This window comes from Pseudorca crassidens (genome assembly GCF_039906515.1).
Source record: "Pseudorca crassidens isolate mPseCra1 chromosome 1 unlocalized genomic scaffold, mPseCra1.hap1 SUPER_1_unloc_10, whole genome shotgun sequence".
Lineage (NCBI taxonomy): Eukaryota > Metazoa > Chordata > Mammalia > Artiodactyla > Delphinidae > Pseudorca > Pseudorca crassidens.
In genome coordinates, this window is record NW_027135938.1 from 279268 (window position 1) to 423446 (window position 144179).

Consider the following 144179-nt stretch of genomic DNA (forward strand, 5'->3'; position numbering starts at 1 on the left):
CTTGTGGACATGAGCCCTCTGGTGGCACTTGGAGCCTGCTGGGAGCCTCCTCCCCTCGGTGATGAGGGCCCTCTGGCGTCAGGCCCTAACGGCTGGGCTCCCCACATTTTGTGATGTGCGCCCAGTGGTGCGAAGACACTCCATCCAGGTTCACATCCCCATTGGGATGTGGGACTTCTGCTCTGAGGTCCCAACGGCTGGGTTGTTCACAGTTTCATGATGTGGGCTCTCTGCTGTTAGTTCACTCTGGCCTGGATGCCATAGCCTCTGTGCTCTGGGCCGCCTGCTGGGAGGTTCCAACTGCTCGATTCCTCAACTTTTGTATTCTATGGGTCCTGTGTTGCGATACTCCTCCTGCCTGCCTCACTCACAACCCCTTCGTGATGTGGGTCCTCTGGTTTGAACCACATGTGCTGGGTTCCGCAACTTTCAATGATGTGGCCCCACTGGTGTGAGGACACTCCTGCCTGGTTCCCATCCCCTTGGTGATGTGGGCCTTCTGGTGACAGTCTTATCCTGGCTGGGTTCGTCACTCTTCTGTGACGTAGGCCCTCTGCTGTGAGGTCAATCCTGCCTGACTTGCACACATCACCTTGGCGACGTGGGCCCTCTGTTGACACATGGAACCTGCTGGGAGCCTCCTGCCCTCGGTGATGACGGCCCTCTAGCATCAGGCCCTAACTGCTGGGCTCCCCACGTTTTCTGATGTGAGCCCAGTGATGCCAGGACACTCCTGTCAGGTTCCCATCCCCATGGGGATGTGGGCTTTCTGCTCTGAGGTCCCAACGCCTGGGTTGCTCACAGTTTCATGATGTGGGCTCTCTGGTGTTAGTTCACTCCTGCCTGCATTCCATAGCTTCTGTGCTCTCGGCCGCCTGCTGGGAGGTTCCAAATGCTGGATTCCTCACCTTTTTAATTCTTTGGGCCCTCTGTTTTTAGGCTACTCCTACCTGCCTCACTCCCATCCCCTTTGTGATGTATGTCCTCTGATATGAGGCCGCATGTGCTGGGTTCCTCACCTTTCGATGATGTGGCCCCACTGGTGGGAGGACAGTCCTGACTGGTTCCCATCCCCTTGGTGTTGTGGGCCCTCTGGCGAGAGTCTCATCCTACCTCGGTTCCTCACCCTTCTGTGAGATAGGCCCTCTGCTGTGTGGTCACTACTGCCTGGCTGGCGCATGCCACCTTGTAGACGTGGGCCCTCTGTTGGCAGTTGGAACCTGCTGGGAGTCTCCTCCCCTCAGTTATGAGGGCCCCCTGGCGTCAGGCCCTAACTGCTGGGCTCCTAACATTTTCTGATATGTGCTAAGTGGTGCGAAGCCACTCCTGCCAGGTTCCCATCCCAATGGTTGTGGGCCTTCTGTTCTGAGGTCCCAACGGCTGGGCTGCTCACAGGTTCATGATGTGGGCCCTCTGCTGTGAGTTCACTGCGGCCTGGATCCCATAGCCTCGGTGCTCTGGGCTGCTTGCTGGGAGGTTCCAACTGCTGGATTCCTCAACTTTTATATTCTATGGACCCTGTGTTGTGAGGCCGGTCCTGCCAGCCTCATTCCGAACCCCTTGGTGATGTGGTTCCTCTGGTTTGAGGCTACATGTGCTGGGATCCTCACCTTTCGATGATGTTGTCCCACTGGTGTGGGGACACTCCTGCCTGGTTCCCATCCCCTTGGTGATGTGGGCCCTCTGGTGAGAGTCTGATCCTGGCTGTGTTCCTCACCCTTCTGTGAGGTGGGCCCTCTGCTGTGAGGTCACTCCTGCCGGCCTGGCACACATCGCCTTGGTGACGTTGGCCCTCTGGTGGCAGCTGGAGCCTGCTGGGAGCCTCCTCCCCTCGGTGATGAGTGCCCTCTAGCGTCAGGCCCTAACTTCTGAGCACCCCACGTTTTCTGATGTGAGCCCAGTGATGCCAGAACACTCCTGTCATGTTCCCATCACCATGAGAATGTGGGCCTTCTGCTCTGAGGTCCCAATGTCTGGGTTGCTCACAGTTTCATGATGTGGGCTCTCTGGTGTTACTTCACTCTGGCTTGGATCCCCTAGCCTCTGTGCTCTGGGCCGCCTGCTGGGAAGTTCCAACTGCTGGATTCCTCACTTTTCTTATTTTGGGGCCCTCTGTTGTGAGGCTCCTCCTGCCTGCCTCACTCCCAGCCCCTCGGTGATGGGTGTCCTATGGTTTGAAGCCACATGTTCTGGGTTCCTCACCTTTAGATGATGTGGCCCTACTCATGTGAGGACACTCCTGCCTGGTTCCAATCCATTTGGTGATGTGGGCCCTCTGGTGCGAGTCTGATCCTGACTGGGTTCGTCACACTTCTCTGAGGTGGGCCCTCTGCTGTGAGGTCATTCGTGCCTGGTTGACACACATCGCCTTGGCGACGTCACCCTCTGGTGGCAGTTGGAGCCTGCTGGGAGCCTCCTTCCCTTGGTGATGAGGGTCCTCTGGCGTCAGGCCCTAACTGCTGGTCGCCCAAAATTTTCTGATACGTTCTCAGTGGTACGAGGACACTCCTACCAGATTTATATCCCCATGGGAATGTGGGCCTCCTGCTCTGAGGTCCCAATGGCTGGGTGGCTCAATTTCATGACATGGGCCCTCTTCTGTGAGTTCACTGTGGCCTGGATCCCATAGCCTCGGTGCTCTGGGCTGCCTGCTGGGAGGTTCCAACTGCTGGATTCCTCACTTTTTTATTCTATGGGCCCAGTGTTGTGAGGCTACTCCTGCCTGCCTCACTCCGAGGCCCTTGGTGATGTGGGTCCTCTGGTTTGAGGACACATGTGCTGAGTAGCTCACCTTTCGATGATGTGGCCCCACTGGTGTGAAGACACTCCTGCCTGGTTCCCATCCCCTTGGTGATGTGGGCCCTCTGGTGAGAGTCTGATATTGGCTGGGTTTCTCACCCTTCTGTGAGGTGGGACCTCTGCTATGAGGTAACTCATGCCTGGCTTCCTCACGTTGCCTTGGCAACGTGAGCACTCAGGTGGCAGTTGGAGCCTGCTGGGAATCTCCTCCCCTCGGTTATGAGAGCTCTGGATAAAACACATATGCCCTTTTTTGCCAAGTGCATTATTTTCCAAGTTCTGTCTCTTTTCCTATGCTTTAAGAGCGACTCCCGTGTACCTTCTGAATTCGGTTTCCAGCAATTGTGCCCCGCATTCAAGTCCTCTTGGCAGCCTTACTTCAATATATTTTTGGACGATAGCTGTCATTTATAACTCTGCAGGTTTGTGAATTACAGTGCCCCTGAGCTCCTTTCTTCAACTCGCTTTCTTGTGAGCTGGCCGCAACACCGCAGCATTGCTTCAGGCCCTAGTGTGGTTCCGGCATGGCACGCTGAGCCTTTGGTTAATTCCTCTTCCTGGTGGGAAATGAGAGTTAAATTTGCCCGTCCAGACACCTCCAGCTAGTCTCTCATTGGTTCTCCCTATTCCTGTTCATTTTCCGCAGAAATTGCAAACTGGGCCAAACAGGAGGTTAAAGGCACTGACTCTCCAAGTGGGGAGAGTGTTAGTAAAGCGTCTGGAATGTTGCACCCGAGTACCAGGGGATGAAAACTGACACATTTGAACACGTTTACCGATCACACGGTGGATCATACTCTGGGTTCCACATGCATGTTTTAGCTGAAGGAAGAATCCCTTAAACCTGGAGAGTTGAGACCCATGGAATGGGTACCATGCAATATGACTTCAAAGGGTCTGCATTTGTTCACCGAACCTCACCAATCCTATCACTGCGGCATTTATGCCGCTGTACACATGCTTGATTCTCTTTCAGAGACATATAAATCCATAGGTTTTAAGATTCTTGCTAGTCAGGTTTAATCTTAGGCGTTTAATATGGGGTGTAGAGTCCACTTCGTTGAGCAAGGAGTAGCTCTTGTCTGTTACATATTTGGCTTAGGGAACGGTATCTGTGCTAATTTCAATCTCTGGTTTTATGCAGCACCCCAACTCACCTTTCCCCTTAAGCAAGCATAAGTTGGTTTTCTACATTTGAGACCCTGTTCTGTTTTGTAATTCAGTTCCAGTGTAGCCAAGTTTACATTCCGTGTAGTAGTGATATCTTATGATGTTTCTTTTTCTGTGTGACTTATTTCACTTAGAATCATCGTACCTGAATCCACTCATTATGCTGCTATGGGCCTGATGACATAGATTTCATTGCTGAGTGATATTGCATTGTAAGTAAGTACCACAACTTCTTTATCCATTTTTCCCTTTCTGTGATATTGAACTTGTACCGTAAACGAGGTTCTTGTAAACACAGCTGTCACAAACTTTGGGGTGGCTGTGTCTTTTTGATTTTAATTTCCCTAAGCTATAGGACCATAAGTGGAAGTGCCCTAGGCTCTGTTGCTTTGTTTTTTAGATGTTTCAGGAAACACCATACACTTCTGCATAGAGGCTGTTGGCAATTTCCATCCCGCCCATCAGCATAACAAGGCTCCCAGTTCTCCATGGCCTGTCCTGCCTTTCTGGATTTTACACTTTTTTCAGATGGCCCTTTTGACCGGGGGGCAGTGAGACTTCATTGTAGTGCAGATTTCCTTTGCAAGCTTGCTTGGTTGGCCAAAAAGGACGTATTCGTTTTCTCCTGAATATATTCAGGAAAAAACGCATACGCGCTTTTTGGCCAAGTGCATCATTGTGGACGTTCTGCCTCTTTTCCTATGCTTTACATGCAATTCCAGTCTACCTCCTGAAATCAGATTCCTGCAATTCTGCCCCGATTTCTAGTCCTCTTGGCAGCCTTACTTCAATATATTTTTGGACGATAGCTGTCATTTATAACTCTGCAGGTTTTTGAATTCCAGTGACCCTGAGCTCCTTTCTTCAACTCGCTTTCTTGTGAGCTGGCCGCAACACCGCAGCATTGCTTCAGGCCCTAGTGTGGTTCCGGCATGGCACGCTGAGACTTTGGTTAATTCCTCTTCCTGGTGGGAAATGAGAGTTAAATTTGCCCGTCCAGACACCTCCAGCTAGTCTCTCATTGGTTCTCCCTATTCCTGTTCATTTTCCGCAGAAATTGCAAACTGGGCCAAACAGGAGGTTAAAGGCACTGACTCTCCAAGTGGGGAGAGTGTTAGTAAAGCGTCTGGAATGTTGCACCCGAGTACCAGGGGACGAAACCTGAGACACATTTGAACACGTTTCCCGATCACACGGTGGATCATACTCTGTGTTCCACATGCATGTTTTAGCTGAAGGAAGAATCCCTTAAACCTGGAGAGTTGAGACCCATGGAATGGGTACCATGCAATATGACTTCAAAGGGTCTGCATTTGCTCACCGAACCTCACCAATCCTAAGACTGCTGCGTTTATGCCGCTGTACACACGCTTGATTCTCTTTCGGAGACATATAAATCCATAGGTTTTAAGATTCTTACTAGTCAGGTATATTCTTAGGCATTTAATATGGGGCGTTGAGTCCACTTCGTTGAGCAAGGAGTAGCTCATGTCTATTACATATTTGGCTTATGGAACGGTATCTGTGCTAATTTCAATCTCTGGTTTTATGCAGCACCAAAACTCACCTTTCCCCTTAAGCAAGCATAAGTTGGTTTTCTACATTTGAGACCCTGTTCTGTTTTGTAATTCAGTTCCTGTGTAGCCAAGTTTACATTCCGTGTAGTAGTGATATCTTATGATGTTTCTTTTTCTGTGTGACATATTTCACTTAGAATCATCGTACCTGAATCCACTCATTATGCTGCTACGGGCCTGATGACATAGATTTCATTGCTGAGTGATATTGCATTGTACGTAAGTACCACAACTTCTTTATCCATTTTTCGCTTTCTGTGATATTGAACTTGTACCGTAAACGAGGTTCTTGTAAACAGAGCCGTCCCAAACTTTGGGGTGGCTGTGTCTTTTTGATTTTAATTTCCCTAAGCTATAGGACCATAAGTGGATGTGCCCTAGGCTCTGTTGCTTTGTTTTTTAGATGTTTCAGGAAACAGCATACACTTCTCCAGAGTGGCTGTTGGCAATTTACATCCCGCCCATCAGCATGACAAGGCTCCCAGTTCTCCATGGCCTGTCCTGCCTTTCTGGATTTTACACTTTTTTCAGAAGGCCCTTTTGACTGTGGGGCAGTGAGAATATATTCCTAAATATATATCCTGAATATATTTCCTGAATATATTCAGGAAAAAACGCATACGCCCTTTTTGGCCAAGTGCATCATTGTGGACGTTCTGCCTCTTTTCCTATGCTTTACATGCAATTCCAGTCTACCTCCTGAAATCGGTTTCCTGCAATTCTGCCCCGTTTTCGAGTCCTCTTGGCAGCCTTACTTCAATATATTTTTGGACGATAGCTGTCATTTATAACTCTGCAGGTTTGTGAATTACAGTGCCCCTGAGCTCCTTTCTTTAACTCGCTTTCTTGTGAGGTGGCCGCAACACCGCAGCATTGCTTCAGGCCCTAGTGTGGTTCGGCATGGCACGCAGAGCCTTTGGTTAATTCCTCTTCGTGGTGGGAAATGAGAGTTAAATTTGCCCGTCCAGACACCTCCAGCTAGTCTCTCATTGGTTCTCCCTATTCCTGTTCATTTTCCGCAGAAATTGCAAACTGGGCCAAACAGGAGGTTAAAGGCACTGACTCTTCAAGTGGGGAGAGTGTTAGTAAAGCGTCTGGAATGTTGCACCCGAGTACCAGGGGACGAAACCTGAGACACATTTGAACACGTTTCCCGATCACATGGTGGATCATACTCTGGGTTCCACATGCATGTTTTAGCTGAAGGAAGAATCCCTTAGACGTGGAGAGTTGAGACCCATGGAATGGGTACCATGCAATATGACTTCAATGGGTCTGCATTTGCTCACCGATCCTCACCAATCCTATCACCGCTGCGTTTATGCTTCTGTACACATGCTTCATTCTCTTTTGGAGACATATAAATCCAAGGTTTTAAGATTCTTACTAGTCAGGTATATTCTTAGGCGTTTAATATGGTGTGTGGAGTCCTCTTCGTTGAGCAAGGAGTAGCTCTTGTCTATTACATATTTGGCTTATGGAACGGTATCTGTGCTAATTTCAATCTCTGGTTTTATGCAGCACCCCAACTCACCTTTCCCCTTCAGCAAGCATAAGTTGGTTTTCTACATTTGAGACCCTGTTCTGTTTTGTAATTCTGTTCCTGTGTAGCCAAGTTTACATTCCGTGTAGTAGTGATATCTTATGATGTTTCTTTTCTGTGTGACTTATTTCACTTAGAATCATCGTACCTGAATCCACTCATTATGCTGCTATGGGCCTGATGACATAGATTTCATTGCTGAGTGATATTGCATTGTACGTAAGTACCACAACTTCTTTATCCATTTTTCGCTTTCTGTGATATTGAACTTGTACCGCAAACGAGGTCCTTGTAAACAGAGCCGTCCCAAACTTTGGGGTGGCTGTGTCTTTTTGATTTTAATTTCCCTAAGCTATAGGACCATAAGTGGAAGTGCCCCAGGCTCTGTTGCTTTGTTTTTTAGATGTTTCAGGAAACACCATACACTTCTCCAGAGTGGCTGTTGGCAATTTACATCCCGCCCATCAGCATGACAAGGCTCCCAGTTCTCAATGACCTGTCCTGCCTTTCTGGATTTTACACTTTTTTCAGAAGGCCCTTTTGACTGTGGGGCAGTGAGAATATATTCCTGAATATATTTCCTGAATATATTTCCTGAATATATTCAGGAAAAAACGCATACGCCCTTTTTGGCCAAGTGCATCATTGTGGACGTTCTGCCTCTTTTCCTATGCTTTACATGCAATTCCAGTCTACCTCCTGAAATCGGTTTCCTGCAATTCTGCCCCGCTTTCAAATCCTCTTGGCAGCCTTACTTCAATATATTTTTGGACGATAGTTGTCATTTATAACTCTGCAGGTTTGTGAATTACAGTGCCCCTGAGCTCCTTTCTTCAACTCGCTTTCTTGTGAGCTGGCCGCAACACCGGAGCATTGCTTCAGGCCCTAGTGTGGTTCTGGCATGGCATGCTGAGCCTTTGGTTAATTCCTCTTCCTGGTGGGAAATGAGAGTTAAATTTGCCCGTCCAGACACCTCCAGCTAGTCTCTCATTGGTTCTCCCTATTCCTGTTCATTTTCCGCAGAAATTGCAAACTGGGCCAAACAGGAGGTTAAAGGCACTGACTCTCCAAGTGGGGAGAGTGTTAGTAAAGCGTCTGGAATGTTGCACCCGAGTACCAGGGGACGAAAACTGATACATTTGAACACATTTCCCGATCACACGGTGGATCATACTCTGGGTTCCACATGCATGTTTTAGCTGAAGGAAGAATCTGTTAAACCTGGAGAGTTGAGACCCATGGAATGGGTACCATGCAATATGACTTCAAAGGGTCTGCATTTGTTCACCGAACCTCACCAATCCTATCACTGCTGCGTTTATGCCGCTGTACACACGCTTGATTCTCTTTCGGAGACATAGAAATCCATAGGTTTTAAGATTCTTACTAGTCAGGTATATTCTTAGGGGTTTAATATGGGGTGTAGAGTCCAGTTCGTTGAGCAAGGAGTAGCTCTTCTCTATTATATATTTGGCTTATGGAACGGTATCTGTGCTAATTTCAATCTCTGGTTTTATGCAGCACCCCAAATCACCTTTCCCCTTAAGCAAGCATAAGTTGGTTTTCTACATTTGAGACCCTGTTCTGTTTTGTAATTCAGTTCCTGTGTAGCCAAGTTTAAATTCCATGTAGCAGTGATATCTTATGATGTTTCTTTTTCTGTGTGACTTATTTCACTTAGAATCATCGCACCTGAATCCACTCATTATGCTGCTATGGGCCTGATGACATAGATTTCATTGCTGAGTGACATTGCATTGTACGTAAGTACTACAACTTCTTTATCCATTTTTCACTTTCTGTGATATTGAACTTGTACCGTAAACGAGGTTCTTGTAAACAGAGCCGTCCCAAACTTTGGGGTGGCTGTGTCTTTTTGATTTTAATTTCCCTAAGCTATAGGACCATAAGCGGAAGTGCCCTAGGCTCTGTTGCTTTGTTTTTTAGATGTTTCAGGAAACACCATACACTTCTCCAGAGTGGCTGTTGGCAATTTACATCCCACCCATCAGCATAACAAGGCTCCCAGTTCTTCATGGCCTGTCCTGCCTTTCTGGATTTTACACATTTTTCTGATGGCCCTTTTGACAGGGGGGCAGTGAGACTTCATTGTAGTGCAGATTTCCTTTGCAAGCTTGCTTGGTTGGCCAAAAAGGGCGTATGCGTTTTTTCCTGAATATATTCAGTAAAAAACGAATACGCCCTTTTTGGCCAAGTGCATCATTGTGGACGTTCTGCCTCTTTTCCTATGCTTTACATGCAATTCTACTCTTCCTCCTGAAATCGGTTTCCTGCAATTCTGCCCTGCTTTCAAGTCCTCTTGGCAGCCTTACTTCAATATATTTTTGGACGATAGCTGTCATTTATAACTCTGCAGGTTTGTGAATTACAGTGCCCCTGATCTCCTTTCTTCAACTCGCTTTCTTGTGAGCTGGCCACAACACCGCAGGAATGCTTCAGGCCCTAGTGTGGTTTTGGCATGGCACGCTGAGCCTTTGGTTAATTCCTCTTACTGGTGGGAAATGAGAGTTGAATTTGCCCGTCCAGACACCTCCAGCTAGTCTCTCATTGGTTCTCCCTCTTCCTGTTTATTTTCCGCAGAAATTGCAAACTGGGCCAAACAGGATGTTAAAGGCCCTGACTCTCCAAGTGGGGAGAGTGTTAGTAAAGCTTCTGGAATGTTGCACCCGAGTACCAGGGGACGAAACCTGAGACACATTTGAACACGATTCCCCATCACATGGTGGAACATACTGTGGGTTCCACATGCATGTTTTAGCTGAAGGAAGAATCCCTTAGACGTGGAGAGTTGAGACCCATGGAATGGGTACCATGCAATATGACTTCAATGGGTCTGCATTTGCTCACCGATCCTCACCAATCCTATCACCGCTGCGTTTATGCTTCTGTACACACGCTTCATTGTCTTTTGGAGACATATAAATCCAAGGTTTTAAGATTCTTACTAGTCAGGTATATTCTTAGGCGTTTAATATGGCGTGTGGAGTCCTCTTCGTTGAGCAAGGAGTAGCTCTTGTCTATTACATATTTGGCTTATGGAACGGTATCTGTGCTAATTTCAATCTCTGGTTTTATGCAGCACCCCAACTCACCTTTCCCCTTAAGCAAGCATAAGTTGGTTTTCTACATTTGAGACCCTGTTCTGTTTTGTAATTCTGTTCCTGTGTAGCCAAGTTTACATTCCGTGTAGTAGTGATATCTTATGATGTTTCTTTTCTGTGTGACTTATTTCACTTAGAATCATCGTACCTGAATCCACTCATTATGCTGCTATGGGCCTGATGACATAGATTTCATTGCTGAGTGATATTGCATTGTACGTAAGTACCACAACTTCTTTATCCATTTTTCGCTTTCTGTGATATTGAACTTGTACCGCAAACGAGGTCCTTGTAAACAGAGCCGTCCCAAACTTTGGGGTGGCTGTGTCTTTTTGATTTTAATTTCCCTAAGCTATAGGACCATAAGTGGAAGTGCCCCAGGCTCTGTTGCTTTGTTTTTTAGATGTTTCAGGAAACACCATACACTTCTCCAGAGTGGCTGTTGGCAATTTACATCCCGCCCATCAGCATGACAAGGCTCCCAGTTCTCCATGACCTGTCCTGCCTTTCTGGATTTTACACTTTTTTCAGAAGGCCCTTTTGACTGTGGGGCAGTGAGAATATATTCCTGAATATATTTCCTGAATATATTTCCTGAATATATTCAGGAAAAAACGCATACGCCCTTTTTGGCCAAGTGCATCATTCTGGACGTTCTGCCTCTTTACCTATGCTTTGCATGCAATTCCAGTCTACCTCCTGAAATCGGTTTCCTGCAATTCTGTCCCGTTTTCAAGTCCTCTTGGCAGCCTTACTTCAATATATTTTTGGACGATAGCTGTCATTTTTAACTCTGCAGGTTTGTGAACTACAGTGCCCCTGAGCTCCTTTCTTCAACTCGCTTTCTTGTGAGCTGGCCGCAACACCGCAGCATTGCTTCAGGCCCTAGTGTGGTTCCGGCATGGCACGCTGAGCCTTTGGTTAATTCCTCTTCCTGGTGGGAAATGAGAGTTAAATTTGCCCATCCAGACACCTCCAGCTAGTCTCTCATTGGTTCTCCCTATTCCTGTTCATTTTCCGCAGAAATTGCAAACTGGGCCAAGCAGGAGGTTAAAGGCACTGACTCTCCAAGTGGGGAGAGTGTTAGTAAAGCGTCTGGAATGTTGCACCTGAGTACCAGGGGACGAAACCTGAGACACATTTGAACACGTTTCCCGATCACACGGTGGATCATACTCTGGGTTCCACATGCATGTTTTAGCTGAAGGAAGAATCCCTTAAACCTGGAGAGTTGAGACCCATGGAATGGGTACCATGCCATATGACTTCAAAGGGTCTGCATTTGCTCACCGAACCTCACCAATCCTATCACTGCTGCGTTTATGCCGCTGTACACACGCTTGATTCTCTTTCGGAGACATATAAATCCATAGGTTTTAAGATTCTTACTAGTCAGGTATAATCTTAGGCGTTTAATATGGGGTGTAGAGTCCACTTCGTTGAGCAAGGAGTAGCTCTTGTCTGTTACATATTTGGCTTATGGAACGGTATCTGTGCTAATTTCAATCTCTGGTTTTATGCAGCACCCCAAATCACCTTTCCCCTTAAGCAAGCATAAGTTGGTTTTCTACATTTGAGACCCTGTTCTGTTTTGTAATTCAGTTCCTGTGTAGCCAAGTTTACATTCCGTGTAGTAGTGATATCTTATGATGTTTCTTTTTCTGTGTGACTTATTTCACTTAGAATCATCGCACCTGAATCCACTCATTATGCTGCTATGGGCCTGATGACATAGATTTCATTGCTGAGTGACATTGCATTGTACGTAAGTACTACAACTTCTTTATCCATTTCTCACTTTCTGTGATATTGAACTTGTACCGTAAACGAGGTTCTTGTAAACAGAGCCGTCCCAAACTTTGGGGTGGCTGTGTCTTTTTGATTTTAATTTCCCTAAGCTATAGGACCATAAGCGGAAGTGCCCTAGGCTCTGTTGCTTTGTTTTTTAGATGTTTCAGGAAACACCATACACTTCTCCAGAGTGGCTGTTGGCAATTTACATCCCACCCATCAGCATAACAAGGCTCCCAGTTCTTCATGGCCTGTCCTGCCTTTCTGGATTTTACACATTTTTCTGATGGCCCTTTTGACAGGGGGGCAGTGAGACTTCATTGTAGTGCAGATTTCCTTTGCAAGCTTGCTTGGTTGGCCAAAAAGGGCGTATGCGTTTTTTCCTGAATATATTCAGTAAAAAACGAATACGCCCTTTTTGGCCAAGTGCATCATTGTGGACGTTCTGCCTCTTTTCCTATGCTTTACATGCAATTCTACTCTTCCTCCTGAAATCGGTTTCCTGCAATTCTGCCCTGCTTTCAAGTCCTCTTGGCAGCCTTACTTCAATATATTTTTGGACGATAGCTGTCATTTATAACTCTGCAGGTTTGTGAATTACAGTGTCCCTGATCTCCTTTCTTCAACTCGCTTTCTTGTGAGCTGGCCACAACACCGCAGGAATGCTTCAGGCCCTAGTGTGGTTCTGGCATGGCACGCTGAGCCTTTGGTTAATTCCTCTTACTGGTGGGAAATGAGAGTTGAATTTGCCCGTCCAGACACCTCCAGCTAGTCTCTCATTGGTTCTCCCTCTTCCTGTTCATTTTCCGCAGAAATTGCAAACTGGGCCAAACAGGATGTTAAAGGCCCTGACTCTCCAAGTGGGGAGAGTGTTAGTAAAGCTTCTGGAATGTTGCACCCGAGTACCAGGGGACGAAACCTGAGACACATTTGAACACGATTCCCCATCACATGGTGGAACATACTGTGGGTTCCACATGCATGTTTTAGCTGAAGGAAGAATCCCTTAGACGTGGAGAGTTGAGACCCATGGAATGGGTACCATGCAATATGACTTCAATGGGTCTGCATTTGCTCACCGATCCTCACCAATCCTATCACCGCTGCGTTTATGCTTCTGTACACACGCTTCATTGTCTTTTGGAGACATATAAATCCAAGGTTTTAAGATTCTTACTAGTCAGGTATATTCTTAGGCGTTTAATATGGCGTGTGGAGTCCTCTTCGTTGAGCAAGGAGTAGCTCTTGTCTATTACATATTTGGCTTATGGAACGGTATCTGTGCTAATTTCAATCTCTGGTTTTATGCAGCACCCCAACTCACCTTTCCCCTTAAGCAAGCATAAGTTGGTTTTCTACATTTGAGACCCTGTTCTGTTTTGTAATTCTGTTCCTGTGTAGCCAAGTTTACATTCCGTGTAGTAGTGATATCTTATGATGTTTCTTTTCTGTGTGACTTATTTCACTTAGAATCATCGTACCTGAATCCACTCATTATGCTGCTATGGGCCTGATGACATAGATTTCATTGCTGAGTGATATTGCATTGTACGTAAGTACCACAACTTCTTTATCCATTTTTCGCTTTCTGTGATATTGAACTTGTACCGCAAACGAGGTCCTTGTAAACAGAGCCGTCCCAAACTTTGGGGTGGCTGTGTCTTTTTGATTTTAATTTCCCTAAGCTATAGGACCATAAGTGGAAGTGCCCCAGGCTCTGTTGCTTTGTTTTTTAGATGTTTCAGGAAACACCATACACTTCTCCAGAGTGGCTGTTGGCAATTTACATCCCGCCCATCAGCATGACAAGGCTCCCAGTTCTCCATGACCTGTCCTGCCTTTCTGGATTTTACACTTTTTTCAGAAGGCCCTTTTGACTGTGGGGCAGTGAGAATATATTCCTGAATATATTTCCTGAATATATTTCCTGAATATATTCAGGAAAAAACGCATACGCCCTTTTTGGCCAAGTGCATCATTCTGGACGTTCTGCCTCTTTACCTATGCTTTGCATGCAATTCCAGTCTACCTCCTGAAATCGGTTTCCTGCAATTCTGTCCCGTTTTCAAGTCCTCTTGGCAGCCTTACTTCAATATATTTTTGGACGATAGCTGTCATTTTTAACTCTGCAGGTTTGTGAACTACAGTGCCCCTGAGCTCCTTTCTTCAACTCGCTTTCTTGTGAGCTGGCCGCAACACCGCAGCATTGCTTCAGGCCCTAGTGTGGTTCCGGCATGGCACGCTGAGCCTTTGGTTAATTCCTCTTCCTGGTGGGAAATGAGAGTTAAATTTGCCCATCCAGACACCTCCAGCTAGTCTCTCATTGGTTCTCCCTATTCCTGTTCATTTTCCGCAGAAATTGCAAACTGGGCCAAGCAGGAGGTTAAAGGCACTGACTCTCCAAGTGGGGAGAGTGTTAGTAAAGCGTCTGGAATGTTGCACCTGAGTACCAGGGGACGAAACCTGAGACACATTTGAACACGTTTCCCGATCACACGGTGGATCATACTCTGTGTTCCACATGCATGTTTTAGCTGAAGGAAGAATCCCTTAAACCTGGAGAGTTGAGACCCATGGAATGGGTACCATGCCATATGACTTCAAAGGGTCTGCATTTGCTCACCGAACCTCACCAATCCTATCACTGCTGCGTTTATGCCGCTGTACACACGCTTGATTCTCTTTCGGAGACATATAAATCCATAGGTTTTAAGATTCTTACTAGTCAGGTATAATCTTAGGCGTTTAATATGGGGTGTAGAGTCCACTTCGTTGAGCAAGGAGTAGCTCTTGTCTGTTACATATTTGGCTTATGGAACGGTATCTGTGCTAATTTCAATCTCTGGTTTTATGCAGCACCCCAAATCACCTTTCCCCTTAAGCAAGCATAAGTTGGTTTTCTACATTTGAGACCCTGTTCTGTTTTGTAATTCAGTTCCTGTGTAGCCAAGTTTACATTCCGTGTAGTAGTGATATCTTATGATGTTTCTTTTTCTGTGTGACTTATTTCACTTAGAATCATCGCACCTGAATCCACTCATTATGCTGCTATGGGCCTGATGACATAGATTTCATTGCTGAGTGACATTGCATTGTACGTAAGTACTACAACTTCTTTATCCATTTCTCACTTTCTGTGATATTGAACTTGTACCGTAAACGAGGTTCTTGTAAACAGAGCCGTCCCAAACTTTGGGGTGGCTGTGTCTTTTTGATTTTAATTTCCCTAAGCTATAGGACCATAAGCGGAAGTGCCCTAGGCTCTGTTGCTTTGTTTTTTAGATGTTTCAGGAAACACCATACACTTCTCCAGAGTGGCTGTTGGCAATTTACATCCCACCCATCAGCATAACAAGGCTCCCAGTTCTTCATGGCCTGTCCTGCCTTTCTGGATTTTACACATTTTTCTGATGGCCCTTTTGACAGGGGGGCAGTGAGACTTCATTGTAGTGCAGATTTCCTTTGCAAGCTTGCTTGGTTGGCCAAAAAGGGCGTATGCGTTTTTTCCTGAATATATTCAGTAAAAAACGAATACGCCCTTTTTGGCCAAGTGCATCATTGTGGACGTTCTGCCTCTTTTCCTATGCTTTACATGCAATTCTACTCTTCCTCCTGAAATCGGTTTCCTGCAATTCTGCCCTGCTTTCAAGTCCTCTTGGCAGCCTTACTTCAATATATTTTTGGACGATAGCTGTCATTTATAACTCTGCAGGTTTGTGAATTACAGTGTCCCTGATCTCCTTTCTTCAACTCGCTTTCTTGTGAGCTGGCCACAACACCGCAGGAATGCTTCAGGCCCTAGTGTGGTTCTGGCATGGCACGCTGAGCCTTTGGTTAATTCCTCTTACTGGTGGGAAATGAGAGTTGAATTTGCCCGTCCAGACACCTCCAGCTAGTCTCTCATTGGTTCTCCCTCTTCCTGTTCATTTTCCGCAGAAATTGCAAACTGGGCCAAACAGGATGTTAAAGGCCCTGACTCTCCAAGTGGGGAGAGTGTTAGTAAAGCTTCTGGAATGTTGCACCCGAGTACCAGGGGACGAAACCTGAGACACATTTGAACACGATTCCCCATCACATGGTGGAACATACTGTGGGTTCCACATGCATGTTTTAGCTGAAGGAAGAATCCCTTAGACGTGGAGAGTTGAGACCCATGGAATGGGTACCATGCAATATGACTTCAATGGGTCTGCATTTGCTCACCGATCCTCACCAATCCTATCACCGCTGCGTTTATGCTTCTGTACACACGCTTCATTGTCTTTTGGAGACATATAAATCCAAGGTTTTAAGATTCTTACTAGTCAGGTATATTCTTAGGCGTTTAATATGGCGTGTGGAGTCCTCTTCGTTGAGCAAGGAGTAGCTCTTGTCTATTACATATTTGGCTTATGGAACGGTATCTGTGCTAATTTCAATCTCTGGTTTTATGCAGCACCCCAACTCACCTTTCCCCTTAAGCAAGCATAAGTTGGTTTTCTACATTTGAGACCCTGTTCTGTTTTGTAATTCTGTTCCTGTGTAGCCAAGTTTACATTCCGTGTAGTAGTGATATCTTATGATGTTTCTTTTCTGTGTGACTTATTTCACTTAGAATCATCGTACCTGAATCCACTCATTATGCTGCTATGGGCCTGATGACATAGATTTCATTGCTGAGTGATATTGCATTGTACGTAAGTACCACAACTTCTTTATCCATTTTTCGCTTTCTGTGATATTGAACTTGTACCGCAAACGAGGTCCTTGTAAACAGAGCCGTCCCAAACTTTGGGGTGGCTGTGTCTTTTTGATTTTAATTTCCCTAAGCTATAGGACCATAAGTGGAAGTGCCCCAGGCTCTGTTGCTTTGTTTTTTAGATGTTTCAGGAAACACCATACACTTCTCCAGAGTGGCTGTTGGCAATTTACATCCCGCCCATCAGCATGACAAGGCTCCCAGTTCTCCATGACCTGTCCTGCCTTTCTGGATTTTACACTTTTTTCAGAAGGCCCTTTTGACTGTGGGGCAGTGAGAATATATTCCTGAATATATTTCCTGAATATATTTCCTGAATATATTCAGGAAAAAACGCATACGCCCTTTTTGGCCAAGTGCATCATTCTGGACGTTCTGCCTCTTTACCTATGCTTTGCATGCAATTCCAGTCTACCTCCTGAAATCGGTTTCCTGCAATTCTGTCCCGTTTTCAAGTCCTCTTGGCAGCCTTACTTCAATATATTTTTGGACGATAGCTGTCATTTTTAACTCTGCAGGTTTGTGAACTACAGTGCCCCTGAGCTCCTTTCTTCAACTCGCTTTCTTGTGAGCTGGCCGCAACACCGCAGCATTGCTTCAGGCCCTAGTGTGGTTCCGGCATGGCACGCTGAGCCTTTGGTTAATTCCTCTTCCTGGTGGGAAATGAGAGTTAAATTTGCCCATCCAGACACCTCCAGCTAGTCTCTCATTGGTTCTCCCTATTCCTGTTCATTTTCCGCAGAAATTGCAAACTGGGCCAAGCAGGAGGTTAAAGGCACTGACTCTCCAAGTGGGGAGAGTGTTAGTAAAGCGTCTGGAATGTTGCACCTGAGTACCAGGGGACGAAACCTGAGACACATTTGAACACGTTTCCCGATCACACGGTGGATCATACTCTGGGTTCCACATGCATGTTTTAGCTGAAGGAAGAATCCCTTAAACCTGGAGAGTTGAGACCCATGGAATGGGTACCATGCCATATGACTTCAAAGGGTCTGCATTTGCTCACCGAACCTCACCAATCCTATCACTGCTGCGTTTATGCCGCTGTACACACGCTTGATTCTCTTTCGGAGACATATAAATCCATAGGTTTTAAGATTCTTACTAGTCAGGTATAATCTTAGGCGTTTAATATGGGGTGTAGAGTCCACTTCGTTGAGCAAGGAGTAGCTCTTGTCTGTTACATATTTGGCTTATGGAACGGTATCTGTGCTAATTTCAATCTCTGGTTTTATGCAGCACCCCAAATCACCTTTCCCCTTAAGCAAGCATAAGTTGGTTTTCTACATTTGAGACCCTGTTCTGTTTTGTAATTCAGTTCCTGTGTAGCCAAGTTTACATTCCGTGTAGTAGTGATATCTTATGATGTTTCTTTTTCTGTGTGACTTATTTCACTTAGAATCATCGCACCTGAATCCACTCATTATGCTGCTATGGGCCTGATGACATAGATTTCATTGCTGAGTGACATTGCATTGTACGTAAGTACTACAACTTCTTTATCCATTTCTCACTTTCTGTGATATTGAACTTGTACCGTAAACGAGGTTCTTGTAAACAGAGCCGTCCCAAACTTTGGGGTGGCTGTGTCTTTTTGATTTTAATTTCCCTAAGCTATAGGACCATAAGCGGAAGTGCCCTAGGCTCTGTTGCTTTGTTTTTTAGATGTTTCAGGAAACACCATACACTTCTCCAGAGTGGCTGTTGGCAATTTACATCCCACCCATCAGCATAACAAGGCTCCCAGTTCTTCATGGCCTGTCCTGCCTTTCTGGATTTTACACATTTTTCTGATGGCCCTTTTGACAGGGGGGCAGTGAGACTTCATTGTAGTGCAGATTTCCTTTGCAAGCTTGCTTGGTTGGCCAAAAAGGGCGTATGCGTTTTTTCCTGAATATATTCAGTAAAAAACGAATACGCCCTTTTTGGCCAAGTGCATCATTGTGGACGTTCTGCCTCTTTTCCTATGCTTTACATGCAATTCTACTCTTCCTCCTGAAATCGGTTTCCTGCAATTCTGCCCTGCTTTCAAGTCCTCTTGGCAGCCTTACTTCAATATATTTTTGGACGATAGCTGTCATTTATAACTCTGCAGGTTTGTGAATTACAGTGTCCCTGATCTCCTTTCTTCAACTCGCTTTCTTGTGAGCTGGCCACAACACCGCAGGAATGCTTCAGGCCCTAGTGTGGTTCTGGCATGGCACGCTGAGCCTTTGGTTAATTCCTCTTACTGGTGGGAAATGAGAGTTGAATTTGCCCGTCCAGACACCTCCAGCTAGTCTCTCATTGGTTCTCCCTCTTCCTGTTCATTTTCCGCAGAAATTGCAAACTGGGCCAAACAGGATGTTAAAGGCCCTGACTCTCCAAGTGGGGAGAGTGTTAGTAAAGCTTCTGGAATGTTGCACCCGAGTACCAGGGGACGAAACCTGAGACACATTTGAACACGATTCCCCATCACATGGTGGAACATACTGTGGGTTCCACATGCATGTTTTAGCTGAAGGAAGAATCCCTTAGACGTGGAGAGTTGAGACCCATGGAATGGGTACCATGCAATATGACTTCAATGGGTCTGCATTTGCTCACCGATCCTCACCAATCCTATCACCGCTGCGTTTATGCTTCTGTACACATGCTTCATTGTCTTTTGGAGACATATAAATCCAAGGTTTTAAGATTCTTACTAGTCAGGTATATTCTTAGGCGTTTAATATGGCGTGTGGAGTCCTCTTCGTTGAGCAAGGAGTAGCTCTTGTCTATTACATATTTGGCTTATGGAACGGTATCTGTGCTAATTTCAATCTCTGGTTTTATGCAGCACCCCAACTCACCTTTCCCCTTAAGCAAGCATAAGTTGGTTTTCTACATTTGAGACCCTGTTCTGTTTTGTAATTCTGTTCCTGTGTAGCCAAGTTTACATTCCGTGTAGTAGTGATATCTTATGATGTTTCTTTTCTGTGTGACTTATTTCACTTAGAATCATCGTACCTGAATCCACTCATTATGCTGCTATGGGCCTGATGACATAGATTTCATTGCTGAGTGATATTGCATTGTACGTAAGTACCACAACTTCTTTATCCATTTTTCGCTTTCTGTGATATTGAACTTGTACCGCAAACGAGGTCCTTGTAAACAGAGCCGTCCCAAACTTTGGGGTGGCTGTGTCTTTTTGATTTTAATTTCCCTAAGCTATAGGACCATAAGTGGAAGTGCCCCAGGCTCTGTTGCTTTGTTTTTTAGATGTTTCAGGAAACACCATACACTTCTCCAGAGTGGCTGTTGGCAATTTACATCCCGCCCATCAGCATGACAAGGCTCCCAGTTCTCCATGACCTGTCCTGCCTTTCTGGATTTTACACTTTTTTCAGAAGGCCCTTTTGACTGTGGGGCAGTGAGAATATATTCCTGAATATATTTCCTGAATATATTTCCTGAATATATTCAGGAAAAAACGCATACGCCCTTTTTGGCCAAGTGCATCATTCTGGACGTTCTGCCTCTTTACCTATGCTTTGCATGCAATTCCAGTCTACCTCCTGAAATCGGTTTCCTGCAATTCTGTCCCGTTTTCAAGTCCTCTTGGCAGCCTTACTTCAATATATTTTTGGACGATAGCTGTCATTTTTAACTCTGCAGGTTTGTGAACTACAGTGCCCCTGAGCTCCTTTCTTCAACTCGCTTTCTTGTGAGCTGGCCGCAACACCGCAGCATTGCTTCAGGCCCTAGTGTGGTTCCGGCATGGCACGCTGAGCCTTTGGTTAATTCCTCTTCCTGGTGGGAAATGAGAGTTAAATTTGCCCATCCAGACACCTCCAGCTAGTCTCTCATTGGTTCTCCCTATTCCTGTTCATTTTCCGCAGAAATTGCAAACTGGGCCAAGCAGGAGGTTAAAGGCACTGACTCTCCAAGTGGGGAGAGTGTTAGCAAAGCGTCTGGAATGTTGCACCTGAGTACCAGGGGACGAAACCTGAGATACATTTGAACACGTTTCCCGATCACACGGTGAATCATACTCTGGGTTCCACATGCATGTTTTAGCTGAAGGAAGAATCCCTTAAACCTGGAGAGTTGAGACCCATGGAATGGGTACCATGCCATATGACTTCAAAGGGTCTGCATTTGCTCACCGAACCTCACCAATCCTATCACTGCTGCGTTTATGCCGCTGTACACACGCTTGATTCTCTTTCGGAGACATATAAATCCATAGGTTTTAAGATTCTTACTAGTCAGGTATAATCTTAGGCGTTTAATATGGGGTGTAGAGTCCACTTCGTTGAGCAAGGAGTAGCTCTTGTCTGTTACATATTTGGCTTATGGAACGGTATCTGTGCTAATTTCAATCTCTGGTTTTATGCAGCACCCCAACTCACCTTTCCCCTTAAGCAAGCATAAGTTGGTTTTCTACATTTGAGACCCTGTTCTGTTCTGTAATTCAGTTCCTGTGTAGCCAAGTTTACATTCCGTGTAGTAGTGATATCTTATGATGTTTCTTTTTCTGTGTGACTTATTTCACTTAGAATCATCGTACCTGAATCCACTCATTATGCTGCTATGGGCCTGATGACATAGATTTCATTGCTGAGTGATATTGCATTGTACGTAAGTACCACAACTTCTTTATCCATTTTTCACTTTCTGTGATATTGAACTTGTACCGTAAACGAGGTTCTTGTAAACAGAGCCGTCCCAAACTTTGGGGTGGCTGTGTCTTTTTGAATTTAATTTCCCTAAGCTATAGGACCATAAGTGGAAGTGCCCTAGGCTCTGTTGCTTTGCTTTTTAGATGTTTCAGGAAACACCATACACTTCTCCAGAGTGGCTGTTGGCAATTTGCATCCCGCACATCAGCATAACAAGGCTCCCAGTTCTCCATGGCCTGTCCTGCCTTTCTGGATTTTACACTTTTTTCAGATGTCCCTTTTGAATGAGGGGCAGTGAGACTTCATTGTAGTGCAGATTTCCTTTGCAAGCTTACTTGGTTGGCCAAAAAGGGCGTATGCATTTTTTCCTGAATATATTCAGGAAAAAACGTATATGCCCTTTTTGGCAAAGTGCATCATTGTGGACGTTCTGCCTCTTTTCCTATGCTTTACATGCAATTCCAGTCTACCTCCTGAAATCGGTTTCCTGCAATTCTGCCCCACTTTCAAGTCCTCTTGGCAGCCTTACTTCAATATACTTCTGGACGATAGCTGTCATTTATAACTCTGCAGGTTTGTGAATTACAGTGCCCCTGAGCTCCTTTCTTCAACTCGCTTTCTTGTGAGCTGGCCGCAACACCGCAGGATTGCTTCAGGCCCTAGTGTGGTTCCGGCATGGCACGCTGAGCCTTTGGTTAATTCCTCTTCCTGGTGGGAAATGAGAGTTAAATTTGCCCGTCCAGACACCTCCAGCTAGTCTCTCATTGGTTCTCCCTATTCCTGTTCATTTCTCGCAGAAATTGCAAACTGGGCCAAACAGGAGGTTAAAGGCACTGACTCTCCAAGTGGGGAGAGTGTTAATAAAGCGTCTGGAATGTTGCACCTGAGTACCAGGGGACGAAAACTGACACATTTGAACACGTTTCCCGATCACATGGGGGATCATACTCTGGGTTCCACATGTATGTTTTAGCTGAAGGAAGAATCCCTTAAACCTGGAGAGTTGAGACCCATGGAATGGGTACCATGCAATATGACTTCAAAGGGTCTGCATTTGCTCACCGAACCTCACCAATCCTATCACTGCTACGTTTATGCCGCTGTACACACGCTTGATTCTCTTTCGGAGACATATAAATCCATAGGTTTTGAGATAGTTACTAGTCAGCTATATACTTAGGCATTTAATATGGGGTGTAGAGTCCACTTCGTTGAGCAAGGAGTAGCTCTTGTCTATTACATATTTGGCTTATGGAACGGTATCTGTGCTAATTTCAATCTCTGGTTTTATGCAGCACCCCAACTCACCTTTCCCCTTAAGCAAGCATAAGTTGGTTTTCTACATTTGAGACCCTGTTCTGTTTTGTAATTCTGTTCCTGTTTAGCCAAGTTTACATTCCGTCTAGTAGTGATAGCTTATGATGTTTCTTTTTCTGTGTGACTTATTTCACTTAGAATCATCGTACCTGAATCCACTCATTATGCTGCTACGGGCCTGATGACATAGATTTCATTGCTGAGTGATATTGCATTGTACGTAAGTACCACAACTTCTTTATCCATTTTTCACTTTCTGTGATATTGAATTTGTACTGTAAATGAGGTTCTTGTAATCAGAGCCGTCCCAAACTTTGGGGTGGTTGTGTCTTTTTGATTTTAATTTCCCTAAGCTATAGGACCATAAGTGGAAGTGCCCTAGGCTCTGTTGCTTGGTTTTTTAGATGTTTCAGGAAACACCATACACTTCTCCAGAGTGGCTGTTGGCAATTTATATCCCGCCCATCAGCATAACAAGGCTCCCACGTCTCCATGGCCTGTCCTGCCTTTCTGGATTTTACACTTTTTTCAGATGGCCCTTTTGACCGGGGGGCAGTGAGACTTCATTGTAGTGCAGATTTCCTTTGCAAGCTTGCTTGGTTGGCCAAAAAGTGCGTATGCGTTTTTTCCTGAATATATTCAGGAAAAAACGCATACACCCTTTTTGGCCAAGTGCATCATTGTGGACGTTCTGCCTCTTTTCCTATGCTTTACATGCAATTCCAGTCTACCTCCTGAAATCGGTTTCCTGCAATTCTGCCCCGCTTTCAAGTCTTCTTGGCAGCCTTACTTCAATATATTTTTGGACGATAGCTGTCATTTATAACTCTGCAGGTTTGTGAATTACAGTGCCCCTGAGCTCCTTTCTTCAACTCGCTTTCTTGTGAGCTGGCCGCAACACCGCAGGATTGCTTCAGGCCGTAGTGTGGTTCCGGCATGGCACGCTGAGCCTTTGGTTAATTCCTCTTCCTGGTGGGAAATGAGAGTTAAATTTGCCCGTCCAGACACCTCCAGCTAGTCTCTCATTGGTTCTCCCTATTCCTGTTCATTTTCCGCAGAAATTGCAAACTGGGCCAAACAGGAGGTTAAAGGCACTGACTCTCCAAGTGGGGAGAGTGTTAGGAAAGCGTCTGGAATGTTGCACCCGAGTACCAGGGGATGAAACCTGAGACACATTTGAGCACGTTTCCTGATCACACGGTGGATCATACTCTGGGTTCCACATGCATGTTTTAGCTGAAGGAAGAATCCCTTAAACCTGGAGAGTTGAGACCCATGGAATGGGTACCATGCAATATGACTTCAAAGGGTCTGCATTTGCTCACCGAACCTCACCAATCCTAGCACTGCTGCATTTATGCCGCTGTACACACTCTTGATTCTCTTTTGGAGACATATAAATCCATAGGTTTTAAGATTCTTACTAGTCAGGTATATTCTTAGACGTTTTATATGGGGTGTTGAGTCCTCTTCATTGAGCAAGGAGTAGCTCTTGTCTATTACATATTTGGCTTATGGAATGGTATCTGTGCTAAATTCAATCTCTGGATTTATGCAGCACCCCAACTCACCTTTCCCCTTAAGCAAGCATAAGTTTTTTTCTACATTTGAGACCCTGTTCCGTTTTGTAATTCAGTTCCTGTGTAGCCAAGTTTACATTACGTGCAGTAGTGATAACTTATGATGTTTCCTTTTCTGTGTGACTTATTTCACTTAGAATCATCGTACCTGAATCTACTCATTATGATGCCATGGGCCTGATGACATAGATTTCATTGCTGAGTGATATTGCATTGCATGTAAGTACCACAACTTCTTTATTCATTTTTCACTTTCTGTGATATTGAACTTGTACCGTAAACGAGGTTCTTGTAAACAGAGCCGTCCCAAACTTTGGGGTGGCTGTGTCTTTTTGATTTTAATTTCCCTAAGCTATAGGACCATAAGTGGAAGTGCCCTAGGCTCTGTTTCTTTGTTTTTTAGATGTTTCAGGAAACACCATACACTTCTCCAGAGTGGCTGTTGGCAATTTACATCCCACCCATCAGCATAACAAGGCTCCCAGTTCTCCATGGCCTGTCCTGCCTTTCTGGATTTTATACTTTTTTCAGATGGCCCTTTTGACCGGGGGGCAGTGAGACTTCATTGTAGTGCAGATTTCCTTTGCAAGCTTGCTTGGTTGGCCAAAAAGGGCGTATACGTTTTTTCCTGAACATATTCAGGAAAAAACGCATACGCCCTTTTTGGCCAAGTGCATCATTGTGGACGTTCTGCCTCTTTTCCTATGCTTTACATGCAATTCCAGTCTACCTCCTGAAATCGGTTTCCTGCAATTCTGCCCCGCTTTCGAGTCCTCTTGGCAGCCTTACTTCAATATATTTTTGGACGATAGCTGTCATTTATAACTCTGCAGGTTTGTGAATGACAGTGCCCCTGAGCTCCTTTCTTCAACTCGCTTTCTTGTGAGCTGGCCGCAACACCGCAGCATTGCTTCAGGCCCTAGTGTTGTACCGGCATGGCACGCTGAGCCTTTGGTTAATTCCTCTTCCTGGTGGGAAATGAGAGTTAAATTTGCCCGTCCAGACACCTCCAGCTAGTCTCTCATTGGTTCTCCCTATTCCTGTTCATTTTCCGCAGAAATTGCAAACTGGGCCAAACAGGAGGTTAAAGGCACTGACTCTCCAAGTGGGGAGAGTGTTAGGAAAGCGTCTGGAATGTTGCACCCGAGGACCAGGGGAGGAAAACTGAGACACATTTGAACACGTTTCCCGATCACACGGTGGATCATACTCTGGGTTCCACATGCATGTTTTAGCTGAAGGAAGAATCCCTTAAACCTGGAGAGTTGAGACCCATGGAATGGGTACCATGCAATATGACTTCAAAGGGTCTGCATTTGTTCACCGAACCTCACCAATCCTATCACTGCTGCGTTTACGCCGCTGTACACACGCTTGATTCTCTTTCAGGGACATATAATACCATAGGTTTTAAGATTCTTACTAGTCAGGTATATTCTTAGGCGTTTAATATGGGGTGTAGAGTCCACTTCGTTGAGCAAGGAGTAGCTCTTGTCTATTACATATTTGGCTTATGGAACGGTATCTGTGCTAATTTCAATCTCTGGTTTTATGCAGCACCCCAACTCACCTTTCCCCTTAAGCAAGCATAAGTTGGTTATCTACATTTGAGACCCTGTTCTGTTTTGTAATTTAGTTCCTGTGTAGGCAAGTTTACATTCCGTGTAGTAGTGATATCTTATGATGTTTCTTTTTCTGTGTGACTTATTTCACTTAGAATCATCGCACCTGAATCCACTCATTATGCTGCTATGGGCCTGATGACATAGATTTCATTGCTGAGTGACATTGCATTGTACGTAAGTACTACAACTTCTTTATCCATTTTTCACTTTCTGTGATATTGAACTTGTACCGTAAACGAGGTTCTTGTAAACAGAGCCATCCCAAACTTTGGGGTGGCTGTGTCTTTTTGATTTTAATTTCCCTAAGCTATAGGACCATAAGCGGAAGTGCCCTAGGCTCTGTTGCTTTGTTTTTTAGATGTTTCAGGAAACACCATACACTTCTCCAGAGTGGCTGTTGGCAATTTACATCCCGCCCATCAGCATAACAAGGCTCCCAGTTCTCCATGGCCTGTCCTGCCTTTCTGGATTTTACACTTTTCTCAGATGGCCCTTTTGACCGGGGGCCAGTGAGACTTCATTGTAGTGCAGATTTCATTTGCAAGCTTGCTTGGTTGGCCAAAAAGGGCGTATGCGTGTTTTCCTGAATATATTCAGGAAAAAACGCATACGCCCTTTTTGGCCACGTGCATCATTGTGGACGTTCTGCCTCTTTTCCTATGCTTTACATACAATTCCAGTCTACCTCCTGAAATCGGTTTCCTGCAATTCTGCCTCGCTTTCAAGTCCTCTTGGCAGCCTTACTTGAATATATTTTTGGACGATAATTGTCATTTATAACTCTGCAGGTTTGTGAATTACAGTGCCCCTGAGCTCCTTTCTTCAACTCGCTTTCTTGTGAGCTGGCCGCAACACCGCAGCATTGCTTCAGGCCCTAGTGTGGTTCCGGCATGGCACGCTGAGCCTTTGGTTAATTCCTCTTCCTGGTGGGAAATGAGAGTTAAATTTGCCCGTCCAGACACCTCCAGATAGTCTCTCATTGGTTCTCCCTATTCCTGTTCATTTTCCGCAGAAATTGCAAACTGGGCCAAACAGGAGCTTAAAGGCACTGACTCTCCAAGTGGGGAGAGTGTTAGTAAAGCGTCTGGAATGTTGCACCCGAGTACCAGGGGAAGAAAACTGATACATTTGAACACATTTCCTGATCACATGGTGGATCATACTTGGGTTCCACATGCATGTTTTAGCTGAAGGAAGAATCCCTTAAACCTGGAGAGTTGAGACCCATGGAATTGGTACCATGCAATATGACTTCAAAGGGTCTGCATTTGTTCACCGAACCTCACCAATCCTATCACTGCTGCGTTTACGCCGCTGTACACACGCTTGATTCTCTTTCGGAGACATATAAATCCATAGGTTTTAAGATTCTTACTAGTCAGGTATATTCTTAGGCGTTTAGTATGGGGTGTTGAGTCCACTTCGTTGAGCAAGGAGTAGCTCTTGTCTATTACATATTTGGCTTATGGAACGGTATCTGTGCTAATTTCAATCTCTGGTTTTATGCAGCACCCCAACTCACCTTTCCCCTTAAGCAAGCATAAGTTTTTTTCTACATTTGAGACCCTGTTCCGTTTTGTAATTCAGTTCCTGTGTAGCCATGTTTACATTACGTGCAGTAGTGATAACTTATGATGTTTCCTTTTCTGTGTGACTTATTTCACTTAGAATCATCGTACCTGAATCTACTCATTATGATGCCATGGGCCTGATGACATAGATTTCATTGCTGAGTGATATTGCATTGTATGTAAGTACCACAACTTCTTTATCCATTTTTCACTTTCTGTGATATTGAACTTGTACCGTAAACGAGGTTCTTGTAAACAGAGCCGTCCCAAACTTTGGGGTGGCTGTGTCTTTTTGATTTTAATTTCCCTAAGCTATAGGACCATAAGTGGAAGTGCCCTAGGCTCTGTTTCTTTGTTTTTTAGATGTTTCAGGAAACACCATACACTTCTCCAGAGTGGCTGTTGGCAATTTACATCCCACCCATCAGCATAACAAGGCTCCCAGTTCTCCATGGCCTGTCCTGCCTTTCTGGATTTTATACTTTTTTCAGATGGCCCTTTTGACCGGGGGGCAGTGAGACTTCATTGTAGTGCAGATTTCCTTTGCAAGCTTGCTTGGTTGGCCAAAAAGGGCGTATACGTTTTTTCCTGAACATATTCAGGAAAAAACGCATACGCCCTTTTTGGCCAAGTGCATCATTGTGGACGTTCTGCCTCTTTTCCTATGCTTTACATACAATTCCAGTCTACCTCCTGAAATCGGTTTCCTACAATTCTGCCTCGCTTTCAAGTCCTCTTGGCAGCCTTACTTCAATATATTTTTGGACGATAATTGTCATTTATAACTCTGCAGGTTTGTGAATTACAGTGCCCCTGAGCTCCTTTCTTCAACTCGCTTTCTTGTGAGCTGGCCGCAACACCGCAGCATTGCTTCAGGCCCTAGTGTGGTTCCAGCATGGCACGCTGAGCCTTTGGTTAATTCCTCTTCCTGGTGGGAAATGAGAGTTAAATTTGCCCGTCCAGACACCTCCAGATAGTCTCTCATTGGTTCTCCCTATTCCTGTTCATTTTCCGCAGAAATTGCAAACTGGGCCAAACAGGAGCTTAAAGGCACTGACTCTCCAAGTGGGGAGAGTGTTAGTAAAGCGTCTGGAATGTTGCACCCGAGTACCAGGGGACGAAAACTGATACATTTGAACACATTTCCTGATCACATGGTGGATCATACTCTGGGTTCCACATGCATGTTTTAGCTGAAGGAAGAATCCCTTAAACCTGGAGAGTTGAGACCCATGGAATTGGTACCATGCAATATGACTTCAAAGGGTCTGCATTTGTTCACCGAACCTCACCAATCCTATCACTGCTGCGTTTACGCCGCTGTACACACGCTTGATTCTCTTTCGGAGACATATAAATCCATAGGTTTTAAGATTCTTACTAGTCAGGTATATTCTTAGGCGTTTAATATGGGGTGTTGAGTCCACTTCGTTGAGCAAGGAGTAGCTCTTGTCTATTACATATTTGGCTTATGGAACGGTATCTGTGCTAATTTCAATCTCTGGTTTTATGCAGCACCCCAACTCACCTTTCCCCTTAAGCAAGCATAAGTTGTTTTTCTACATTTGAGACCCTGTTCCGTTTTGTAATTCAGTTCCTGTGTAGCCAAGTTTACATTACGTGTAGTAGTGATAACTTATGATGTTTCTTTTTCTGTGTGACTTATTTCACTTAGAATCATCGTACCTGAATCTACTCATTATGATGCCATGGGCCTGATGACATAGATTTCATTGCTGAGTGATATTGCATTGTATGTAAGTACCACAACTTCTTTATCCATTTTTCACTTTCTGTGATATTGAACTTGTACCGTAAACGAGGTTCTTGTAAACAGAGCCGTCCCAAACTTTGGGGTGGCTGTGTCTTTTTGATTTTAATTTCCCTAAGCTATAGGACCATAAGTGGAAGTGCCCTAGGCTCTGTTTCTTTGTTTTTTAGATGTTTCAGGAAACACCATACACTTCTCCAGAGTGGCTGTTGGCAATTTACATCCCACCCATCAGCATAACAAGGCTCCCAGTTCTCCATGGCCTGTCCTGCCTTTCTGGATTTTATACTTTTTTCAGATGGCCCTTTTGACCGGGGGGCAGTGAGACTTCATTGTAGTGCAGATTTCCTTTGCAAGCTTGCTTGGTTGGCCAAAAAGGGCGTATACGTTTTTTCCTGAACATATTCAGGAAAAAACGCATACGCCCTTTTTGGCCAAGTGCATCATTGTGGACGTTCTGCCTCTTTTCCTATGCTTTACATGCAATTCCAGTCTACCTCCTGAAATCGGTTTCCTGCAATTCTGCCCCGCTTTCAAGTCCTCTTGGCAGCCTTACTTCAATATATTTTTGGACGATAGCTGTCATTTATAACTCTGCAGGTTTGTGAATTACAGTGCCCCTGAGCTCCTTTCTTCAACTCGCTTTCTTGTGAGCTGGCCGCAACACCGCACCATTGCTTCAGGCCCTAGTGTTGTACCGGCATGGCACGCTGAGCCTTTGGTTAATTCCTCTTCCTGGTGGGAAATGAGAGTTAAATTTGCCCGTCCAGACACCTCCAGCTAGTCTCTCATTGGTTCTCCCTATTCCTGTTCATTTTCCGCAGAAATTGCAAACTGGGCCAAACAGGAGGTTAAAGGCACTGACTCTCCAAGTGGGGAGAGTGTTAGGAAAGCGTCTGGAATGTTGCACCCGAGGACCAGGGGAGGAAAACTGAGACACATTTGAACACGTTTCCCGATCACACGGTGGATCATACTCTGGGTTCCACATGCATGTTTTAGCTGAAGGAAGAATCCCTTAAACCTGGAGAGTTGAGACCCATGGAATGGGTACCATGCAATATGACTTCAAAGGGTCTGCATTTGTTCACCGAACCTCACCAATCCTATCACTGCTGCGTTTACGCCGCTGTACACACGCTTGATTCTCTTTCAGGGACATATAATACCATAGGTTTTAAGATTCTTACTAGTCAGGTATATTCTTAGGCGTTTAATATGGGGTGTAGAGTCCACTTCGTTGAGCAAGGAGTAGCTCTTGTCTATTACATATTTGGCTTATGGAACGGTATCTGTGCTAAATTCAATCTCTGGTTTTATGCAGCACCCCAACTCACCTTTCCCCTTAAGCAAGCATAAGTTGGTTTTCTACATTTGAGACCCTGTTCTGTTTTGTAATTTAGTTCCTGTGTAGGCAAGTTTACATTCCGTGTAGTAGTGATATCTTATGATGTTTCTTTTTCTGTGTGACTTATTTCATTTAGAATCATCATACCTGAATCCACTCATTATGCTGCTATGGGCCTGATGGCATAGATTTCATTGCTGAGTGATATTGCATTGTACGTAAGTACCACCACTTCTTTATCCATTTTTCACTTTCTGTGATATTGAATTTGTACTGTAAACGAGGTTCTTGTAAACAGAGCCGTCCCAAACTTTGGGGTGGCTGTGTCTTTTTGATTTTAATTTCCCTAAGCTATAGGACCATAAGTGGAAGTGCCCTAGGCTCTGTTGCTTTGTTTTTTAGATGTTTCAGGAAACACCATACACTTCTCCAGAGTGGCTGTTGGCAATTTACATCCCGCACATCAGCATAACAAGGCTCCCAGTTCTCCATGGCCTGTCCTGCCTTTCTGGATTTTACACTTTTCTCAGATGGCCCTTTTGACCGGGGGCCATTGAGACTTCATTGTAGTGCAGATTTCATTTGCAAGCTTGCTTGGTTGGCCAAAAAGGGCGTATGCGTGTTTTCCTGAATATATTCAGGAAAAAACGCATACGCCCTTTTTGGCCACCTGCATCATTGTGGACGTTCTGCCTCTTTTCCTATGCTTTACATACAATTCCAGTCTACCTCCTGAAATCGGTTTCCTACAATTCTGCCTCGCTTTCAAGTCCTCTTGGCAGCCTTACTTCAATATATTTTTGGACGATAATTGTCATTTATAACTCTGCAGGTTTGTGAATTACAGTGCCCCTGAGCTCCTTTCTTCAACTCGCTTTCTTGTGAGCTGGCCGCAACACCGCAGCATTGCTTCAGGCCCTAGTGTGGTTCCGGCATGTCACGCTGAGCCTTTGGTTAATTCCTCTTCCTGGTGGGAAATGAGAGTTAAATTTGCCCGTCCAGACACCTCCAGATAGTCTCTCATTGGTTCTCCCTATTCCTGTTCATTTTCCGCAGAAATTGCAAACTGGGCCAAACAGGAGCTTAAAGGCACTGACTCTCCAAGTGGGGAGAGTGTTAGTAAAGCGTCTGGAATGTTGCACCCGAGTACCAGGGGACGAAAACTGATACATTTGAACACATTTCCTGATCACATGGTGGATCATACTCTGGGTTCCACATGCATGTTTTAGCTGAAGGAAGAATCCCTTAAACCTGGAGAGTTGAGACCCATGGAATTGGTACCATGCAATATGAATTCAAAGGGTCTGCATTTGCTCACCGAACCTCACCAATCCTAGCACTGCTGCATTTATGCCGCTGTACACACTCTTGATTCTCTTTTGGAGACATATAAATCCATAGGTTTTAAGATTCTTACTAGTCAGGTATATTCTTAGACGTTTAATATGGGGTGTTGAGTCCTATTCATTGAGCAAGGAGTAGCTCTTGTCTATTACATATTTGGCTTATGGAATGGTATCTGTGCAAAATTCAATCTCTGGTTTTATGCAGCACCCCAACTCACCTTTCCCCTTAAGCAAGCATAAGTTGTTTTTCTACATTTGAGACCCTGTTCCGTTTTGTAATTCAGTTCCTGTGTAGCCAAGTTTACATTACGTGTAGTAGTGATAACTTATGATGTTTCTTTTTCTGTGTGACTTATTTCACTTAGAATCATCGTACCTGAATCTACTCATTATGATGCCATGGGCCTGATGACATAGATTTCATTGCTGAGTGATATTGCATTGTATGTAAGTACCACAACTTCTTTATCCATTTTTCACTTTCTGTGATATTGAACTTGTACCGTAAACGAGGTTCTTGTAAACAGAGCCGTCCCAAACTTTGGGGTGGCTGTGTCTTTTTTATTTTAATTTCCCTAAGCTATAGGACCATAAGTGGAAGTGCCCTAGGCTCTGTTTCTTTGTTTTTTAGATGTTTCAGGAAACACCATACACTTCTCCAGAGTGGCTGTTGGGAATTTACATCCCACCCATCAGCATAACAAGGCTTCCAGTTCTCCATGGCCTGTCCTGCCTTTCTGGATTTTATACTTTTTTCAGATGGCCCTTTTGACCGGGGGGCAGTGAGACTTCATTGTAGTGCAGATTTCCTTTGCAAGCTTGCTTGGTTGGCCAAAAAGGGCGTATACGTTTTTTCCTGAACATATTCAGGAAAAAACGCATACGCCCTTTTTGGCCAAGTGCATCATTGTGGACGTTCTGCCTCTTTTCCTATGCTTTACATGCAATTCCAGTCTACCTCCTGAAATCGGTTTCCTGCAATTCTGCCCCGCTTTCAAGTCCTCTTGGCAGACTTACTTCAATATATTTTTGGACGATAGCTGTCATTTATAACTCTGCAGGTTTGTGAATTACAGTGCCCCTGAGCTCCTTTCTTCAACTCGCTTTCTTGTGAGCTGGCCGCAACACCGCAGCATTGCTTCAGGCCCTAGTGTTGTACCGGCATGGCACGCTGAGCCTTTGGTTAATTCCTCTTCCTGGTGGGAAATGAGAGTTAAATTTGCCCGTCCAGACACCTCCAGCTAGTCTCTCATTGGTTCTCCCTATTCCTGTTCATTTTCCGCAGAAATTGCAAACTGGGCCAAACAGGAGGTTAAAGGCACTGACTCTCCAAGTGGGGAGAGTGTTAGTAAAGCGTCTGGAATGTTGCACCCGAGGACCAGGGGAGGAAAACTGAGACACATTTGAACACGTTTCCCGATCACACGGTGGATCATACTCTGGGTTCCACATGCATGTTTTAGCTGAAGGAAGAATCCCTTAAACCTGGAGAGTTGAGACCCATGGAATGGGTACCATGCAATATGACTTCAAAGGGTCTGCATTTGTTCACCGAACCTCACCAATCCTATCACTGCTGCGTTTACGCCGCTGTACACACGCTTGATTCTCTTTCAGGGACATATAATACCATAGGTTTTAAGATTCTTACTAGTCAGGTATATTCTTAGGCGTTTAATATGGGGTGTAGAGTCCACTTCGTTGAGCAAGGAGTAGCTCTTGTCTATTACATATTTGGCTTATGGAACGGTATCTGTGCTAATTTCAATCTCTGGCTTTATGCAGCACCCCAACTCACCTTTCCCCTTAAGCAAGCATAAGTTGGTTTTCTACATTTGAGACCCTGTTCTGTTTTGTAATTTAGTTCCTGTGTAGGCAAGTTTACATTCCGTGTAGTAGTGATATCTTATGATGTTTCTTTTTCTGTGTGACTTATTTCATTTAGAATCATCATACCTGAATCCACTCATTATGCTGCTATGGGCCTGATGGCATAGATTTCATTGCTGAGTGATATTGCATTGTACGTAAGTACCACAACTTCTTTATCCATTTTTCACTTTCTGTGATATTGAATTTGTACTGTAAACGAGGTTCTTGTAAACAGAGCCGTCCCAAACTTTGGGGTGGCTGTGTCTTTTTGATTTTAATTTCCCTAAGCTATAGGACCATAAGTGGAAGTGCCCTAGGCTCTGTTGCTTTGTTTTTTAGATGTTTCAGGAAACACCATACACTTCTCCAGAGTGGCTGTTGGCAATTTACATCCCGCCCATCAGCATAACAAGGCTCCCAGTTCTCCATGGCCTGTCCTGCCTTTCTGGATTTTACACTTTTCTCAGATGGCCCTTTTGACCGGGGGCCAGTGAGACTTCATTGTAGTGCAGATTTCATTTGCAAGCTTGCTTGGTTGTCCAAAAAGAGCGTATGCGTGTTTTCCTGAATATATTTAGGAAAAAACGCATACGCCCTTTTTGGCCACGTGCATCATTGTGGACGTTCTGCCTCTTTTCATATGCTTTACATACAATTCCAGTCTACCTCCTGAAATCGGTTTCCTACAATTCTGCCTCGCTTTCAAGTCCTCTTGGCAGCCTTACTTCAATATATTTTTGGACGATAATTGTCATTTATAACTCTGCAGGTTTGTGAATTACAGTGCCCCTGAGCTCCTTTCTTCAACTCGCTTTCTTGTGAGCTGGCCGCAACACCGCAGCATTGCTTCAGGCCCTAGTGTGGTTCCGGCATGGCACGCTGAGCCTTTGGTTAATTCCTCTTCCTGGTGGGAAATGAGAGTTAAATTTGCCCGTCCAGACACCTCCAGATAGTCTCTCATTGGTTCTCCCTATTCCTGTTCATTTTCCGCAGAAATTGCAAACTGGGCCAAACAGGAGGTTAAAGGCACTGACTCTCCAAGTGGGGAGAGTGTTAGTAAAGCGTCTGGAATGTTGCACCCGAGTACCAGGGGACGAAAACTGATACATTTGAACACATTTCCTGATCACATGGTAGATCATACTCTGGGTTCCACATGCATGTTTTAGCTGAAGGAAGAATCCCTTAAACCTGGAGAGTTGAGACCCATGGAATTGGTACCATGCAATATGACTTCAAAGGGTCTGCATTTGTTCACCGAACCTCACCAATCCTATCACTGCTGCGTTTACGCCGCTGTACACACGCTTGATTCTCTTTCGGAGACATATAAATCCATAGGTTTTAAGATTCTTACTAGTCAGGTATATTCTTAGGCGTTTAATATGGGGTGTTGAGTCCACTTCGTTGAGCAAGGAGTAGCTCTTGTCTATTACATATTTGGCTTATGGAACGGTATCTGTGCTAATTTCAATCTCTGGTTTTATGCAGCACCCCAACTCACCTTTCCCCTTAAGCAAGCATAAGTTGGTTTTCTACATTTGAGACCCTGTTCTGTTTTGTAATTCAGTTCCTGTGTAGCCAAGTTTACATTCCGTGTAGTAGTGATATCTTATGATGTTTCTTTTTCTGTGTGACTTATTTCACTTAGAATCATCGTACCTGAATCCACTCATTATGCTGCTATGGGCCTGATGGCATAGATTTCATTGCTGAGTGATATTGCATTGCACGTAAGTAGCACAACATTTTTATCCATTTTTCACTTTCTGTGATATTGAACTTGTACCGTAAACGAGGTTCTTGTAAACAGAGCCGTCCCAAACTTTGGGGTGGCTGTGTCTTTTTGATTTTAATTTCCCTAAGCTATAGGACCATAAGTGGAAGTGCCCTAGGCTCTGTTGCTTTGTTTTTTAGATGTTTCAGGAAACACCATACACTTCTCCAGAGTGGCTGTGGGCAATTTACATCCCGCCCATCAGCATAACAAGGCTCCCAGTTCTCCATGGCCTGTCCTGCCATTCTGGATTTTATACTTTTTTCAGATGGCCCTTTTGACCAGGAGGCAGTGAGACTTCATCGTAGTGCAGATTTCCTTTGCAAGCTTGCTTGGTTGGCCAAAAAGGGCGTATGCATTTTTTCCTGAATATATTCAGGAAAAAACGCATACGCACTTTTTGGCCAAGTGCATCATTGTGGACGTTCTACCTCTTTTCCTATGCTTTACGTGCAATTCCAGTCTACCTCCTGAAATCGGTTTCCTGCAATTCTGCCCCGCTTTCAAGTCTTCTTGGCAGCCTTACTTCAATATATTTTTGGACGATAGGTGTCATTTATAACTCTGCAGGTTTGTGAATTACAGTGCCCCTGAGCTCCTTTCTTCAACTCGTTTTCTTGTGAGCTGGCCGCAACACCGCAGCATTGCTTCAGGCCCTAGTGTGGTTCCGGCATGGCACGCTGAGCCTTTGGTTAATTCCTCTTCCTGGTGGGAAATGAGAGTTAAATTTGCCCGTCCAGACACCTCCAGCTAGTCTCTCATTGGTTCTCCCTATTCCTGTTCATTTTCCGCAGAAATTGCAAACTGGGCCAAACAGGAGCTTAAAGGCACTGACTCTCCAAGTGGGGAGAGTGTTAGTAAAGCGTCTGGAATGTTGCACCCGAGTACCAGGGGATGAAACCTGAGACACATTTGAGCACGTTTCCTGATCACACGGTGGATCATACTCTGGGTTCCACATGCATGTTTTAGCTGAAGGAAGAATCCCTTAAACCTGGAGAGTTGAGACCCATGGAATGGGTACCATGCAATATGACTTCAAAGGGTCTGCATTTGCTCACCGAACCTCACCAATCCTAGCACTGCTGCGTTTATGCCGCTGTACACACTCTTGATTCTCTTTTGGAGACATATAAATCCATAGGTTTTAAGATTCTTACTAGTCACGTATATTCTTAGACGTTTAATATGGGGTGTTGGGTCCTCTTCATTGAGCAAGGAGTAGCTCTTGTCTATTATATATTTGGCTTATGGAATGGTATCTGTGCTAATTTCAATCTCTGGTTTTATGCAGCACCTCAACTCACGTTTCCCCTTAAGCAAGCATAAGTTGGTTTTCTACATTTGAGACCCTGTTCTGTTTTGTAATTCAGTTCCTGTGTAGCCAAGTTTACATTCCGTGTAGTAGTGATATCTTATGATGTTTCTTTTTCTGTGTGACTTATTTTACTTAGAATCATCGTACCTGAATCCACTCATTATGCTGCTACGGGCCTGATGACATAGATTTCATTGCTGAGTGATATTGCATTGCACGTAAGTACCACATCTTCTTTATCCATTTTTCGCTTTCTGCGATATTGAACTTGTACCGTAAACGAGGTTCTTGTAAACAGAGCCATCCCAAACTTTGGGGTGGCTGTGTCTTTTTGATTTTAATTTCCCTAAGCTATAGGACCATAAGTGGAAGTGCCCTAGGCTCTGTTGCTTTGTTTTTTAGATGTTTCAGGAAACACCATACACTTCTCCAGAGTGGCTGTTGGCAATTTACATCCCGCCCACCAGCATAACAAGGCTCCCAGTTCTCCATGGCCTGTCCTGCCTTTCTGGATTTTACACTTTTTTCAGATGGCCCTTTTGACCGGGGGGAAGTGAGACTTCATTGTAGTGCAAATTTCCTTTTCAAGCTTCCTTGGTTGGCCAGAAAGTGCATATGCGTTTCTTCCTGAATATATTCAGGAAGAAACGCATGCGCTCTTTTTTGCCAAGTGCATCATTGTCGATGTTCTGAGTCTTTTCATATGTTGTCAATGCAATTCTAGTCTACCTCTTGAAATCGGTTTCCTGCAATTCTGCCTTGCTGTCAGTGCCTCTTCATAGCCTTACCTGAATATACTTTTGGTAAATAGTTGGCCTTTATAACTCTGCAGGTTTTTGAATTGCAATGGCCCTTAGCTCCATTTTTCAGCTCTTATTTTTGTGATCTTGCCTCATATCCACAGGATTTTTTCATGCCCTATTCTTCTTCTGGGGCGCCTTGTTCTTCCTTTGGTTAATTCTTCTTCCTGATGTGAATTAGAGTGACATGTGCCCATTGAAACCGCTACAGCTATTTTCTCACTTGTTCCCCCTATTCCCATTCATCCTCCGCACTAACTGCAGACTGTGCGATACCGGAACTTAAAGGCATTGACTCTCCATGTGGGGATGTTGTTAGTAAAGTGGCTGGAATGTTGATCCGGAGCCCCAGGAGAGGAAAATGAGGTGCGTTTTAGAAACCTTTCCCGATCATATGGTATACCATCCGCTGGATTTCCCATGCATGGTTTAGCTGTAGGAAGATTCCCTTCAACCTGGAGTGTTGGGACCCTTGGAATGAGTAGCATGAAGTATTGCATTAAACTTTCAGCAGTTGCTCACCAAAGCTCACCAATCCTCTCAGCCCCAAGTGTCCAGCCTTATGTCTTATCCAGCTGTGGGTTTATATGTGGTCATTCCAGGTTGCATCACAGCCCCTGAGCGAATTTTGTAAGAATTTTTCTCTCTTTCATTGTTTCTGCGTTTTGGTTTTAAAATTTATTTCTATAATGGGGTTTAGCTCATTTTCACTGCTGTGTTTGGCCGCTCTGCACACACTTGATTCCCTTATGGAGATATATCAATACATGGGTTTTAAGATTCTTATTACTCAGATATATTTCTCTGCGGTGTATAGGGTGTGTTGAGGCCAGTTCATTGAGCAAGGTGTAGATCTTGTCTAATACCTATTTGGTTTATTGAACGGTATCTGTGCTAATTTCAAACTCTGGTTTTATGCATCAGCCCACCTCTCCTTTCCCCTTAAGCTGACATAAGTGTGTTTTCTAAATGTGAGACACTGTTCTGTTTTGTAATTCATTTTTTGTGCAGCCATATTTATCCTCCCTCTATAAGTGATATCTTATGATATGTTTCTTTTTCTGTTTGACTTATTTCAAGTAGTATTATCGGACCTAAATCCACTCTTTATCCTTCTACTAGCCTTATTACATTGATTTCATGGTGAAGAGATATTCCATTGTACATAAGTACCACATTTTCTTTATCCATTGTTCTCTTTCCTGGGATATTTAAGGTGTACTGAAGTTGAGGTTCTTGTAAACAGAGTAGCCCTAAACTGTGGTGTGCTTGTGTCTTGTTGATTTTTAGACTTCCCTAGATATACTTCCGTGATTGGAAGTGCCCTATGCTCTGTAGCTCTGTTTTTTAGATGATTTAGGGACCACCATACACTTCTCCAGAGTGGCTCTCGGCAGTTCACACACTGTCCATCAGCGTATAAAGGCTCCCTGTTCTCCATGGCCTGTCCTGCATTTCTGGTTTTTACAATTTTTTCGGATGGCCCTTTTGACCGGTGGGAAATGAGACTTCTTTGTTGTGCACATTTGCATTGCTTGCTTGCTTGGTTGCCCATAAAGTGCGTATGCGTTTTTTCCTGGATATATTCAGGAAAAAATGCATACTCCCTTTTGGGCCAACTGCATCATTGTCGAAATTCTGCCGCTTTTCATGTGCTTTAAAGACGAGTCCAATCTATCTCTTGAAATCTGTTTCTTGCAATTCTGTCTTGCATTCAGATCCTCTTCTTTGCCTTACCTCAACATATTTTGGGACGTTAGTTTTCATTTATAACTCTGCAGGTTTGTGAATTGCAGTGACCCTGAGCTCCATTTTTTAAGTTGCTCTTTTGTGAGCTGGCCTCAAAGCCGCAGGATTGCTTCAGGCCCTATTTTGGCTCCGGCGAGGCGGGCTGAGCCTTTTTTTAATTCTTATTCTTAATGGGAAATTAGAGTGACATGTGCCCGTCCAAACCCCTACAACTATTCTCTCATTGGTTCCCCCTCTTCCCGTTCATCCTCCTCACAATTTGCAAAATGTGTGAAACAGAAGTTTAAATGTGCTGATTCTCTAAGTGGGGAGATTCTAAGTAACGTGGCTGGAATGATGAACAGGAGCACCAGGAGAGGATAAATGAGGTGCATTTTAGACACATCTCCCGATCACATGGTGTACAGTCCTCTGGGTTTTCCATGCATGTTTTCGCTGTAGGAAGATCCCTTGAACCTGCAGATTTGGGACCCATTGAATGGGTACCAGGTCGTATTACTTTAAAGGGTGTGCATTTCCTCACCCAACCTCATATTTCTCTTAGCGCGAACAGTTTCCAGCCTTATGTCTCATCCTGCTGTGGGTCTAGATGTGTTCAATCCATGTTGCATCACCGTCCCTGAGGAAAAGTTGTAAGAGGTTTTCTCTGTCTCTCTGTCTTTTATTTTTTTCAATTTATTACTATATTGGTTACAGCTGATTTTCAAAGCTCTGTTTCTTGCTGCTGTACATCCACTTGATTCACATACAGAGAGACATCAATAAATTCTTTTGCAGATTCTTACCAGTCATATATATTCTTTTCCGGTGACTTGAGTGTGCTGAGTGCAGTTCTTTTAGCTACCGTGTAGGCCTTGTTGATTATCAGTTTGGTATTTGGAATGGTATCTTTGCTAATTTCAACCTCCTGGATGATGCCTCACCCCTCCCCACCTTTCCCGTTTAGCAGCCTTACGTGTGTTTTCTACATATTTGACTATGTTTTTGTTTTGTAATTTATTTCATGTGTAGCCATTTTGGATTCCACCTTTAAGTGATATCTTATGATATGTGTCTTTTTCTTTTTGAGTTATGTCACTTAGAATGATCATACGTAACTCCTCCGGAGTTGTTACAACTGGCCATATTTCATTGACTTCCAGGCTGAGTAATATTCCACGCTACATAAGTACCACATCTCTATCCATTTTTTCCCTCCAGAGACATTTAAGTTATATCCTAGTCGAGGATCTTTTAAACAGAGAGGCAGTAAACATTGGGGTGCCTGTGTCCTCTCGATTTTTGTTTTTCCCAAGACATACGCCCATGAGTGCAAGTGCCCTATGCTCTGTAGCTCATTTTTTAGATGCTTTAGTAAACACAATACACTTCTCCAGAATGGCCGTTGGCAATATACATTTCCACTATAAGCCTCACAGGGCTCCCTCTTCTCCTTGCCCTGTCCTGCATTTCTGGTGTTTACACTTTATGAGGATGGCTCTTCTGACTGATGCGAAGTGATATCTTTTGTAGTATTGATTTCCAGTGCCCACCTGTTTGGTTGGCTAAAAAAGTGTATGCCCTTTTCTTGAATATATACAGAAAAAAACGCATACAGCCTTTTTGGCCAACTGCAATGTTGGCAATGTTCAGCCCCTTTTCTTGTGCTTAATGGCGAGTCCTTTCTACCTCCTCAAATCCCTTTCCTGCCATTCTCCCTTGCTTACCAATCCTTTTCTCTGACTTTCCTCAAGACATTTTTCAGTGATAGATATTTTCAACTCTGCAGTTTCGTGAATTTTACTGTCCCTGAGTTCCATTGTTCAACTTGTGTTTATGGGAACTGGCCACAAAGCAGTGGGATTTCCTCAAGCCCTATACTGTTTCCATGGGCAACCCTAGCCTTTGGTCAATTCGTCTTCCTGATTGGAAATTAGAGTGACATGTGCCTGTCTGAACACCTAGGACTTGTCTCTCATTGTTCCTCATCCTTCCGCTTCATCCTCTGGACAAATTCCAAACTGTACGCAACAGGATGTTGACAGTGCTGACATCTCCAAGTGGGGAGACTGTTAGTAAAGACGCTGGAGGGGTGAACCTGAGCACCAGGAGATGAAGAGATGAGATGCCTTTTCCAAACTCTTCCCAATCAGACGGTATACCATCCTCTGTGTGTGACAGACATGTTTTAGCAGTAGGAAGAGTCCCATTCATGTAAGGAGAACACCAGGGCTTTTTCAAAATCAGTCTCTCCCCGAAACCCAAACTGGGGAATTTTTTAAACTACGGCTACACATATGTTCATTAAGGGCCTTGGGAAGTAGGCAGAGTCCAAACTTTAGATGATTGAAGTCTTCAGGGTCAGAAGCACTCACCACCGGCTTCCCTTAGGTTACACTTTAACTGTCATTGATAGATGATGTCAATAAAAATATCTATTCTTTATCCGATTATTTCCCCTTATAGGTTATTGCAAAATATTGAGTGTAGTTCCCTGTGCTATACAGTGGTTCCTTGTTGATGATCTATTTTATACATAGCAGTGTGTATGTGTTAATTCCAAACTGTTAATTTATCCCTCCTCCCACCTTTCCCCTTTGGTAATAATAAATTATAAGATTTTATACTTCTCAGAAATGGGGGAGCTGAAAGAGAGGTATCATTTTCAATGGAAAAGCATTTAAAACAAGATTGAAGCTTTAACCAAGATTATTAGATGTACATCCTTGGAAAGAAATCACTTCATTTCTCTAATATTGACCTGACAAATAAGACAAACCTTTTCACTGAACTTGCTTATAATAAAGTGATGGAAATATCAAATGGAAGTGTTAGAAACATCTTATTTTACCCGAGCCTTATAAACTGTTCTATGTTAGCTACAGTTTGGCTCACACATCTGTTCATTGAAGTTACAATAGTCTCAATTTCTGTTACTGATCCTCCAGAGTGGACCCCAACAAGTGTCCCCCTGCCCAGTGTCATTGGGGCCAACAGATCGAGACTGAGTTTGGTTCACAAGGAAAGGAAACTTTATATTTTAAACAGAATGGAGAGGTGAGAGCATGCACTACCCCGTGGGCTGTGGGCTGGGCTGCTGTGTAGAGATCCTGTCAGAGTCAGTGGGAGGGAGGGGGCGGAGCACTCGAGGGCCGGGTTGGCTGCAGCTCAGGCTCTATATCTCGGAGTCTGCACTGGGCTCCAGGAGCTGAGGTGTCGACCCAGCCATTCTGCACTAGGAAATCTGGTCTGAAGTGCCGGGTGTGGAACCTCTGCATGCGGGACCCTAGGAGCACGTGAAATTAGACAAAGCACAAAGGATAAAAAAGGTCAGACTTGACTTTATTGCCCAGATTCTATTTTTATCTCCCAGGGATTTTTAATGGGCTTTGCTGGGGACAAACCCCTCCTCTGCCTTTTGTCCCGTTCCTCATTCTTGGAGTGCTGAGGGTGCAGACCCTTCTTCTGTAACTGCTGAGTGCTGAGTTGGGAGCCCTCATACCAGGGGACGAGGGTCAGAACTTCTCCCCAGCAGCCTCCAGGTGACGTTGATTGGCTCCAGGACCCCTGCCTCCCTGCTCGTCCACCTGAGCACCAGCATTGGAAGTGTTATAGATTCTAATGACCTTTAAGGGCCCAGGAAAGAGATGTGCAGAGACGCTGTGGGGGCCGGTTTCACCCCGCCCCACATTTGTTCGGCCACCTTAGGCTGACCGTTTCTGCCAGCCTAGATGCTCTGACCAGTAGTCTGCTCTTTCTTCAATTAGGCCCCTGAATTAACGTAAAAACAGCACCAGGTGTCAGAGCCCTGCCCGCTCAACTCCCAGACAGTCCAGGGTCAGTGGTGATCAAGGACCATGATGGCCACTGAGTCAACAGCCTTTTGAAGTAAACAGGAGTCCAGCCGGTCTTATTGGCCACCATCATCACGGTGTCTGTAGGCTTTTCTATGGTGACAGTGTGATATACGTTTCCCCCGCCAAGATTATTAGCTCCCCTCCGGGTGCAGTAAGTCCTGCAAGCAGTAGTCTACTCCTTCGGGACACACTATTGTTGTTTTATGAGAGAAACTCCAGGTCAAGTGATGTTCACACGAGTCGTCATGGTGCCCTGTTGCCCCCGGTTATCTCTCTGGATGTTGGAGTTGGAGGGCCTCCTCACTCGAGGTCGGTGTGCCCACGGAGCGAACCCTGCAACTTCAGGGCATGGTTGGTGATTAGGATCACCACGTGGGGTCCTTTTCCCTTAGGAGGGAGGTGGCCTTTTGGGCTGCTGATTTCCATGTTTTTAGATACCGCCAGTATCTTGGCCAGATGTGGCAGTGGGCCAAGCCCCTTGGTGACTCTATTTTATCCTACCTGGATGGCATTCTTGCGTTGTTCCATTTCAAGTGGTCCCAGTTTTTGCACTAATTCTCCAATGGCGACTCACCTTTCACCAGGAATGGAAAGGTCAAAGGGTTTAGCTCAATTAGGGAGTTCCAGGGCAAGGGTCTGAATTGACTGCTCTTTCCATTCTTGAAAGGCCACTTCTGGATTCTGTTCAAAAGGATCATCATCTTTTCCTTTCAGTGTTTCATATAGAGGCCCAGCTAGTAGACTGTAGTTAGGGATCCAGAAGCAGCAAACCCTGGCCTCCCCAGGAACCCCTAAGCTGTCTTCTAGGTTTAGAAAGGGGTAAGGCTGCAAATGGTTTCTTCCCTTTCCTGGGATGGGCTTCTCCGACCTTCTGTGAGAATGAAGCCCAGGCAGGTCACCGCAGTCTCTGATATTTGAGCTTTTTCTTGGACAACTTCTATCCTTTATTGGCTTGGTAGTTCAGAGGCCTCCTTAGTAGGGCTGGCGATCAGAATGTCGTCTGCATATTGAAGGAGGGTTTCCTTTTCCAGAGGTAGAACTTTTCGGTCTTTAGCTAAGCTTTCCCCAAAGATGGTGTGGGAATTTTTGAACCCTTGGGGCAAGACGGCCCGGAAGTATTGTTTTAGTTGTATGTTGAGTCCTGCCACTCACAAGCCAAAATTTCTTGTGACTCTGGGACTAATGGAATACAAAAGAAGGCATCATTGAAGACTAATACAGAATACTATGTCCTGGTGGTTGGTAGAATGACCAGCAGGGTGTGGGAAATGGAGCAACTGGAGGTATATCCTCGGTGGCTTCACTGACTGTCCTGACATCCTTTACCAGGTCCCCAGCAGCCCATGGGGCTCTCGTGGTCAGGCCAATCCCAGGATATGGAGCTCTCCTGGGCAGGTACCCCACCCCCAACCCAGCCCACGGGGCTCTCGTGGTCAGGCCTCTCCCAGGATACAGAGCTACCCTTGCAGGTACCGTGGCAGGGCTGGGCACACAGGAACCGTGCACATAGCCCTCATTGAAGAGCACCCCCATCTCACCTGTTGCTCAGAGCTGACACAGAGCACCTCAGAGCAGGACTTGAACTAACAAACAGCAGCTCCAACAGGTCTGTGACCCTGGGCATCACTCTGTGTGGCCTCCCTCCACCTGGTCTTCCAGAGACTTCCACTGCACCCGGGGCACCAGGTCTCTGTCTCCAACCACCACCCACCCCTCCTCTCCCTGACTCCTGGGTTCCTCTCATTAGGAGAGGGTTTTCTTGAAGTTGTCTCCCACTCATGGGCCAGATAAAATGATTAGAAAACAAGCCAAAGCTGCAGCCCCTTGTCTATCCTGACTCTCAGGAGCCCACACCTGTTCCTTGGACCTGGCCGGTTCAGCAAGTTCCATTTTCTGCAACTGTGAGCCCCTGAGGGGTGATGATTGGCTGACCTGGGCAGCCTTACCGTGCTGGCCAGCCCTCCCCAGGTGTGCCTGGGTTGAGATCAATATAAATACCACTCCAGGCAGCAAGAGCCCCTGCAGCTGTGCCTGACGCCATTTTCTCTGCCCTGTCAGCAGTCTCGGGGCTGGGCTGGTGGGAGGGAGTGAGAGGCCACGGCTTTGTGGGTGGCCCAGTGTGAGTGGGGCTCTGCTGGACTTTCTGCAGCAGTTGCCAGGCTGCCACCTGCTAAAGAAGAGGATGTGTCACCCATACCTGCTGCTGGAATTTCTCCCTGGGCAGAGGTGAGGAAGGAAAAAAGCAGTGGGGGCAGGGACAGGACGGGTATCTCAGGCAGGGAAATGGAAATCTTCCAGAAGAGCACCCAGGGCCAGGACCATCCTGGCTGGCCTGCAGGCACCAAGTCAGCTGGCATGCTGTCACTCGTGTGGCTCCATGGCCCTTCCTCTAGGCTTTCAAGTCCTTGTATATATTCAGGTGTTTTACCTGGGAAGGGTGGGAACAGTTCAGCAGCAACTGGCCTGGGGCTCAGCTCACGTTTACTCACAGATGCCTCGGCACAGTGCCCCAGCTTTGCAATGAGGACGCTTGTTGTGTGGGGGCTGCTGGCTGAATGGGAGACGATTCCCCACCACTGACCAACTTCAGAATTGTTTACAACTGGAGCAAGTGCCCTGATACGGTTTTCCTCTGAGTAACTGGTGGGTTCTGTTTTTTTTTTCTCTTTTTCGTTTTTGGTTCAAGGTAGATTTTATTCCTCTTTTTTGTATTACAGATATAAGCATGGAAATAATTTATTCATATAAATACATGTATGTGAAGGGAATAATTGTTTTTTCTGTTTTGTTTTTTAAATTTTATTTCTTTTTAATTTTGAATTTTATTTTATATTTTTATACAGCAGGTTCTTATTGGTTATCTATTTTATACATATAAATGTTTACATGCCAATCCCAATCTCTCAACTCCTCCCACCACCACCCCCCCAAGAGCTTTCCCCCCTTGTTGTCCATACGATTGTTGTCTACATCTGTTGCTCTATTTATGCCTTGCAAAACGGTTAATCTGTACAGTTTTTCTAGGTTCCACATATATGCATGAATATACAAGATTTGTTTTTCTCTTTCTGACTTACTTCACTCTGTATGACAGTCTCTAGATCCATCGACGTCTCTACAAATGACCCAATTTCATTCCTTTCATGGCTTAGTAATATTCCATTTTATATATGTACCACATCTTTATGCATTCGTCTGTCTGTGGGCATTTAGGTTGCTTCCATTACCTCGATATTGTAAATAGTGATGCAATGAACATTGCGGTGAATGTCTCTTTTTGATTTATGGTTTTGTCTGGGTATATGTCCAGTACTGGGATTGCTGTATCATATGGTAATTCTATTATTAGTTTCTTAAGAAACTCCATATTGTTCTCCATAGTGACTGTATCAATTTATATTCCCAACAATAGTGGAAGAGGCTTCCTTTTCCCCACACCCTTTCCAGCATTTGTTGTTTGTAGATTTTCAGATGATGCCCATTCTAACAGGTGTGAGGTGATACCTCATTGTTGAGTCCATTTTGTTGAGCAAGGGGTAGGTCTTGTCTATTACATATTTGGCTTATGGAACAGTATCTGTGCTAATTTCAATCTCTGGTTTTATGCAGCACCCCAAATCACCTTTCCCCTTAAGCAAGCATAAGTTGGTTTTCTAAACTTGAGACCCTGTTCTGTTTTGTAATTCAGTTCATGTGTAGCCAAGTTTACATTCCGTGCATTAGTGATATCTTATGATGTTTCTTTTTCTGTGTGACTTATTTCACTTAGAATCATCGTGCCTCAATCCACTCATTATGCTGGTACAGGCCTGGTGACACAGATTTCATTGCTCAGTGGTATTCTGTTGTACGTTAAGTACCACAACTTCTTTATCAATTATTTGCTCTCTGGGATACTTAACTTGTACCGTAGAAGAGGTTCCTGTAAACAGAGCCGTCCCAAATTTTGGGGTGGCTGTGTCTTTTTGATTTTAATTTCCCTAAGCTATAGGACCATAAGTGGAAATGCCCTAGACTCTGTTGCTTTGTTTTTCAGATGTATCAGGAAACACCATACACTTCTCCAGAGTGGCTGTTGGCAATTTACATCCCGCCCATCAGCATAACAATTCTCCTTTATCCCCATGGCCTGTCTTACCTTTCTGCATTTTACACTTTTTTCAGATGGCCCTTTAGACCGGGGGGAAGTAACACTTCATAGTAGTTCGGATTTCCATTGCAAGCTTGCTTGGTTTGCCAAAAAGGGCATATGTGTCTTTTCCTGAATATATTCAGGAACAAACTCATACGCCCTTTTTTGCCAAGTGCATCATTGTCGATGTTCTGCCTCTTTTCCTATGCTTCAAATGCAAATCCAGTCTACCTCCTGAAATCGGTTTCCTGAAATTCTGCCCCGCTTTCAAGTCCTCTTCGCAGCCTTACTTCAATATATTTTTGGACGTTATCTGTCATTTATAACTCTGCAGGTTTGTGAATTACAGGGCCCCTGAGCTCCTTTCTTCAACTCGCTTTCTTGTGAGCTGGCCGCAAACCCACAAGACTGCTTCAGGCCCTAATCTGCTTCTGGCAGGACATGCTGAGCCTTTGGTTAATTCCTCTTCCTGGTGGGAAATGAGTGTTAAATATGCCCGTCCAGACACCTACCTCACTCTCAACCCCTTGGTGATGTGGGTCCTCTGGTTTGTGGCCACCTTTATGGGTTCCTCACCTTTCGATGATGTGGACCCACTAGTGTGAGGACACTCCTGCCTGGTTCTCATCCACGTGGTTATGTGGACCCCCTGGTGAGAGTCTGTTCCTGGCTGTGTTCCTCACCCTTCTGTGAGGGAGAACCTCTGCTGATAGTTCACTCCTGCATGGCTGGCACACATTGCCTTGCTGAAGTCAGCCATGTGGTGGCAGTTGGAGCGTGCTGGGAATCTCCTCCCCCCGGTGATGAGGGCCCTCTTGCATCAGGCCCTAACTGCTGGGCTCCCCACATTTTGTGATGTGCGCCCAGTGGTGCGAGGACACTCCAGCCAGGTTCACATCCCCATTGGGATGTGGGCCTTCTGCTCTGAGGTCCCAACGCCTGGGTTGCTCACAGTTTCATGATGTGGGCTCTCTGCTGTTAGTTCACTCCTGCCTGCATCCCATAGCTTCTGTGCTCTTGGCCGCCTGCTGGGAGGTTCCAACTGCTGGATTCCTCACCTTTCTTATTCTTTGGGCCCTCTGTTTTTAGGCTATTCCTGCCTGCCTCACTCCCATTCCCTTTGTGATATGTGTCCTCTGATTTGAGGCCACATGTGCTGGGTTCCGCACCTTTCGATGATGTGGCCCCACTGGAGGGAAGACAGTCCTGACTGGTTCCCATCCCCTTGCTGATGTGGGCCCTCAGGTGAGAGTCTGATCCTGGCTGGGTTCCTCACCCTTCTGTGAGGTGGGCCCTCTGCTGTGAGGTCAATCATGCCTGTCTGGCACACGTCACCTTGGCGACGTGGGCCCTCTGGTGGCAGTTGGAGTGTGCTGGGATCCTCCTCCCCTCGGTGATGAGGGCCCTCTTGCCTTAGGCCATAACTGCTGGGCTCCCCACATTTTCTGATGTGCGCCAAGTGAGTGAGGACACTCTTGCCAGGTTCCCATCCCCATGGGGATATGGGCCTTCTGCTCTGAGGTCAAAATGGCTGGCTTGCTCACAGTACCATGATGTGGGCCCTCTGCTGTGAGTTCACTCTGGCAAGGATCCCTTATCATCGGTGCTCTGAGCCGCCTGCTGGGAGGTTCCAACTGCTGGATTCCTCAACTTTTTTATTCTATGTGCCCTCTGTTGTGAGGCTCCTCCTGCCTGCCTCACTGCCAGCCCCTTGGTGATGACTGTCCTATGGCTTGAGGCCACATGTGCTGCATTCCTCACCTTTCGATGATGTGGCCCCACTCGTGTGAGGACACTCCTGTCTGGTTCCCATCCCCTTGGTGAGGTGGGCCCTCTGGCGAGAGTCTAATCCTGGCTGGGTTCCTCAACGTTCTGTGAGGTAGGCCCTCTGCTGTGAGGTCACTCCTGCCTGGCTGGCACACGTCACCTTGGAGATGTGAGACATCTGGTGGCAGTTGGAGCGTGCAGGGTGCCTCCTCCTCTCGGTGATGACGGCCCTCTGGCGTCAGGCCCTAAATGGTGGGCTCCCCACATTTTCTGATGTGCGCCCAGTGGTGCGAGGACACTCCAGCCAGGTTCCCATTCCCATGGGGATGTGGGCCTTCTGCGCTGAGGTCCCAACGCCTGGGTTGCTCACAGTTTTATGATGTGGGCCCTCTGCTGTGAGTTCACTGCAGCCTGGATCCCATAGCCTCGGTGTTCTGAGCCACCTGCTGGAAGGTCTAAATGCTGGAATCCTCACGTTTTTTATATTATGTGCCCTGTGTTGTGAGGCTACTCCTGCCTGCCTCACTCCAAGGCCCTTGGTGATGTGGGTCCTCTGGTTTGAGGACACATGTGCTGGGTTCCTCACCTTAAGATGATGAGGTCCCACTGGTGTGAGGATAATCCTGACTGGTTCCCATCCCCTTTGTGATGTGGGCCCTCTGGTGAGAGTCTGATCCTGACTGGGTTCCTCACCCATCTGTGAGGTGGGCCCTCTACGATCAGGTAACTCTTGCATGGCTTGCTCACCTCGCCTTGTTGACATGAGCCCTCTGGTGGCACTTGGACCCTGCTGGGAGCCTCCTCACCTCTGTGATGAGGGCCCCCTGACGTCAGGCCCTAACTGCTGGGCTCCCCAACTTTTCTTAGTGAGCCCAGTGATGCTCGGGCACTCCTCTTAGGTTCCCATCTCCATAGGGATGTGGTCCTTCTGCTCTGAGGTTAAAACGGCTAGGTTGATCACAATTTCATGATGTGAGCTCTCTGGTGTTAGTTCACTGTGGCCTGGATCCCATAGCCTCTGTGCTCTGGGCCGCCTGCTGGGAGGTTCCAACTGCTCGATTCCTCAACTTTTGTATTCTATGGGTCCTGTGTTGTGATGCTCCTCCTGCCTGCCTCACTCGCAACCCCTTCGTGATGTGGGTCCTCTGGTTTGAGGCCACATGTGCTGGGTTCCGCAACTTTCAATGATGTGACCCCACTGATGTGAGGACACTCCTGCCTGGTTCCCATCCCCTTGGTGATGTGGGTCTTCTGGTGACAGTCTTATCCTGGCTGGGTTCCTCAATCTTCTGTGAGGTAGGCCCTCTGCTGTGAGGTCAATCTTGCCTGACTTGCACAAATCACCTTGGCGACGTGGGCCCTCTGTTGGCACATGGAACCTGCTGAGAACCTCCTGCTCTCGGTGATGATGGCCCTCTAGCATCAGGCCCTAACTGCTGGGCTCCCCACGTTTTCTGATGTGAGCCCAGTGATGCCAGGACACTCCTGTCATGTTTCCATCCCCATGGGGATGTGGGCTTTCTGCTCTGAGGTCCCAACGCCTGGGTTGCTCACAGTTTCATGATGTGAGCTCTCTGGTGTTAGTTCACTCCTGCCTGCATTCCATAGCTTCTGTGCTCTAGGCCGCCTGCTGGGAGGTTTCAAATGCTGGATTCCTCACCTTTTTTATTCTTTGGGCCCTCTGTTTTTAGGCTACTCCTACTTGCCTCACTCCCATCCCCTTTGTGATGTATGTCCTCTGATATGAGGCCGCATGTGCTGGGTTCCTCACGTTTCGATGATGTGGCCCCACTGGTGGGAGGACAGTCCTGACTGGTTCTCATCCCCTTGGTGTTGTGGGCCCCCTGGCGAGAGTCTCATCCTGCCTCGGTTCCTCACCCTTCTGTGAGATAGGCCCTCTGCTGTGAGGTCACTACTGCCTGGCTGGCACACGCCACCTTGTAGACGTGGGCCCTCTGTTGGCAGTTGGAACCTGCTGGGAGTCTCCTCCCCTCAGTTATGAGGGCCCCCTGGCGTCAGGCCCTAACTGCTGGGCTCCTAACATTTTCTGATATGTGCTAAGTGGTGCAAAGCCACTCCTGCCAGGTTCCCATCCCAATGGGGATGTGGGCCTTCTGTTCTGAGGTCCCAACGGCTGGGCTGCTCACAGGTTCATGATGTGGGCCCTCTGCTGTGAGTTCACTGCGGCCTGGATCCCATAGCCTCGGTGCTCTGGGCTGCTTGCTGGGAGGTTCCAACTGATGGATTCCTCAACTTTTATATTCTATGGACCCTGTGTTGTGAGGCCGGTCCTGCCAGCCTCATTCCGAACCCCTTGGTGATGTGGTTCCTCTGGTTTGAGGCTACATGTGCTGGGATCCTCACCTTTCGATGATGTTGTCTCACTGGTGTGCGGACACTCCTGCCTGGTTCCCATCCCCTTGGTGATGTGGGCCCTCTGGTGAGAGTCTGATCCTGGCAGGGTTCCTCACCCTTCTGTGAGGTGGGCCCTCTGCTGTGAGGTCACTCCTGCCGGGCTGGCACACATCGCCTTGGCGACGTTGGCCCTCTGGTGGCAGCTGGAGCCTGCTGGGAGCCTCCTCCCCTCGGTGATGAGTGCCCTCTAGAGTCAGGCCCTAACTTCTGAGTACCCCACGTTTTCTGATGTGAGCCCAGTGATGCCAGGACACTCCTGTCATGTTCCCATCACCATGGGGATGTGGGCCTTCTGCTCTGAGGTCCCAATGTCTGGGTTGCTCACAGTTTCATGATGTGGGTTGTCTGGTGTTAGTTCACTCCGACCTGGATCCCCTAGCCTCTGTGCTCTGGGCCGCCTGCTGGGAGGTTCCAACTGCTGGATTCCTCACCTTTCTTATTTTTGGGCCTTCTGTTGTGAGGCTCCTCCTGCCTGCCTCACTCCCAGCCCCTCGGTGATGGGTGTCCTATGGTTTGAAGCCACATGTTCTGGGTTCCTCACCTTTAGATGATGTGGCCCTACTCATGTGAGGATACTCCTGCCTGGTTCCAATCCATTTGGTGATGTGGGCCCTCTGGTGTGAGTCTGATCCTGACTGGGTTCGTCACACTTCTCTGAGGTGGGCCCTCTGCTGTGAGATCATTCATGCCTGGTTGGCACACATCGCCTTGGTGACGTCAGCCCTCTGGTGGCAGTTGGAGCCTGCTGGGAGCCTCCTTCCCTTGGTGATGAGCGTCCTCTGGCGTCAGGCCCTAACTGCTGGTCGGCCAAAATTTTCTGATATGTTCTCAGTGGTACGAGGACACTCCTACCAGATTTCCATCCCCATGGGGATGTGGGCCTCCTGCTCTGAGTTCCCAATGGCTGGGTTGCTCAGTTTCATGACATGGGCCCTCTTCTGTGAGTTCACTGTGGCCTGGATCCCATAGCCTCGGTGCTCTGGGCCGCCTGCTGGGAGGTTCCAACTGCTGGATTCCTCACTTTTTTATTCTATGGGCCCAGTGTTGTGAGGCTACTCCTGCCTGCCTCACTCCGAGGCCCTTGGTGATGTGGGTCCTCTGGTTTGAGGACACATGTGCTGAGTACCTCACCTTTCAGTGATGTGGCCCCACTGGTGTGAAGACACTCCTGCCTGGTTCCCATCCCCTTGGTGATGTGGGCCCTCTGGTGAGAGTCTGATGTTGGCTGGGTTTCTCACCCTTCTGTGAGGTGGGACCTCTGCTGTGAGGTAACTCCTGCCTGGCTTGCTCACGTTGCCTTGGCAACGTGAGCCCTAGGTGGCAGTTGGAGCCTGCTGGGAATCTACTCCCCTCAGTTATGAGAGCTCTGGATAAAACACATATGCCCTTTTTTGCCAAGTGCATTATTTTCCAAGTTCTGTCTCTTTTCCTATGTTTTAAGAGCGACTCCCGTGTACCTTCTGAAATCGGTTTCCAGCAATTCTGCCCCACATTCAAGTCCTCTTCGCAGCCTTACTTCAATATAATTTTGGATGATAGCTGTCATTTATAACTCTGCAAGTTTGTGAATTACAGTGCCCCTGAGCTCCATTCTTCAACTCGCTTTCTTGTGAGCCTGCCGCAAAACCACAGGATCTCTTCAGGTCCTAATCTAGTTCCAGCATGGCACGTGGAACCTTTGATTAATTCGTCTTCCTGGTGGGAAATGAGAGTTAAATTTGCCCGTCCAGAAACCTACAGATAGTCTCCCATTGCTTCTCCTTATTCCAGTTCATCTTCCGCAGAAATTGCAAACTGGGGCACACAGGAGGTTAAAGGCACTGACTCTCCAAGTGGGGAGAGTGTTAGTAAAGCTTCTGGAAAGTTGCACCGAGTACCAGGGGACAAAAAATGAGATACATTTAAAAAAGTTTCCCGATCACATGGTGGATCATACTCTGGGTTCCACATGCATGTTTTAGCTGAAGGAAGAATCCCTTACACCGGGAGAGTTGGGACCCATGGAATGGGTACCATGCAATATGACTTCAAAGGGTCTGCATTTGCTCAATGAACCTCAACAATCCTATCACTGCTGCGTTTATGCCGCTGTACACACGCTTGATTCTCTTTCGGAGACATAGAAATCCATAGGTTTTAAGATTCTTACTAGTCAGGTATATTCTTAGGCGTTTACTATGGGGTGTTGTGTCCACTTCGTTGAGCAAGGAGTAGCTCTTGTCTATTACATATTTGGCTTATGGAACGTTATCTGTGCTAATTTCAATCTCTGGTTTTATGCAGCACCCCAACTCACCTTTCCCCTTAAGCAAGCATAAGTTGGTTTTCTACATTTGAGACCCTGTTCTGTTTTGTAATTCAGTTCCTTTGTAGCTAAGTTTACATTCCGTGTAGTAGTGATATCTTATGATGTTTCTTTTTCTGTGTGACTTATCTCACTTAGAATCATGGTACCTGAATCTACTCATTATGCTGCTACGGGCCTGATGACATAGATTTCATTGCTGAGTGATATTGCATTGTACGTAAGTACCACAACTTCTTTATCCATTTTTCGCTTTCTGCAATATTGAACTTGTACCATAAACGAGGTTCTTGTAAACAGAGCCGTCCCAAACTTTGGGGTGGCTGTGTCTTTTTGATTTTAATTTCCCTAAGCTATAGGACCATAAGTGGAAGTGCCCTAGGCTCTGTTGCTTTGTTTTTTAGATGTTTCAGGAAACACCATACACTTCTCCAGAGTGGCTGTTGGCAATTTACATCCCGCCCATCAGCATAACAAGGCTCCCAGTTCTCCATGGCCTGTCCTGCCTTTCTGGATTTTACACTTTTTTCAGATGCTCCTTTTGACAGGGAGGAAGTGAGACTTCATTGTAGTGCAGATTTCCTTTGCAAACTTGCTTGGTTGGCCAGAAAGTGCGTATGCGTTTCTTCATGAATATATTCAGGAAAAAACGCATACGCCCTTTTTGGCCAAGTGCATCATTGTCGACGTTCTGAGTGTTTTCATATGTTTTCAATGCAATTCCAGTCTACCTCCTGAAATCGGTTTCCTGCAATTCTGCCTTGCTGTCAGTGCCTCTTCATAGCCTTACCTCAATATACTTTTTGAAAATTGTTGGCCTTTATAACTCTGCAGGTTTTTGAATTGCCGTGGCCCTTAGCTGCATTTTTCAGCTCTTATTTTTGTGATCTTGCCTCATATCCACAGGATTTCTTCAGGCCCTATTCTTCTTCTGGGGCGCCTTGCTCTGCCTTTGGTTAATTCTTCTTCCTGATGTGAATTAGAGTGACATGTTCCCATTGAAACCACTACAGCTATTTTCTCACTGGTTCCCCCTATTCCCATTCATCCTCCGCACTAACTGCAGACTGTGCGATACCGGAACGTAAAGGCATTGACTCTCCATGTGGAGACGTTGTTAGTAAAGTGGCTGGAATGTTGATCCGGAGCCCCAGGAGAGGAAAATGAGGTGCGTTTTAGAAACCTTTCCCGATCATATGGTATACCATCCGTTGGATTTCCCATGCATGGTTTAGCTGTAGGAAGATTCCCTTCAACCTGGAGTGTTGGGACCCTTGGAATGAGTAGCATGAAGTATTGCATTAAACTTTCGGCAGTTGCTCACCAAAGCTCACCAATCCTCTCAGCCCCAAGTGTCCAGCCTTATGTCTTATCCAGCTGTGGGTTTATATGTGGTCATTCCAGGTTGCATCACAGCCCCTGAGCGAATTTTGTAAGAATTTTTCTCTCTTTCATTGTTTCTGCGTTTTGGTTTTAAAATTTATTTCTATAATGGGGTTTAGCTCATTTTCACTGCTGTGTTTGGCCGCTCTGCACACACTTGATTCCCTTATGGAGATATATCAATACATGGGTTTTAAGATTCTTATTACTCAGATATATTTCTCTGCGGTGTATAGGGTGTGTTGAGGCCAGTTCATTGAGCAAGGTGTAGATCTTGTCTAATACCTATTTGGTTTATTGAACAGTAGCTGTGCTAATTTCAAACTCTGGTTTTATGCATCAGCCCACCTCTCCTTTCCCCTTAAGCTGACATAAGTGTGTTTTCTAAATGTGAGACACTGTTCTGTTTTGTAATTCATTTTTTGTGCAGCCATATTTATCCTCCCTCTATAAGTGATATCTTATGATATGTTTCTTTTTCTGTTTGACTTATTTCAAGTAGTATTATCGGACCTAAATCCACTCTTTATCCTTCTACTAGCCTTATTACATTGATTTCATGGTGAAGAGATATTCCATTGTACATAAGTACCACATTTTCTTTATCCATTGTTCTCTTTCCTGGGATATTTAAGGTGTACTGAAGTTGAGGTTCTTGTAAACAGAGTAGCCCTAAACTGTGGTGTGCTTGTGTCTTGTTGATTTTTAGACTTCCCTAGATATACTTCCGTGATTGGAAGTGCCCTATGCTCTGTAGCTCTGTTTTTTAGATGATTTAGGGACCACCATACACTTCTCCAGAGTGGCTCTCGGCAGTTCACACACTGTCCATCAGCGTATAAAGGCTCCCTGTTCTCCATGGCCTGTCCTGCATTTCTGGTTTTTACAATTTTTTCGGATGGCCCTTTTGACCGGTGGGAAATGAGACTTCTTTGTTGTGCACATTTGCATTGCTTGCTTGCTTGGTTGCCCATAAAGTGCGTATGCGTTTTTTCCTGGATATATTCAGGAAAAAATGCATACTCCCTTTTGGGCCAACTGCATCATTGTCGAAATTCTGCCGCTTTTCATGTGCTTTAAAGACGAGTCCAATCTATCTCTTGAAATCTGTTTCTTGCAATTCTGTCTTGCATTCAGATCCTCTTCTTTGCCTTACCTCAACATATTTTGGGACGTTAGTTTTCATTTATAACTCTGCAGGTTTGTGAATTGCAGTGACCCTGAGCTCCATTTTTTAAGTTGCTCTTTTGTGAGCTGGCCTCAAAGCCGCAGGATTGCTTCAGGCCCTATTTTGGCTCCGGCGAGGCGGGCTGAGCCTTTTTTTAATTCTTATTCTTAATGGGAAATTAGAGTGACATGTGCCCGTCCAAACCCCTACAACTATTCTCTCATTGGTTCCCCCTCTTCCCGTTCATCCTCCTCACAATTTGCAAAATGTGTGAAACAGAAGTTTAAATGTGCTGATTCTCTAAGTGGGGAGATTCTAAGTAACGTGGCTGGAATGATGAACAGGAGCACCAGGAGAGGATAAATGAGGTGCATTTTAGACACATCTCCCGATCACATGGTGTACAGTCCTCTGGGTTTTCCATGCATGTTTTCGCTGTAGGAAGATCCCTTGAACCTGCAGATTTGGGACCCATTGAATGGGTACCAGGTCGTATTACTTTAAAGGGTGTGCATTTCCTCACCCAACCTCATATTTCTCTTAGCGCGAACAGTTTCCAGCCTTATGTCTCATCCTGCTGTGGGTCTAGATGTGTTCAATCCATGTTGCATCACCGTCCCTGAGGAAAAGTTGTAAGAGGTTTTCTCTGTCTCTCTGTCGTTTATTTTTTTCAATTTATTACTATATTGGTTACAGCTGATTTTCAAAGCTCTGTTTCTTGCTGCTGTACATCCACTTGATTCACATACAGAGAGACATCAATAAATTCTTTTGCAGATTCTTACCAGTCATATATATTCTTTTCCGGTGACTTGAGTGTGCTGAGTGCAGTTCTTTTAGCTACCGTGTAGGCCTTGTTGATTATCAGTTTGGTATTTGGAATGGTATCTTTGCTAATTTCAACCTCCTGGATGATGCCTCACCCCTCCCCACCTTTCCCGTTTAGCAGCCTTACGCGTGTTGTCTACATATTTGACTATGTTTTTGTTTTGTAATTTATTTCATGTGTAGCCATTTTGGATTCCACCTTTAAGTGAGATCTTATGATATGTGTCTTTTTCTTTTTGAGTTATGTCACTTAGAATGATCATACGTAACTCCTCCGGAGTTGTTACAACTGGCCATATTTCATTGACTTCCAGGCTGAGTAATATTCCACTCTACATAAGTACCACATCTCTATCCATTTTTTCGCTCCAGAGACATTTAAGTTATATCCTAGTCGAGGATCTTTTAAACAGAGAGGCAGTAAACATTGGGGTGCCTGTGTCCTCTCGATTTTTGTTTTTCCCAAGACATACACCCATGAGTGCAAGTGCCTTATGCTCTGTAGCTCATTTTTTAGATGCTTTAGTAAACACAATACACTTCTCCAGAATGGCCATTGGCAATATACATTTCCACTATAAGCCTCACAGGGCTCCCTCTTCTCCTTGCCCTGTCCTGCATTTCTGGTGTTTACACTTTATGAGGATGGCTCTTCTGACTGATGCGAAGTGATATCTTTTGTAGTATTGATTTCCAGTGCCCACCTGTTTGGTTGGCTAAAAAAGTGTATGCCCTTTTCTTGAATATATACAGAAAAAAACGCATACAGCCTTTTTGGCCAACTGCAATGTTGGCAATGTTCAGCCCCTTTTCTTGTGCTTAATGGCGAGTCCTTTCTACCTCCTCAAATCCCTTTCCTGCCATTCTCCCTTGCTTACCAATCCTTTTCTCTGACTTTCCTCAAGACATTTTTCAGTGATAGATATTTTCAACTCTGCAGTTTCGTGAATTTTACTGTCCCTGAGTTCCATTGTTCAACTTGTGTTTATGGGAACTGGCCATAAAGCAGTGGGATTTCCTCAAGCCCTATACTGTTTCCATGGGCAACCCTAGCCTTTGGTCAATTCGTCTTCCTGATTGGAAATTAGAGTGACATGTGCCTGTCTGAACACCTAGGACTTGTCTCTCATTGTTCCTCATCCTTCCGCTTCATCCTCTGGACAAATTCCAAACTGTACGCAACAGGATGTTGACAGTGCTGACATCTCCAAGTGGGGAGACTGTTAGTAAAGACGCTGGAGTGGTGAACCCGAGCACCAGGAGATGAGGATGTCACACCTATCCTCTGGGTGTGACAGACATGTTTTAGCAGTAGGAAGAGTCCCATTCATGTAAGGAGAACACCAGGGCTTTTTCAAAATCAGTGTCTCCCCGAAACCCAAACTGGGGAATTTTTTAAGCTACGGCTACACATATGTTCATTAAGGGCCTTGGGAAGTAGGCAGAGTCCAAACTTTAGATGATTGAAGTCTTCAGGGTCAGAAGCACTCACCACCGGCTTCCCTTAGGTTACACTTTAACTGTCATTGATAGATGATGTCAATAAAAATATCTATTCTTTTTCCGATTATTTCCCCTTATAGGTTATTGCAAAATATTGAGTGTAGTTCCCTGTGCTATACAGTAGTTCCTTGTTGATGATCTATTTTATACATAGCAGTGTGTATGTGTTAATTCCAAACTGTTAATTTATCCCTCCTCCCACCTTTCCCCTTTGGTAATAATAAATTATAAGATTTTATACTTCTCAGAAATGGGAGAGCTGAAAGAGAGGTATCATTTTCAATGGAAAAGCATTTAAAACAAGATTGAAGCTTTAACCAAGATTATTAGATGTACATCCTTGGAAAGAAATCACTTCATTTCTCTAATATTGACCTGACAAATAAGACAAACCTTTTCACTGAACTTGCTTATAATAAAGTGATGGAAATATCAAATGGAAGTGTTAGAAACATCTTATTTTACCCGAGCCTTATAAACTGTTCTATGTTAACTACAGTTTGGCTCACACATCTGTTCATTGAAGTTACAATAGTCTCAATTTCTGTTACTGATCCTCCAGAGTGGACCCCAACAAGTGTCCCCCTGCCCAGTGTCATTGGGGCCAACAGATCGAGACTGAGTTTGGTTCACAAGCAAAGGAAACTTTATATTTTGATCAGAGAATGGAGAGGTGAGAGCATGCACTACCCCGTGGGCTGTGGGCTGGGCTGCTGTGTAGAGATCCTGTCAGAGTCAGTGGGAGGGAGGGGGCGGAGCACTCGAGGGCCGGGTTGGCTGCAGCTCAGGCTCTATATCTCGGAGTCTGCACTGGGCTCCAGGAGCTGAGGTGTCGACCCAGCCATTCTGCACTAGGAAATCTGGTCTGAAGTGCCGGGTGTGGAACCTCTGCATGCGGGACCCTAGGAGCACGTGAAATTAGACAAAGCACAAAGGATAAAAAAGGTCAGACTTGACTTTATTGCCCAGATTCTATTTTTATCTCCCAGGGATTTTTAATGGGCTTTGCTGGGGACAAACCCCTCCTCTGCCTTTTGTCCCGTTCCTCATTCTTGGAGTGCTGAGGGTGCAGACGCTTCTTCTGTAACTGCTGAGTGCTGAGTTGGGAGCCCTCATACCAGGGGACGAGGGTCAGAACTTCTCCCCAGCAGCCTCCAGGTGACGTTGATTGGCCCCAGGACCCCTGCCTCCCTGCTCGTCCACCTGAGCACCAGCATTGGAAGTGTTATAGATTCTAATGACCTTTAAGGGCCCAGGAAAGAGATGTGCAGAGACGCTGTGGGGGCCGGTTTCACCCCGCCCCACATTTGTTCGGCCACCTTAGGCTGACCGTTTCTGCCAGCCTAGATGCTCTGACCAGTAGTCTGCTCTTTCTTCAATTAGGCCCCTGAATTAACATAAAAACAGCACCAGGTGTCAGAGCCCTGCCCGCTCAACTCCCAGACAGTCCAGGGTCAGTGGTGATCAAGGACCATGATGGCCACTGAGTCAACAGCCTTTTGAAGTAAACAGGAGTCCAGCCGGTCTTATTGGCCACCATCATCACGGTGTCTGTAGGCTTTTCTATGGTGACAGTGTGATATACGTTTCCCCCGCCAAGATTATTAGCTCCCCTCCGGGTGCAGTAAGTCCTGCAAGCAGTAGTCTACTCCTTCGGGACACACTATTGTTGTTTTATGAGAGAAACTCCAGGTCAAGTGATGTTCACACGAGTCGTCATGGTGCCCTGTTGCCCCCGGTTATCTCTCTGGATGTTGGAGTTGGAGGGCCTCCTCACTCGAGGTCGGTGTGCCCACGGAGCGAACCCTGCAACTTCAGGGCATGGTTGGTGATTAGGATCAGAATGTGGGGTCCTTTTCCCTTAGGAGGGAGGTGGCCTTTTGGGCTGCTGATTTCCAGGTTTTTAGATACCGCCAGTATCTTGGCCAGATGTGGCAGTGGGCCAAGCCCCTTGGTGACTCTATTTTATCTTACCTGGATGGCATTCTTGCGTTGTTCCATTTCAAGTGGTCCCAGTTTTTGCACTAATTCTCCAATGGCGACTCACCTTTCACCGGGAATGGAAAGGTCAAAGGGTTTAGCTCAATTAGGGAGTTCCAGGGCAAGGGTCTGAATTGACTGCTCTTTCCATTCTTGAAAGGCCACTTCTGGATTCTGTTCAAAAGGATCATCATCTTTTCCTTTCAGTGTTTCATATAGAGGCCCAGCTAGTAGACTGTAGTTAGGGATTCAGAAGCAGCAAACCCTGGCCTCCCCAGGAACCCCTAAGCTGTCTTCTAGTTTTAGAAAGGGGTAAGGCTGCAAATGGTTTCTTCCCTTTCCTGGGATGGGCTTCTCCGACCTTCTGTGAGAATGAAGCCCAGGCAGGTCACTGCAGTCTCTGATATTTGAGCTTTTTCTTGGACAACTTCTATCCTTTATTGGCTTGGTAGTTCAGAGGCCTCCTTAGTAGGGCTGGCGATCAGAATGTCGTCTGCATATTGAAGGAGGGTTTCCTTTTCCAGAGGTAGAACTTTTCGGTCTTTAGCTAAGCTTTCCCCAAAGATGGTGTGGGAATTTTTGAACCCTTGGGGCAAGACGGCCCGGAAGTATTGTTTTAGTTGTATGTTGAGTCCTGCCACTCACAAGCCAAAATTTCTTGTGACTCTGGGACTAATGGAATACAAAAGAAGGCATCATTGAAGACTAATACAGAATACCATGTCCTGGTGGTTGGTAGAATGACCAGCAGGGTGTAGGAAATGGAGCAACTGGAGGTATATCCTCGGTGGCTTCACTGACTGTCCTGACATCCTTTACCAGGTCCCCAGCAGCCCATGGGGCTCTCGTGGTCAGGCCAATCCCAGGATATGGAGCTCTCCTGGGCAGGTACCCCACCCCCATCCCAGCCCACGGGGCTCTCATGGTCAGGCCTCTCCCAGAATACAGAGCTACCCTTGCAGGTACCGTGGCAGGGCTGGGCACACAGGAACCGTGCACATAGCCCTCATTGAAGAGCACCCCCATCTCACCTGTCGCTCAGAGCTGACACAGAGCACCTCAGAGCAGGACTTGAACTAACAAACAGCAGCTCCAACAGGTCTGTGACCCTGGGCATCACTCTGTGTGGCCTCCCTCCACCTGGTCTTCCAGAGACTTCCACTGCACCCGGGGCACCAAGCCTCTGTCTCCAACCACCACCCACCCCTCCTCTCCCTGACTCCTGGGTTCCTCTCATTAGGAGAGGGTTTTCTTGAAGTTGTCTCCCACTCATGGGCCAGATAAAATGATTAGAAAACAAGCCAAAGCTGCAGCCTTTTGTCTATCCTGACTCTCAGGAGCCCACACCTGTTCCTTGGACCTGGCCGGTTCAGCAAGTTCCATTTTCTGCAACTGTGAGCCCCTGAGGGGTGATGATTGGCTGACCTGGGCAGCCTTACCATGCCGGCCAGCCCTCCCCAGGTGTGCCTGGGTTGAGATCAATATAAATACCACTCCAGGCAGCAAGAGCCCCTGCAGCTGTGCCTGACGCCATTTTCTCTGCCCTGTCAGCAGTCTCGGGGCTGGGCTGGTGGGAAGGAGTGAGAGGCCACGGCTTTGTGGGTGGCCCAGTGTGAGTGGGGCCCTGCTGGACTTTCTGCAGCAGTTGCCAGGCTGCCACCTGCTAAAGAAGAGGATGTGTCACCCATACCTGCTGCTGGAATTTCTCCCTGGGCAGAGGTGAGGAAGGAAAAAAGCAGTGGGGGCAGGGACAGGACGGGTATCTCAGGCAGGGAAATGGAAATCTTCCAGAAGAGCACCCAGGGCCAGGACCATCCTGGCTGGCCTGCAGGCACCAAGTCAGCTGGCATGCTGTCACTCATGTGGCTCCATGGCCCTTCCTCTAGGCTTTCAAGTCCTTGTATATATTCAGGTGTTTTACCTGGGAAGGGTGGGGACAGTTCAGCAGCAACTGGCCTGGGGCTCAGCTCACGTTCACTCACAGATGCCTCGGCACGGTGCCCCAGCTTTGCAATGAGGACGCTTGTTGTGTGGGGGCTGCTGGCTGAATGGGAGACGATTCCCCACCACTGACCAACTTCAGAATTGTTTACAACTGGAGCAAGTGCCCTGATACGGTTTTCCTCTGAGTAACTGGTGGGTTCTGTTTTTTTTTTCTCTTTTTCGTTTTTGGTTCAAGGTAGATTTTATTCCTCTTTTTTGTATTTACAGATATAAGCATGGAAATAATTTATTCATATAAATACATGTATGTGAAGGGAATAATTGTTTTTTCTGTTTTATTTTTTAAATTTTATTTCTTTTTAATTTTGAATTTTATTTTATATTTTTATACAGCAGGTTCTTATTGGTTATCTATTTTATACATATAAATGTTTACATGCCAATCCCAATCTCTCAACTCCTCCCACCACCACCCCCCCAAGAGCTTCCCCCCTTGTTGTCCATACGATTGTTGTCTACATCTGTTGCTCTATTTATGCCTTGCAAAACGGTTAATCTGTACAGTTTTTCTAGGTTCCACATATATGCATGAATATACAAGATTTGTTTTTCTCTTTCTGACTTACTTCACTCTGTATGACAGTCTCTAGATCCATCGACGTCTCTACAAATGACCCAATTTCATTCCTTTCATGGCTTAGTAATATTCCATTTTATATATGTACCACATCTTTATGCATTCGTCTGTCTGTGGGCATTTAGGTTGCTTCCATTACCTCGATATTGTAAATAGTGATGCAATGAACATTGCGGTGAATGTCTCTTTTTGATTTCTGGTTTTGTCTGGGTATATGTCCAGTACTGGGATTGCTGTATCATATGGTAATTCTATTATTAGTTTCTTAAGACTCCATATTGTTCTCCATAGTGACTGTATCAATTTATATTCCCAAAAATAGTGGAAGAGGCTTCCTTTCCCCACACCCTTTCCAGCAATTGTTGTTTGTAGATTTTCAGATGATGCCCATTCTAACAGGTGTGAGGTGATACCTCATTGTTGAGTCCATTTCCTTGAGCAAGGGGTAGGTCTTGTCTATTACATATTTGGCTTATGGAACGGTATCTGTGCTAATTTCAAACTCTGGTTTTATGCAGAACCCCAACTCACCTTTCCCCTTAAGCAAGCATAAGTTGGTTTTCTACATTTGAGACCCTGTTCTGTTTTGTAATTCAGTTCATGTGTAGCCAAGTATACATTTCATGTATTAGTGATACCTTATGATGTTTCTTTTTCTGTGTGACATATTTCACTTAGAATCATCGTGCCTCAATCCACTCATTATGCTGGTTCAGGCCTGGTGACACAGATTTCATTGCTGAGTGGTATTCTGTTGTACGTTAAGTACCGCAACTTATTTATCAATTATTTGCTCTCTGGGATACTTAACTTGTACCATAGAAGAGGTTCCTGTAAACAGAGCCGTCCCAAATTTTGGGGTGGCTGTGTCTTTTTGATTTTAATTTCCCTAAGCTATAGGACCATAAGTGGAAATGCCCTAGACTCTGTTGCTTTGTTTTTCAGATGTATCAGGAAACACCATACACTTCTCCAGAGTGGCTGTTGGCAATTTACATCCCGCCCATCAGCATAACAAGGCTCCTTTATCCCCATGGCCTGTCTTGCCTTTCTGCATTTTACACTTTTTTCAGATGGCTCTTTAGACCGGGGGGAAGTGACACTTCATAGTAGTTCGGATTTCCATTGCAAGCTTGCTTGGTTTGCCAAATAGGGCGTATGCGTTTTTTCCTGAATATATTCAGGAAAAAACGCATACGCCCTTTTTGTCCAAGTGCATCATTGTGGACGTTCTGCCTCTTTCCCTATGCTTTACATGCAATTCCAGTCTTCCTCCTGAAATCGGTTTCCTGCAATTCTGCCCCGCATTCAAGTCCTCTTGGCAGCCTTACTTCAATATATTTTTGGACGATAGCTGTCATTTATAACTCTGCATGTCTGTGAATGACAGTGCCCCTGAGCTCCTTTCTTCAACTCGCTTTCTTGTGAGCTGGCCGCAACACCGCAGGATTGCTTCAGGCCGTAGTGTGGTTCCGGCATGGCACGCTGAGCCTTTGGTTAATTCCTCTTCCTGGTGGGAAATGAGAGTTAAATTTGCCCGTCCAGACACCTCCAGCTAGTCTCTCATTGGTTCTCCCTATTCCTGTTCATTTTCCGCAGAAATTGCAAACTGGGCCAAACAGGAGGTTAAAGGCACTGACTCTCCAAGTGGGGAGAGTTTTAGTAAAGTGTCTGGAATGTTGCACCCGACTACCAGGGGACGAAACTGAGACACATTTGAACACGTTTCCCGATCACACGGTGTATCATACTCTGGGTTCCACATGCATGTTTTAGCTGAAGGAAGAATCCCTTAAACCTGGAGAGTTGAGACCCATGGAATGGGTACCATGCAATATGATTTCAAAGGGTCTGTATTTGCTCACCGAACCTCACCAATCCTATCACTGTAACGTTTATGCTGCTGTACACACGCTTGATTCTCTTTCGGAGACATATAAATCCATAGGTTTTAAGATTCTTACTAGTCAGGTATATTCTTAGACGTTTAATATGGGGTGTTGTGTCCTCTTTATTGAGCAAGGAGTAGCTCTTGTCTATTACATATTTGGCTTATGGAACGGTATCTGTGCTAATTTCAATCTCTGATTTTATGCAGCACCCCAACTCACCTTTCCCCTTAAGCAAGCATAAGTTGGTTTTCTACATTTGAGACCCTGTTCTGTTTGGTAATTCAGTTCCTGGGTAGCCAAGTTTACATTCCGTGTAGTAGTGATATCTTATGATGTTTCTTTTCTGTGTGACTTATTTCACTAAGATTCATCGTACCTGAATCCACTCATTATGCTGCTATGGGCCTGATGATATAGATTTCATTGCTGAGTGATATTGCATTGTACGTAAGTACCACAATTTCTTTATCCATTTTTTGCTTTCTGTGATATTGAACTTGTACCGTAAACGAGGTTCTTGTAAACAGAGCCATCCCAAACTTTCGGGTGGCTGTGTCTTTTTGATTTTTATTTCCCTAAGCTATAGGACCATAAGTGGAAGTGCCCTAGGCTCTGTTGCTTTGTTTTTTAGATGTTTCAGGAAACACCATACACTTCTCCAGAGTGGCTGTTGGCAATTTACATCCCACCCATCAGCATAACAAGGCTCCCAGTTCTCCATGGCCTGTCCTGCCTTTCTGGATTTTATACTTTTTTCAGATGGCCCTTTTGACCGGGGGGCAGTGAGACTTCATTGTAGTGCAGATTTCTTTGCAAGCTTGCTTGGTTGGCCAAAAAGGGCGTATGCGTTTTTTCCTGAATATATTCAGGAAAAAACGCATACGCCCTTTTTGGCCAAGTGCATCATTGTGGACGTTCTGCCTCTTTTCCTATGCTTTACATGCAATTCCAGTCTACCTCCTGAAATCGGTTTCCTGCAATTCTGCCCCGCTTTCAAGTCCTCTTGGCAGCCTTACTTCAATAAATTTTTGGACGATAGCTATCATTTATAACCCTGCAGGTTTGTGAATTCAAGTGCCCCTGAGTTCCTTTCTTCAACTCGCTTTCTTGTGAGCTGGCCGCAACACCGCAGCATTGCTTCAGGCCCTAGTGTGGTTCCGGCATGGCACGCTGAGCCTTTGGTTAATTCCTCTTCCTGGTGGGAAATGAGAGTTAAATTTGCCCGTCCAGACACCTCCAGCTAGTCTCTCATTGGTTCTCCCTATTCCTGTTCATTTTCCGCAGAAATTGCAAACTGGGCCAAACAGGAGGTTAAAGGCACTGACTCTCCAAGTGGGGGAGTGTTAGTAAAGCGTCTGGAATGTTGCACCCGAGTACCAGAGCACGAAAACTGACACATTTGAACACATTTCCCGATCACACGGTGGATCATACTCTGGGTTCCACATGCATGTTTTAGCTGAAGGAAGAATCCCTTAAACCTGGAGAGTTGAGACCCATGGAATGGGTACCATGCAATATGACTTCAAAGGGTCTGCATTTGCTCACCGAACCTCACCAATCCTATCACTGCTGCATTTACGCCGCTGTACACACGCTTGTTTCTCTTTTGGAGACATATAAATCCATAGGTTTTAAGATTCTTACTAGTCAGGTATATTCTTAGGCGTTTAGTATGGGGTGTAGAGTCCACTTCGTTGAGCAAGGAGTAGCTCTTGTCTATTACATATTTGGCTTATGGAACGGTATCTGTGCTAATTTCAATCTCTGGTTTTATGCAGCACCCCAACTCACCTTTCCCCTTAAGCAACCATAAGTTGGTTTTCTACATTTGAGACCCTGTTCTGTTTTGTAATTCAGTTCCTGGGTAGCCAAGTTTACATTCCGTGTAGTAGTGATATCTTATGATGTTTCTTTTTCTGTGTGACTTATCTCACTTAGAATCATCGTACCTGAATCCACTCATTATGCTGCTATGGGCCTGATGACATAGATTTCATTGCTGAGTGATATTGCATTGTACGTAAGTACCACAATTTCTTTATCCATTTTTTGCTTTCTGTGATATTGAACTTGTACCGTAAACGAGGTTCTTGTAAACAGAGCCATCCCAAACTTTGGGGTGGCTGTGTCTTTTTGATTTTTATTTCCCTAAGCTATAGGACCATAAGTGGAAGTGCCCTAGGCTCTGTTGCTTTGTTTTTTAGATGTTTCAGGAAACACCATACACTTCTCCAGAGTGGCTGTTGGCAATTTACATCCCACCCATCAGCATAACAAGGCTCCCAGTTCTCCATGGCCTGTCCTGCCTTTCTGGATTTTACACTTTTTTCAGATGGCCCTTTTGACCGGGGGGCAGTGAGACTTCATTATAGTGCAGATTTCTTTGCAAGCTTGCTTGGTTGGCCAAAAAGGGCGTATGCGTTTTTTCCTGAATATATTCAGGAAAAAACGCATACGCCCTTTTTGGCCAAGTGCATCATTGTGGACGTTCTGCCTCTTTTCCTATGCTTTACATGCAATTCCAGTCTACCTCCTGAAATCGGTTTCCTGCAATTCTGCCCCGCTTTCAAGTCCTCTTGGCAGCCTTACTTCAATAAATTTTTGGACGATAGCTATCATTTATAACCCTGCAGGTTTGTGAATTACAGTGCCCCTGAGCTCCTTTCTTCAACTCGCTTTCTTGTGAGCTGGCCGCAACACCGCAACATTGCTTCAGGCCCTAGTGTGGTTCCGGCATGGCACGCTGAGCCTTTGGTTAATTCCTCTTCCTGGTGGGAAATGAGAGTTAAATTTGCCCGTCCAGACACCTCCAGCTAGTCTCTCATTGGTTCTCCCTATTCCTGTTCATTTTCCGCAGAAATTGCAAACTGGGCCAAACAGGAGGTTAAAGGCCCTGACTCTCCAAGTGGGGAGAGTGTTAGTAAAGCGTCTGGAATGTTGCACCCGAGTACCAGGGGACGAAAACTGACACATTTGAACATGTTTCCCGATCACACGGTGGATCATACTCTGGGTTCCACATGCATGTTTTAGCTGAAGGAAGAATCCCTTAAACCTGGAGAGTTGAGACCCATGGAATGGGTACCATGCAATATGACTTCAAAGGGTCTGCATTTGCTCACCAAACCTCACCAATCCTATCACTGCTGCGTTTATGCCGCTGTACACATGCTTGATTCTCTTTCGGAGACATATAAATCCATAGGTTTTAAGATTCTTACTAGTCAGGTATATTCTTAGGCGTTTAATATGGGGTGTAGAGTCCACTTCATTGAGCAAGGAGTAGCTCTTGTCTATTACATATTTGGCTTATGGAAAGGTATCTGTGCTAATTTCAATCTTTGGTTTTATGCAGCACCCCAACTCACCTTTCCTCTTAAGCAAGCATAAGTTGGTTTTCTACATTTGAGACCCTGTTCTATTTTGTAATTCAGTTCCTGTGTAGCCAAGTTTACATTCCGTGTAGTAGTGATATCTTATGATGTTTCTTTTTCTGTGTGACTTATCTCACTTAGAATCATCGTACCTGAATCCACTCATTATGCTGCTACGGGCCTGATGATATAGATTTCATTGCTGAGTGATATTGCATTGTACGTAAGTACCACAACTTCTTTATCCATTTTTCGCTTTCTGTGATATTGAACTTGTACCGTAAACGAGGTTCTTGTAAACAGAGCCGTCCCAAACTTTGGGGTGGCTGTGTCTTTTTGATTTTAATTTCCCTAAGCTATAGGACCATAAGTGGAAGTGCCCTAGGCTCTGTTGCTTTGTTTTTTAGATGTTTCAGGAAACACCATACACTTCTCCAGAGTAGCCGTTGGCAATTTACATCCCGCCCATCAGCATAACAAGGCTCCCAGTTCCTCCATGGCCTGTCCTGCCTTTCTGGATTTTACACTTTTTTCAGATGGCCCTTTGACCGGGGGGCAGTGAGACTTCATTGTAGTGCAGATTTCCTTTGCAAGCTTGCTTGGTTGGCCAAAAAGGGCGTATGCGTTTTTTCCTGAATATATTCAGGAAAAAACGCATACGCCCTTTTTGGCCAAGTGCATCATTGTGGACGTTCTGCCTCTTTTCCTATGCTTTACATGCAATTCCAGTCTACCTCCTGAAATCGGTTTCCTGCAATTCTGCCCCGCTTTCAAGTCCTCTTGGCAGCCTTACTTCAATATATTTTTGGACGATAGCTGTCATTTATAACTCTGCAGGTTTGTGAATTACAGTGCCCCTGAGCTCCTTTCTTCAACTCGCTTTCTTGTGAGCTGGCCGCAACACCGCAGCATTGCTTCAGGCCCTAGTGTGGTTCCGGCATGGCACGCTGAGCCTTTGGTTAATTCCTCTTCCTGGTGGGAAATGAGAGTTAAATTTGCCCGTCCAGACACCTCCAGCTAGTCTCTCATTGGTTCTCCCTATTCCTGTTCATTTTCCGCAGAAATTGCAAACTGGGCCAAACAGGAAGTTAAAGGCACTGACTCTCGAAGTGGGGGAGTGTTAGTAAAGCGTCTGGAATGTTGCACCCGAGTACCAGAGCATGAAAACTGACACATTTGAACACATTTCCCGATCACACGGTGGATCATACTCTGGGTTCCACATGCATGTTTTAGCTGAAGGAAGAATCCCTTAAACCTGGAGAGTTGAGACCCATGGAATGGGTACCATGAAATATGACTTCAAAGGGCCTGCATTTGCTCACCGAACCTCACCAATCCTATCACTGCTGCATTTATGCCGCTGTACACACGCTTGATTCTCTTTCAGAGACATATAAATCCATAGGATTTAAGATTCTTACTAGTCAGGTATATTCTTAGGCGTTTAATATGGGGTGTTGAGTCCACTTCGTTGAACAAGGAGTCGCTCCTGTTTATTACATATTTGGCTTATGGAACGGTATCTGTGCTAATTTCAATCTTTGGTTTTATGCAGCACCCCAACTCACCTTTCCTCTTAAGCAAGCATAAGTTGGTTTTCTACATTTGAGACCCTGTTCTGTTTTGTAATTCAGTTCATGTGTAGCCAAGTTTACATTCCGTGTAGTAGTGATATCTTATGATGTTTCTTTTTCTGTGTGACTTATTTCACTTAGAATCATCGTACCTGAATCCACTCATTATGCTGCTACGGGCCTGATGACATAGATTTCATTGCTGAGTGATATTGCATTGTACGTAAGTACCACTACATCTTTATCCATTTTTCGCTTTCTGTGATATTGAACTTGTACCGTAAACGAGGTTCTTGTAAACAGATCCGTCCCAAACTTTGGGGTGGTTGTGTCTTTTTGATTTTAATTTCCCTAAGCTATAGGACCATAAGTGGAAGTGCCCTAGGCTCTGTTGCTTTGTTTTTTAGATGTTTCAGGAAACACCATACACTTCTCCAGAGTAGCTGTTGGCAATTTACATCCCGCCCATCAGCATAACAAGGCTCCCAGTTCTCCATGGCCTGTCCTGCCTTTCTGGATTTTACACTTTTTTCAGATGGCCCTTTGACCGGGGGACAGTGAGACTTCATTGTAGTGCAGATTTCCTTTGCAAGCTTGCTTGGTTGGCCAAAAAGGGCGTATGCGTTTTTTCCTGAATATATTCAGGAAAAAACGCATACGCCCTTTTTGGCCAAGTGCATCATTGTGGACGTTCTGCCTCTTTTCCTATGCTTTACATGCAATTCCAGTCTACCTCCTGAAATCGGTTTCCTGCAATTCTGCCCCGCTTTCAAGTCCTCTTGGCAGCCTTACTTCAATATATTTTTGGACGATAGCTGTCATTTATAACTCTGCAGGTTTGTGAATTACAGTGCCCCTGAGCTCCTTTCTTCAACTCGCTTTCTTCTGAGCTGGCCGCAACACCGCAGCATTGCTTCAGGCCCTAGTGTGGTTCCGGCATGGCACGCTGAGCCTTTGGTTAATAACTCTTCCTGGTGGGAAATGAGAGTTAAATTTGCCCGTCCAGACACCTCCAGCTAGTCTCTCATTGGTTCTCCCTATTCCTGTTCATTTTCCACAGAAATTGCAAACTGGGCCAAACAGGAGGTTAAAGGCACTGACTCTCGAAGTGGGGGAGTGTTAGTAAAGCGACTGGAATGTTGCACCCGAGTACCAGAGCACGAAAACTGACACATTTGAACACATTTCCCGATCACACGGTGGATCATACTCTGGGTTCCACATGCATGTTTTAGCTGAAGGAAGAATCCCTTAAACCTGGAGAGTTGAGACCCATGGAATGGGTACCATGAAATATGACTTCAAAGGGTCTGCATTTGCTCACCGAATCTCACCAATCCTATCACTGCTGCATTTATGCCGCTGTACACAGGCTTGATTCTCTTTCGGAGACATATAAATCCATAGGATTTAAGATGCTTACTAGTCAGGTATATTCTTAGGCGTTTAATACGGGGTGTTGAGTCCACTTCGTTGAACAAGGAGTCGCTCCTGTTTATTACATATTTGGCTTATGGAACGGTATCTGTGCTAATTTCAATCTTTGGTTTTATGCAGCACCCCAACTCACCTTTCCTCTTAAGCAAGCATAAGTTGGTTTTCTACATTTGAGACCCTGTTCTGTTTTGTAATTCAGTTCCTGTGTAGCCAAGATTACATTCCGTGTAGTAGTGATATCTTATGATGTTTCTTTTTCTGTGTGACTTATTTCACTTAGAATCATCGTACCTGAATCCACTCATTATGCTGCTACGGGCCTGATGACATAGATTTCATTGCTGAGTGATATTGCATTGTACGTAAGTACCACAATTTCTTTATCCATTTTTCGCTTTCTGTGATATTGAACTTGTACCGTAAACGAGGTTCTTGTAAACAGAGCCGTCCCAAACTTTGGGGTGGCTGTGTCTTTTTGATTTTAATTTCCCTAAGCTATAGGACCATAAGTGGAAGTGCCCTAGGCTCTGTTGCTTTGTTTTTTAGATATTTCAGGAAACACCATACACTTCTCCAGAGTGGCTGTTGGCAATTTACATCCCGCCAATCAGCATAACAAGGCTCCCAGTTCTCCATGGCCTGTCCTGCCTTTCTGGATTTTACACTTTTTTCAGATGTCCCTTTTGACCGAGGGGCAGTGAGACTTCATTGTAGTGCAGATTTCCTTTGCAAGCTTGCTTGGTTGGCCAAAGAGGGCGTATGCGTTTTTTCCTGAATATATTCAGGAAAAAACGAATACGCCATTTTTGGCCAAGTGCATCATTGTGGACGTTCTGCCTCTTTTCCTATGCTTTACATGCAATTCCAGTCTACCTCCTGAAATCGGTTTCCTGCAATTCTGCCCCGCTTTCAAGTCCTCTTGGCAGCCTTACTTCAATAAATTTTTGGACGATAACTGTCATTTATAACCCTGCAGGTTTGTGAATTACAGTGCCCCTGAGCTCCTTTCTTCAACTTGCTTTCTTGTGAGCTGTCCGCAACACCGCAGCATTGCTTCAGGCCCTAGTGTGGTTCTGGCATGGTACGCTGAGCCTTTGGTTAATTCCTCTTCCTGGTGGGAAATGAGAGTTAAATTTGCCCGTCCAGACACCTCCAGCTAGTCTCTCATTGGTTCTCCCTATTCCTGTTCATCTTCCACAGAAATTGCAAACTGGCCCAAACAGGAGGTTAAAGGCACTGACTCTCCAAGTGGGGAGAGTGTTAGTAAAGCGTTTGGAATGTTGCACCCGAGTACCAGGGGACGAAACCTGAGACACATTTGAACACGTTTCCCGATCACACGGTGGATCATACTCTGGGTTCCACATGCATGTTTTAGCTGAAGGAAGAATCCCTTAAACCTGGAGAGTTGAGACCCATGGAATGGGTACCATGCAATATGACTTCAAAGGGTCTGCATTTGCTCACCGAACCTCACCAATCCTATCACTGCTGCGTTTATGCCACTGTACACACGCTTCATTCACTTTCGGAGACATAGAAATCCATAGGTTTTAAGATTTTTACTAGTCAGGTGTATTCTTAGGCGTTTAATACGGGGTGTAGAGTCCACTTCGTTGAGCAAGGAGTAGCTCTTGTCTATTACATATTTGGCTTATGGAACGTTATCTGTGCTAATTTCAATCTCTGGTTTTATGCAGCACCCCAACTCACCTTTCCCCTTAAGCAAGCATAAGTTGGATTTCTACATTTGAGACCCTGTTCTGTTTTGTAATTCAGTTCCTGTGTAGCCAAGTTTCCATTCCGTGTAGTAGTGATATCTTATGATGTTTCTTTTTCTGTGTGACTTATTTCACTTAGAATCATCGTACCTGAATCCACTCATTATGCTGCTATGGGCCTGATGACATAGATTTCATTGCTGAGTGATATTGCATTGTACGTAAGTACCACAACTTCTTTATCCATTTTTCACTTTCTGTGATATTGAACTTGTACCGTAAACGAGGTTCTTGTAAACAGAGCCGTCCCAAACTTTGGGGTGGCTGTGTCTTTTTGATTTTAATTTCCCTAAGCTATAGGACCATAAGTGGAAGTGCCCTAGGCTCTGTTGCTTTGTTTTTTAGATGTTTCAGGAAACACCATACACTTCTCCAGAGTGGCTGTGGGCAATTTACATCCTGCCCATCAGCATAACAAGGCTCCCAGTTCTCCATGGCCTGGCCTGCCTTTCTGGATTTTACACTTTTTTCAGATGGCCCTTTTGACCGGGGGGGGGCAGTGAAACTTCATTGTAGTGCAGATTTCCTTTGCAAGCTTGCCTGGTTGGCCAAAAAGGGCGTATGCGTTTTTTCCTGAATATATTCAGGAAAAAACGCATACGCCCTTTTTGGCCAAGTGCATCATTGTGGACGTTCTGTCTCTTTTCCTATGCTTTACATGCAATTCCAGTCTACCTCCTGAAATCGGTTGCCTGCAATTCTGCCCCGCTTTCAAGTCCTCTTGGCAGCGTTACTTCAATATATTTTTGTACGATAGCTGTCATTTACAACTCTGCAGGTTTGTGAATTACAGTGCCCCTGAGCTCCTTTCTTCAACTCGCTTTCTTGTGAGCTGGCCGCAACACCGCAGCATTGCTTCAGGCCCTAGTGTGGTTCCGGCATGGCACGCTGAGCCTTTGGTTAATTCCTCTTCCTGGTGGGAAATGAGAGTTAAATTTGCCCGTCCAGACACCTCCAGCTAGTCTGTCATTGGTTCTCCCTATTCCTGTTCATCTTCCACAGAAATTGCAAACTGGCCCAAACAGGAGGTTAAAGGCACTGACTCTCCAAGTGGGGAGAGTGTTAGTAAAGCGTTTGGAATGTTGCACCCGAGTACCAGGGGACGAAACCTGAGACACATTTGAACACGTTTCCCGATCACACGGTGGATCATACTCTGGGTTCCACATGCATGTTTTAGCTGAAGGAAGAATCCCTTAAACCTGGAGAGTTGAGACCCATGGAATGGGTACCATGCAATATGACTTCAAAGGGTCTGCATTTGCTCACCGAACCTCACTAATCCTATCACTGCTGCGTTTATGCCACTGTGCACACGCTTCATTCACTTTCGGAGGCATAGAAATCCATAGGTTTTAAGATTTTTACTAGGCAGGTATATTCTTAGACGTTTAATATGGGGTGTTGATTCCACTTGGTTGAGCAAGGAGTAGCTCTTGTCTATTACATATTTGGCTTATGGAATGGTATCTGTACTAATTTCAATCGCTGGTTTTATGCAGCACCCCAACTCACCTTTCCCCTTAAGCAAGCATAAGTTGGTTTTCTACATTTGAGACCCTGTTCTGTTTTGTAATTCAGTTCCTGGGTAGCCAAGATTACATTCCGTGTAGTAGTGATAACTTATGATGTTTCTTTTTCTGTGTGACTTATTTCACTTAGAATCATCGTACCTGAATCCACTCATTATGCTGCTATGGGCCTGATGACATAGATTTCATTGCTGAGTGATATTGCATTGTACGTAAGTACCACAACTTCTTTATCCATTTTTCACTTTCTGTGATATTGAACTTGTACCGTAAACGAGGTTCTTGTAAAGAGAGCCGTCCCAAACTTTGGGGTGGCTGTGTCTTTTTGATTTTAATTTCCCTGTGCTATAGGACCATAAGTGGAAGTGCCCTAGGCTCTGTTGCTTTGTTTTTTAGATGTTTCAGGAAACACCATACACTTCTCCAGAGTGGCTGTTGGCAATTTACATCCCGTCCATCAGCATAACAAGGCTTCCAGTTCTCCATGGCCTGTCGTGCCTTTCTGGATTTTACACTTTTTTCAGATGGCCCTTTTGACCGGGGGGGCAGTGAAACTTCATTGTAGTGCAGATATCCTTTGCAAGCTTGCTTGGTTGGCCAGAAAGGGCGTATGCGTTTTCTCCTGAATATATTCAGGAAAAAACGCATACGCCCTTTTTGGCCAAGTGCATCATTGTGGACGTTCTGCCTCTTTTCCTATGCTTTACATGCAATTCCAGTCTACCTCCTGAAATCGGTTGCCTGCAATTCTGCCCCGCTTTCAAGTCCTCTTGGCAGCGTTACTTCAATATATTTTTGTACGATAGCTGTCATTTATAACTCTGCAGGTTTGTGAATTACAGTGCCCCTGAGCTCCTTTCTTCAACTCGCTTTCTTGTGAGCTGGCCGCAACACCGCAGCATTGCTTCAGGCCCTAGTGTGGTTCCGGCATGGCACGCTGAGCCTTTGGTTAATTCCTCTTCCTGGTGGGAAATGAGAGTTAAATTTGCCCGTCCAGACACCTCCAGCTAGTCTGTCATTGGTTCTCCCTATTCCTGTTCATCTTCCACAGAAATTGCAAACTGGCCCAAACAGGAGGTTAAAGGCACTGACTCTCCAAGTGGGGAGAGTGTTAGTAAAGCGTTTGGAATGTTGCACCCGAGTACCAGGGGACGAAACCTGAGACACATTTGAACACGTTTCCCGATCACACGGTGGATCATACTCTGGGTTCCACATGCATGTTTTAGCTGAAGGAAGAATCCCTTAAACCTGGAGAGTTGAGACCCATGGAATGGGTACCATGCAATATGACTTCAAAGGGTCTGCATTTGCTCACCGAACCTCACCAATCCTATCACTGCTGCGTTTATGCCACTGTACACACGCTTCTTTCACTTTCGGAGACATAGAAATCCATAGGTTTTAAGATTTTTACTAGGCAGGTATATTCTTAGACGTTTAATATGGGGTGTTGATTCCACTTGGTTGAGCAAGGAGTAGCTCTTGTCTATTACATATTTGGCTTATGGAACGGTATCTGTACTAATTTCAATCCCTGGTTTTATGCAGCACCCCAACTCACCTTTCCCCTTAAGCAAGCATAAGTTGGTTTTCTACATTTGAGACCCTGTTCTGTTTTGTAATTCAGTTCCTGGGTAGCCAAGATTACATTCCGTGTAGTAGTGATAACTTATGATGTTTCTTTTTCTGTGTGACTTATTTCACTTAGAATCATCGTACCTGAATCCACTCATTATGCTGCTATGGGCCTGATGACATAGATTTCATTGCTGAGTGATATTCCATTGTACGTAAGTACCACAACTTCTTTATCCATTTTTCACTTTCTGTGATATTGAACTTGTACCGTAAACGAGGTTCTTGTAAACAGAGCCGTCCCAAACTTTGGGGTGGCTGTGTCTTTTTGATTTTAATTTCCCTGTGCTATAGGACCATAAGTGGAAGTGCCCTAGGCTCTGTTGCTTTGTTTTTTAGATGTTTCAGGAAACACCATACACTTCTCCAGAGTGGCTGTTGGCAATTTACATCCCGTCCATCAGCATAACAAGGCTTCCAGTTCTCCATGGCCTGTCGTGCCTTTCTGGATTTTACACTTTTTTCAGATGGCCCTTTTGACCGGGGGGGCAGTGAAACTTCATTGTAGTGCAGATTTCCTTTGCAAGCTTGCTTGGTTGGCCAGAAAGGGCGTATGCGTTTTCTCCTGAATATATTCAGGAAAAAACGCATACGCCCTTTTTGGCCAAGTGCATCATTGTGGACGTTCTGCCTCTTTTCCTATGCTTTACATGCAATTCCAGTCTACCTCCTGAAATCGGTTTCCTGCAATTCTGCCCCCCGTTCAAGTCTTCTTGGCAGCCTTACTTCAATATATTTCTGGACGATAGCTGTCATTTATAACTCTGCAGGTTTGTGAATTACAGTGACCCTGAGCTTCTTTCTTCAACTCGCTTTCTTATGAGCTGGCCGCAACACCGCAGGATTGCTTCAGGCCCTAGTGTGGTTCCGGCATGGCACGCTGAGACTTTGGGTAATTCCTCTTCCTGGTGGGAAATGAGAGTTAAATTTGCCCGTCCAGACACCTCCAGCTAGTCTCTCATTGGTTCTCCCTATTCCTGTTCATCTTCCGCAGAAATTGCAAACTGGCCCAAACAGGAGGTTAAAGGCACTGACTCTCCAAGTGGGGAGAGTGTTAGTAAAGCGTCTGGAATGTTGCACCCGAGTACCAGGGGACGAAAACTGACACATTTGAACACGTTTCCCGATCACACGGTGGATCATATTCTGGGTTCCACATGCATGTTTTAGCTGAAGGAAGAATCCCTTAAACCTGGATAGTTGAGAACCATGGAATGTGTACCATGCAATATGACTACAAAGGTTCTGCATTTGCTCACCGAACCTCACCAATCCTATCACTGCTGCGCTTATGCCACTGTACACACGCTTGATTCTCTTTTGGAGACATATAAATCCATAGGTTTTAAGATTCTTACTAGTCAGGTATATTCTTAGACATTTAATATTGGGTGCTCTGTCCTCTTCATTTAGCAAGGAGTAGCTCTTGTCTATTACATATTTGGCTTATGGAACGGTATCTGTGCTAATTTCAATCTCTGGTTTTATGCAGCACCCCACCTCACCATTCCCCTTAAGCAAGCGTAAGTTGGTTTTCTACATTTGAGACCCTGTTCTGTTTTGTAATTCAGTTCCTGTGTAGCCAAGTTTACATTCCATGTAGTAGTGATATCTTATGATGTTTCTTTTTCTGTGTGACTTATTTCACTTAAAATCATCATACCTGAATCCACTCATTATGCTGCTATGGGCCTGATGACATAGATTTCATTGCTGAGTGATATTGCATTGTATGTAAGTACCACAACTTCTTTATCCATTTTTCGCTTTCTGTGATATTGAACTTGTACCGTAAACGAGGTTCTTGTAAACAGAGCCGTCCCAAACTTTGGGGTGGCTGTGTCTTTTTGATTTTAATTTCCCTAAGCTATAGGACCATAAGTGGAAGTGCCCTAGGCTCTGTTGCTTTGTTTTTTAGATGTTTCAGGAAACACCATACACTTCTCCAGAGTGGCTGTTGGCAATTTACATCCCGCCCATCAGCATAACAAGGCTCCCAGTTCCTCCATGGCCTGTCCTGCCTTTCTGGATTTTACACATTTTTCAGATGGCCCTTTTGACCGGGGGCCAGTGAGACTTCATTGTAGTGCAGATTTCCTTTGCAAGCTTGCTTGGTTGGCCAAAAAGTGCGTATGCGTTTTTTCCTGAATATATTCAGGAAAAAACGCATACGCCCTTTTTGGCCAAGTGCATCATTGTGGACGTTCTGCCTCTTTTCCTATGCTTTACATGCAATTCCAGTCTACCTCCTGAAATCGGTTTCCTGCAATTCTGCCCCGCTTTCAAGTCCTCTTGGCAGCCTTACTTCAATATATTTTTGGACGATAATTGTCATTTATAACTCTGAAGGTTTGTGAATTACAGTGCCCCTGAGCTCCTTTCTTCAACTGGCTTTCTTGTGAGCTGGCCGCAACACCGCAGGATTGCTTCAGGCCCTAGTGTGGTTCCGACATGGCACGCTGAGCCTTTGGTTAATTCCTCTTCCTGGTGGGAAATGAGAGTTAAATTTGCCCGTACAGGCACCTCCAGCTAGTCTCTCATTGGTTCTCCCTATTCCTGTTCATTTTCCGCAGCAATTGCAAACTGGGCCAAACAGGAGGTTAAAGGCACTGACTCCCCAAGTGGGGAGAGTGTTAGTAAAGCGTCTAGAATGTTGCACCCGAGTACCAGGGGACGAAAACTGACACATTTGAACACGTTTCCCGATCACACGGTGGATCATACTCTGGGTTCCACATGCATGTATTAGCTGAAGGAAGAATCCCTTAAACCTGGAGAGTTGAGACCCATGGAATTAGTACCATGCAATATGACTTCAAAGGGTCTGCATTTGCTCACCGAACCTCACCAATCCTATCACTGCTACGTTTATGCCGCTATACACACGCTTGATTCTCTTTCGGAGACATATAAATCCATAGGTTTTGAGATACTTTCTAGTCAGCTATATTCTTAGGCGTTTAATATGGGGTGTAGAGTCCACTTCTTTGAGCAAGGAGTAGCTCTTGTCTATTACATATTTGGCTTATGGAACGGTATCTGTGCTAATTTCAATCTCTGGTTTTATGCAGCACCCCAACTCACCTTTCCTCTTAAGCAAGCATAAGTTGGTTTTCTACATTTGAGACCCTATTCTGTTTTGTAATTCAGTTCCTGGGTAGCCAAGATTTCATTCCGTGTAGTAGTGATAACTTATGATGTTTCTTTTTCTCTGTGACTTATTTCACTTAGAATCATCGTACCTGAATCCACTCATTATGCTGCTATGGGCCTGATGACATAGACTTCATTGCTGAGTGATATTGCATTGTACGTAAGTACCACAACTTCTTTATCCATTTTTCGCTTTCTGTGATATTGAACTTGTACCGTAAACGAGGTTCTTGTAAACAGAGCTGTCTCAAACTTTGGGGTGGCTGTGTCTTTTTGATTTTAATTTCCCTAAGCTATAGGACCATAAGTGGAAGTGCCCTAGGCTCTGTTGCTTTGTTTTTTAGATGTTTCAGGAAACACCATACACTTCTCCAGAGTGGCTGTTGGCAAATTACATCCCGCCCATCAGCATGACAACGCTCCCAGTTCTCCATGGCCTGTCTTGCCTTTCTGGATTTTATACTTTTTTCAGATGGCCCTTTTGACCAGGGGGCAGTGAGACTTCATTGTAGTGCAGATTTCCTTTGCAAGCTTGCTTGGTTGGCCAAAAAGGGCGTATGCGTTTTTTCCTGAATATATTCAGGAGAAAACACATACGCCCTTTTTGGCCAAGTGCATCATTGTGGACGTTCTGCCTCTTTTCCTATGCTTTACATGCAATTCCAGTCTACCTCCTGAAATCGGTTTCCTGCAATTCTGCCCCGCTTTCAAGTCCTCTTGGCAGCCTTACTTCAATATATTTTTGGATGATAGCTGTCATTTATAACTCTGCAGGTTTGTGAATTACAGTGCCCCTGAGCTCCTTTCTTCAACTCGCTTTCTTGTGAACTGGACGCAACACCGCAGCATTGCTTCAGGCCCTAGTGTGGTTCCGGCATGGCACGCTGAGCCTTTGGTTAATTCCTCTTCCTGGTGGGAAATGAGAGTTAAATTTGCCCGTCCAGACACCTCCAGCTAGTCTCTCATTGGTTCTCCCTATTCCTGTTCATTTTCCGCAGAAATTGCAAACTGGGCCAAACAGGAGGTTAAAGGCACTGACTCTCCAAGTGGGGAGAGTGTTAGTAAAGCGTCTGGAATGTTGCACCCAAGTACCAGGGGACGAAAACTGAGACACATTTGAAAACGTTTCCCCATCACATGGTGGATCATACTCTGGGTTCCACATGCATGTTTTAGCTGAAGGAAGAATCCCTTAAACCTGGAGAGTTGAGACCCATGGAATGGGTACCATGCAATATGACTTCAAAGTGTCTGCATTTGTTCACCGAACCTCACCAATCCTATAACTGCTGCGTTTATGCCGCTGTACACACGCTTGATTCTCTTTCGGAGACATATAAATCCATAGGTTTTAAGATTCTTACTAGTCAGGTATATTTTTAGGCGTTTAATATGGGGTGTAGAGTCCACTTCGTTGAGCAAGGAGTAGCTCTTGTCTATTACATATTTGGCTTATGGAACGGTATCTGTGCTAATTTCAATCTCTGGTTTTATGCAGCACCCCAACTCACCATTCCCCTTAAGCAAGCGTAAGTTGGTTTTCTACATTTGAGACCCTGTTCTGTTTTGTAATTCAGTTCCCGTGTAGCCAAGTTTACATTCCATGTAGTAGTGATATCTTATGATGTTTCTTTTTCTGTGTGACTTATTTCACTTAAAATCATCATACCTGAATCCACTCATTATGCTGCTATGGGCCTGATGACATAGATTTCATTGCTGAGTGATATTGCATTGTATGTAAGTACCACAACTTCTTTATCCATTTTTCGCTTTCTGTGATATTGAACTTGTACCGTAAACGAGGTTCTTGTAAACAGAGCCGTCCCAAACTTTGGGGTGGCTGTGTCTTTTTGATTTTAATTTCCCTAAGCTATAGGACCATAAGTGGAAGTGCCCTAGGCTCTGTTGCTTTGTTTTTTAGATGTTTCAGGAAACACCATACACTTCTCCAGAGTGGCTGTTGGCAATTTACATCCCGCCCATCAGCATAACAAGGCTCCCAGTTCCTCCATGGCCTGTCCTGCCTTTCTGGATTTTACACATTTTTCAGATGGCCCTTTTGACCGGGAGCCAGTGAGACTTCATTGTAGTGCAGATTTCCTTTGCAAGCTTGCTTGGTTGGCCAAAAAGGGCGTATGCGTTTTTTCCTGAATATATTCAGGAAAAAACGCATATGCTCTTTTTGGCCAAGTGCATCATTGTGGACGTTCTGCCTCTTTTCCTATGCTTTACATGCAATTCCAGTCTACCTCCTGAAATCGGTTTCCTGCAATTCTGCCCCGCTTTCAAGTCCTCTTGGCAGCCTTACTTCAATATATTTTTGGACGATAATTGTCATTTATAACTCTGCAGATTTGTGAATTACAGTGCCCCTGAGCTCCTTTCTTCAACTCGCTTTCTTGTGAGCTGGCCGCAACACCGCAGGATTGCTTCAGGCCCTAGTGTGGTTCCGGCATGGCACGCTGAGCCTTTGGTTAATTCCTCTTCCTGGTGGGAAATGAGAGTTAAATTTGCCCGTACAGGCACCTCCAGCTAGTCTCTCATTGGTTCTCCCTATTCCTGTTCATTTTCCGCAGAAATTGCAAACTGGGCCAAACAGGAGGTTAAAGGCACTGACTCCCCAAGTGGAGAGAGTGTTAGTAAAGCGTCTAGAATGTTGCACCCGAGTACCAGGGGACGAAAACTGACACATTTGAACACGTTTCCCGATCACACGGTGGATCATACTCTGGGTTCCACATGCATGTATTAGCTGAAGGAAGAATCCCTTAAACCTGGAGAGTTGGGACCCATGGAATGGTTACCATGGAATATGACTTCAAAGGGTCTGCATTTGTTCACCGAACCTCACCAATCCTATCACTGCTGCGTTTATGCCGCTGTACACACGCTTGATTCTCTTTCGGAGACATATAAATCCATAGCTTTTAAGATTCTTACTTGTCAGGTATATTCTTAGGCGTTTAATATGGGGTGTAGAGTCCACTTTGTTGAGCAAGGAGTAGCTCTTGTCTATTACATATTTGGCTTATGGAATGGTCTGTGCTAATTTCAATCTCTGGTTTTATGCAGCACCCCAACTCACCTTTCCCCTTAAGCAAGCATAAGATGGTTTTCTACATTTGAGACCCTGTTCTGTTTTGTAATTCAGTTCCTGTGTAGCCAAGTTTACATTCCGTGTAGTAGTGATATCTTATGATGTTTCTTTTTCTGTGTGACTTATTTCACTTAGAATCATCATACCTGAATCCACTCATTATGCTGCTATGGGCCTGATGGCATAGATTTCATTGCTGAGTGATATTGCATTGTATGTAAGTACCACAACTTCTTTATCCATTTTTCGCTTTCTGTGATATTGAACTTGTACCGTAAACGAGGTTCTTGTAAACAGAGCTGTCCCAAACTTTGGGGTGGCTGTGTCTTTTTGATTTTAATTTCCCTAAGCTATAGGACCATAAGTGGAATTGCCCTAGGCTCTGTTGCTTTGTTTTTTAGATGTTTCAGGAAACACCATACACTTCTCCAGAGTGGCTGTTGGCAATTTACATCCCGCTCATCAGCATAACAAGGCTCCCAGTTCTCCATGGCCTGTCCTGCCTTTCTGGATTTTACACATTTTTCAGATGGCCCTTTTGACCGGGGGGCAGTGAGACTTCATTGTAGTGCAGATTTCCTTTGCAAGCTTGCTTGGTTGGCCAAAAAGGGCGTATGCGTTTTTTCCTCAATATATTCAGGAAAAAACGCATACGCCCTTTTTGGCCAAGTGCATCATTGTGGACCTTCTGCCTCTTTTCCTATGCTTTACATGCAATACCAGTCTACCTCCTGAAATCAGTTTCCTACAATTCTGCCCCACTTTCAAATCGTCTTGGCAACGTTACTTCAATATATTTTTGGATGATAGCTGTCATTTATAACTCCGCAGGTTTGTGAATTACAGTGCCCCTGAGCTCCTTTCTTCAACTCGCTTTCTTGTGAGCTGGCCGCAACACCGAAGCATTTCTTCAGGCCCTAGTGTGGTTCTGGCATGGCACGCTGAGCCTTTGGTTAATTCCTCTTCCTGGTGGGAAATGAGAGTTAAATTTGCCCGTCCAGACACCTCCAGCTAGTCTCTCATTGGTTCTCCCTATTCCTGTTCATGTTCCGCAGAAATTGCAAACTGGGCCAAACAGGAGGTTAAAGGCACTGACTCTCCAAGTGGGGAGAGTGTTAGTAAAGCGTCTGGAATGTTGCACCCGAGTACAAGGGGACGTAAACTGAGACACATTTGAACACGTTTCCCGATCACACGGTGGATTATACTTTGGGTTCCACATGCATGTTTTAGCTGAAGGAAGAATCCCTTAAACCTGGAGAGTTGAGACCCATGGAATGGGTACCATGCAATATGACTTCAAAGGGTCTGCATTTGTTCACCGAACCACACCAATCCTATCACTGTGGCGTTTATGCCGCTGTACACACGCTTGATTCACTTTCGGAGACATAGAAATCCATAGGTTTTAAGATTCTTACTAGTCAGGTATATTCTTAGGCGTTTAATATGGGGTGTAGAGTCCACTTCGTTGAGCAAGGAGTAGCTCTTGTCTATTACATATTTGGCTTATGGAACGGTATCTGTGCTAATTTCAATCTCTGGTTTTATGCAGCACCCCAACTCACCTTTCCCCTTAAGCAAGCATAAGTTGGTTTTCTACATTTGAGACCCTGTTCTGTTTTGTAATTCAGTTCCAGTGTAGCCAAGTTTACATTCCGTGTAGTAGTGATATCTTATGATGTTTCTTTTTCTGTGTGACTTATTTCACTTAGAATCATTGTACCTGAATCCACTCATTATGCTGCTATGGGCCTGATGGCATAGATTTCATTGCTGAGTGATATTGCTTTGTATGTAAGTACAACAACTTCTTTATCCATTTTTCGCTTTCTGTGATATTGAACTTGTACTGTAAACGAGGTTCTTGTAAACAGAGCCGTCCCAAACTTTGGGGTGGCTGTGTCTTTTTGATTTTAATTTCCCTAAGCTATAGGACCATAAGTGGAAGCGCCCTAGGCTCTGTTGCTTTGTTTTTTAGATGTTTCAGGAAACACCATACACTTCTCCAGAGTGGCTGTTGGCAATTTACATCCCGCCCATCAGCATAACAAGGCTCCCAGTTCTCCATGGCCTGTCCTGCCTTTCTGGATTTTACACTTTTTTAAGATGGCCCTTTTGACCGGGGGGCAGTGAGACTTCATTGTAGTGCAGATTTCCTTTGCAAGCTTACTTGGTTGGCCAAAAAGGGCGTATGCGTTTTTTCCTGAATATATTCAGGAAAAAACGCATACGCCCTTTTTGGCCAAGTGCATCATTGTGGACGTTCTGCCTCTTTTCCTATGCTTTACATGCAATTCCAGTCTACCTCCTGAAATCGGATTCCTGCAATTCTGCCCCGCTTTCAAGTCCTCTTGGCAGCCGTACTTCAATATGTTTTTGTACGATAGCTGTCATTTACAACTCTGCAGGTTTGTGAATTACAGTGCCCCTGAGATCCTTTCTTCAACTCGCTTTCTTGTGAGCTGGCCGCAACACCGCAGGATTACTTTAGGCCCTAGGGTGGTTCCGGCATGGCACACTGAGCCTTTGGTTAATTCCTCTTCCTGGTGGGAAATGAGAGTTAAATTTGCCTGTACAGACACCTCCAGCTAGTCTCTCATTGGTTCTCCCTATTCCTGTTCATTTTCCACAGAAATTGCAAACTGGGCCAAACAGGAGGTTAAAGGCACTGACTCTCCAAGTGGGGAGAGTGTTAGTAAAGCGTCTGGAATGTTGCACCCGAGTACCAGGGGACGAAAACTGACACATTTGAACACGTTTCCCGATCACACGGTGGATCATACTCTGGGTTCCACATGCATGTTTTAGCTGAAGGAAGAATCCCTTAAACCTGGAGAGTTGAGACCCATGGAATGGGTACCATGCAATATGACTTCAAAGGGTCTGCATTTGTTCACCGAACCTCACCAATCCTATCACTGCTGCGTTTATGCCACTGTACACACGCTTGATTCTCTTTCGGAGACATAGAAATCCATAGGTTTTAAGATTCTTACTAGGCAGGTATATTCTTAGGCGTTTAATATGGGGTGTTGAGTCCACTTGGTTTAGCAAGGAGTAGCTCTTGTCTATTACATATTTGGCTTATGGAACGGTATTTGTGCTAATTTCAATCTCTGGTTTTATGCAGCACCCCAACTCACCTTTCCCCTTAAGCAAGCATAAGTTGGTTTTCTACATTTGAGACCCTGTTCTGTTTTGTAATTCAGTTCCTGTGTAGCCAAGTTTACATTCCGTGTAGTAGTGATATCTTATGATGTTTCTTTTTCTGTGTGACTTATTTCACTTAGAATCATCGTACCTGAATCCACTCCTTATGCAGCTATGGGCCTGATGATATAGATTTCATGGCTGAGTGATATTGCATTGTACGTAAGTACCACAACTTCTTTATCCATTTTTCGCTTTCTGTTTTATTGAACTTGTTCCGTAAACGAGGTTCTTGTAAACAGAGCTGTCCCAAACTTTGGGGTGGCTGTGTCTTTTTGATTTTAATTTCCCTAAGCTATAGGACCATAAGTGGAAGTGCCCTAGGCTCTGTTGCTTTGTTTTTTAGATGTTTCAGGAAACACCATACACTTCTCCAGAGTGGCTGTTGACAATTTACATCCCGCCCATCAGCATAACAAGGCTCCCAGTTCTCCATGGCCTGTCCTGCCTTTCTGCATTTTACACTTTTTTCAGATGTCCCTTTTGACTGGGGGGCAGTGAGACTTCTTTGTAGTGCAGATTTCCTTTGCAAGCTTGCTTGGTTGGCCAAAAAGTGCGTATGCGTTTTTTCCTGAATATATTCAGGAAAAAACGCATACGCACTTTTTGGCCAAGTGCCTCATTGTGGACGTTCTGCCTATTTTCCTATGCTTTACATGCAATTCCAGTCTACCTCCTGAAATCGATTTCCTGCAATTCTGCCCCGCGTTCAAGTCCTCTTGGCAGCCTTACTTCAATATATTTTTGGACGATAGCTGTCATTTATAACTCTGCAGATTTGTGAATTACAGTGCCCCTGAGCTCCTTTCTTCAACTCGCTTTCTTGTGAGCTGGCCGCAACACCGCACCATTGCTTCAGACACTAGTGTGCTTCCGGCATGGCACGCTGAGCCTTTGGTTAATTCCTCTTCCTGGTGGGAAATGAGAGTTAAATTTGCCCGTCCAGACACCTCCTGCTAGTCTCTCATTGGTTCTCCCTATTCCTGTTCATCTTCCGCAGAAGTTGCAAACTGGGCCAAACAGGAGGTTAAAGGCACTGACTCTCCATGTGGGGAGAGTGTTAGTAAAGCGTCTGGAATGTTTCACCCGAGTACCAGGGGACGAAGAATGAGACACATTTGAACACGTTTCCCGATCACACGGTGGATCATACTCTGGGTTCCACATGCATGTTTTAGCTGAAGGAAGAATCCCTTAAACCTGGAGAGTTGAGACCCATGGAATGGGTACCATGCAATATGACTTCAAAGGGTCTGCATTTGTTCACCGAACCTCACCAATCCTATCACTGCTGCGTTTATGCCACTGTACACACGCTTGATTCTCTTTCGGAGACATAGAAATCCATAGGTTTTAAGATTCTTACTAGGCAGGTATATTCTTAGGCGTTTAATATGGGGTGTTGAGTCCACTTGGTTTAGCAAGGAGTAGCACTTGTCTATTACATATTTGGCTTATGGAATGGTATCTGTGTTAATTTCAATCTCTGGTTTTATGCAGCACCCCAACTCACCTTTCCCCTTAAGCAAGCATAAGTTGGTTTTCTACATTTGAGACCCTGTTCTGCTTTGTAATTCAGTTCCTGTGTAGCCAAGTTTACATTCCGTGTAGTAGTGATATCTTATGATGTTTCTTTTTCTGTGTGACTTATTTCACTTAGAATCATCGTACCTGAATCCACTCATTATGCTGCTATGGGCCTGATGACATAGATTTCATTGCTGAGTGATATTGCATTGTACGTAAGTACCACAACTTCTTTATCTATTTTTCACTTTCTGTGATATTGAAATTGTACCACAAACGAGGTTCTTGTAAACAGAGCCGTCCCATACTTTGGGGTGGCTGTGTCTTTTTGATTTTAAATTCCCTAAGCTATAGGACCATAAGTGGAAGTGCCCTAGGCTCTGTTGCTTTGTTTTTTAGATGTTTCAGGAAACACCATACACTTCTCCAGAGTGGCTGTTGGCAATTTACATCCCGCCCATCAGCATGACAAGGCTCCCAGTTCTCCATGGCCTGTCCTGCCTTTCTGGATTTTACACATTTTTCAGATGGCCCTTTTGACTGGGGGGCAGTGAGACTTCATTGTAGTGCAGATTTCCTTTGCAAGCTTGCTTGGTTGGCCAAAAAGGGCGTATGCGTTTTTTCCTCAATATATTCAGGAAAAAACGCATACGCCCTTTTTGGCCAAGTGCATCATTGTGGACCTTCTGCCTCTTTTCCTATGCTTTACATGCAATTCCAGTCTACCTCCTGAAATCGGTTTCCTGCAATTCTGCCCCGCTTTCAAGTCCTCTTGGCAGCCTTACTTCAATATATTTTTGTACGATAGCTGTCATTTACAACTCTGCAGGTTTGTGAATTACAGTGCCCCTGAGCTCCTTTCTTCAACTCGCTTTCTTGTGAGCTGGCCGAAACATCGCAGGATTGCTTCAGGCCCTAGGGTGGTTCCGGCATGGCACGCTGAGCCTTTGGTTAATTCCTCTTCCTGGTGGGAAATGAGAGTTAAATTTGCCTGTCCAGACACCTCCAGCTAGTCTCTCATTGGTTCTCCCTATTCCTGTTCATTTTCCATAGAAATTGCAAACTGCGCCAAATAGGAGGTTAAAGGCACTGACTCTCCAAGTGGGGAGAGTGTTAGTAAAGCGTCTGGAATGTTGCACCCGAGTACCAGTGGACAATATCTGAGACACATTTGAACACGTTTCCCGATCACACGGTGGATCATACTCTGGGTTCCACATGCATGTTTTAGCTGAAGGAAGATTCCCTTAAACCTGGAGAGTTGAGACCCATGGAATGGGTACCATGCAATATGACTTCAAAAGGTCTGCATTTGCTCAGCGAACCTCACCAATCCTATCACTGCTGCGTTTATGCCGCTGTACACACGCTTGATTCTCTTTCAGAGACATATAAATCCATAGGTTTTAAGATTCTTACTAGTCAGGTATGTTCTTAGGCGTTTAATATGGGGTGTTGAGTCCACTTCGTTGAGCAAGGAGTAGCTCATGTCTATTACATATTTGGCTTATGGAACTGTATCTGTGCAAATTTCAATCTCTGGTTTTATGCAGCACCCGAACTCACCTTTCCCCTTAAGCAAGCATAAGTTGGTTTTCTACATTTGAGAACCTGTTCTGTTTTGTAATTCAGTTCCTGTGTAGCCAAGTTTACATTCCGTGTAGCAGTGATATCTTATGATATTTCTTTTTCTGTGTGACTTATTTCACTTAGAATCATCGTACCTGAATCCATTCATTATGCTGTTACTGGCCTGATCACATAGATTTCATTGCTGAGTGATATTACATTGTACGTAAGTACCACAACTTCTTTATCCATTTTTCGCTTTCTGTGATATTGAACTTGTACCGTAAACGAGGTTCTTGTAAACACAGCTGTCCCAAACTTTGGGGTGGCTGTGTCTTTTTTATTTTAATTTCCCTAAGCTATAGGACCATAAGTGGAAGTGCCCTAGGCTCTATTGCTTTGTTTTTTAGTTGTTTCAGGAAACACCATACACTTCTCCAGAGTGGCTGTTGGCAATTTACCTCCCGCCCATCAGCATAACAAGTCTCCCAGTTCTCCATGGCCTGTCCTGCCTTTCTGGATTTTATAGTTTTTTCAGATGGCCCTTTTGACCTGGGGGCAGTGAGACTTCATTGTAGTGCAGATTTCCTTTGCAAGCTTGCTTGGTTGGCCAAAAAGAGCGTATGCGTTTTTTCCTGAATATATTCAGGAAAAAACGCATACGCCCTTTTTGGCCAAGTGCATCATTGTGGACGTTCTGCCTCTTTTCCTATGCTTTACATGCAATTCCAGTCTACCTCCTGAAATCGGTTTCCTGCAATTCTGCCCCGCTTTCAAGTCCTCTTGGCAGCCTTACTTCAATATATTTTTGGACGATAGCTGTCATTTATAACTCTGCAGGTTTGTGAATTACAGTGCCCCTGAGCTCCTTTCTTCAACTCGCTTTCTTGTGAGCTGGCCGCAACACCGCAGCATTGCTTCAGGCCCTAGTGTGGTTCCGGCATGGCACGTTGAGCCTTTGGTTAATTCCTCTTCCTGGTGGGAAATGAGAGTTAAATTTGCCCGTCCAGACACCTCCAGCTAGTCTCTCATTGGTTCTCCCTATTCCTGTTCATTTTCCGCAGAAATTGCAAACTGGGCCAAACAGGAGGTTAAAGGCACTGACTCTCCAAGTGGGGAGAGTGTTAGTAAAGCGTCTGGAATGTTGCACCCGAGTACCAGGGGACGAAAACTGACACATTTGAACACGTTTCCCGATCACACGGTGGATCATACTCTGGGTTCCACATGCATGTTTTAGCTGAAGGAAGAATCCCTTAAACCTGGAGAGTTGAGACCCATGGAATGGGTACCATGCAATATGACTTCAAAGGGTCTGCATTTGCTGACCGAACCTCACCAATCCTATCACTGCTGCATTTATGCCGCTGTACACATGCTTGATTCTCTTTCAGAGACAAATAAATCCATAGGTTTTAAGATTCTTACTAGTCAGGTATAATCTTAGGCGTTTAATATGGGGTGTAGAGTCCACTTCGTTGAGCAAGGAGTAGCTCTTGTCTATTACATATTTGGCTTAGGGAACGGTATCTGTGCTAATTTCAATCTCTGGTTTTATGCAGCACCCCAACTCACCTTTCCCCTTAAGCAAGCATAAGTTGGCTTTCTACATTTGAGACCCTGTTCTGTTTTGTAATTCTGTTCCTGTGTAGACAAGTTTACATTCCGTGTAGTAGTGATATCTTATGATGTTTCTTTTTCTGTGTGACTTATTTCACTTAGAATCATCGTACCTGAATCCACTCATTATGCTGCTATGGGCCTGATGACATAGATCTCATTGCTGAGTGACATTGCATTGTACGTAAGTACCACAACTTCTTTATCCATTTTTCGCTTTCTGTGATATTGAACTTGTACTGTAAACGAGGTTCTTGTAAACAGAGCCGTCCCAAACATTGGGGTGGCTGTGTCTTTTTGATTTTAATTTCCCTAAGCTATAGGACCATAAGTGGAAGTGCCCTAGGCTCTGTTGCTTTGTTTTTTAGATGTTTCAGGAAACACCATACACTTCGCCAGAGTAGCTGTTGGCAATTTACATCCCGCCCATCAGCATAACAAGGCTCCCAGTTCTCCATGGCCTGTCCTGCCTTTCTGGATTTTACACTTTTTTCAGATGGCCCTTTTGACCGGGGGGCAGTGAGACTTCATTATAGTGCAGATTTCATTTGCAAGCTTGCTTGGTTGGCCAAAAAGGGCGTATGCGTTTTTTCCTGAATATATTCAGGAAAAAACGCATACGCCCTATTTGGCCAAGTGCATCATTGTGGACGTTCTGCCTCTTTTCCTATGCTTTACATGCAATTCCAGTCTACCTCCTGAAATCGGTTTCCTGCAATTCTGCTCCACTTTCAAGGCCCCTTGGCAGCCGTACTTCAATATAATTTTGGACGATAGCTGTCATTTATAACTCTGCAGGTTTGAGAATTACAGTGCCCCTGAGCTCCTTTCTTCAACTCGCTTTCTTGTGATCTGGCCGCAACACCGCAGCATTGCTTCAGGCCCTAGTGTGGTTCCGGCATGGCACGCTGAGCCTTTGGTTAATTCCTCTTCCTGGTGGGAAATGAGAGTTAAATTTGCCCGTCCAGACACCTCCAGCTAGTCTCTCATTGGTTCTCCCTATTCCTGTTCATTTTCCGCAGAAATTGCAAACTGGGCCAAACAGGAGGTTAAAGGCACTGACTCTCCAAGTGGGGAGAGTGTTAGTAAAGTGTCTGGAATGTTGCACCCGATTACCAGGGGACGTAAACTGAGACGTATTTAAACACGTTTCCCGATCACATGGGGGATCATACTCTGGGTTCCACATGCATGTTTTAGCTCAAGGAAGAATCCCTTAAACCTGGAGAGTTGAGACCCATGGAATGGGTACCATGCAATATGACTTCAAAGGGTCTGCATTTGTTCACCGAACCTCACCAATCCTATCACTGCTGCGTTTATGCCGCTGTACACACGCTTGATTCTCTTTCGGAGACATATAAATCCATAGGTTTTAAGATTCTTACTAGTCAGGGATATTCTTAGGCGTTTAATATGGGGTGTAGAGTGCACTACGTTGAGCAAGGAGTAGCTCTTGTCTATTACATATTTGGCTTATGGAACGGTATCTGTGCTAATTTCAATCTCTGGTTTTATGCAGCACCCCAACTCACCTTTCCCCTTAAGCAAGCATAAGTTGGTTTTCTACATTTGAGACCCTGTTCTGTTTTGTAATTCAGTTCCTGTGTAGCCAAGTTTACATTCCATGTAGTAGTGATATCTTATGATGTTTCATTTTCTGTGTTACTTATTTTACTTAGAATCATCATACCTGAATCCACTCATTATGCTGCTATGGGCCTGATGACATAGATTTCATTGCTGAGTGATATTGCATTGTACATAAGTACCACAACATCTTTATCCATTTTTCACTTTCTGTGATATTGAACTTGTACTGTAAACGAGGTTCTTGTAAACAGAGCCGTCCCAAACTTTGGGGTGGCTGTGTCTTTTTGATTTTAATTTCCCTAAGCTATAGGACCATAAGTGGAAGTGCCCTAGGCTCTGTTGCTTTGTTTTTTAGATGTTTCAGGAAACACCATACACTTCTCCAGAGTGGCTGTTGGCAGTTTACATCCCGTCCATCAGCATAACAAGTCTTCCAGTTCTCCATGGCATGTCGTGCCTTTCTGGATTTTACACTTTTTTCAGATGGCCCTTTTGACCGGGGGGCAGTGAGACTTCATTGTAGTGCAGATTTCCTTTGCAAGCTTGCTTGGTTCGCCAAAAAGGGCGTATGCGTTTTTTCCTGAATATATTCAGGAAAAAACGCATATGCACTTTTTGGCCAAGTGCATCATTGTGGACGTTCTGCCTCTTTTCCTATGCTTTACATGCAATTCCAGTCTACCTCCTGAAATCGGTTTCCTGCAATTCTGCCCCGCTTTCAAGTCCTCTTGGCAGCCTTACTTCAATATATTTTTGGACGATAGCTGTCAGTTATAACTCTGAAGGTTTGTGAATTACAGTGCCCCTGAGCTCCTTTCTTCAACTCACTTTCTTGTGAGCTGGCCGCAACACTGCAGCATCGCTTCAGGCCCTAGTGTGGTTCCGCCATGGCACGTTGAGCCTTTGGTTAATTCCTCTTCCTGGTGGGAAATGAGAGTTAAATTTGCCCGTCCAGACACCTCCAACTAGTCTCTCATTGGTTCTCCCTATTCCTGTTCATTTTCCGCAGAAATTGCAAACTGGGCCAAACAGGAGGTTAAAGGCACTGACTCTCCAAGTGGGGAGAGTGTTAGTAAAGTGTCTGGAATGTTGCACCCGAGTACCAGGGGACGAAATCTGACACATTTGAACACGTTTCCCGATCACACGGTGGATCATACTCTGGGTTCCACATGCATGTTTTAGCTGAAGGAAGAATCCCTTAAACCTGGAGAGTTGAGAACCATGGAAAGGGTACCATGCAATATGACTTCAAAGGGTCTGCATTTGCTCACCGAACCTCACCAATCCTATCACTGCTGCATTTATGCCACTGTACACACGCTTGACTCTCTTTCGGAGACATATAAATCCATAGGTTTTAAGATTCTTACTAGTCAGGTATATTCTTAGGGGTTTAATATGGGGTGTAGAGTCCACTTCGTTGAGCAAGGAGTAGCTCTTGTCTATTACATATTCGGCTTATGGAACAGTATCTGTGCTAATTTCAATCTCTGGTTTCATGCAGCACCCCAAGTCACCTTTCCCCTTAAGCAAGCATAAGTTGGTTTTCTACATTTGAGACCCTGTTCTGTTTTGTAATTCAGTTCCTGTCTAGACAATTTTACATTCCGTGTAGCAGTGATATATTATGATGTTTCTTTTTCTGTGTGACATTTCACTTAGATTCATCGTATCTGAATCCACTCATGTTGCGGCTATGGGCCTGATGACATAGATTTCATTGCTGAGTGATATTGCATTGCACATAAGTAGCACAGCTTCTTTATCCATTTTTCACTTTCTGTGATATTGAACTTGTACTGTAAACGAGGTTCTTGTAAACAGAGCCGTCCCAAAGTTTGGGGTGGCTGTGTCTTTTTGATTTTAATTTCCCTAAGCTATAGGACCATAAGTGGAAGTGCCCTAGGCTCTGTTTCTTTGCTTTTTAGATGTTTCAGGAAACACCATACACTTCTCCAGAATGGCTGTTGGCAATTTACATCCTGCCCATCAGCATAACAAGGCTCCCTGTTCTCCATGGCCTGTCCTGCCTTTCTGGATTTTACACTTTTATCAGATGGCCCTTTTGACCAGGGGGCAGTGAGACTTCATTGTAGTGCAGATTTCCTTTGCAAGCTTGCTTGGTTGGCCAAAAAGTGCGTATGCTTTTTTTCCTGAGGAAAAAACGCATATGCCCTTTTAGGCCAAGTGCATCATTGTGGACGTTCTGCCTCTTTTCCTATGCTTTACATGCAATTCCAGTCTACCTCATGAAATCGGTTTCCTGCAATTCTGCCCCGCTTTCAAGTCCTCTTGGCAGCCTTACTTCAATATATTTTTGGACGATAGCAGTCATTTATAACTCTGCATGTTTGTGAATTACAGTGCCCCTGAGCTCCTTTCTTCAACTCGCTTTCTTGTGAGCTGGCCGCAACACCGCAGCATTGCTTCAGGCCCTAGTGTGGTTCCGGCATGGCACGCTGAGCCTTTGGTTAATTCCTATTCCTCGTGGGAAATGAGAGTTAAATTGGCCCGTCCAGACACCTCCAGTTAGTCTTTCGTTGGTTCTCCCTATTCCTGTTAATTTTCCGCAGAGATTGCAAACTGGGCCAAACAGGAGCTTAAAGGCACTGACTCTCCAAGTGGGGAGAGTGTTAGTAAAGCGTCTGGAATGTTGCACCTGAGTACCAGGGGACGAAAACTGAAACGCATTTGAACACGTTTCCCGATCACACGGTGGATCATACTCTGGGTTCCACATGCATGTTTTAGCTGAAGGAAGAATCCCTTAAACCTGGACAGTTGAGACCCATGGAATGGGTACCATGCAATATGACTTCAAAGGGTCTGCATTTGTTCACCGAACCTCACCAATCCTATCACTGCTGCGCTTATGCCGCTGTACACATGCTTGATTCTCTTTCGGAGACATATAAATCCATAAGTTTTAAGATTCTTAATAGTCAGGCATATTCTTAGGCGGTTAATATGGGGTGTAGAGTCCACTTTGTTGAGCAAGGAGTAGCTCTTGTCTATTACATATTTGGCTTATGGAACGGTATCTGTGCTAATTTCAATCTCTGGTTTTATGCAGCACCCCAACTCACCTTTCCCCTTAAGCAAGCATAAGTTGGTTTTCTACATTTGAGACCCTCTTCTGTTTTGTAATTCAGTTCCTGTGTAGACAAGTTTACATTCCGTGTAGCAGTGATATCTTATGATGTTTCTTTTTCTGTGTGACATATTTCACTTAGAAACATCATACCTGAATCCACTCATTATGCTGCTATGGGCCTGATGACATAGATTTCATTGCTGAGTGATATTGCATTGCACATAAGTAGCACAGCTTCTTTATCCATTTTTCACTTTCTGTGATATTGAACTTGTACTGTAAACGAGGTGCTTGTAAACAGAGCCGTCCCAAAATTTGGGGTGGCTGTGTCTTTTTGATTTTAATTTCCCTAAGCTATAGAACCATAAGTGGAAGTGCCCTAGGCTCTGTTGCTTTGCTTTTTTAGATGTTTCAGGAAGCACCATACAGTTCTCCAGAATGGCTGTTGGCAATTTACATCCCGCCCATCAGCATAACAAGGCTCCCAGTTCTCCATGGCCTGTCCTGCCTTTCTGGATTTTACACTTTTTTCAGACGGCCCTTTTGACTGGGGGCAGTGAGACTTCATTGTACTGCAGATTTCCTTTGCAAGCTTGCTTGGTTGGCCAAAAAGGGCGTATGCGTTTATTCCTGAATATATTCAGGAGAAAACTCATACGCCCTTTTTGGCCAAGTGCATCATTGTGGAAGTTCTGCCTCTTTTCCTATGCTTTACATGCAATTCCAGTCTACCTCCTGAAATCGGTTTCCTGCAATTCTGCCCCTCTTTCAAGTCCTCTTGGCAGTCTTACTTCAATATATTTCTGGACGATAGCTGTCATTTATAACTCTGCAGGTTTGTGAATTACAGTGCCCCTGAGCTCCTTTCTTCAACTCGCTTTCTTGTGAGCTGGCCGCAACACCGCAGCATTGCTTCAGGCCCTAGTGTGGTTCTGGCATGGCACACTGAGCCTTTGGTTAATTCCTCTTCCTGGTGGGAAATGAGAGTTAAAGTTGCTATTCCAGACACCTCCAGCTAGTCTCTCATTGGTTCCCCCTATTCCTGTTTATTTTCCACAGAAATTGCAAACTGGGCCAAACAGGAGGTTAAAGGCACTGACTCTCCAAGTGGGGAGAGTGTTAGTAAAGCGTCTGGAATGTTGTACCCGAGTACCAGGGGACGAAAACTGAGACACATTTGAACACGTTTCCCGATCACACAGTGGATCATACTATGGGTTCCACATGCATGTTTTAGCTGAAGGAAGAATCCCTTAAACCTGGAGAGTTGAGACCCATGGAATGGGTACCATGCAATATGACTTCAAAGGGTCTGCATTTGCTCACCGAACCTCACCAATCCTATCACTGCTGCGTTTATGCCGCTGTACACACTCTTGATTCTCTTTCGGAGACATATAAATCCATAGGTTATAAGATTCTTACTAGTCAGGTATATTCTTAGGCGTTTAATATGGGGTGTTGAGTCCACTTCGTTGAGCAAGGAGTAGCTCTTGTCTATTACATATTTGGCTTATGGAACGGTATCTGTGCTAATTTCAATCTCTGGTTTTATGCAGCACCCCAACTCACCTTTCCCCTTAAGCAAGCATAAGTTGGTTTTCTACATTTGAGACCCTGTTCTATTTTGTAATTCAGTTCCTGTGTAGCCAAGTTTACATTCCGTGTAGTAGTGATATCTTATGATGTTTCTTTTTCTGTGTGACTTATTTCACTTAGAATCATCGTACCTGAATCCACTCATTATGCTGCTACGGGCCTGATGACATAGGTTTCATTGCTGAGTGATATTGCATTGTACGTAAGTACCACAACTTCCTTATCCATTTTTCGCTTTCTACGAGATTGAACTTGTACCGTAAACGAGATTCTTGTAAACAGAGCCGGCCCAAACTTTTGGGTGGCTGTGTCTTTTTGATTTTAATTTCCCTAAGCTATAGGACCATAAGTGGAAGTGCCCTAGGCTCTGTTGCTTTGTTTTTTAGATGTTTCAGGAAACACCATACACTTCTCCAGAGTGGCTGTTGGCAATTTACATCCCGCCCATCAGCATAACAAGGCTCCCAGTTCTCCATGGCCTGTCCTGCCTTTCTGGATTTTACACTTTTTTCAGATGGCCCTTTTGACTGGGGGGCAGTGAGACTTCATTGTAGTGCAGATTTCCTTTGCAAGCTTGCTTGGTTGGCCAAAAAGTGCGTATGCGTTTTTTCCTGAATATATTCAGGAAAAAACGCATACGCACTTTTTGGCCAAGTGCATCATTGTGGACGTTCTGCTTCTTTTCCTATGCTTTAAAGGCAATTGCTATCTACCTCCTGAAATCGGTTTACTGCAATTCTGCCCCGCTTTCAAGTCCTCTTGGCAGCCTTACTTCAATATATTTTTGGAAGATAGCTGTCATTTATAACTCTGCAGGTTTGTGAATGACAGTGCCCCTGAGCTCCTTTCTTCAACTCGCTTTCTTGTGAGCTGGCCACAACACCACAGGAATGCTTCAGGCCCTCGTGTGGTTCTGGCATGGCACGCTGAGCCTTTGGTTAATTCCTCTTACTGGTGGGAAATGAGAGTTGAAATTGCCCGTCCAGACACCTCCAGCTTGTCTCTCATTGGTTCTCCCTCTTCCTGTTCATTTTCCGCAGAAATTGCAAACTGGGCCAAACAGGAGGTTAAAGGCCCTGACTCTCCAAGTGCAGAGAGTGTTAGTAAAGCGTCTGGAATGTTGCACCCGAGTACCAGGGGACGAAAACTGAGACACATTTGAACACAATTCCCCATCACACGGTGGAACATACTGTGGGTTCCACATGCATGTTTTAGCTGAAGGAAGAATCCCTTAAACCTGGAGAGTTGAGACCCATGGAATGGGTACCATGCAATATGACTTCAATGGGTCTGCATTGGCTCACCGATCCTCACCAATCCTATCACTGCTGCTTTTATGCTGTTGTACACACGCTTCATTCTCTTTTGGAGACATATAAATCCAAGGTTTTAAGATTCTTACTAGTCAGGTATATTCTTAGGAGTTTAATATGGCGTGTGGAGTCCTCTTCGTTGAGCAAGGAGTAGCTCTTGTCTATTACATATTTGGCTTATGGAACGGTATTTGTGCTAATTTCAATCTCTGCTTTTATACAGCCCCCCAACTCACCTTTCCCCTTAAGCAAGCATAAGTTGGTTTTCTACATCTGAGACCCTGTTCTGTTTTGTAATTCAGTTCCTGTGTAGCCAAGTTTACATTCCGTGTAGTAGTGGAATCTTATGATGTTTCTTTTTCTGTGTGACTTATTTCACTTAGAATCATCGTACCTGAATCCACTCATTATCCTTCTATGGGCCTGATGACGTAGATTTCATTGCTGAGTGATATTGCATTGTACGTAAGTACCACAACTTCTTTATCCATTTTTTGCTTTCTGCGATATTGAACTTGTACCGTAAATGAGGTTCTTGTAAACAGAGCTGTCCCAGACTTTGGGGTCGCTCTGTCTTTTTGATTTTAATTTCCCTAAGCTATAGGACCATAAGTGGAATTGCCCTAGGCTCTGTTGCTTTGTTTTTTAGATGTTTCAGGAAACACCATACACTTCTCCAGAGTGGCTGTTGGCAATTTACATCCCGCCCATCAGCATAACAAGGCTCCCAGTTCTCCATGGCCTGTCCTGCCTTTCTGGATTTTACACTTTTTTCAGATGGCCCTTTTGATCGGGGGGCAGTGAGACTTCATTGTACTGCAGATTTCCTTTGCAAGCTTGCTTGGTTGGCCAAAAAGGGCGTATGCTTTTTTTCCTGAGGAAAAAACGCATACGCCCTTTTTGGCCAAGTGCATCATTGTGGACGTTCTGCCTCTTTTCCTATGCTTTACATGCAATTCCAGTCTACCTCCTGAAATCGGTTTCCCAGAATTCTGCCCCGTTTTCAAGTCCTCTTGGCAGCCTTACTTCAATATATTTTTGGACGATAGCTGTCATTTTTAACTCTGCAGGTTTGTGAACTACAGTGCCCCTGAGCTCCTTTCTTCAACTCGCTTTCTTGTGAGCTGGCCGCAACACCGCAGCATTGCTTCAGGCCCTAGTGTGGTTCCGGCATGGCACGCTGAGCCTTTGGTTAATTCCTCTTCCTGGTGGGAAATGAGAGTTAAATTTGCCCGTCCAGACACCTCCAGCTAGTCTCTCATTGGTTCTCCCTATTCCTGTTCATTTTGCGCAGAAATTGCAAACTGGGACAAACAGGAGGTTAAAGGCACTGACTCTCCAAGTGGGGAGAGTGTTAGTAAAGCGTCTGGAATGTTGCACCCGAGTACCAGGGGACAAAACCTGAGACACATTTGAACACGTTTCCCGATCACACGGTGGATCATACTCTGGGTTCCACATGCATGTTTTAGCTGAAGGAAGAATCCCTTAAACCTGGAGAGTTGAGACCCGTGGAATGGGTACCATGCAATATGATTTCAAAGGGTCTGCATTTGCTCACCGAACCTCACCAATCCTATCACTGCTGCGTTTATGCCGCTGTACACACGCTTGATTCTCTTTCGGAGACATATAAATCCATAGGTTTTAAGATTCTTACTTGTCAGGTATATTCTTAGGCGTTTAATATGGGGCGTTGAGTCCACTTCGTTGAGCAAGGAGTAGCTCATGTCTATTACATATTTGGCTTATGGAACGGTATCTGTGCTAATTTCAATCTCTGGTTTTATGCAGCACCCCAACTCACCTTTCCCCTTAAGCAAGCATAAGTTGGTTTTCTACATTTGAGACCCTGTTCTGTTTTGTAATTCAGTTCCTGTGTAGCCAAGTTTACATTCCGTGTAGTAGTGATATCATATGATGTTTCTTTCTCTGTGTGACTTATTTCACTTAGAATCATCGTACCTGAATCCACTCATTATGCTGCTACGGGCCTGATGACATAGGTTTCATTGCTGAGTGATATTGCATTGTACGTAAGTACCACAACTTCTTTATCCATTTTTCACTTTCTGTGATATTGTACTTGTACTGTAAACGAGGTGCTTGTAAACAGAGCCGTCCCAAAATTTGGGGTGGCTGTGTCTTTTTGATTTTAATTTCCCTAAGCTATAGAACCATAAGTGGAAGTGCCCTAGGCTCTGTTGCTTTGCTTTTTTAGATGTTTCAGGAAGCACCATACAGTTCTCCAGAATGGCTGTTGGCAATTTACATCCCGCCCATCAGCATAACAAGGCTCCCAGTTCTCCATGGCCTGTCCTGCCTTTCTGGATTTTACACTTTTTTCAGACGGCCCTTTTGACTGGGGGCAGTGAGACTTCATTGTAGTGCAGATTTCCTTTGCAAGCTTGCTTGGTTGGCCAAAAAGGGCGTATGCGTTTATTCCTGAATATATTCAGGAGAAAACTCATACGCCCTTTTTGGCCAAGTGCATCATTGTGGAAGTTCTGCCTCTTTTCCTATGCTTTACATGCAATTCCAGTCTACCTCCTGAAATCGGTTTCCTGCAATTCTGCCCCTCTTTCAAGTCCTCTTGGCAGTCTTACTTCAATATATTTCTGGACGATAGCTGTCATTTATAACTCTGCAGGTTTGTGAATTACAGTGCCCCTGAGCTCCTTTCTTCAACTCGCTTTCTTGTGAGCTGGCCGCAACACCGCAGCATTGCTTCAGGCCCTAGTGTGGTTCTGGCATGGCACACTGAGCCTTTGGTTAATTCCTCTTCCTGGTGGGAAATGAGAGTTAAAGTTGCTATTCCAGACACCTCCAGCTAGTCTCTCATTGGTTCCCCCTATTCCTGTTTATTTTCCACAGAAATTGCAAACTGGGCCAAACAGGAGGTTAAAGGCACTGACTCTCCAAGTGGGGAGAGTGTTAGTAAAGCGTCTGGAATGTTGTACCCGAGTACCAGGGGACGAAAACTGAGACACATTTGAACACGTTTCCCGATCACACAGTGGATCATACTATGGGTTCCACATGCATGTTTTAGCTGAAGGAAGAATCCCTTAAACCTGGAGAGTTGAGACCCATGGAATGGGTACCATGCAATATGACTTCAAAGGGTCTGCATTTGCTCACCGAACCTCACCAATCCTATCACTGCTGCGTTTATGCCGCTGTACACACTCTTGATTCTCTTTCGGAGACATATAAATCCATAGGTTATAAGATTCTTACTAGTCAGGTATATTCTTAGGCGTTTAATATGGGGTGTTGAGTCCACTTCGTTGAGCAAGGAGTAGCTCTTGTCTATTACATATTTGGCTTATGGAACGGTATCTGTGCTAATTTCAATCTCTGGTTTTATGCAGCACCCCAACTCACCTTTCCCCTTAAGCAAGCATAAGTTGGTTTTCTACATTTGAGACCCTGTTCTATTTTGTAATTCAGTTCCTGTGTAGCCAAGTTTACATTCCGTGTAGTAGTGATATCTTATGATGTTTCTTTTTCTGTGTGACTTATTTCACTTAGAATCATCGTACCTGAATCCACTCATTATGCTGCTACGGGCCTGATGACATAGGTTTCATTGCTGAGTGATATTGCATTGTACGTAAGTACCACAACTTCCTTATCCATTTTTCGCTTTCTACGAGATTGAACTTGTACCGTAAACGAGATTCTTGTAAACAGAGCCGGCCCAAACTTTTGGGTGGCTGTGTCTTTTTGATTTTAATTTCCCTAAGCTATAGGACCATAAGTGGAAGTGCCCTAGGCTCTGTTGCTTTGTTTTTTAGATGTTTCAGGAAACACCATACACTTCTCCAGAGTGGCTGTTGGCAATTTACATCCCGCCCATCAGCATAACAAGGCTCCCAATTCTCCATGGCCTGTCCTGCCTTTCTGGATTTTACACTTTTTTCAGATGGCCCTTTTGACTGGGGGGCAGTGAGACTTCATTGTAGTGCAGATTTCCTTTGCAAGCTTGCTTGGTTGGCCAAAAAGTGCGTATGCGTTTTTTCCTGAATATATTCAGGAAAAAACGCATACACACTTTTTGGCCAAGTGCATCATTGTGGACGTTCTGCTTCTTTTCCTATGCTTTAAAGGCAATTGCTATCTACCTCCTGAAATCGGTTTACTGCAATTCTGCCCCGCTTTCAAGTCCTCTTGGCAGCCTTACTTCAATATATTTTTGGAAGATAGCTGTCATTTATAACTCTGCAGGTTTGTGAATGACAGTGCCCCTGAGCTCCTTTCTTCAACTCGCTTTCTTGTGAGCTGGCCACAACACCACAGGAATGCTTCAGGCCCTCGTGTGGTTCTGGCATGGCACGCTGAGCCTTTGGTTAATTCCTCTTACTGGTGGGAAATGAGAGTTGAAATTGCCCGTCCAGACACCTCCAGCTTGTCTCTCATTGGTTCTCCCTATTCCTGTTCATTTTCCGCAGAAATTGCAAACTGGGCCAAACAGGAGGTTAAAGGCCCTGACTCTCCAAGTGCAGAGAGTGTTAGTAAAGCGTCTGGAATGTTGCACCCGAGTACCAGGGGACGAAAACTGAGACACATTTGAACACAATTCCCCATCACACGGTGGAACATACTGTGGGTTCCACATGCATGTTTTAGCTGAAGGAAGAATCCCTTAAACCTGGAGAGTTGAGACCCATGGAATGGGTACCATGCAATATGACTTCAATGGGTCTGCATTGGCTCACCGATCCTCACCAATCCTATCACTGCTGCTTTTATGCTGTTGTACACACGCTTCATTCTCTTTTGGAGACATATAAATCCAAGGTTTTAAGATTCTTACTAGTCAGGTATATTCTTAGGAGTTTAATATGGCGTGTGGAGTCCTCTTCGTTGAGCAAGGAGTAGCTCTTGTCTATTACATATTTGGCTTATGGAACGGTATTTGTGCTAATTTCAATCTCTGCTTTTATACAGCCCCCCAACTCACCTTTCCCCTTAAGCAAGCATAAGTTGGTTTTCTACATCTGACACCCTGTTCTGTTTTGTAATTCAGTTCCTGTGTAGCCAAGTTTACATTCCGTGTAGTAGTGGAATCTTATGATGTTTCTTTTTCTGTGTGACTTATTTCACTTAGAATCATCGTACCTGAATCCACTCATTATGCTTCTATGGGCCTGATGACGTAGATTTCATTGCTGAGTGATATTGCATTGTACGTAAGTACCACAACTTCTTTATCCATTTTTTGCTTTCTGCGATATTGAACTTGTACCGTAAACGAGGTTCTTGTAAACAGAGCTGTCCCAGACTTTGGGGTCGCTCTGTCTTTTTGATTTTAATTTCCCTAAGCTATAGGACCATAAGTGGAATTGCCCTAGGCTCTGTTGCTTTGTTTTTTAGATGTTTCAGGAAACACCATACACTTCTCCAGAGTGGCTGTTGGCAATTTACATCCCGCCCATCAGCATAACAAGGCTCCCAGTTCTCCATGGCCTGTCCTGCCTTTCTGGATTTTACACTTTTTTCAGATGGCCCTTTTGATCGGGGGGCAGTGAGACTTTATTGTACTGCAGATTTCCTTTGCAAGCTTGCTTGGTTGGCCAAAAAGGGCGTATGCTTTTTTTCCTGAGGAAAAAACGCATACGCACTTTTTGGCCAAGTGCATCATTGTGGACGTTCTGCCTCTTTTCCTATGCTTTACATGCAATTCCAGTCTACCTCCTGAAATCGGTTTCCCGCAATTCTGCCCCGTTTTCAAGTCCTCTTGGCAGCCTTACTTCAATATATTTTTGGACGATAGCTGTCATTTTTAACTCTGCAGGTTTGTGAACTACAGTGCCCCTGAGCTCCTTTCTTCAACTCGCTTTCTTGTGAGCTGGCCGCAACACCGCAGCATTGCTTCAGGCCCTAGTGTGGTTCCGGCATGGCACGCTGAGCCTTTGGTTAATTCCTCTTCCTGGTGGGAAATGAGAGTTAAATTTGCCCGTCCAGACACCTCCAGCTAGTCTCTCATTGGTTCTCCCTATTCCTGTTCATTTTGCGCAGAAATTGCAAACTGGGACAAACAGGAGGTTAAAGGCACTGACTCTCCAAGTGGGGAGAGTGTTAGTAAAGCGTCTGGAATGTTGCACCCGAGTACCAGGGGACAAAACCTGAGACACATTTGAACACGTTTCCCGATCACACGGTGGATCATACTCTGGGTTCCACATGCATGTTTTAGCTGAAGGAAGAATCCCTTAAACCTGGAGAGTTGAGACCCGTGGAATGGGTACCATGCAATATGATTTCAAAGGGTCTGCATTTGCTCACCGAACCTCACCAATCCTATCACTGCTGCGTTTATGCCGCTGTACACACGCTTGATTCTCTTTCGGAGACATATAAATCCATAGGTTTTAAGATTCTTACTTGTCAGGTATATTCTTAGGCGTTTAATATGGGGCGTTGAGTCCACTTCGTTGAGCAAGGAGTAGCTCATGTCTATTACATATTTGGCTTATGGAACGGTATCTGTGCTAATTTCAATCTCTGGTTTTATGCAGCACCCCAACTCACCTTTCCCCTTAAGCAAGCATAAGTTGGTTTTCTACATTTGAGACCCTGTTCTGTTTTGTAATTCAGTTCCTGTGTAGCCAAGTTTACATTCCGTGTAGTAGTGATATCATATGATGTTTCTTTCTCTGTGTGACTTATTTCACTTAGAATCATCGTACCTGAATCCACTCATTATGCTGCTACGGGCCTGATGACATAGGTTTCATTGCTGAGTGATATTGCATTGTACGTAAGTACCACAACTTCTTTATCCATTTTTCACTTTCTGTGATATTGTACTTGTACTGTAAACGAGGTGCTTGTAAACAGAGCCGTCCCAAAATTTGGGGTGGCTGTGTCTTTTTGATTTTAATTTCCCTAAGCTATAGAACCATAAGTGGAAGTGCCCTAGGCTCTGTTGCTTTGCTTTTTTAGATGTTTCAGGAAGCACCATACAGTTCTCCAGAATGGCTGTTGGCAATTTACATCCCACCCATCAGCATAACAAGGCTCCCAGTTCTCCATGGCCTGTCCTGCCTTTCTGGATTTTACACTTTTTTCAGACGGCCCTTTTGACTGGGGGCAGTGAGACTTCATTGTAGTGCAGATTTCCTTTGCAAGCTTGCTTGGTTGGCCAAAAAGGGCGTATGCGTTTATTCCTGAATATATTCAGGAGAAAACTCATACGCCCTTTTTGGCCAAGTGCATCATTGTGGAAGTTCTGCCTCTTTTCCTATGCTTTACATGCAATTCCAGTCTACCTCCTGAAATCGGTTTCCTGCAATTCTGCCCCTCTTTCAAGTCCTCTTGGCAGTCTTACTTCAATATATTTCTGGACGATAGCTGTCATTTATAACTCTGCAGGTTTGTGAATTACAGTGCCCCTGAGCTCCTTTCTTCAACTCGCTTTCTTGTGAGCTGGCCGCAACACCGCAGCATTGCTTCAGGCCCTAGTGTGGTTCTGGCATGGCACACTGAGCCTTTGGTTAATTCCTCTTCCTGGTGGGAAATGAGAGTTAAAGTTGCTATTCCAGACACCTCCAGCTAGTCTCTCATTGGTTCCCCCTATTCCTGTTTATTTTCCACAGAAATTGCAAACTGGGCCAAACAGGAGGTTAAAGGCACTGACTCTCCAAGTGGGGAGAGTGTTAGTAAAGCGTCTGGAATGTTGTACCCGAGTACCAGGGGATGAAAACTGAGACACATTTGAACACGTTTCCCGATCACACAGTGGATCATACTATGGGTTCCACATGCATGTTTTAGCTGAAGGAAGAATCCCTTAAACCTGGAGAGTTGAGACCCATGGAATGGGTACCATGCAATATGACTTCAAAGGGTCTGCATTTGCTCACCGAACCTCACCAATCCTATCACTGCTGCGTTTATGCCGCTGTACACACTCTTGATTCTCTTTCGGAGACATATAAATCCATAGGTTATAAGATTCTTACTAGTCAGGTATATTCTTAGGCGTTTAATATGGGGTGTTGAGTCCACTTCGTTGAGCAAGGAGTAGCTCTTGTCTATTACATATTTGGCTTATGGAACGGTATCTGTGCTAATTTCAATCTCTGGTTTTATGCAGCACCCCAACTCACCTTTCCCCTTAAGCAAGCATAAGTTGGTTTTCTACATTTGAGACCCTGTTCTATTTTGTAATTCAGTTCCTGTGTAGCCAAGTTTACATTCCGTGTAGTAGTGATATCTTATGATGTTTCTTTTTCTGTGTGACTTATTTCACTTAGAATCATCGTACCTGAATCCACTCATTATGCTGCTACGGGCCTGATGACATAGGTTTCATTGCTGAGTGATATTGCATTGTACGTAAGTACCACAACTTCCTTATCCATTTTTCGCTTTCTACGAGATTGAACTTGTACCGTAAACGAGATTCTTGTAAACAGAGCCGGCCCAAACTTTTGGGTGGCTGTGTCTTTTTGATTTTAATTTCCCTAAGCTATAGGACCATAAGTGGAAGTGCCCTAGGCTCTGTTGCTTTGTTTTTTAGATGTTTCAGGAAACACCATACACTTCTCCAGAGTGGCTGTTGGCAATTTACATCCCGCCCATCAGCATAACAAGGCTCCCAATTCTCCATGGCCTGTCCTGCCTTTCTGGATTTTACACTTTTTTCAGATGGCCCTTTTGACTGGGGGGCAGTGAGACTTCATTGTAGTGCAGATTTCCTTTGCAAGCTTGCTTGGTTGGCCAAAAAGTGCGTATGCGTTTTTTCCTGAATATATTCAGGAAAAAACGCATACGCACTTTTTGGCCAAGTGCATCATTGTGGACGTTCTGCTTCTTTTCCTATGCTTTAAAGGCAATTGCTATCTACCTCCTGAAATCGGTTTACTGCAATTCTGCCCCGCTTTCAAGTCCTCTTGGCAGCCTTACTTCAATATATTTTTGGAAGATAGCTGTCATTTATAACTCTGCAGGTTTGTGAATGACAGTGCCCCTGAGCTCCTTTCTTCAACTCGCTTTCTTGTGAGCTGGCCACAACACCACAGGAATGCTTCAGGCCCTCGTGTGGTTCTGGCATGGCACGCTGAGCCTTTGGTTAATTCCTCTTACTGGTGGGAAATGAGAGTTGAAATTGCCCGTCCAGACACCTCCAGCTTGTCTCTCATTGGTTCTCCCTCTTCCTGTTCATTTTCCGCAGAAATTGCAAACTGGGCCAAACAGGAGGTTAAAGGCCCTGACTCTCCAAGTGCAGAGAGTGTTAGTAAAGCGTCTGGAATGTTGCACCCGAGTACCAGGGGACGAAAACTGAGACACATTTGAACACAATTCCCCATCACACGGTGGAACATACTGTGGGTTCCACATGCATGTTTTAGCTGAAGGAAGAATCCCTTAAACCTGGAGAGTTGAGACCCATGGAATGGGTACCATGCAATATGACTTCAATGGGTCTGCATTGGCTCACCGATCCTCACCAATCCTATCACTGCTGCTTTTATGCTGTTGTACACACGCTTCATTCTCTTTTGGAGACATATAAATCCAAGGTTTTAAGATTCTTACTAGTCAGGTATATTCTTAGGAGTTTAATATGGCGTGTGGAGTCCTCTTCGTTGAGCAAGGAGTAGCTCTTGTCTATTACATATTTGGCTTATGGAACGGTATTTGTGCTAATTTCAATCTCTGCTTTTATACAGCCCCCCAACTCACCTTTCCCCTTAAGCAAGCATAAGTTGGTTTTCTACATCTGACACCCTGTTCTGTTTTGTAATTCAGTTCCTGTGTAGCCAAGTTTACATTCCGTGTAGTAGTGGAATCTTATGATGTTTCTTTTTCTGTGTGACTTATTTCACTTAGAATCATCGTACCTGAATCCACTCATTATGCTTCTATGGGCCTGATGACGTAGATTTCATTGCTGAGTGATATTGCATTGTACGTAAGTACCACAACTTCTTTATCCATTTTTTGCTTTCTGCGATATTGAACTTGTACCGTAAACGAGGTTCTTGTAAACAGAGCTGTCCCAGACTTTGGGGTCGCTCTGTCTTTTTGATTTTAATTTCCCTAAGCTATAGGACCATAAGTGGAATTGCCCTAGGCTCTGTTGCTTTGTTTTTTAGATGTTTCAGGAAACACCATACACTTCTCCAGAGTGGCTGTTGGCAATTTACATCCCGCCCATCAGCATAACAAGGCTCCCAGTTCTCCATGGCCTGTCCTGCCTTTCTGGATTTTACACTTTTTTCAGATGGCCCTTTTGATCGGGGGGCAGTGAGACTTTATTGTACTGCAGATTTCCTTTGCAAGCTTGCTTGGTTGGCCAAAAAGGGCGTATGCTTTTTTTCCTGAGGAAAAAACGCATACGCACTTTTTGGCCAAGTGCATCATTGTGGACGTTCTGCCTCTTTTCCTATGCTTTACATGCAATTCCAGTCTACCTCCTGAAATCGGTTTCCCGCAATTCTGCCCCGTTTTCAAGTCCTCTTGGCAGCCTTACTTCAATATATTTTTGGACGATAGCTGTCATTTTTAACTCTGCAGGGTTGTGAACTACAGTGCCCCTGAGCTCCTTTCTTCAACTCGCTTTCTTGTGAGCTGGCCGCAACACCGCAGCATTGCTTCAGGCCCTAGTGTGGTTCCGGCATGGCACGCTGAGCCTTTGGTTAATTCCTCTTCCTGGTGGGAAATGAGAGTTAAATTTGCCCGTCCAGACACCTCCAGCTAGTCTCTCATTGGTTCTCCCTATTCCTGTTCATTTTGCGCAGAAATTGCAAACTGGGACAAACAGGAGGTTAAAGGCACTGACTCTCCAAGTGGGGAGAGTGTTAGTAAAGCGTCTGGAATGTTGCACCCGAGTACCAGGGGACAAAACCTGAGACACATTTGAACACGTTTCCCGATCACACGGTGGATCATACTCTGGGTTCCACATGCATGTTTTAGCTGAAGGAAGAATCCCTTAAACCTGGAGAGTTGAGACCCGTGGAATGGGTACCATGCAATATGATTTCAAAGGGTCTGCATTTGCTCACCGAACCTCACCAATCCTATCACTGCTGCGTTTATGCCGCTGTACACACGCTTGATTCTCTTTCGGAGACATATAAATCCATAGGTTTTAAGATTCTTACTTGTCAGGTATATTCTTAGGCGTTTAATATGGGGCGTTGAGTCCACTTCGTTGAGCAAGGAGTAGCTCATGTCTATTACATATTTGGCTTATGGAACGGTATCTGTGCTAATTTCAATCTCTGGTTTTATGCAGCACCCCAACTCACCTTTCCCCTTAAGCAAGCATAAGTTGGTTTTCTACATTTGAGACCCTGTTCTGTTTTGTAATTCAGTTCCTGTGTAGCCAAGTTTACATTCCGTGTAGTAGTGATATCATATGATGTTTCTTTCTCTGTGTGACTTATTTCACTTAGAATCATCGTACCTGAATCCACTCATTATGCTGCTACGGGCCTGATGACATAGGTTTCATTGCTGAGTGATATTGCATTGTACGTAAGTACCACAACTTCTTTATCCATTTTTCACTTTCTGTGATATTGTACTTGTACTGTAAACGAGGTGCTTGTAAACAGAGCCGTCCCAAAATTTGGGGTGGCTGTGTCTTTTTGATTTTAATTTCCCTAAGCTATAGAACCATAAGTGGAAGTGCCCTAGGCTCTGTTGCTTTGCTTTTTTAGATGTTTCAGGAAGCACCATACAGTTCTCCAGAATGGCTGTTGGCAATTTACATCCCGCCCATCAGCATAACAAGGCTCCCAGTTCTCCATGGCCTGTCCTGCCTTTCTGGATTTTACACTTTTTTCAGACGGCCCTTTTGACTGGGGGCAGTGAGACTTCATTGTAGTGCAGATTTCCTTTGCAAGCTTGCTTGGTTGGCCAAAAAGGGCGTATGCGTTTATTCCTGAATATATTCAGGAGAAAACTCATACGCCCTTTTTGGCCAAGTGCATCATTGTGGAAGTTCTGCCTCTTTTCCTATGCTTTACATGCAATTCCAGTCTACCTCCTGAAATCGGTTTCCTGCAATTCTGCCCCTCTTTCAAGTCCTCTTGGCAGTCTTACTTCAATATATTTCTGGACGATAGCTGTCATTTATAACTCTGCAGGTTTGTGAATTACAGTGCCCCTGAGCTCCTTTCTTCAACTCGCTTTCTTGTGAGCTGGCCGCAACACCGCAGCATTGCTTCAGGCCCTAGTGTGGTTCTGGCATGGCACACTGAGCCTTTGGTTAATTCCTCTTCCTGGTGGGAAATGAGAGTTAAAGTTGCTATTCCAGACACCTCCAGCTAGTCTCTCATTGGTTCCCCCTATTCCTGTTTATTTTCCACAGAAATTGCAAACTGGGCCAAACAGGAGGTTAAAGGCACTGACTCTCCAAGTGGGGAGAGTGTTAGTAAAGCGTCTGGAATGTTGTACCCGAGTACCAGGGGACGAAAACTGAGACACATTTGAACACGTTTCCCGATCACACAGTGGATCATACTATGGGTTCCACATGCATGTTTTAGCTGAAGGAAGAATCCCTTAAACCTGGAGAGTTGAGACCCATGGAATGGGTACCATGCAATATGACTTCAAAGGGTCTGCATTTGCTCACCGAACCTCACCAATCCTATCACTGCTGCGTTTATGCCGCTGTACACACTCTTGATTCTCTTTCGGAGACATATAAATCCATAGGTTATAAGATTCTTACTAGTCAGGTATATTCTTAGGCGTTTAATATGGGGTGTTGAGTCCACTTCGTTGAGCAAGGAGTAGCTCTTGTCTATTACATATTTGGCTTATGGAACGGTATCTGTGCTAATTTCAATCTCTGGTTTTATGCAGCACCCCAACTCACCTTTCCCCTTAAGCAAGCATAAGTTGGTTTTCTACATTTGAGACCCTGTTCTATTTTGTAATTCAGTTCCTGTGTAGCCAAGTTTACATTCCATGTAGTAGTGATATCTTATGATGTTTCTTTTTCTGTGTGACTTATTTCACTTAGAATCATCGTACCTGAATCCACTCATTATGCTGCTACGGGCCTGATGACATAGGTTTCATTGCTGAGTGATATTGCATTGTACGTAAGTACCACAACTTCCTTATCCATTTTTCGCTTTCTACGAGATTGAACTTGTACCGTAAACGAGATTCTTGTAAACAGAGCCGGCCCAAACTTTTGGGTGGCTGTGTCTTTTTGATTTTAATTTCCCTAAGCTATAGGACCATAAGTGGAAGTGCCCTAGGCTCTGTTGCTTTGTTTTTTAGATGTTTCAGGAAACACCATACACTTCTCCAGAGTGGCTGTTGGCAATTTACATCCCGCCCATCAGCATAACAAGGCTCCCAATTCTCCATGGCCTGTCCTGCCTTTCTGGATTTTACACTTTTTTCAGATGGCCCTTTTGACTGGGGGGCAGTGAGACTTCATTGTAGTGCAGATTTCCTTTGCAAGCTTGCTTGGTTGGCCAAAAAGTGCGTATGCGTTTTTTCCTGAATATATTCAGGAAAAAACGCATACACACTTTTTGGCCAAGTGCATCATTGTGGACGTTCTGCTTCTTTTCCTATGCTTTAAAGGCAATTGCTATCTACCTCCTGAAATCGGTTTACTGCAATTCTGCCCCGCTTTCAAGTCCTCTTGGCAGCCTTACTTCAATATATTTTTGGAAGATAGCTGTCATTTATAACTCTGCAGGTTTGTGAATGACAGTGCCCCTGAGCTCCTTTCTTCAACTCGCTTTCTTGTGAGCTGGCCACAACACCACAGGAATGCTTCAGGCCCTCGTGTGGTTCTGGCATGGCACGCTGAGCCTTTGGTTAATTCCTCTTACTGGTGGGAAATGAGAGTTGAAATTGCCCGTCCAGACACCTCCAGCTTGTCTCTCATTGGTTCTCCCTCTTCCTGTTCATTTTCCGCAGAAATTGCAAACTGGGCCAAACAGGAGGTTAAAGGCCCTGACTCTCCAAGTGCAGAGAGTGTTAGTAAAGCGTCTGGAATGTTGCACCCGAGTACCAGGGGACGAAAACTGAGACACATTTGAACACAATTCCCCATCACACGGTGGAACATACTGTGGGTTCCACATGCATGTTTTAGCTGAAGGAAGAATCCCTTAAACCTGGAGAGTTGAGACCCATGGAATGGGTACCATGCAATATGACTTCAATGGGTCTGCATTGGCTCACCGATCCTCACCAATCCTATCACTGCTGCTTTTATGCTGTTGTACACACGCTTCATTCTCTTTTGGAGACATATAAATTCAAGGTTTTAAGATTCTTACTAGTCAGGTATATTCTTAGGAGTTTAATATGGCGTGTGGAGTCCTCTTCGTTGAGCAAGGAGTAGCTCTTGTCTATTACATATTTGGCTTATGGAACGGTATTTGTGCTAATTTCAATCTCTGCTTTTATACAGCCCCCCAACTCACCTTTCCCCTTAAGCAAGCATAAGTTGGTTTTCTACATCTGACACCCTGTTCTGTTTTGTAATTCAGTTCCTGTGTAGCCAAGTTTACATTCCGTGTAGTAGTGGAATCTTATGATGTTTCTTTTTCTGTGTGACTTATTTCACTTAGAATCATCGTACCTGAATCCACTCATTATGCTTCTATGGGCCTGATGACGTAGATTTCATTGCTGAGTGATATTGCATTGTACGTAAGTACCACAACTTCTTTATCCATTTTTTGCTTTCTGCGATATTGAACTTGTACCGTAAACGAGGTTCTTGTAAACAGAGCTGTCCCAGACTTTGGGGTCGCTCTGTCTTTTTGATTTTAATTTCCCTAAGCTATAGGACCATAAGTGGAATTGCCCTAGGCTCTGTTGCTTTGTTTTTTAGATGTTTCAGGAAACACCATACACTTCTCCAGAGTGGCTGTTGGCAATTTACATCCCGCCCATCAGCATAACAAGGCTCCCAGTTCTCCATGGCCTGTCCTGCCTTTCTGGATTTTACACTTTTTTCAGATGGCCCTTTTGATCGGGGGGCAGTGAGACTTTATTGTACTGCAGATTTCCTTTGCAAGCTTGCTTGGTTGGCCAAAAAGGGCGTATGCTTTTTTTCCTGAGGAAAAAACGCATACGCACTTTTTGGCCAAGTGCATCATTGTGGACGTTCTGCCTCTTTTCCTATGCTTTACATGCAATTCCAGTCTACCTCCTGAAATCGGTTTCCCGCAATTCTGCCCCGTTTTCAAGTCCTCTTGGCAGCCTTACTTCAATATATTTTTGGACGATAGCTGTCATTTTTAACTCTGCAGGTTTGTGAACTACAGTGCCCCTGAGCTCCTTTCTTCAACTCGCTTTCTTGTGAGCTGGCCGCAACACCGCAGCATTGCTTCAGGCCCTAGTGTGGTTCCGGCATGGCACGCTGAGCCTTTGGTTAATTCCTCTTCCTGGTGGGAAATGAGAGTTAAATTTGCCCGTCCAGACACCTCCAGCTAGTCTCTCATTGGTTCTCCCTATTCCTGTTCATTTTGCGCAGAAATTGCAAACTGGGACAAACAGGAGGTTAAAGGCACTGACTCTCCAAGTGGGGAGAGTGTTAGTAAAGCGTCTGGAATGTTGCACCCGAGTACCAGGGGACAAAACCTGAGACACATTTGAACACGTTTCCCGATCACACGGTGGATCATACTCTGGGTTCCACATGCATGTTTTAGCTGAAGGAAGAATCCCTTAAACCTGGAGAGTTGAGACCCGTGGAATGGGTACCATGCAATATGATTTCAAAGGGTCTGCATTTGCTCACCGAACCTCACCAATCCTATCACTGCTGCGTTTATGCCGTTGTACACACGCTTGATTCTCTTTCGGAGACATATAAATCCATAGGTTTTAAGATTCTTACTTGTCAGGTATATTCTTAGGCGTTTAATATGGGGCGTTGAGTCCACTTCGTTGAGCAAGGAGTAGCTCATGTCTATTACATATTTGGCTTATGGAACGGTATCTGTGCTAATTTCAATCTCTGGTTTTATGCAGCACCCCAACTCACCTTTCCCCTTAAGCAAGCATAAGTTGGTTTTCTACATTTGAGACCCTGTTCTGTTTTGTAATTCAGTTCCTGTGTAGCCAAGTTTACATTCCGTGTAGTAGTGATATCATATGATGTTTCTTTCTCTGTGTGACTTATTTCACTTAGAATCATCGTACCTGAATCCACTCATTATGCTGCTACGGGCCTGATGACATAGGTTTCATTGCTGAGTGATATTGCATTGTACGTAAGTACCACAACTTCTTTATCCATTTTTCACTTTCTGTGATATTGTACTTGTACTGTAAACGAGGTGCTTGTAAACAGAGCCGTCCCAAAATTTGGGGTGGCTGTGTCTTTTTGATTTTAATTTCCCTAAGCTATAGAACCATAAGTGGAAGTGCCCTAGGCTCTGTTGCTTTGCTTTTTTAGATGTTTCAGGAAGCACCATACAGTTCTCCAGAATGGCTGTTGGCAATTTACATCCCGCCCATCAGCATAACAAGGCTCCCAGTTCTCCATGGCCTGTCCTGCCTTTCTGGATTTTACACTTTTTTCAGACGGCCCTTTTGACTGGGGGCAGTGAGACTTCATTGTAGTGCAGATTTCCTTTGCAAGCTTGCTTGGTTGGCCAAAAAGGGCGTATGCGTTTATTCCTGAATATATTCAGGAGAAAACTCATACGCCCTTTTTGGCCAAGTGCATCATTGTGGAAGTTCTGCCTCTTTTCCTATGCTTTACATGCAATTCCAGTCTACCTCCTGAAATCGGTTTCCTGCAATTTTGCCCCTCTTTCAAGTCCTCTTGGCAGTCTTACTTCAATATATTTCTGGACGATAGCTGTCATTTATAACTCTGCAGGTTTGTGAATTACAGTGCCCCTGAGCTCCTTTCTTCAACTCGCTTTCTTGTGAGCTGGCCGCAACACCGCAGCATTGCTTCAGGCCCTAGTGTGGTTCTGGCATGGCACACTGAGCCTTTGGTTAATTCCTCTTCCTGGTGGGAAATGAGAGTTAAAGTTGCTATTCCAGACACCTCCAGCTAGTCTCTCATTGGTTCCCCCTATTCCTGTTTATTTTCCACAGAAATTGCAAACTGGGCCAAACAGGAGGTTAAAGGCACTGACTCTCCAAGTGGGGAGAGTGTTAGTAAAGCGTCTGGAATGTTGTACCCGAGTACCAGGGGACGAAAACTGAGACACATTTGAACACGTTTCCCGATCACACAGTGGATCATACTATGGGTTCCACATGCATGTTTTAGCTGAAGGAAGAATCCCTTAAACCTGGAGAGTTGAGACCCATGGAATGGGTACCATGCAATATGACTTCAAAGGGTCTGCATTTGCTCACCGAACCTCACCAATCCTATCACTGCTGCGTTTATGCCGCTGTACACACTCTTGATTCTCTTTCGGAGACATATAAATCCATAGGTTATAAGATTCTTACTAGTCAGGTATATTCTTAGGCGTTTAATATGGGGTGTTGAGTCCACTTCGTTGAGCAAGGAGTAGCTCTTGTCTATTACATATTTGGCTTATGGAACGGTATCTGTGCTAATTTCAATCTCTGGTTTTATGCAGCACCCCAACTCACCTTTCCCCTTAAGCAAGCATAAGTTGGTTTTCTACATTTGAGACCCTGTTCTATTTTGTAATTCAGTTCCTGTGTAGCCAAGTTTACATTCCGTGTAGTAGTGATATCTTATGATGTTTCTTTTTCTGTGTGACTTATTTCACTTAGAATCATCGTACCTGAATCCACTCATTATGCTGCTACGGGCCTGATGACATAGGTTTCATTGCTGAGTGATATTGCATTGTACGTAAGTACCACAACTTCCTTATCCATTTTTCGCTTTCTACGAGATTGAACTTGTACCGTAAACGAGATTCTTGTAAACAGAGCCGGCCCAAACTTTTGGGTGGCTGTGTCTTTTTGATTTTAATTTCCCTAAGCTATAGGACCATAAGTGGAAGTGCCCTAGGCTCTGTTGCTTTGTTTTTTAGATGTTTCAGGAAACACCATACACTTCTCCAGAGTGGCTGTTGGCAATTTACATCCCGCCCATCAGCATAACAAGGCTCCCAATTCTCCATGGCCTGTCCTGCCTTTCTGGATTTTACACTTTTTTCAGATGGCCCTTTTGACTGGGGGGCAGTGAGACTTCATTGTAGTGCAGATTTCCTTTGCAAGCTTGCTTGGTTGGCCAAAAAGTGCGTATGCGTTTTTTCCTGAATATATTCAGGAAAAAACGCATACACACTTTTTGGCCAAGTGCATCATTGTGGACGTTCTGCTTCTTTTCCTATGCTTTAAAGGCAATTGCTATCTACCTCCTGAAATCGGTTTACTGCAATTCTGCCCCGCTTTCAAGTCCTCTTGGCAGCCTTACTTCAATATATTTTTGGAAGATAGCTGTCATTTATAACTCTGCAGGTTTGTGAATGACAGTGCCCCTGAGCTCCTTTCTTCAACTCGCTTTCTTGTGAGCTGGCCACAACACCACAGGAATGCTTCAGGCCCTCGTGTGGTTCTGGCATGGCACGCTGAGCCTTTGGTTAATTCCTCTTACTGGTGGGAAATGAGAGTTGAAATTGCCCGTCCAGACACCTCCAGCTTGTCTCTCATTGGTTCTCCCTCTTCCTGTTCATTTTCCGCAGAAATTGCAAACTGGGCCAAACAGGAGGTTAAAGGCCCTGACTCTCCAAGTGCAGAGAGTGTTAGTAAAGCGTCTGGAATGTTGCACCCGAGTACCAGGGGACGAAAACTGAGACACATTTGAACACAATTCCCCATCACACGGTGGAACATACTGTGGGTTCCACATGCATGTTTTAGCTGAAGGAAGAATCCCTTAAACCTGGAGAGTTGAGACCCATGGAATGGGTACCATGCAATATGACTTCAATGGGTCTGCATTGGCTCACCGATCCTCACCAATCCTATCACTGCTGCTTTTATGCTGTTGTACACACGCTTCATTCTCTTTTGGAGACATATAAATCCAAGGTTTTAAGATTCTTACTAGTCAGGTATATTCTTAGGAGTTTAATATGGCGTGTGGAGTCCTCTTCGTTGAGCAAGGAGTAGCTCTTGTCTATTACATATTTGGCTTATGGAACGGTATTTGTGCTAATTTCAATCTCTGCTTTTATACAGCCCCCCAACTCACCTTTCCCCTTAAGCAAGCATAAGTTGGTTTTCTACATCTGACACCCTGTTCTGTTTTGTAATTCAGTTCCTGTGTAGCCAAGTTTACATTCCGTGTAGTAGTGGAATCTTATGATGTTTCTTTTTCTGTGTGACTTATTTCACTTAGAATCATCGTACCTGAATCCACTCATTATGCTTCTATGGGCCTGATGACGTAGATTTCATTGCTGAGTGATATTGCATTGTACGTAAGTACCACAACTTCTTTATCCATTTTTTGCTTTCTGCGATATTGAACTTGTACCGTAAACGAGGTTCTTGTAAACAGAGCTGTCCCAGACTTTGGGGTCGCTCTGTCTTTTTGATTTTAATTTCCCTAAGCTATAGGACCATAAGTGGAATTGCCCTAGGCTCTGTTGCTTTGTTTTTTAGATGTTTCAGGAAACACCATACACTTCTCCAGAGTGGCTGTTGGCAATTTACATCCCGCCCATCAGCATAACAAGGCTCCCAGTTCTCCATGGCCTGTCCTGCCTTTCTGGATTTTACACTTTTTTCAGATGGCCCTTTTGATCGGGGGGCAGTGAGACTTTATTGTACTGCAGATTTCCTTTGCAAGCTTGCTTGGTTGGCCAAAAAGGGCGTATGCTTTTTTTCCTGAGGAAAAAACGCATACGCACTTTTTGGCCAAGTGCATCATTGTGGACGTTCTGCCTCTTTTCCTATGCTTTACATGCAATTCCAGTCTACCTCCTGAAATCGGTTTCCCGCAATTCTGCCCCGTTTTCAAGTCCTCTTGGCAGCCTTACTTCAATATATTTTTGGACGATAGCTGTCATTTTTAACTCTGCAGGTTTGTGAACTACAGTGCCCCTGAGCTCCTTTCTTCAACTCGCTTTCTTGTGAGCTGGCCGCAACACCGCAGCATTGCTTCAGGCCCTAGTGTGGTTCCGGCATGGCACGCTGAGCCTTTGGTTAATTCCTCTTCCTGGTGGGAAATGAGAGTTAAATTTGCCCGTCCAGACACCTCCAGCTAGTCTCTCATTGGTTCTCCCTATTCCTGTTCATTTTGCGCAGAAATTGCAAACTGGGACAAACAGGAGGTTAAAGGCACTGACTCTCCAAGTGGGGAGAGTGTTAGTAAAGCGTCTGGAATGTTGCACCCGAGTACCAGGGGACAAAACCTGAGACACATTTGAACACGTTTCCCGATCACACGGTGGATCATACTCTGGGTTCCACATGCATGTTTTAGCTGAAGGAAGAATCCCTTAAACCTGGAGAGTTGAGACCCGTGGAATGGGTACCATGCAATATGATTTCAAAGGGTCTGCATTTGCTCACCGAACCTCACCAATCCTATCACTGCTGCGTTTATGCCGCTGTACACACGCTTGATTCTCTTTCGGAGACATATAAATCCATAGGTTTTAAGATTCTTACTTGTCAGGTATATTCTTAGGCGTTTAATATGGGGCGTTGAGTCCACTTCGTTGAGCAAGGAGTAGCTCATGTCTATTACATATTTGGCTTATGGAACGGTATCTGTGCTAATTTCAATCTCTGGTTTTATGCAGCACCCCAACTCACCTTTCCCCTTAAGCAAGCATAAGTTGGTTTTCTACATTTGAGACCCTGTTCTGTTTTGTAATTCAGTTCCTGTGTAGCCAAGTTTACATTCCGTGTAGTAGTGATATCATATGATGTTTCTTTCTCTGTGTGACTTATTTCACTTAGAATCATCGTACCTGAATCCACTCATTATGCTGCTACGGGCCTGATGACATAGGTTTCATTGCTGAGTGATATTGCATTGTACGTAAGTACCACAACTTCTTTATCCATTTTTCACTTTCTGTGATATTGTACTTGTACTGTAAACGAGGTGCTTGTAAACAGAGCCGTCCCAAAATTTGGGGTGGCTGTGTCTTTTTGATTTTAATTTCCCTAAGCTATAGAACCATAAGTGGAAGTGCCCTAGGCTCTGTTGCTTTGCTTTTTTAGATGTTTCAGGAAGCACCATACAGTTCTCCAGAATGGCTGTTGGCAATTTACATCCCGCCCATCAGCATAACAAGGCTCCCAGTTCTCCATGGCCTGTCCTGCCTTTCTGGATTTTACACTTTTTTCAGACGGCCCTTTTGACTGGGGGCAGTGAGACTTCATTGTAGTGCAGATTTCCTTTGCAAGCTTGCTTGGTTGGCCAAAAAGGGCGTATGCGTTTATTCCTGAATATATTCAGGAGAAAACTCATACGCCCTTTTTGGCCAAGTGCATCATTGTGGAAGTTCTGCCTCTTTTCCTATGCTTTACATGCAATTCCAGTCTACCTCCTGAAATCGGTTTCCTGCAATTCTGCCCCTCTTTCAAGTCCTCTTGGCAGTCTTACTTCAATATATTTCTGGACGATAGCTGTCATTTATAACTCTGCAGGTTTGTGAATTACAGTGCCCCTGAGCTCCTTTCTTCAACTCGCTTTCTTGTGAGCTGGCCGCAACACCGCAGCATTGCTTCAGGCCCTAGTGTGGTTCTGGCATGGCACACTGAGCCTTTGGTTAATTCCTCTTCCTGGTGGGAAATGAGAGTTAAAGTTGCTATTCCAGACACCTCCAGCTAGTCTCTCATTGGTTCCCCCTATTCCTGTTTATTTTCCACAGAAATTGCAAACTGGGCCAAACAGGAGGTTAAAGGCACTGACTCTCCAAGTGGGGAGAGTGTTAGTAAAGCGTCTGGAATGTTGTACCCGAGTACCAGGGGACGAAAACTGAGACACATTTGAACACGTTTCCCGATCACACAGTGGATCATACTATGGGTTCCACATGCATGTTTTAGCTGAAGGAAGAATCCCTTAAACCTGGAGAGTTGAGACCCATGGAATGGGTACCATGCAATATGACTTCAAAGGGTCTGCATTTGCTCACCGAACCTCACCAATCCTATCACTGCTGCGTTTATGCCGCTGTACACACTCTTGATTCTCTTTCGGAGACATATAAATCCATAGGTTATAAGATTCTTACTAGTCAGGTATATTCTTAGGCGTTTAATATGGGGTGTTGAGTCCACTTCGTTGAGCAAGGAGTAGCTCTTGTCTATTACATATTTGGCTTATGGAACGGTATCTGTGCTAATTTCAATCTCTGGTTTTATGCAGCACCCCAACTCACCTTTCCCCTTAAGCAAGCATAAGTTGGTTTTCTACATTTGAGACCCTGTTCTATTTTGTAATTCAGTTCCTGTGTAGCCAAGTTTACATTCCGTGTAGTAGTGATATCTTATGATGTTTCTTTTTCTGTGTGACTTATTTCACTTAGAATCATCGTACCTGAATCCACTCATTATGCTGCTACGGGCCTGATGACATAGGTTTCATTGCTGAGTGATATTGCATTGTACGTAAGTACCACAACTTCCTTATCCATTTTTCGCTTTCTACGAGATTGAACTTGTACCGTAAACGAGATTCTTGTAAACAGAGCCGGCCCAAACTTTTGGGTGGCTGTGTCTTTTTGATTTTAATTTCCCTAAGCTATAGGACCATAAGTGGAAGTGCCCTAGGCTCTGTTGCTTTGTTTTTTAGATGTTTCAGGAAACACCATACACTTCTCCAGAGTGGCTGTTGGCAATTTACATCCCGCCCATCAGCATAACAAGGCTCCCAATTCTCCATGGCCTGTCCTGCCTTTCTGGATTTTACACTTTTTTCAGATGGCCCTTTTGACTGGGGGGCAGTGAGACTTCATTGTAGTGCAGATTTCCTTTGCAAGCTTGCTTGGTTGGCCAAAAAGTGCGTATGCGTTTTTTCCTGAATATATTCAGGAAAAAACGCATACGCACTTTTTGGCCAAGTGCATCATTGTGGACGTTCTGCTTCTTTTCCTATGCTTTAAAGGCAATTGCTATCTACCTCCTGAAATCGGTTTACTGCAATTCTGCCCCGCTTTCAAGTCCTCTTGGCAGCCTTACTTCAATATATTTTTGGAAGATAGCTGTCATTTATAACTCTGCAGGTTTGTGAATGACAGTGCCCCTGAGCTCCTTTCTTCAACTCGCTTTCTTGTGAGCTGGCCACAACACCACAGGAATGCTTCAGGCCCTCGTGTGGTTCTGGCATGGCACGCTGAGCCTTTGGTTAATTCCTCTTACTGGTGGGAAATGAGAGTTGAAATTGCCCGTCCAGACACCTCCAGCTTGTCTCTCATTGGTTCTCCCTCTTCCTGTTCATTTTCCGCAGAAATTGCAAACTGGGCCAAACAGGAGGTTAAAGGCCCTGACTCTCCAAGTGCAGAGAGTGTTAGTAAAGCGTCTGGAATGTTGCACCCGAGTACCAGGGGACGAAAACTGAGACACATTTGAACACAATTCCCCATCACATGGTGGAACATACTGTGGGTTCCACATGCATGTTTTAGCTGAAGGAAGAATCCCTTAAACCTGGAGAGTTGAGACCCATGGAATGGGTACCATGCAATATGACTTCAATGGGTCTGCATTGGCTCACCGATCCTCACCAATCCTATCACTGCTGCTTTTATGCTGTTGTACACACGCTTCATTCTCTTTTGGAGACATATAAATCCAAGGTTTTAAGATTCTTACTAGTCAGGTATATTCTTAGGAGTTTAATATGGCGTGTGGAGTCCTCTTCGTTGAGCAAGGAGTAGCTCTTGTCTATTACATATTTGGCTTATGGAACGGTATTTGTGCTAATTTCAATCTCTGCTTTTATACAGCCCCCCAACTCACCTTTCCCCTTAAGCAAGCATAAGTTGGTTTTCTACATCTGACACCCTGTTCTGTTTTGTAATTCAGTTCCTGTGTAGCCAAGTTTACATTCCGTGTAGTAGTGGAATCTTATGATGTTTCTTTTTCTGTGTGACTTATTTCACTTAGAATCATCGTACCTGAATCCACTCATTATGCTTCTATGGGCCTGATGACGTAGATTTCATTGCTGAGTGATATTGCATTGTACGTAAGTACCACAACTTCTTTATCCATTTTTTGCTTTCTGCGATATTGAACTTGTACCGTAAACGAGGTTCTTGTAAACAGAGCTGTCCCAGACTTTGGGGTCGCTCTGTCTTTTTGATTTTAATTTCCCTAAGCTATAGGACCATAAGTGGAATTGCCCTAGGCTCTGTTGCTTTGTTTTTTAGATGTTTCAGGAAACACCATACACTTCTCCAGAGTGGCTGTTGGCAATTTACATCCCGCCCATCAGCATAACAAGGCTCCCAGTTCTCCATGGCCTGTCCTGCCTTTCTGGATTTTACACTTTTTTCAGATGGCCCTTTTGATCGGGGGGCAGTGAGACTTTATTGTACTGCAGATTTCCTTTGCAAGCTTGCTTGGTTGGCCAAAAAGGGCGTATGCTTTTTTTCCTGAGGAAAAAACGCATACGCACTTTTTGGCCAAGTGCATCATTGTGGACGTTCTGCCTCTTTTCCTATGCTTTACATGCAATTCCAGTCTACCTCCTGAAATCGGTTTCCCGCAATTCTGCCCCGTTTTCAAGTCCTCTTGGCAGCCTTACTTCAATATATTTTTGGACGATAGCTGTCATTTTTAACTCTGCAGGTTTGTGAACTACAGTGCCCCTGAGCTCCTTTCTTCAACTCGCTTTCTTGTGAGCTGGCCGCAACACCGCAGCATTGCTTCAGGCCCTAGTGTGGTTCCGGCATGGCACGCTGAGCCTTTGGTTAATTCCTCTTCCTGGTGGGAAATGAGAGTTAAATTTGCCCGTCCAGACACCTCCAGCTAGTCTCTCATTGGTTCTCCCTATTCCTGTTCATTTTGCGCAGAAATTGCAAACTGGGACAAACAGGAGGTTAAAGGCACTGACTCTCCAAGTGGGGAGAGTGTTAGTAAAGCGTCTGGAATGTTGCACCCGAGTACCAGGGGACAAAACCTGAGACACATTTGAACACGTTTCCCGATCACACGGTGGATCATACTCTGGGTTCCACATGCATGTTTTAGCTGAAGGAAGAATCCCTTAAACCTGGAGAGTTGAGACCCGTGGAATGGGTACCATGCAATATGATTTCAAAGGGTCTGCATTTGCTCACCGAACCTCACCAATCCTATCACTGCTGCGTTTATGCCGCTGTACACACGCTTGATTCTCTTTCGGAGACATATAAATCCATAGGTTTTAAGATTCTTACTTGTCAGGTATATTCTTAGGCGTTTAATATGGGGCGTTGAGTCCACTTCGTTGAGCAAGGAGTAGCTCATGTCTATTACATATTTGGCTTATGGAACGGTATCTGTGCTAATTTCAATCTCTGGTTTTATGCAGCACCCCAACTCACCTTTCCCCTTAAGCAAGCATAAGTTGGTTTTCTACATTTGAGACCCTGTTCTGTTTTGTAATTCAGTTCCTGTGTAGCCAAGTTTACATTCCGTGTAGTAGTGATATCATATGATGTTTCTTTCTCTGTGTGACTTATTTCACTTAGAATCATCGTACCTGAATCCACTCATTATGCTGCTACGGGCCTGATGACATAGGTTTCATTGCTGAGTGATATTGCATTGTACGTAAGTACCACAACTTCTTTATCCATTTTTCACTTTCTGTGATATTGTACTTGTACTGTAAACGAGGTGCTTGTAAACAGAGCCGTCCCAAAATTTGGGGTGGCTGTGTCTTTTTGATTTTAATTTCCCTAAGCTATAGAACCATAAGTGGAAGTGCCCTAGGCTCTGTTGCTTTGCTTTTTTAGATGTTTCAGGAAGCACCATACAGTTCTCCAGAATGGCTGTTGGCAATTTACATCCCGCCCATCAGCATAACAAGGCTCCCAGTTCTCCATGGCCTGTCCTGCCTTTCTGGATTTTACACTTTTTTCAGACGGCCCTTTTGACAGGGGGCAGTGAGACTTCATTGTAGTGCAGATTTCCTTTGCAAGCTTGCTTGGTTGGCCAAAAAGGGCGTATGCGTTTATTCCTGAATATATTCAGGAGAAAACTCATACGCCCTTTTTGGCCAAGTGCATCATTGTGGAAGTTCTGCCTCTTTTCCTATGCTTTACATGCAATTCCAGTCTACCTCCTGAAATCGGTTTCCTGCAATTCTGCCCCTCTTTCAAGTCCTCTTGGCAGTCTTACTTCAATATATTTCTGGACGATAGCTGTCATTTATAACTCTGCAGGTTTGTGAATTACAGTGCCCCTGAGCTCCTTTCTTCAACTCGCTTTCTTGTGAGCTGGCCGCAACACCGCAGCATTGCTTCAGGCCCTAGTGTGGTTCTGGCATGGCACACTGAGCCTTTGGTTAATTCCTCTTCCTGGTGGGAAATGAGAGTTAAAGTTGCTATTCCAGACACCTCCAGCTAGTCTCTCATTGGTTCCCCCTATTCCTGTTTATTTTCCACAGAAATTGCAAACTGGGCCAAACAGGAGGTTAAAGGCACTGACTCTCCAAGTGGGGAGAGTGTTAGTAAAGCGTCTGGAATGTTGTACCCGAGTACCAGGGGACGAAAACTGAGACACATTTGAACACGTTTCCCGATCACACAGTGGATCATACTATGGGTTCCACATGCATGTTTTAGCTGAAGGAAGAATCCCTTAAACCTGGAGAGTTGAGACCCATGGAATGGGTACCATGCAATATGACTTCAAAGGGTCTGCATTTGCTCACCGAACCTCACCAATCCTATCACTGCTGCGTTTATGCCGCTGTACACACTCTTGATTCTCTTTCGGAGACATATAAATCCATAGGTTATAAGATTCTTACTAGTCAGGTATATTCTTAGGCGTTTAATATGGGGTGTTGAGTCCACTTCGTTGAGCAAGGAGTAGCTCTTGTCTATTACATATTTGGCTTATGGAACGGTATCTGTGCTAATTTCAATCTCTGGTTTTATGCAGCACCCCAACTCACCTTTCCCCTTAAGCAAGCATAAGTTGGTTTTCTACATTTGAGACCCTGTTCTATTTTGTAATTCAGTTCCTGTGTAGCCAAGTTTACATTCCGTGTAGTAGTGATATCTTATGATGTTTCTTTTTCTGTGTGACTTATTTCACTTAGAATCATCGTACCTGAATCCACTCATTATGCTGCTACGGGCCTGATGACATAGGTTTCATTGCTGAGTGATATTGCATTGTACGTAAGTACCACAACTTCCTTATCCATTTTTCGCTTTCTACGAGATTGAACTTGTACCGTAAACGAGATTCTTGTAAACAGAGCCGGCCCAAACTTTTGGGTGGCTGTGTCTTTTTGATTTTAATTTCCCTAAGCTATAGGACCATAAGTGGAAGTGCCCTAGGCTCTGTTGCTTTGTTTTTTAGATGTTTCAGGAAACACCATACACTTCTCCAGAGTGGCTGTTGGCAATTTACATCCCGCCCATCAGCATAACAAGGCTCCCAATTCTCCATGGCCTGTCCTGCCTTTCTGGATTTTACACTTTTTTCAGATGGCCCTTTTGACTGGGGGGCAGTGAGACTTCATTGTAGTGCAGATTTCCTTTGCAAGCTTGCTTGGTTGGCCAAAAAGTGCGTATGCGTTTTTTCCTGAATATATTCAGGAAAAAACGCATACGCACTTTTTGGCCAAGTGCATCATTGTGGACGTTCTGCTTCTTTTCCTATGCTTTAAAGGCAATTGCTATCTACCTCCTGAAATCGGTTTACTGCAATTCTGCCCCGCTTTCAAGTCCTCTTGGCAGCCTTACTTCAATATATTTTTGGAAGATAGCTGTCATTTATAACTCTGCAGGTTTGTGAATGACAGTGCCCCTGAGCTCCTTTCTTCAACTCGCTTTCTTGTGAGCTGGCCACAACACCACAGGAATGCTTCAGGCCCTCGTGTGGTTCTGGCATGGCACGCTGAGCCTTTGGTTAATTCCTCTTACTGGTGGGAAATGAGAGTTGAAATTGCCCGTCCAGACACCTCCAGCTTGTCTCTCATTGGTTCTCCCTCTTCCTGTTCATTTTCCGCAGAAATTGCAAACTGGGCCAAACAGGAGGTTAAAGGCCCTGACTCTCCAAGTGCAGAGAGTGTTAGTAAAGCGTCTGGAATGTTGCACCCGAGTACCAGGGGACGAAAACTGAGACACATTTGAACACAATTCCCCATCACACGGTGGAACATACTGTGGGTTCCACATGCATGTTTTAGCTGAAGGAAGAATCCCTTAAACCTGGAGAGTTGAGACCCATGGAATGGGTACCATGCAATATGACTTCAATGGGTCTGCATTGGCTCACCGATCCTCACCAATCCTATCACTGCTGCTTTTATGCTGTTGTACACACGCTTCATTCTCTTTTGGAGACATATAAATCCAAGGTTTTAAGATTCTTACTAGTCAGGTATATTCTTAGGAGTTTAATATGGCGTGTGGAGTCCTCTTCGTTGAGCAAGGAGTAGCTCTTGTCTATTACATATTTGGCTTATGGAACGGTATTTGTGCTAATTTCAATCTCTGCTTTTATACAGCCCCCCAACTCACCTTTCCCCTTAAGCAAGCATAAGTTGGTTTTCTACATCTGACACCCTGTTCTGTTTTGTAATTCAGTTCCTGTGTAGCCAAGTTTACATTCCGTGTAGTAGTGGAATCTTATGATGTTTCTTTTTCTGTGTGACTTATTTCACTTAGAATCATCGTACCTGAATCCACTCATTATGCTTCTATGGGCCTGATGACGTAGATTTCATTGCTGAGTGATATTGCATTGTACGTAAGTACCACAACTTCTTTATCCATTTTTTGCTTTCTGCGATATTGAACTTGTACCGTAAACGAGGTTCTTGTAAACAGAGCTGTCCCAGACTTTGGGGTCGCTCTGTCTTTTTGATTTTAATTTCCCTAAGCTATAGGACCATAAGTGGAATTGCCCTAGGCTCTGTTGCTTTGTTTTTTAGATGTTTCAGGAAACACCATACACTTCTCCAGAGTGGCTGTTGGCAATTTACATCCCGCCCATCAGCATAACAAGGCTCCCAGTTCTCCATGGCCTGTCCTGCCTTTCTGGATTTTACACTTTTTTCAGATGGCCCTTTTGATCGGGGGGCAGTGAGACTTTATTGTACTGCAGATTTCCTTTGCAAGCTTGCTTGGTTGGCCAAAAAGGGCGTATGCTTTTTTTCCTGAGGAAAAAACGCATACGCACTTTTTGGCCAAGTGCATCATTGTGGACGTTCTGCCTCTTTTCCTATGCTTTACATGCAATTCCAGTCTACCTCCTGAAATCGGTTTCCCGCAATTCTGCCCCGTTTTCAAGTCCTCTTGGCAGCCTTACTTCAATATATTTTTGGACGATAGCTGTCATTTTTAACTCTGCAGGGTTGTGAACTACAGTGCCCCTGAGCTCCTTTCTTCAACTCGCTTTCTTGTGAGCTGGCCGCAACACCGCAGCATTGCTTCAGGCCCTAGTGTGGTTCCGGCATGGCACGCTGAGCCTTTGGTTAATTCCTCTTCCTGGTGGGAAATGAGAGTTAAATTTGCCCGTCCAGACACCTCCAGCTAGTCTCTCATTGGTTCTCCCTATTCCTGTTCATTTTGCGCAGAAATTGCAAACTGGGACAAACAGGAGGTTAAAGGCACTGACTCTCCAAGTGGGGAGAGTGTTAGTAAAGCGTCTGGAATGTTGCACCCGAGTACCAGGGGACAAAACCTGAGACACATTTGAACACGTTTCCCGATCACACGGTGGATCATACTCTGGGTTCCACATGCATGTTTTAGCTGAAGGAAGAATCCCTTAAACCTGGAGAGTTGAGACCCGTGGAATGGGTACCATGCAATATGATTTCAAAGGGTCTGCATTTGCTCACCGAACCTCACCAATCCTATCACTGCTGCGTTTATGCCGCTGTACACACGCTTGATTCTCTTTCGGAGACATATAAATCCATAGGTTTTAAGATTCTTACTTCTCAGGTATATTCTTAGGCGTTTAATATGGGGCGTTGAGTCCACTTCGTTGAGCAAGGAGTAGCTCATGTCTATTACATATTTGGCTTATGGAACGGTATCTGTGCTAATTTCAATCTCTGGTTTTATGCAGCACCCCAACTCACCTTTCCCCTTAAGCAAGCATAAGTTGGTTTTCTACATTTGAGACCCTGTTCTGTTTTGTAATTCAGTTCCTGTGTAGCCAAGTTTACATTCCGTGTAGTAGTGATATCATATGATGTTTCTTTCTCTGTGTGACTTATTTCACTTAGAATCATCGTACCTGAATCCACTCATTATGCTGCTACGGGCCTGATGACATAGGTTTCATTGCTGAGTGATATTGCATTGTACGTAAGTACCACAACTTCTTTATCCATTTTTCACTTTCTGTGATATTGTACTTGTACTGTAAACGAGGTGCTTGTAAACAGAGCCGTCCCAAAATTTGGGGTGGCTGTGTCTTTTTGATTTTAATTTCCCTAAGCTATAGAACCATAAGTGGAAGTGCCCTAGGCTCTGTTGCTTTGCTTTTTTAGATGTTTCAGGAAGCACCATACAGTTCTCCAGAATGGCTGTTGGCAATTTACATCCCGCCCATCAGCATAACAAGGCTCCCAGTTCTCCATGGCCTGTCCTGCCTTTCTGGATTTTACACTTTTTTCAGACGGCCCTTTTGACAGGGGGCAGTGAGACTTCATTGTAGTGCAGATTTCCTTTGCAAGCTTGCTTGGTTGGCCAAAAAGGGCGTATGCGTTTATTCCTGAATATATTCAGGAGAAAACTCATACGCCCTTTTTGGCCAAGTGCATCATTGTGGAAGTTCTGCCTCTTTTCCTATGCTTTACATGCAATTCCAGTCTACCTCCTGAAATCGGTTTCCTGCAATTCTGCCCCTCTTTCAAGTCCTCTTGGCAGTCTTACTTCAATATATTTCTGGACGATAGCTGTCATTTATAACTCTGCAGGTTTGTGAATTACAGTGCCCCTGAGCTCCTTTCTTCAACTCGCTTTCTTGTGAGCTGGCCGCAACACCGCAGCATTGCTTCAGGCCCTAGTGTGGTTCTGGCATGGCACACTGAGCCTTTGGTTAATTCCTCTTCCTGGTGGGAAATGAGAGTTAAAGTTGCTATTCCAGACACCTCCAGCTAGTCTCTCATTGGTTCCCCCTATTCCTGTTTATTTTCCACAGAAATTGCAAACTGGGCCAAACAGGAGGTTAAAGGCACTGACTCTCCAAGTGGGGAGAGTGTTAGTAAAGCGTCTGGAATGTTGTACCCGAGTACCAGGGGACGAAAACTGAGACACATTTGAACACGTTTCCCGATCACACAGTGGATCATACTATGGGTTCCACATGCATGTTTTAGCTGAAGGAAGAATCCCTTAAACCTGGAGAGTTGAGACCCATGGAATGGGTACCATGCAATATGACTTCAAAGGGTCTGCATTTGCTCACCGAACCTCACCAATCCTATCACTGCTGCGTTTATGCCGCTGTACACACTCTTGATTCTCTTTCGGAGACATATAAATCCATAGGTTATAAGATTCTTACTAGTCAGGTATATTCTTAGGCGTTTAATATGGGGTGTTGAGTCCACTTCGTTGAGCAAGGAGTAGCTCTTGTCTATTACATATTTGGCTTATGGAACGGTATCTGTGCTAATTTCAATCTCTGGTTTTATGCAGCACCCCAACTCACCTTTCCCCTTAAGCAAGCATAAGTTGGTTTTCTACATTTGAGACCCTGTTCTATTTTGTAATTCAGTTCCTGTGTAGCCAAGTTTACATTCCGTGTAGTAGTGATATCTTATGATGTTTCTTTTTCTGTGTGACTTATTTCACTTAGAATCATCGTACCTGAATCCACTCATTATGCTGCTACGGGCCTGATGACATAGGTTTCATTGCTGAGTGATATTGCATTGTACGTAAGTACCACAACTTCCTTATCCATTTTTCGCTTTCTACGAGATTGAACTTGTACCGTAAACGAGATTCTTGTAAACAGAGCCGGCCCAAACTTTTGGGTGGCTGTGTCTTTTTGATTTTAATTTCCCTAAGCTATAGGACCATAAGTGGAAGTGCCCTAGGCTCTGTTGCTTTGTTTTTTAGATGTTTCAGGAAACACCATACACTTCTCCAGAGTGGCTGTTGGCAATTTACATCCCGCCCATCAGCATAACAAGGCTCCCAATTCTCCATGGCCTGTCCTGCCTTTCTGGATTTTACACTTTTTTCAGATGGCCCTTTTGACTGGGGGGCAGTGAGACTTCATTGTAGTGCAGATTTCCTTTGCAAGCTTGCTTGGTTGGCCAAAAAGTGCGTATGCGTCTTTTCCTGAATATATTCAGGAAAAAACGCATACGCACTTTTTGGCCAAGTGCATCATTGTGGACGTTCTGCTTCTTTTCCTATGCTTTAAAGGCAATTGCTATCTACCTCCTGAAATCGGTTTACTGCAATTCTGCCCCGCTTTCAAGTCCTCTTGGCAGCCTTACTTCAATATATTTTTGGAAGATAGCTGTCATTTATAACTCTGCAGGTTTGTGAATGACAGTGCCCCTGAGCTCCTTTCTTCAACTCGCTTTCTTGTGAGCTGGCCACAACACCACAGGAATGCTTCAGGCCCTCGTGTGGTTCTGGCATGGCACGCTGAGCCTTTGGTTAATTCCTCTTACTGGTGGGAAATGAGAGTTGAAATTGCCCGTCCAGACACCTCCAGCTTGTCTCTCATTGGTTCTCCCTCTTCCTGTTCATTTTCCGCAGAAATTGCAAACTGGGCCAAACAGGAGGTTAAAGGCCCTGACTCTCCAAGTGCAGAGAGTGTTAGTAAAGCGTCTGGAATGTTGCACCCGAGTACCAGGGGACGAAAACTGAGACACATTTGAACACAATTCCCCATCACACGGTGGAACATACTGTGGGTTCCACATGCATGTTTTAGCTGAAGGAAGAATCCCTTAAACCTGGAGAGTTGAGACCCATGGAATGGGTACCATGCAATATGACTTCAATGGGTCTGCATTGGCTCACCGATCCTCACCAATCCTATCACTGCTGCTTTTATGCTGTTGTACACACGCTTCATTCTCTTTTGGAGACATATAAATCCAAGGTTTTAAGATTCTTACTAGTCAGGTATATTCTTAGGAGTTTAATATGGCGTGTGGAGTCCTCTTCGTTGAGCAAGGAGTAGCTCTTGTCTATTACATATTTGGCTTATGGAACGGTATTTGTGCTAATTTCAATCTCTGCTTTTATACAGCCCCCCAACTCACCTTTCCCCTTAAGCAAGCATAAGTTGGTTTTCTACATCTGACACCCTGTTCTGTTTTGTAATTCAGTTCCTGTGTAGCCAAGTTTACATTCCGTGTAGTAGTGGAATCTTATGATGTTTCTTTTTCTGTGTGACTTATTTCACTTAGAATCATCGTACCTGAATCCACTCATTATGCTTCTATGGGCCTGATGACGTAGATTTCATTGCTGAGTGATATTGCATTGTACGTAAGTACCACAACTTCTTTATCCATTTTTTGCTTTCTGCGATATTGAACTTGTACCGTAAACGAGGTTCTTGTAAACAGAGCTGTCCCAGACTTTGGGGTCGCTCTGTCTTTTTGATTTTAATTTCCCTAAGCTATAGGACCATAAGTGGAATTGCCCTAGGCTCTGTTGCTTTGTTTTTTAGATGTTTCAGGAAACACCATACACTTCTCCAGAGTGGCTGTTGGCAATTTACATCCCGCCCATCAGCATAACAAGGCTCCCAGTTCTCCATGGCCTGTCCTGCCTTTCTGGATTTTACACTTTTTTCAGATGGCCCTTTTGATCGGGGGGCAGTGAGACTTTATTGTACTGCAGATTTCCTTTGCAAGCTTGCTTGGTTGGCCAAAAAGGGCGTATGCTTTTTTTCCTGAGGAAAAAACGCATACGCACTTTTTGGCCAAGTGCATCATTGTGGACGTTCTGCCTCTTTTCCTATGCTTTACATGCAATTCCAGTCTACCTCCTGAAATCGGTTTCCCGCAATTCTGCCCCGTTTTCAAGTCCTCTTGGCAGCCTTACTTCAATATATTTTTGGACGATAGCTGTCATTTTTAACTCTGCAGGTTTGTGAACTACAGTGCCCCTGAGCTCCTTTCTTCAACTCGCTTTCTTGTGAGCTGGCCGCAACACCGCAGCATTGCTTCAGGCCCTAGTGTGGTTCCGGCATGGCACGCTGAGCCTTTGGTTAATTCCTCTTCCTGGTGGGAAATGAGAGTTAAATTTGCCCGTCCAGACACCTCCAGCTAGTCTCTCATTGGTTCTCCCTATTCCTGTTCATTTTGCGCAGAAATTGCAAACTGGGACAAACAGGAGGTTAAAGGCACTGACTCTCCAAGTGGGGAGAGTGTTAGTAAAGCGTCTGGAATGTTGCACCCGAGTACCAGGGGACAAAACCTGAGACACATTTGAACACGTTTCCCGATCACACGGTGGATCATACTCTGGGTTCCACATGCATGTTTTAGCTGAAGGAAGAATCCCTTAAACCTGGAGAGTTGAGACCCGTGGAATGGGTACCATGCAATATGATTTCAAAGGGTCTGCATTTGCTCACCGAACCTCACCAATCCTATCACTGCTGCGTTTATGCCGCTGTACACACACTTGATTCTCTTTCGGAGACATATAAATCCATAGGTTTTAAGATTCTTACTTCTCAGGTATATTCTTAGGCGTTTAATATGGGGCGTTGAGTCCACTTCGTTGAGCAAGGAGTAGCTCATGTCTATTACATATTTGGCTTATGGAACGGTATCTGTGCTAATTTCAATCTCTGGTTTTATGCAGCACCCCAACTCACCTTTCCCCTTAAGCAAGCATAAGTTGGTTTTCTACATTTGAGACCCTGTTCTGTTTTGTAATTCAGTTCCTGTGTAGCCAAGTTTACATTCCGTGTAGTAGTGATATCATATGATGTTTCTTTCTCTGTGTGACTTATTTCACTTAGAATCATCGTACCTGAATCCACTCATTATGCTGCTACGGGCCTGATGACATAGGTTTCATTGCTGAGTGATATTGCATTGTACGTAAGTACCACAACTTCTTTATCCATTTTTCACTTTCTGTGATATTGTACTTGTACCGTAAACGAGGTTCTTGTAAAGACAGCCGTCCCAAACTTTGGGGTGGCTGTGTCTTTTTGATTTTAATTTCCCTGTGCTATAGGACCATAAGTGGAAGTGCCCTAGGCTCTGTTGCTCTGTATTTTAGATGTTTCAGGAAACACCATACACTTCTCCAGAGTGGCTGTTGGCAATTTACATCCCATCCATCAGGATAACAAGGCTTCCAGTTCTCCATGGCCTGTCGTGGCTTTCTGGATTTTATACTGTTTTCAGATGGCCCTTTTGACCGGGGGGCAGTGAAACTTCATTGTAGTGCAGATTTCCTTTGCAAGCTTGCTTGGTTGGCCAAAAAGGGCGTATGCGTTTTCTCCTGAATATATTCAGGAAAAAACGCATACGCCCTTTTTGGCCAAGTGCATCATTGTGGACGTTCTGCCTCTTTTCCTGTGCTTTACATGCAATTCCAGTCTACCTCCTGAAATCGGTTTCCTGCAATTCTGCCCCGCTTTCAAGTCCTCTTGGCAGCCTTACTTCAATATATTTTTGGACGATAGCTGTCATTTATAACTCTGCAGGTTTGTGAATTACAGTGCCCCTGAGCTCTTTTCTTCAACTCGCTTTCTTGTGAGCTGGCCGCTACACCGCAGCATTGCTTCAGGCCCTAGTGTGGTTCCGGCATGGCACGCTGAGCCTTTGTTTAATTCCTCTTCCTGGTGGGAAATGAGAGTTAAATTTGCCCGTCCAGACACCTCCAGCTAGTCTCTCATTGGTTCTCCCTATTCCTGTTCATTTTCCGCAGAAATTGCAAACTGACCCAAACAGGAGGTTAAAGGCACTGACTCTCCAAGTGGGGAGAGTGTTAGTAAGGCGTCTGGAATGTTGCACCCGAGTACCAGGGACGAAAACTGACCCATTTGAACACGTTTCCCGATCACACGGTGGATCATACTCTGGGTTCCACATGCATGTTTTAGCTGAAGGAAGAATCCCTTAAACCTGGAGAGTTGAGACCCATGGAATGGGTACCATGCAATATGACTTCAAATGGTCTGCATTTGCTCACCGAACCTCACCAATCGTATCACTGCTGCGTTTATGCCGCTGTACACATGCTTGATTCTCTTTCGGAGAAATAGAAATCCATAGGTTTTAAGATTCTTACTAGTCAGGTATATTCTTAGGCGTTTAATATGGGGCATTGAGTCCACTTCGTTGAGCAAGGAGTAGCTCTTGTCTATTACATATTTGGCTTATGGAACGGTATCTGTGCTAATTTCAATCTCTGGTTTTATGCAGCACCCCAACTCACCTTTCCTCTTAAGCAAGAATAAGTTGGTTTTCTACATTTGAGACCCTGTTCTGTTTTGTAATTCAGTTCCTGTGTAGCCAAGTTTACATTCCGTGTAGTAGTGATATCTTATGATGTTTCTTTTTCTGTGTGACTTATTTCACTTAGAATCATTGTACCTGAATCCACTCATTATGCTGCTACGGGCCTGATGACATAGGTTTCATTGCTGATTGACATTGCATTGTACGTAAGTACCACAACTTCTTTATCCATTTTTCACTGTCTGTGATATTGAATTTGTACTGTAAATGAGGTTCTTGTAATCAGAGCCGTCCCAAACTTTGGGGTGGCTATGTCTTTTTGATTTTAATTTCCCTAAGCTATAGGTCCATAAGTGGAAGTGCCCTAGGCTCTGTTGCTTTGTTTTTTAGATGTTTCAGGAAACACCATACACTTCTCCAGAGTGGCTGTTGGCAATTTACATCCCGCCCTTCAGCATAACAAGGCTCCCACGTCTCCATGGCCTGTCCTGCCTTTCTGGATTTTACACTTTATTCAGATTGCCCTTTTGACAGGGGGTCAGTGAGACTTCATTGTAGTGCAGATTTCCTTTGCAAGATTGCTTGGTTGGCCAAAAAGGGCGTATGCGTTTTTTCCTGAATATATTCAGGAAAAAACGTATACGCACTTTTTGGCCAAGTGCATCATTGTGGACGTTCTGCCTCTTTTCCTATGCTTTACATGCAATTGCAGTCTACCTCCTGAAATCGGTTTCCTGCAATTCTGTCCCGCTTTCAAGTCCTCTTGGCAGCCTTACTTCAATATATTTTTGGACGATAGCTGTCATTCATAACTCTGCAGGTTTTTGAATTACAGTGCCCCTGAGCTCCTTTCTTCAACTCGCTTTCTTGTGAGCTGGCCGCAACACCGCAGGATGGCTTCAGGCCCTAGTGTGGTTCCGGCATGGCACGCTGAGCCTTTGGTTAATTCCTCTTCCTGGTGGGAAATGAGAGTTAAATTTGCCCGTCCAGACACCTCCAGCTAGTCTCTCATTGGTTCTCCCTATTCCTGTTCATCTTCCTCAGAAGTTGCAAACTGGGCCAAACAGGAGGTTAAAGGCACTGACTCTCCAAGTGGGGACAGTGTTAGTAAAGCGTCTGGAATGTTGCACCCGAGTACCAGGGGACGAAAACTGAGACACATTTGAACACGTTTCCCGATCACACGGTGGATCATACTCTGGGTTCCACATGCATGTTTTAGCTGAAGGAAGAATCCCTTAAACCTTGAGAGTTGAGACCCATGGAATGGATACCATGCAATATGACTTCTAACGGTCTGCATTTGCTCACCGAACCTCACCAATCCTATCACTGCTGCGTTTATGCCGCTGTACACACGCTTGATTCTCTTTCGGAGACATATAAATCCATAGGTTTTAAGATTCTTACTAGTCAGGTATATTCTTAGGCGTTTAATATGGGGTGTTGAGTCCACTTCGTTGAGCAAGGAGTAGCTCATGTCTATTACATATTTGGCTTATGGAATGGTATCTGTGCTAATTTCAATCTCTGGTTTTATGCAGCACCCCAACTCACCTTTCCCCTTAAGCAAGCATAAGTTGGTTTTCTACATTTGAGACCCTGTTCTGTTTTGTAATTCAGTTCCTGGGTAGCCAAGATTACATTCCGTGTAGTAGTGATAACTTATGATGTTTCTTTTTCTGTGTGACTTATTTCACTTAGAATCATCGTACCTGAATCCACTCATTATGCTGCTGTGGGCCTGATGGCACAGATTTCATTGCTGAGTGATGTTATATTGTACGTAAGTACCACAACTTCTTTATCCATTTTTCTCTTTCTATGATATTGAACTTGTACCGGAAACGAGGTTCTTGTAAACAGAGCCGTCCCAAACTTTGGGGTGGCTGTGTCTTTTTGATTTTAATTTCCCTAAGCTATAGGACCATAAGTGGAAGTGCCCTAGGCTCTGTTGCTTTGTTTTTTAGATGTTTCAGGAAACACCATACACTTCTCCAGAGTGGCTGTTGGCAATTTACATCCCGCCCATCAGCATAACAAGGCTCCCAGTTCTCCATGGTCTGTCCTGCCTTTCTGGATTTTACACTTTTATCAGATTGCCCTTTTGACCGGGGGGCAGTGAGACTTCATTGTAGTGCAGATTTCCTTTGCAAGCTTGCTTGGTTGGCCAAAAAGGGCGTATGCGTTTTTTCCTGAATATATTCAGGAAAAAACGCATACGCCCTTTTTGGCCAAGTGCATCATTGTGGACGTTCTGCCTCTTTTCCTATGCTTTACATGCAATTCCAGTCTACCTCCTGAAATCGGTTTCCTGCAATTCTGTCCCGCTTTCAAGTCCTCTTGGCAGCCTTACTTCCATATATTTTTTGACGATAATTGTCTTTCATAACTCTGCAGGTTGGTGAATTACAGTGCCCCTGAGCTCCTTTCTTCAACTCGCTTTCTTGTGAGCTGGCCGCAACACCGCAGCATTGCTTCAGGCCCTAGTGTGGTTCCGGCATGGCACGCTGAGCCTTTGGTTAATTCCACTTCCTGGTGGGAAATGAGAGTTAAATTTGCCCGTCCAGACACCTCCAGCTAGTCTCTCATTGGTTCTCCCTATTCCTGTTCATTTTCCGCAGAAATTGCAAACTGGGCCAAACAGGAGCTTAAAGGCACTGACTCTCCAAGTGGGGAGAGTGTTAGTAAAGCATCTGGAATGTTGCACCCGAGTACCAGGGGACGAAACCTGAGACACATTTGAACACGTTTCCCGATCACACGGTGGATCATACTCTGGGTTCCACATGCATGTTTTAGCTGAAGGAAGAATCCCTTAAACCTGGAGAGTTGAGACCCATGGAATGGGTACCATGCAATATGACTTCTAACGGTCTGCATTTGCTCACCGAACCTCACCAATCCTATCACTGCTGCGTTTATGCCGCTGTACACACGTTTGATTCTCTTTCGGAGACATAGAAATCCATAGGTTTTAAGATTCTTACTAGTCAGGTATATTCTTAAGTGTTTAATATGGGGTGTAGAGTCCACTTGGTTTACCAAGGAGTAGCTCTTGTCTATTACATATTTGGCTTATGGAATGGTATCTGTGCTAATTTCAATCTCTGGTTTTATGCAGCACCCCAACTCACCTTTCCCCTTAAGCAAGCATAAGTTGGTTTTCTACATTTGAGACCCTGTTCTGTTTTGTAATTCAGTTCCTGTGTAGCCAAGTTTACATTCCCTGTAGTAGTGATATCTTATGATGTTTCTTTTTCTGTGTGACTTATTTCACTTAGAATCATCGTACCTGAATCCACTCATTATGCTGCTACGGGCCTGATGACATAGGTTTCATTGCTGAGTGACATTGCATTGTACGTAAGTACCACAACTTCTTTATCCATTTTTCACTTTCTGTGATATTGAATTTGTACTGTAAACGAGGTTCTTGTAAACAGAGCCGTCCCAAACTTTGGGGTGGCTGTGTCTTTTTGATTTTAATTTCCCTAAGCTATAGGACCATAAGTGGAAGTGCCCTAGGCTCTGTTGCTTTGTTTTTTAGATGTTTCAGGAAACACCATACACTTCTCCAGAGTGGCTGTTGGCAATTTACATCCCGCCCATCAGCATAACAAGGCTCCCACGTCTCCATGGGCTGTCCTGCCTTTCTGGATTTTACACTTTTTTCAGATGGCCCTTTTGACCGGGGGGCAGTGAGACTTCATTGTAGTGCAGATTTCCTTTGCAAGCTTGCTTGGTTGGCCAAAAAGTGCGTATGCGTTTTTTCCTGAGGAAAAAACGTATACGCCCTTTTTGGCCAAGTGCATCATTGTGGACGTTCTGCCTCTTTTCCTATGCTTTACATGCAATTCCAGTCTACCTCCTGAAATCGGTTTCCTGCAATTCTGCCCCGCTTTCAAGTCCTCTTGGCAGCCTTACTTCAATATATTTTTGGACCATAGCTGTCATTTATAACTCTGCAGGTTTGTGGATTACAGTGCCCCTGAGCTCCATTCTTCAACTCGCTTTCTTGTGAGCTGCCCGTAACACCGCAGGATTGCTTCAGACCCTAGTGTGGTTCCGGCATGGCACGCTGAGCCTTTGGTTAATTCCTCTTCCTGGTGGGAAATGAGAGTTAAATTTGCCCGTCCAGACACTTCCAGCTAGTCTCTCATTGGTTCTCCCTATTCCTGTTCATCTTCCTCAGAAGTTGCAAACTGGGCCAAACAGGAGGTTAAAGGCACTGACTCTCCAAGTGGGGAGAGTGTTAGTAAAGCGTCTGGAATGTTGCACCCGAGTACCCGGGGACGAAAACTGAGACACATTTGAACACGTTTCCCGATCACACGGTGGATCATACTCTGGGTTCCACATGCATGTTTTAGCTGAAGGAAGAATCCCTTAAACCTTGAGAGTTGAGACCCATGGAATGGATACCATGCAATATGACTTCTAACGGTCTGCATTTGCTCACCGAACCTCACCAATCCTATCACTGCTGCGTTTATGCCGCTGTACACACGCTTGATTCTCTTTCGGAGACATATAAATCCATAGGTTTTAAGATTCTTACTAGTCAGGTATATTCTTAGGCGTTTAATATGGGGCGTTGAGTCCACTTCGTTGAGCAAGGAGTAGCTCATGTCTATTACATATTTGGCTTATGGAATGGTATCTGTGCTAATTTCAATCTCTGGTTTTATGCAGCACCCCAACTCACCTTTCCCCTTAAGCAAGCATAAGTTGGTTTTCTACATTTGAGACCCTGTTCTGTCTTGTAATTCAGTTCCTGGGTAGCCAAGATTACATTCCGTGTAGTAGTGATAACTTATGATGTTTCTTTTTCTGTGTGACTTATTTCACTTAGAATCATCGTACCTGAATCCACTCATTATGCTGCTGTGGGCCTGATGGCACAGATTTCATTGCTGAGTGAAATTACATTGTACGTAAGTACCACAACTTCTTTATCCATTTTTCACTTTCTATGATATTGAACGTGTACCGGAAACGAGGTTCTTGTAAACAGAGCCGTCCCAAACTTTGGGGTGGCTGTGTCTTTTTGAATTTAATTTCCCTAAGCTATAGGACCATAAGTGGAAGTGCCCTAGGCTCTGTTGCTTTCTTTTTTAGATGTTTCAGGAAACACCATACACTTCTCCAGAGTGGCTGTTGGCAATTTACATCCCGCCCATCAGCATAACAAGGCTCCCACGTCTCCATGGCCTGTCCTGCCTTTCTGGATTTTACACATTTTTCAGATGGCCCTTTTGATCGGGGGGCAGTGAGACTTCATTGTAGTGCAGATTTCCTTTGCAAGCTTGCTTGGTTGGCCAAACGTGCGTATGCGTTTTTTCCTGAATATACGCATACGCCTTTTTGGCCAAGTGCATCATTGTGGACGTTCTGCCTCTTTTCCTATGCTTTACATGCAATTCCAGTCTACCTCCTGAAATCGGTTTCCTGCAATTCTGTCCCACTTTCAAGTCCTCTTGGCAGCCTTACTTCAATATATTTTTGGACGATAGCTGTCATTTATAACTCTGCAGGTTTGTGAATTACAGTGCCCCTGAGCTCCTTTCTTCAACTCGCTTTCTTGTGAGCTGGCCGCAACACCGCAGGAATGCTTCAGGCCCTAGTGTGGTTCTGGCATGGCACGCTGAGCCTTTGGTTAATTCCTCTTCCTGGTGGGAAATGAGAGTTAAATTTGCCCGTCCAGACACCTCCAGATAGTCTCTCATTTGTTCTCCCTATTCCTGTTCATTTTCCGCAGAAATTGCAAACTGGGCCAAACAGGAGGTTAAAGGCACTGACTCTCCAAGTGGGGAGAGTGTTAGTAAAGCGTCTGGAATGTTGCACCCGAGTACCAGGGGACGAAAACTGAGACACATTTGAACACGTTTCCCGATCACACGGTGGATCATACTCTGGGTTCCACATGCATGTTTTAGCTGAAGGAAGAATCCCTTAAACCTGGAGAGTTGAGACCCATGGAATGGGTACCATGCAATATGACTTCAAAGGGTCTGCATTTGCTCACCGAAACTCACCAATCCTATCACTGCTACGTTTATGCCGCTGTACACACGCTTGATTCTCTTTCGGAGACATAGAAATCCATAGGTTTTAAGATTCTTACTAGTCAGGTATATTCTTAGGCGTTTAATATGGGGTGTTGAGTCCACTTCGTTGAGCAAGGAGTAGCTCTTGTCTATTACATATTTGGCTTATGGAACGGTATCTGTGCTAATTTCAATCTCTGGTTTTATGCAGCACCCCAACTCACCTTTCCCCTTAAGCAAGCATAAGTTGGTTTTCTACATTTGAGACCCTGTTCTGTTTTGTAATTCAGTTCCTGTGTAGCCAAGTTTACATTCCGTGTAGTAGTGATATCTTATGATGTTTCTTTTTCTGTGTGACTTATTTCACTTAGAATCATCGTACCTGAATCCACTCATTATGCTGCTATGGGCCTGATGACATAGTTTTCATTGCTGAGTGATATTGCATTGTACGTAAGTACCACAACTTTTTTATCCATTTTTCGCGCTCTGCGATATTGAACTTGTACCGTAAACGAGGTTCTTGTAAACAGTGCCATCCCAAACTTTGGGGTGGCTGTGTGTTTTTGATTTTAATTTCCCTAAGCTATAGGTCCATAAGTGGAAGTGCCTTAGGCTCTGTTGCTTTGTTTTTTAGATGTTTCAGGAAACACCATACACTTCTCCGGAGTGGCTGTTGGCAATTTACATCCCGCCCACCAGCATAACAAGGCTCCCAGTTCTCCATGGCCTGTCCTGCTTTTCTGGATTTTACACTTTTTTCAGATGGCCCTTTTGACTGGGGTGAAGTGAGACTTCATTGTAGTGCAGATTTCCTTTGCAATCTTGTTTTGTTGGCCAAAAAGGGCATATGCGTTTCTTCCTGAATATATTCAGGAAAAAACGCATGCGCACTTTTTGGCCAAGTGCATCATTGTCGACGTTCTGAGTCTTTTCATATGTTGTCAATGCAATTCTTGTCTACCTCTTGAAATCGGTTTCCTGCAATTCTGCCTTGCTGTCAGTGCCTCTTCATAGCCTTACCTCAATATACTTTTGGAAAATAGTTGGCCTTTATAACTCTGCAGGTTTTTGAATTGCAGTGGCCCTTAGTCTATTTTTCAGCTCTTATTTTTGTGATCTTGCCTCATATCCTCAGGATTTTTTTATGCCCTATTCTTCTTCTGGGGCGCCTTGCTCTGCCTTTGGTTAATTCTTCTTCCTAATGTGAAATTAGAGTGACATGTGCCCATTGAAACCGCTACAGCTATTTTCTCACTGGTTCCCCCTATTCCCATTCATCCTCCGCACTAACTGCAGACTGTGCGATACCGGAACTTAAAGGCATTGACTCTCCATGTGGGGATGTTTTTAGTAAAGTGGCTGGAATGTTGATCCAGAGCCCCAGGAGAGGAAAATGAGGTGCGTTTTAGAAACCTTTCCCGATCATATGGTATACCATCCGCTGGATTTCCCATGCATGGTTTAGCTGTAGGAAGATTCCGTTCAACCTGGAGTGTTGGGACCCTTGGAATGAGTAGCATGAAGTATTGCATTAAACTTTCGGCAGTTGCTCACCAAAGCTCACCAATCCTCTCAGCCCCAAGTGTCCAGCCTTATGTCTTATCCAGCTGTGGGTTTATATGTGGTCATTCCAGGTTGCATCACAGCCCCTGAGCGAATTTTGTAAGAATTTTTCTCTCTTTCATTGTTTCTGCGTTTTGGTTTTAAAATTTATTTCTATAATGGGGTTTAGCTCATTTTCACTGCTGTGTTTGGCCGCTCTGCACACACTTGATTCCCTTATGGAGATATATCAATACATGGGTTTTAAGATTCTTATTACTCAGATATATTTCTCTGCGGTGTATAGGGTGTGTTGAGGCCAGTTCATTGAGCAAGGTGTAGATCTTGTCTAATACCTATTTGGTTTATTGAACGGTATCTGTGCTAATTTCAAACTCTGGTTTTATGCATCAGCCCACCTCTCCTTTCCCCTTAAGCTGACATAAGTGTGTTTTCTAAATGTGAGACACTGTTCTGTTTTGTAATTCATTTTTTGTGCAGCCATATTTATCCTCCCTCTATAAGTGATATCTTATGATATGTTTCTTTTTCTGTTTGACTTATTTCAAGTAGTATTATCGGACCTAAATCCACTCTTTATCCTTCTACTAGCCTTATTACATTGATTTCATGGTGAAGAGATATTCCATTGTACATAAGTACCACATTTTCTTTATCCATTGTTCTCTTTCCTGGGATATTTAAGGTGTACTGAAGTTGAGGTTCTTGTAAACAGAGTAGCCATAAACTGTGGTGTGCTTGTGTCTTGTTGATTTTTAGACTTCCCTAGATATACTTCCATGATTGGAAGTGCCCTATGCTCTGTAGCTCTGTTTTTTAGATGATTTAGGAACCACCATACACTTCTCCAGAGTGGCTCTCGGCAGTTCACACACTGTCCATCAGCGTATAAAGGCTCCCTGTTCTCCATGGCCTGTCCTGCATTTCTGGTTTTTACAATTTTTTCGGATGGCCCTTTTGACCGGTGGGAAATGAGACTTCTTTGTTGTGCACATTTGCATTGCTTGCTTGCTTGGTTGCCCATAAAGTGCGTATGCGTTTTTTCCTGGATATATTCAGGAAAAAATGCATACTCCCTTTTGGGCCAACTGCATCATTGTCAAAATTCTGCCGCTTTTCATGTGCTTTAAAGACGAGTCCAATCTATCTCTTGAAATCTGTTTCTTGCAATTCTGTCTTGCATTCAGATCCTCTTCTTTGCCTTACCTCAACATATTTTTGGACGTTAGTTTTCATTTATAACTCTGCAGGTTTGTGAATTGCAGTGGCCCTGAGCTCCATTTTTTAAGTTGCTCTTTTGTGAGCTGGCCTCAAAGCTGCAGGATTGCTTCAGGCCCTATTTTGGCTCCGGCGAGGCGGGCTGAGCCTTTTTTTAATTCTTATTCTTAATGGGAAATTAGAGTGACATGTGTCCGTCCAAACCCCTACAACTATTCTCTCATTGGTTCCCCCTCTTCCCGTTCATCCTCCTCACAATTTGCAAAATGTGTGAAACAGAAGTTTAAATGTGCTGATTCTCTAAGTGGGGAGATTCTAAGTAACGTGGCTGGAATGATGAACAGGAGCACCAGGAGAGGATAAATGAGGTGCATTTTAGACACATCTCCCGATCACATGGTGTACAGTCCTCTGGGTTTTCCATGCATGTTTTAGCTGTAGGA

General features: G+C 44.6%; 1 long non-coding RNA gene across 2 annotated transcripts; it reads left to right on the forward strand.

Annotated features, from left to right (window-relative positions):
* Window positions 1-29156: 29156 nt before the first annotated feature.
* Window positions 29157-92531, forward strand: LOC137217931 (uncharacterized). Of its 2 annotated transcripts, none has more exons than XR_010940323.1 (4): window positions 29157-29243; window positions 30738-30823; window positions 33896-33981; window positions 92463-92531. It is a non-coding gene; the product is annotated as an uncharacterized lncRNA (long non-coding RNA). The 2 variants fall into 2 exon arrangements; XR_010940322.1 differs by having other exon boundaries at window positions 30738-30819.
* The last annotated feature ends 51648 nt before the right edge of the window (window positions 92532-144179 follow it).